This window comes from Prionailurus bengalensis, chromosome C2 (genome assembly GCF_016509475.1).
Source record: "Prionailurus bengalensis isolate Pbe53 chromosome C2, Fcat_Pben_1.1_paternal_pri, whole genome shotgun sequence".
Classification (NCBI taxonomy): Eukaryota; Metazoa; Chordata; class Mammalia; order Carnivora; family Felidae; genus Prionailurus; species Prionailurus bengalensis.
This window is the reverse complement of record NC_057350.1, coordinates 153,170,894-153,274,325: the sequence shown is the minus strand read 5'-3', so window position 1 is coordinate 153,274,325 and position 103,432 is coordinate 153,170,894. Positions and strand designations below refer to the sequence as shown.

The 103,432-nt window shown below is 56.0% G+C and overlaps 1 protein-coding gene across 5 annotated transcripts; it reads right to left on the bottom strand.

Annotated features, from left to right (window-relative positions):
- Positions 1-2,760: 2,760 nt before the first annotated feature.
- On the bottom strand, positions 2,761-94,837 carry SCN5A (sodium voltage-gated channel alpha subunit 5). 5 transcript variants are annotated; one of them, XM_043595726.1, is made up of 28 exons: positions 94,671-94,837; positions 79,386-79,700; positions 76,541-76,659; positions 69,388-69,477; positions 67,929-68,057; positions 60,963-61,054; positions 57,378-57,608; positions 55,748-55,811; positions 54,226-54,367; positions 53,497-53,694; positions 51,812-51,988; positions 50,788-51,159; positions 45,777-45,909; positions 44,668-44,906; positions 36,748-36,921; positions 35,132-35,488; positions 31,192-31,638; positions 29,753-29,914; positions 27,123-27,243; positions 26,065-26,219; positions 17,978-18,151; positions 14,927-15,049; positions 12,390-12,671; positions 10,378-10,431; positions 9,623-9,760; positions 8,882-8,986; positions 7,185-7,359; positions 2,761-4,321 (listed from the first exon to the last, which is right to left on the bottom strand). In XM_043595726.1, the coding sequence occupies exons 2-28, from the start codon at positions 79,656-79,658 to the stop codon at positions 3,090-3,092; spliced, it is 5,958 nt and encodes a 1,985-aa protein (XP_043451661.1). In that variant the 5' UTR covers positions 79,659-79,700; positions 94,671-94,837; the 3' UTR covers positions 2,761-3,089. The 5 variants fall into 5 exon arrangements, with proteins under 5 accessions (XP_043451661.1, XP_043451662.1, XP_043451659.1 ...); XM_043595727.1 differs by having other exon boundaries at positions 29,753-29,911; XM_043595724.1 differs by having other exon boundaries at positions 7,089-7,359; positions 94,671-94,836.
- Positions 94,838-103,432: the final 8,595 nt, after the last annotated feature.

Below are 103,432 nucleotides of genomic sequence, written 5' to 3'. Positions count from 1 at the left end.
GCCCCTGAGGAGCTGCCCTGGTTTCAACCCCGGCAGCGGCCAGTGCAGGACACGGAGAAGGCAGTGCCGACGGGGCGTGGAAGAGACTGCAGTCGAAGATGGCACCTGTGGGGCTCCGGATGAGACAGAAGAGCCCAGGTTGGACGGTTGGGCTTGAAGGCTTTGCGGATGTCCCAGGAGGCAGCCGGATATGCCAGCCTGGGGCTCAGTGGAGAAAACTGGGCTCCAGATAAAGACAGGACTCAAAGCTTGGCCGGGGTTGGGGCAGAGGGGGTTTCCTGCCCTCTTCCTGCAAGTGGGCCCAGGGCCTAATGCCCTCGGTCATTCAGGCGGATGCTGGAGGCCGTGCCCCCAAGGGAGGCGAACCCAGAGACCGGAGGGGAGCCGGGAGGGGCTGGCACCACAGAAGGCCCGGGAAGAGCAGGGGCTGCTGTCTGCTGAGTTAGGTGCTGTGGAGGGGACCCGCAAGATGGGACAGAGACCCAGCCACAAGGAGGCCTCTGCTGGCCGCAGATCGCACTTGGTAGGGTGCAGGGGCGGTGGTGAGGAGCCAGGGGGAGGTGAAGGCGAGGAAGCCAGGGTCCGGTGTCCTGGGTCCCAGCCTGGCTTGACACGAAGACCATCTGGCTGTTCTCCATGACCTCCCTCTTCCCGACCCTTCCCATCGTGGGAGCCCCAGATCCCGGCCCTGCTTCTCTGCAGTGCCCCAGACTGGGGGTCCTGGAAGGCAGGACCGGGGTGACCCCACTTTTCCTGGACCGGCCACTCTGCCAGCTGTTTTCCCGGGAAAGCAACGGGAAGTCCCGCGTGATTCTCGGGATCTCATCCCGTCCCCCCTGTACCGCCACCGCTGTCCCGGGTTGCCACCCTCATCAAAACACAAGAACAGAGCCCAGGCCAGGTCATGTAAGCCATTTATTGGTTTGTTTTAAAAATATGTATCTTATTTGTACACGGAGTTTGGTGAGAAGTGCTCGATTAGCTCAGACAACAGCTGGCACTTGACGCTCCCTCCTCTTCCTACCCTCCTCTCCCCTCCTGCTGGTCATCGTGCAGTTCTGGAAAAAAAAAAAGAAAAAAAAAAGAGAGAGAGAGAGCCACGCTAAAAGCTAAGGAGTCGGGCCTAGCTCCCCCTGCCTCGGCCACAGCCCGGGCACCTGTCTCAGGGCTCCCGGGCCGTCCGCAGACACATGAAACCACAGCCCCTTCCGGCCAGCTGGGCGGCCAGCCGGCCTGCCTCCAAACCCGCATTCCTGCCCTGCAGTGGGCACTGAGTGCCGGGGAGGGGCACACGCCGCTCGGAGCCCGGAGCAAAGCACAGGGAGCTACGAAAATAAGGTTTCCACTCGGAGAAGTATGCCTGGGACGGTCAAAGCACGTCCCACACTGGACTCAAGGGGGACACGGGAGAAGAGAAGTCCCTCGGGTGGGTGGGGTGGGGGCTGGGGCCGCCACCAAGGGAACTCGGGGCGACAAAAAGAAACGTAATACTTGACTCGCCGGCAATGCCCCCTCAGCACTGCCACGAGCTCACGATCGTCCAGCCCTCCGACGGCTCGGCGAGGTAGGTTAGGGGCAGCGGGCTTCCGGCTTCCCGGGCTGCCCCGCGAGGCGGGCGGCGGCTCTGCTGGAGAGCTGGGATCGCTCCGCCAGCCAACACTGTCACTCGCGGGGTGACAGGTCTCTGCGTTAAAAGATTTGCATATGCTAAATAGGATTGTCAGCAGCTGAAGAGGCCCCCGGGGGGAATTGGACTAGAAAAGGTATTTTTCCCTGAAAAGGCCTTCTCACGAGACCCGTGGACCGCCTGCACCCTGCCCCGGACTGTCCCGCGGGCAGGTGCCACCAGGACCCCAGGCTGAGCGAGAGGGGCTGGTCCGGGGCCACGCCTCTCTCTTCCCCAAGGAAGCCCACAGTCCAGGCTCCTCCCAGGGCAGGGAACAGTTTGACCACCTCAAGGCTCCTTCCTTCCCGGCACAGGGCCCGTGATGCCCTCCCTGCTCCATCTGGAGCCTCGCTGGGCACCGCGCAGGAGATCCCCCCTCCCCACACCCGCACACAAGGTGAGAGGCGGAAAGGTCTGGAAAGAGAGCCCTGGCCATGACAACAGATTCCCTCCTTCACACGGCTGAAGCGTGTTCAGCTTCTTAGCCCTAACGGTGCCGGGCTCAGACTTCTCTTCCCGGCCTGTGGGGCAGGGCCTGCCGGGTTTGGGAGCTGGGATAAGCTGGGGGCCAGGCTGTGCGTGGGGCTGGTTCCCTTGTGCCCTTCACCTTAACGTTAATACTCTTGCAGAAGACCGGGCCCTCCTGGGAAGAAAAGGCAACATCAGTGCCCAGGACCGGCCCTGAGACCCGGGCCATTCCCTCCTGGAAGCTTTTCCGTTTCGTAGACGTGACCCCAGTATGGCCTGCATAAAAACACGGGCGGCAAACAGGACCCTGGGGACCACGGAAGGCCAGAGTGAGCCCCCACTGACAAGAACCCCTCTGCCCGACACGTGCCTGAGGGGAGCCGGGGCCACGCGTGGCCCGTGTCTGGCCTCTGTGTGTGGACTGCGTGCACGCGCGCGTGTGAGGCAAGGGGGTCGGCCCTCCTGGCACCACAGCCCCAGCCGCAGGGGAAACCCCTTCTGGGTTTCACTTTTGCTTTGAGAACAGACCTCCAGCAGCTCCACAGACACTCCCGTTCGGAGTGAAGAAAAGGCAGAGTGAATTACTGCCGACGTCCATGGAAAAAAACGTTAGTTCTTTGCCCGAGTAAAAAAATATCAAATATAATAAATTTATGAAAGCCCATTCACGACACGTACAGTCTCAGCTTTGTACTTCGCCTCAGCAGCTGGGACAGCGCTGCCTCGCAGAGCGCCGGGGTGTTGCCTGGCCGGACCCGGCCACCGGCGTGTGCCCCGTCTGGTCGGCTCGGCCAACGGCCTCTGGCCGGCGGCGTGGCGGCCACAGAAAGAACTCCGCCTCGTCGATCCGTGGGGCCGAGGCCCGTCTCCCACGCCGGAGCCCAAAGCAAGGAGGGCCCAGGGGGTGCTGGCTCGTGGCTGCCTCCCGGCGCGTCCTGGCCGGCCGGGGTGCGGCTCACACGATAGACTCGCGGTCCCGGTCTGGGGAGGCGGGGAAGTCCGCGAGGTCCTCGCTGCGGCTGCAGTCGGACACCCTCACCTGGGGGTTATCGCTGGTGGCCCTGGTGACGCTGTCATAGGAGGGTGGAGAGGACGTGGAGGACGTGGAGGGCGGGCCGCGGCGCCGGGAGAAGTTCTCGTTCATCACGTGGGCGATGAGGCCCTCTTGCTCGGGGGCGTCCTCTTCGGAGAGGCCGCTGCTGCCTGCCTGCTGGCGGAAGAGGAAGGAGGCGTGCTTCATGGAGCGCTGCAGCAGGTGCCTCCGGAAGGCCCGCTGGATGATGGTGGCCGACACCTCCTCGTGCTTGCGCCGCAGCGTGGTGGTGATGGGCTCGTAGGAGATCTTGGACGGGTTGGCCGCCATGAACTTCTCCTCCATCTGGATCTTCAGGGCGTCCATCTCCCCGGACTCACCCAGAACCCTCTTGGTGAAGGCGAAGAGGATGTCCATGCAGTGGATACGGTCCCCGCTCACCATGGGCAGGTCCATGTTGATGAGGCTTATCTGGTTGGGCTTGGCGATGCGCAGCGGCTCAGACAGGGCATCGGCGAAGTCGGACAGGGCCGAGTACTCGATGAACTGGGTGGCCTCCGGGTCGAACTTCTCCCAGATCTCATAGAACATGTCGAAGTCGTCCTCGCTCAGGGGCTCAGTGCTCTCCTCCGTGGCCACACTGAAGTTCTCCAGGATGATGGCGATGTACATGTTGACCACGATGAGGAAGGAGATGATGATGTAGGTGGTGAAGAAGAGGATGCCCACGGCCGGGCTCCCACAGTTCCCCCGGGAGCCGTTGCTGTTGGGCAGATTGGGGTCGCAGTAGGGGGGCCCTGTGTTGAGGATGGGGCTGAGGAGGCCGTCCCAGCCGGCCGACGTGGTGATCTGGAAGAGGCACAGCATGCTGTTGGCGAAGGTCTGGAAGTTGAACATGTCGTCGATGCCAGCCTCCCACTTGACGTAGGCGAAGTTGGCCATGCCGAAGATGGAGTAGATGAACATGACGAGGAAGAGCAGCAGCCCTATGTTGAAGAGGGCAGGCAGGGACATCATGAGGGCAAAGAGCAGCGTGCGGATCCCCTTGGCCCCTCGGATCAGCCTGAGGATGCGGCCGATTCGGGCCAGGCGGATGACTCGGAAGAGCGTTGGGGAGAAGAAGTACTTCTGGATGATGTCTGAGAGCACAGTGCCTATGGGAAACAACAGAGACCATGGCCACCCATGCACTTCTGTCCTGCCTTTAGCCCCACATCACTGGAGGGGGTCTCTGTACAGCCAGGAGCTAAGGAGAGGAGGCCATTTCAGGAGGACTGGGTTGACCGGGGCAAGCAAGGACCCTGCGTCCCCCCACCTCTCTTGGTCTTTCATTCTCATCTCTGATGCAGGAAAGGTGGACCCAAAGCACCACATCCTTTGCAAAGTGCCTTCCCAGACCTCTCGTCCCTTAGTCTTCTGGGACTACCTGCACAGCAGAGCTGGACGGGGCCCACGTTCTAGATCTTGGGTTCTGAGGTCTGAAGGGACTTGCTCAGCATCTGGGTGGCCTAGCATGGACCAGAGCTCAGGCTTTTCAGCCTCTCATTACTCAAAGTGTGGTCCGAGGGCCAGCAGCCCTGGGATCTCCCGAGAGCTTATCACAAATGTGGGATCTCAGCTCCACCTCCAGACCCACTGCGTTTTCATAAGCCCAGACGATTCACGGGCACATTGGAGGGCAAGAAGCACCGGCCCAGAAGTCAGGGTTCTCCCCCACGCCACACCTGTCACAACTCAGCCTCTCTGAGATAGCTTCTGTCACCCTCCCAACCCTGCTCGCATCCAGGGCTTCCCACCCCTGGGTCTCTATTGACTAACCCTGGGTTTGGAGTTGGAAGAGGCAGGGATATAAGTTATAGGAGAAAGAGTGAAATACCCTTGCTTTGTATTGGCCCACATGACCTTTCCAGATTCCTCACGTAACGTCACTGGCTGACACGTGTCCTGTTTACTGTCAAGAAGGCACTGGGCTGAGCATTTTATATCCATCCATTTAGGCCTTCCGGGCACCCTAGGGGGGAGTAAGCTGATACCATAATCCTCATTTTCCAGAAGAGGAAACTGAGAAGTGAGGTAACTTACCCATGTTGTCACCTAGTCAGTGAGACGCTGGGACTCGACTCAGACACTCTGGCTCCAAGTCGACCTGTTAACCAAGCCTCTGCAGTATGGCCAAGGACCAGGACCGGTAGTGTTCCCTGAAGCCTCTGAGAGTGTCCCTCATCGGCCCCCTTGCTGCGGCTGACATCCTGCATTCTCTAAAGCTTTTCGCTAGTCCCACCAGGCGTGCTCACCCTCACTCTTGCCTGGGACCTCCCGGAGTATTTCCTCACTCTACTTCCAGCTTCTAGCCATCCTCTGTCACTGCGGCTATGACAGCCCCTGCCTTAGCCCCTGTGTTTCCCTCTGAGTTCACCAAAGGCAAAAGCTGTACGTGGCAGAAAGAGGAAAGTCAGCCACCTCACGGCAGAATTGCACGGTGGAGGGGTCAAGAGTTTGGGCTCTGAGCCCGAGCGATGAGAGACAAAAAAAAAATCGGGACTTAATCAAAATGAAAAACTTTGTGCTTCAAGAGACGATGACCAAGAAAGTGACAAGACAACCCACGGAATGGGAGGCAGTATTTGCAAATCGTGTATCGGGCGAGGGACCGGTATCCAGAATACGTAAAGAACTCTCGCAACTCCACGACAAAAACATAAATAAGCCAATTAAAAAATGAGCGAAGGATGTGCATAGATGCTTCTCCAAGACATCTCTCGTGTTACATACCAAGACAGACACACCACAGAAAATGACCAATGAGCACATGAAAAGATGTTCAGCGTCATTAGTCATTAGGGAAGTGTGAACCCAAACCTCAACGTGGTTATCACTTCGTGCCCACCAAGGTGACTAATAGTAAGAAACTGAAGACGACGACAAGTGTTGGCGAGGGTGTGGATGGAGTAACTGGAACCATTATACATCGATGATGGGAATGTGTCTACTTTGGAAAACAGCTTGGCAGTCTCTCAAAATTTTAGATTAGTGGTTTCCAGGGGCTGGGGGACGGAAAATGGGGAGTGACGGCTAAAAGGGTACGGAGTTCCTTTTGGTGGTGAGGGCAGTCGCCTGAAAGGTATGGCGGTGATGGTTGCACAACTCTGCGAATATACTAAAAACGACTACATCTACTTTAAAGAGTAAATCTTATGGTATGTGAATTGTAGCTCAATACAATTGTGCTGGTTATGAACCAGGAAAAGGACCCTCACCAGAAAACATGACCGTGCTGGTGCCTTAATCGGGGACTTTCAGCCTCCAGGACTGTGAGAAATAAATTTCTGTCGTTTCTGAGTTAGCCAGTCTGGTGTTTGGTTAGAGCAGCCCAGACAGACTAAGTGTGAATCCTCTCTCTTCCGTCCCCAGTTGCCTGATATCCTCGTCTCACTGCTGACTTTATAAGGCGGAATGCACGAGGTGGGTGATGTCTGAAGGAGCCTGGCCCACAATGTGGTGGCTAGACTCTAGAATTTTCCATCTCCAGGGATAACTTCTAGCCTAGAGGGCCACCTGCTCCCATCCCTGGAGACTCACCTCACCCTGAGTAAGCCCCTTCTTCCTTCAACCTAGGCTGCAGGCTTTCCCTCGGGAGGGCCTTTCTCTCCTCCTAGACTCATTCTTGAAGCTCTCACAGAGAGCAGAAAGCTGTGTTCCAGGGTCCCATGGAGTGGGGGGGCATGAGGGGCTGCCGGCTTCTCTGCCAGAATGGCTCCCCTGGACTGAGTAGGCCTTCCCAGACAAGTTCTCTGTGGCTGTGTGTGTATGTGTGTGTGGTAGGGAGAGGTGAGGAATGCAGAGAAAAGAACGAAGAAGACTAGTATGCTTGGCATTAAGTACAGACCCGGGACTCGAGGAAAGGCCAACTTGCATACCCACCCACGATGGAGAGGATGACAACCACGAAGTCGAAGATGTTCCAGCTGTTGGTGAAATAATAGTGACGCAGGGCAGCCATCTTGATGATACACTCGCCTGTGAAGATGGCTACGAAGAGCAGGTTGATCTTGGCCAAGATGTTGACCTTCTCGGGGCTCTGGTCATCTGTCTCCACCATCATGGTCACCATGTTCAAGCAGATAAGGAACATGATGGTGACATCGAAGGCTTGCTTGGTCACAATGTCAAACAGGAAGCCCTGGTACTTGTTCTGAAGGGAGGGGGAAAGGATGGGCTCAGCAGGGGCCTCAGATGGGCTAGTAGGCCCCCTGTTGCTGCCCCTCTGCCCAGACCTTCCACCCTCCTACTGTACCCTCCGCTGAGGCCGACACCCCAGCCAGACTGTCAGGGTGAGGGGAGGAGTCAGGAAACGGAAACAGCCGGTCTCTCCTGCTTCCAGGCCCAGCCCTCAGGCCCCCTCTTCTCTGAGGTCTTCCCCATCCACCTTCAGGAAGGGATTTCTCCTACCCTGAGCTTCCTTAGAACACGCACTGTGCTTCTCTTTTTGTTTGTACCGATGGCTCAAGGTCAGGTTTAAAGTTCAATCTGGAAATTGGATCGGCCCTCAGGTTCACAAATTTTCTCCACTCTTTATGGAATTGAATTTTTTTTAGCTGTTTATTTATTTTGAGAGGGAGAGGGAGAAAGAGAGAGAGAGAGAGAAAGAGAGAGGGAGAGAATGCCCAGCCGGCTCTACACTGTCAGCACAGAGCCCAACACAGGGCTCAACCTCACAAACTGAGATCATGACCTGAGCCCAAATCAAGAGTTGATGTTTAACTGACTGAGCCTCCTAGGTGCCCCTGGAATTGATTTTATTTATTCGATTAACTATATTTGTATGTCTTTAATTGTTAGCCACCTCCGATTATTTGGGGGAAAAACAGAAGATTACAAATAAGTGAACACAGGGATGTCAAGTGGCTCAGTGGGTTAAGCATCTGAGTTCAGCTCAGGTCATGATCTAACGGTTCATGAGTTCAAGCCCCACGTCGGGCTCTGTGCTGACAGCTCAGAGCCTGGAGCCTGCTTCGGATTCTGTGTCTCCCTCTCTCTCTCTGCCTCTCCCCCACTCACGCTCTGTCTTCCTCTCAAAAATAAACAAACATTTAAAAAAAAAATAAGTGAACACACACACACACACACACACACACACACACACACACAGCTAACCTAGAATAAAGCATGGTGAAAGGGTAGGAATTAGGCAAAATCGATGAGATGGATTTCAAAACTGGGCCTGTCACTTCCTAGCTAGTGATTTGGGTTGTGTCACCTAATTACTTTGAACACTGTCCTCCACCCCCTTCTCTAGAGAGTGGCTTCGTCAGGCAGCCCACGTGCCAGGGGACTCTGGGCCACGTCTGTCCCACTCAGGGGTTGCCGGGAAGAGGCTGTGAATGCGGGTGGGTGTGCAGAGGCTGTCCTGCTCTCCCTGGGAAAGGCTGCACTCCGGCAGGGGGGAGGGGGCGCTGGGAGGCAGAGGGATTCCCGTGGGAGGGAGTGCTCCTGGTTGTAACAGTCCTCCCAGGCCTTCCTCACTTTCTCCAGCAGTCTGAGGCCTCCGTGTGGTCAGAGGCCTGACAGAGCCCCTCCGTCCCTGGGCTGACCGAGGGCCCTGGGCTAGGCTGAGAGACTGTGAAGAGGCCTTGATAGCTGGTCCTGGGGAGGGGGGCTTCCCAGGCCCCCTCAGCACATCCTCCCCACTCCTGCTGAATCGGGAACTGGCTCACCAGGGGCCGAGGGATGGGCTTCTGGGGCTTCTTGGAGCCCAGCTTCTTCATGGCATTATAGTACTTCTTCTGCTCCTCTGTCATGAAGATGTCCTGGCCCCCTAAGTGCAGAGAGACAGGCACCAGACTCATTTTGGGGTTCCTAGGGGCTCCGGCATGGGGGGCATAGGGATCCTGCCTCCTTGGTGAGGGTGCCTCGGCCGGCCTCCTCCTCACTTCCTCTCCTGCTGGAGAAAAGTATGTTGCTGGAGATTCGCCAGAGATTCCTCCCCAAATCTGCTTTTCCAGGGTCCCTGTCTCCCCTCACCGTGAGGGCTCTCTGGCTTTGTGAGATGCAAATCCACTCCCCATCTCCCCCCCCCTCCCCCCACCGGCTCAGCTCAGCCACCCGGAGGTTCTGTCTGTCTACTTGGTCTGCCCACAACCCAATCATGGCCTGACCCGGGGCCACTGTCCCCCTTTCCCACCTTCCTGATCCTGGAGAATAGTCCCATCAGCCCAGCTCCTCTCAGGAGCCTCACCTGTCGGGTAGACTAGGGCAGGCCTGGGGCCCCTCCTGCCACTCCCACAGACTGGGCCTGTTACCTCATGGACGCCCCTCTCCCACCCACTCCAGCAGCAGCGGGAAAAGGACCATCTGCAGCAGGCAGGCCACACGGGGCCGGGGCCCAGAATGGCTCCTCAGTGCCCCGGCCCCCAGCCCGGCCCTGCCAGCCCACAGGGAGCAGGTGCTCTACGTATCTTTTTCTTTTGTTGGTTGAAGTTGTCAATGATGACACCGATGAAAAGGTTCAGGGTGAAGAAAGACCCGAAGATGATAAAAATGACGAAGTAGATGTACATGTAGAGGTTGTATTCCCATTGGGGCTGCTCTTCAAACTAAGGGGGAGAAATCAGACAGGGGGATCAGACAGGCGGGAATGGGGGAGGGCCGGCTGGAGGTGTCCCCTCCATGGGTGAGAGGGCGTGTCCACAGGAAGGTCACCAGCACGGGGCTGTGTGTCTGTGTGTGCATGCGCGTGCAGAGCAGGGCCGGGGTGGGTGGGGAAGGGCTTCAGGAGGGTGACGGCTCAGGGCTGACACGGTGGTGCCGTCTGGCTTCCATCCTGGGCCGTCGGGAGGTTCGAGTCTGTCCAGCACCCCCAGTCTTCACTGAACCATCAGTGTGATTAGGTGGGGTGCAAAGACACAGAAGAAACTTGCTCTGCATTTCTATTCCTTCTACCCTGTCTCTCCTGGGGCAAGACTAAGAATCAAGCAAATGACAGTGAATTTCATTTGAAAGACATTTGCGGATTTGGGGCTCCTTGGGAGACCATGCAACTCTGCCCCAGGGCCAGGCCTGGGCGTTCCAGACAGGCTCGACTGCAGGTTGACACGAGACATCTGGCCTGTATGGGGTGGGCTTATGGGTGTGGACACGGATTCCCTAGTGGCCAAGCATCCGGGAGACTCAGGTGCCTGACTTGGTGGGAGAGGCCAGCGTGGTTACCTACCCCCCTGGAGTCCACAGCCGCATACATAATGTCCATCCAGCCTTTAAATGTTGCCTGGAAGGAAAAGACAAGACAATCACTTAACTTCCATCTATTGAGGTACTTAGGGCTCCTATCTGGACAGATGAGGCCAGGGACTATCCTCCTAGGAGAAGCTAGCATCCCGCCCCAGCGCTGACCTGGCCCCCTTTGCCGTGTCCCTCAGAGAACCACGTGGCTACTGCTCCACGGCCTTTCAGGAAGGTCCTGAAACATCTCAACCTCCCCTCGTACCTACGGGGGTCCTCTTGCCATGGGTGTGTTGGTGAATGGCTAACAAATGGCTTTCCAGAAGCAAACAAAGCCCTGATTGTTGTGTTCGCCAATCTCTCGGTGTAAACACTCCCCTCACGGCCAATTTCAAGTTATCAACGTCTCCTTACTGAACACAGACTTGGGAAGAGACGCACAGGAACCTAGCATTACAGTATTTCCACTGTACAGCTATAGCTCATGTAAATAACCTCAAGAGCATAGAGAGTAATAGGCAGTAATGGTGAATTTTGAGTTTTTAAATTTATTTTAAGTGATCTCTACACCCAACATGGGCCTCAAACTCACAACCCTGAGACGGAGAGTTGCGTGCTCCCCCGACTGAGCCAGCCAGGCGCCCCATGATTTTGTGTTAATGTCATTTAGTGAATTAGCAGTTTATAAAATCTAATTTTTAATCAGGGCTTGCAAAGTATCTGAAAATGCAACGGTCAGCTCTTGTAGGCTACACAAACCTGCTCCAGCCCACCCTCCAGAGCGGTAAAGGAAGAGGTTGCACGAAATGGGGCTCCGGTGTTGGCTACACTGTCTGCCCCAGTCGGGGCTGCTATGAAGGTTCAGGAAGGGCCTGAGAGACGTGTGGTGGCGAGGCCGACTGCCCAGGGGGATCTCACTTGTGTCCCTGGCCGAATTCCAAGCCTCCTTTCAGGGTACAGTTGCCCACACACACTTTCAGGCCTGAGGGTTCTTATGACACAGGTAGGGCAGATGGGGAAACTGAGGCTGCCCCAGAGGAGGCAGGCTACTTCAGCTCGCCGTGCCACGAGGCCCTGCCCTGTGGAGAGAGGCCTGGAAATGCTCTGGAAACTGCTGGAGAGCATCCAAGGTGATGAGATGCTTGTGACTCTCTTTTTCCAGCCACTGCGTTGCTTTGTCTGGAACGGCTGGCAGTTCTCAGTCTCAAATTCTGTCATCCAGAGGGAAGTCCCAGGAACAGAAGGCTCTCTGGGTTTGGCTTGAATCTTGTCCTCTAGGAGGTATTTCAGGGGAGTCTTTGGAGAGAGCTACCCCTGGGATTTAAGGGAGGCCCGGAAGAGTGAGGAGATGTACATTAAGTCCACTGAGTGTCCCTCTGCTTTGGGGACGAGTGACAGGTATCTGGACTCAAGACTGGGGTGGCAAGAAGCTGTGGCTGTATGTGTTACGGCTATTTGTAGGTTAAGTTTATGGCATGTATCATGCTCACTGAAGCCACCGTCCTCCCAAATCAATGGAAACTTTGGAAAGACTGGGTAGGGTCATGTATGTTTCAACATCACACATCTTGCACAGCAGAGGTAGAAGTAAATATGTTCTCTGAAACAACACAGGAGGTATCGTTACCTTTTATAACACAAGGCTGGAGTCGCAGCTTGGCTAATAGTTCCGACTCTGCATGTCTATGGTCTTTGATTTTTAACCTGTGCCATCACATTGCCAAGCTGATGGCGTGAGGTTGTCCACCTGACTACTGGCTGGGGGGTTGGTTCTGCGTCAGTGCTGAACCCCCATGCCGTGCCTCTGGGAGAATGTGGTATCTGTTCTAGAATGGAAAATCCAGAGACTTCCCAAGGAGCCACGAAGTCTCTGGAGAATCCTTAGCCTTCTTTGGGCACTGTGACCCTATCGTGAGGAACCAGAGTGGCCCCACTGTCCCCCTCCTGCCCACACTGTGGGTGAAGGTGCCTGTTGCTAGAAAACCAGTGGGAAGAAGGACTTACCACCTGCAGAAGGGCCAGGTACCCGGCCCCTACGTTGTCAAAGTTGACTTTCACCTTGGTCCAGTATAATTCGCCAGTCACATTGAAAGACTCACAGTCACTCTTGTTGTTCACGATGGTGTAGTTCAAAGGCAGGTCTCCTTCAGTCTGGTTGATGCACCGCCCAAACTTCCCCGCAAAGAGGTTCACGCCCATGATGCTGAAGATGAGCCAGAAGATGAGGCAGACGAGGAGGACGTTCATGATGGAGGGGATGGCGCCCACCAGGGCATTGACCACAACCTCAAGGAGACAGAGAAGAGGCTCAGTTCCTGGGGGTGCCCAGAACATATGCCCTTTTCGAGATCCACCCCTGCTCCCTCCCTGAACTTGTTGCCTGCAGGTCCCTGTGGGGGTGGGGGGGTGTAGAACACTTCCTGTCCCCAAGGAAGGGCCACCCTTGGCTGGAAGCCCTGATGGGGAGTAAAAGGAGAGATGATGGAGAGTGGGGGAGGGGGGGAGAGAACACACACACAGACACCTTTCTTATGTTTTTGGTCCTGCCCTGAATCCATGACCTTCAAACTGAATTTTCAACAGGGTCTGTCTGGTTGAGTGTGCCGGCGATCTGATGGGAAAGGGCCTCCGGAGACACATTCTCTGAGCTAAGTTTCTGGTTTATTTTGGGGTTGCTGCTACTAGGAAGGATGGGCGTTCTCCCTAAAGCACGCCCAGGGGACCTCTGTGCGGCGTGTCTGGCGGGTGCTCTGGCAGCTCTCCGGGGCTGCGGTGAGAGCCGAGCGGGGAGGGCAGGGCGTGTGGGCACTCCCGGTGCCCCTCTCCCTCCCGGCCGCCAGCGGCTCTCTGACCCCATGGAGCCCTGGCGTCGTTCTCTTCATCGAAACTCACAGTGCCCGGCAGAAGCTCCCTTGGCAAAAGCATATGGGGCACTCCACTCCACTGAGGGCCCAAGCGCCCAGCTGTCTGGGAGTCGGGAAGTTGTTTGCTGTGCAGACGGGAAGGGAGGCTGGTGCGGGGCTGTGTGGTGGGCCTGGGGCTGGACGGGCAGTGCGACACATGCAGATGAGAGAGGGCCCCTGGTCCCGGCAGGCGTGACGAACAGGGTGGGACACCCAACCCCCGGGTCTGCCCTCGGCCGGCTCTGTGGCCAACAGCCACAACAGAGGCGTTCCTGGCAGCTCGCATCGCCCCGTGTCCCTCTGGAAACAGATGCCCTCGCTCCCAAGAGACCTTTGGCTTAGGCAGGATGATTCACTTGCGAATGGTTTCCCACCAGGAATAAGTGACTTGTTTCTCTCTTGGGGGTGTGGGCAAAGGTCAGAACCGACAATAAGGAAGGCACCTGTTGGGACGAGCACTGGGTGTTACAATTCAGTGATGATGAATCACTGAATTCTGCTCCTGAAACCAATACTACACTCTATGTTAACTAACTAGAATCAAAAGAAAAGAACAAAAAACTTAAAAAATAAAACCCCAACAAAATGAGGGCGGTGTGATGGTGTCTGCATGGTCAGCGAGACTCAGGCACACAGATGTGGCTGTTGAAGCCACAACAGAACTGTGTATGTTTTGTAAAAAAACAAGTAATGCAAAACACACGCGCACACAAGTACACGTACGTGCGTGTTTTCTTGCTACGTATTACAGGTAAAGTTTTTTTCTTGGTGGGGCTTTTAAATTTGCCTTGCGTGGCCATATTTGGTAAAATCTGGTGACCTGAAAAATGCTTAGGGCTCTGTACTTAAAAATCCGTGTAGGGGTGCCTGGGTGGCCCAGTCGGTCAAGCGTCTGACTTCGGCTCAGGTCAGGATCTCACAGTTTGAGGGTTCGAGTCCCGAGTCGGGCTCTGTGCTGGCGGCTCCAAGCCTGGAGCCTGTTTCGGATTCTGTGTCTCCCTCTCTCTCTGCCCCTCCCCCCAGTTGTACTCTGTCTCTCTCTGTCTCTCAGAAATACATAAATGTAGAAAAGAATTAAAAACGAAAAAGAAATCCGTGTAAGAGTTTACTAAGCAAATGACAACTAAGAGCTGGTGCTGAGAATATAGCTGCTTCCTCTGCTTCCTCGACCTTCATGACCACGGCCCTACTGCCCATCGCAGACCAAGGAGGACAGCCTGTGTCTGCTGGAGGGCAGGGCGCACAGATGGGCACGTGGAATCAGAACACACGGATGGCCCCCGCCCCAGAGCAGAAGCAGAGGGGCTCCCTGGCCAGTGGGGCTGGGTGGCACCGAGAAACCCACACCCAGACCTCACTTCTTTTTCTTTGTCGGGTTCTCCTGGCCCTCGCGGGGCCCACGGGGCTGGAGGTGACAGGCCTCGAGGGAGGGAATCTCACAGCTCTCCACCCTCTGGGTGCCTGTGAGCCCAGCTGACCCTGTCCTGGAGGTTTTGCACCATGCTCCAACTGGGGCCGGGGTGGGGGGGCCCACAGTCCCAGCTCCGGGCTGGGCCGCTTGGTCAGTGGGTGAACATGGGGGCCCCTCAGTGGAGTCACCTCCCACTGCCCTGGCAGGAAAGCAGCCACTCCCCTTACCCTCATGCCCTCAAATCGGGACAGGGCTCGCAGGGGTCGGAGAGCACGCAACGTCCGCAGTGACTTGATGGGGCCCATCTCTGCGAAGCCCAGGGTGTTGGCCACCAGGCTGATCAGCGAGACCTGTGGGAGGTAAGGAGGGCGGGAGAGCCATGGGGACAGCGCTAGAGGCAGGTGGGAGGGCTCCTGGCCCACCTAAAGCACGGCTGGTGTCAGAGGGCCAGCAGGCTTTCCCCGCGTCTAATCTTTGCTATTTCTGGCTGCGTCGTCTTCATGGGCTGCCGCGCCCTGGGCTGGCCTTGCTGGGGCCCACGAGGCTGGGTGTGAGACCAGTGTGTCCCCGCTTTCAGATCTTTACTAAGGGCCTGCTCTGTGCACTCACTAACCCAAGGACTTGGGGTGCCTTATCCCTATTCTCCTGTAGAAAACCGAGTTCCAAAGCCAGCCGCTGGCGTGGAGGGACAGGCACACAAAGCCTGGGCTTTTGGTCCCCGCGGGCTTGCCTTCAGGTCACATTCCTTTTGGGAAGGGAGGACTATCCTGGGTTGACCGTGAGCAGACAGGCCATCCTGGGGCTTTCCCCCAAAGCCGGACGTCTCGCCATCGGCCATCTTCAAAGAGGGTAGGCACAAGCGGAACGTCTATGGCCCAGGGACCGGGTGGGGCCAGTCTGCCCAGCAGCGCACCCTGGTCATCTGTGCTTTCAAAGCTTGGGCCCCTGCCCCACTCAGAGCCCTTCCATCTCAGCTGACCGCAGCTCCCTCCTTCCAGCTGCTCAGGCCGAGAGCCTTGGCGTCATCCCCGCCTCCTCTCCCTCTCTCATACCCTGCGTCCAACCCGGCAGGATTTCCTGTTGGCTCTGCCTTCAAAATACATCAGAAGTCCAAATATTTCTCACCACTTCCACTGCCACCACGCTGGCCAGGCCACGGTCATCTCTCCCCTGGACCGCCGCCAGAGCCTCCTGACCCTCCTCCCTGCCTCCACGTGGGCCTCACCACCCCCCCTCCCCAGCCCCTGTGCTCCTTCAGGAACATGTCACTCTTCTGCTCAGAGCCGCCGCAATGCCTTCCCACTTCGTTCTAAATAGAAGCCCGTGGTTTCCCCTCGGCCCCTTGCAGCCTGGCCTCATCTCCTGTACCTCCCTTCCCCACTCAGTCTGCTCCAGCCACTCGGGCCCCCTTGCCGTTCCTCGAGTATGCCAGGCACGCTCCCACCCCAGGACCTTTGCACGGCCCCTCCAACCTCTGCTTGGAAGGTTCTGCAGATGTCTGCCCGGCTGACCCTAACTTCCTTCACGTTTGCTCCAACGTCGTCTCAGTGGACCCACCCTGGCCGGCCGATTTAAAGTTGTAATCTACACCTTCCCCTCGCCAGAGTCCCGGCCCTCCTCATCCCCTTTCCTTCTCCGCTTCCTTTTTCTCCTTCTCCACTTCCTTCTCCTTGACCTCGGACAAGGCCCCTCTCTGCTGTGGGCCTCAGTTTCCTTCTCCGCAGGCTAATTCTCCAGTTCTGGGACTGGGCAAAAGCACTGACAGTCCCCTTTGCCCGGCCTCAGCTCTGAGCTCCCCACGGTGGCAGGTGGGAGGGGCTCGGTGGGCTTCCCCAGGAGTCTTTGCAAACCGCCTCCTGCCTTCCTCGAGGGGAGTCGCTCGGCAGACCCGGCTGCAGAAATAGCTGGGTGGGGGCCTCGGGGCAGAGGCGCCAGGATCCCAGGCTCGGCCTCCTAGGCCCTCTCCTCCCTCTCAGGGAGGCTCTGAGGACTCCATGCACACGCTAACCCAAAGAGCCTCTCCTGTCACGGCCACCCACGGATTGGCCCCCCAGCAAGGCTGAGTCCCTCCCTGTGGCCTCTGAGTGGGGTGTGGGGTGGGGGGACTGAACAGAGACCTGAGCCTCTTCTGCAGCCACGTGAAGGACCGCCCCTGCTGGTGGGCGGAGCCTAAGGCCAAGCCCAGAAGCCACAGGTGCCCTCCCTCCGGAAAGCTCTTACCCTGCTTCGGATGTGGACCCACCTTCTGTTCTGTGGGACCCGCTGCAACCAGATGGTGAGCCCTCACCTGAGCCCCTGGCTGTCCCCTCTGCCCTCAGTGAGTGCAGGCCCGAGGCTGTTCCACACCCTGCTCTCGGGCTCCCCTCTGGCTCTTCTCACACGCCACTGTGCTCAGGAGCCCAGGGGGACCCTGCACGCATCGTGCTTGGCACCCGGCAGCGTCCTGGGGCCTGGGTAGCCGTGGGGCAGGCCCCCCACCCCTGCTCCATCTGCCAACCGGGCGCTCAGAAGACGTGGCGCCTCCCGCCCCCCACCCGCCCGGGACAGGCAGGGAAGCTGTGCCCGCCTCCCCAATCGTCCAGGGCACCCACCCAGAACCCCTCAGCCAGCGTTCGTGGCTTTCTGCCTTCCTGTACCCCTTTCTCGTCCTCCCCAAGTGGTACCTTCTACCTGAGCCCGGAGGATCGCCCGCTGCCTGACCACAATCCCTTCACCGGCCCTGTCCCCTCTGGCCTTTGGCTCACTCTGTGCACACGGCCTCCTACCATGTGTGGGCGCAGAGGATCCGAACCGGCGACCTAACTAGTGGGCCTGACAGCCGCTTCACAAGACGCGCAGCGGGTGCTCTGATACAGGCTGGTCTGCCCCCTGACTTCCGGCCCTCCTGGGAGGGGGCCCCACCCCTGCCCTGGCTCGCGCTCCTGCCTGGACTGCTCCTCACTCTCCCCCTTAGGGAGTCCAGTCTCCCCCAGAAGCCTCGGTGCCCCCCCCACCCCCCGCTCCTCTGTCTCCCAAAACTGGGGTGCTGACGGCCAGACCCAAGCTCCGATCCCCCCCAGACGGGGAACGTTATGGGCGGGGCCTGGGCCTCTCCTGCGACGGGGGCGTGGCCTCCTTCCCCTCGGCCTGCTCTGCGGCCCAGCCCAGCCGCGTGCCTCCGCGTCGGCCTGCGGACTCCCCCCTGCCCTGCCATTCTGCCCTTCCGTCCCTCCGCTTCGGCTCCTTCCCACCCTGGCAACCGAGCTCCCCTCCTCCCGTCCCTTCCGGTCCACGCTCACGTCCACGATGAGGAAGTCCAGCCAGCACCAGGCGTTGGTGAAGTACTTCTTGAAGCCGTAGGCCACCCACTTGAGCAGCATCTCCAGCACGAAGACGTAGGTGAACATCTTGTCAGCATACTCCAGCAGAACCTTGATGGTCTTCCGCTCCTCTAGGTAGATGTCCTCGAAGGCCTGCAGACCGGGCCAAGGGCGGCACCCGTGACGTCCAGACCACGGCCGATCCCGCCCCGCGCGAGACTCCCTCCCCTCATCACGGCCCGAGGGGGCGGGAGCAGAGGGGAGGCACGTAGCGGAGGGGCCCTTCCGGGGTGACCACGCTGGACTGGACCGGCGCGCTCTCCCGGGAGCGCGCGCTCCGCCGGTGGCTCGTGGGTCTCGTGGGGCACGTGGAGAGCAAGGTGCAAGGTGCGGTGAGAAGGCTTCTCCCTTCCCCCCGAGGAGCGAGGCTCAGTTCTGAGCCGGCGCACCTTTGAGACCTTCCTCGGACGTGCTGATCCCCCGTGTTAACAAGGAGCGTGAGTGGGCGCGGGCTCGGCCCACGGCCCTTCGGCCGAGAGCACCGTAAACCCTCTCTTTGTTGTTTTCATTCCACTGCGCCGTTCCTCTCTTTACGAGGTTACCCACTTTTCACGGGAAATGAAATTGGTTTCCAGTGGTAACGATCATTAGGTCTCTCTCTCCAATGCGTTTATGTAGAGACACAAAAGCCAGTGAGAGCTGATCCAAAGGAAAATTTCCGGTAAGCGCCGGTGAAGGCGGTTTGTCAAGAAGATGGTTGGAGGATGCGCGACTCATTATCCTGGGGATCGGGAAGCTCCCGCTTCCTAACACTCTAGAACGTGCCTTTGTCCACCGCCTCGTTCCCGCCTCAGCCCCGCTTCCTGAGCCAACAGAGGAACCCTTGCCCCGTCCAGTTGCCCCCTTGCACCTCCTGTCCCCATCTGTCCCCGCTTGGTGTGCTCGGGGGATCCCAGTCTAGGCAACCGAACACGTCACTGGGGGCCCCGGGGAGCCACCTCCGCCTGTTGCTCTGGGCCTCCCTGCCTGCCCGCGGGGCCCAAGGGAGTCACTGGGGCCCCCGGTGGCCAGCGCTGTCAGCCCTGGTGTGCCCTGCCCAGGAATCTATATGGCTAGCCCAGTCAGCGTAGACAGGACACAGGATAACTCAGGTCCCAAAATGGACTCTGGGAGTTGTTCAAGATGAAAAGTAGGTGTGTGTGTGTGTGTGTGTGTGTGTGTGTGTGTGTGTGTGTGTTTTCCTGATTACAAAAATGTGTGCTTCTTACAAAAAATTAAATAATCTAGAAATCCTAAAGAAGAACAGGAGGCCCTTCTGATTTCATGACATTACAGTAACCACTGCTAACATTTAGGTGAACATCCTTTTCAACACTCGCTATTTGTGTGTGTATGACAGCACCCAATTTTCTAAGATATGCTCTGCTTTTAAGCTTCTTTTTCCACTAAACAATCTCTTGTGAGTGTTTACCTACTCTGTAATGTGACCTGCAGTATCTACCTAGCATTCTTTTAGAAGGCCGCATCCTGTTTCATTATTTGGACATAACTCTTGTTTACTGAGCTCACATGCCTATGAACGAACATTTCAGCTGTTTCCAATCTATCACTAGTAGAAACAACATGGCAGTGAACAACATGAATGATTATCTGTTGAGGATCCATGTCCAGAATTGGGGTGCTGGGTCCAAGGTGTACTTTTGGTACAGATGGGGAACAGGATCTCCAGCAGGGGAAGCCAATAGACATTCCTCGCACAGTTCAGGAAGCTGGCTCGCTCTTCTCCACGCCACTGACAGTGCTGGGGTTTCTCGTCACTTTTCCTAGCCTGAGGCATGGAAACTGCGATTTGTTACATTTTCATGTATTTTATTACTGGCCATGCTGACATCATTTCCTTGGATATGGGCAGTGTTCCTTGTGCGACCTGCCTGTTCATCTCTAATTTTTTCTTTTTTTTACTTGAGTGTCTGGTTTATTCAGAGACATTATTCTTTGTTATATACAACTTGTCCTAGTTGTGTGCCTTTAAATCTTGTTTAGTTTATCCATTGGTGAATAGATAAAGAAGGTGTGGTAGATCTATACAATGGAATAGCACTCAGCCATAAAAAAGAATGAAATCCTGCCGTTTGCAATGACATGAATGGAACTAGAGAGTATTTTGCTAAGTGAAGTAAGTCAGTAAGAGAAAGACATATGATTTCACTCCTATGTGGAATTTAAGAAACAAAACAGATGAACGAACATAGGGGAAGGGGGAAAAAAGGCAAACCAGGAAACAGATTTTTCACGACAGGGAACGAACTGAGGGTTGCTGGAGGGGAGGTGGGGGGGGAGATGGGAGAAATAGGTGATGGGGATTAAGGAGGGCACTTGTGATGAGCACGTATATACGTGATGAATCACTACTATTACGCTGAAACTAATATTACACTGTATGTTAACTCACTGAAATTTAAACAAAAACTTGAAAAAGCAAAAAAAATTCAACCTATAAAAAAAATCTTGTTTATTTTTGTTTACCGTACTGAAGTTCCATACTTCATTTTCATTTATTATTATATCTAATGTAATCCTATCATTCATTATGATTTTCACCTACTAAAACCTTCAGTATCACGTTAAGAAAGCCCTTACCTGGTCTAAAGCTAGGACAAAAGATGACCCTTCTTTTCTTCTGTTTTCTTTTTAACTTTCTAGTTTCATTATTTTATATTACAACTTTAAAAATCCAATATATTTTGGTGAAGAGCAAATATCCATTTTAATATTTTTTTCAGAGTGGCTTGTCAGTGCTATGACGCTTTATTAAAGAATACACTTCCAATCTACAGATTCGAAGTCAACTTTATCACATAAACTACATTTCTGTCTTTGCTTAAATTTATGGAACCTCTCTGTGTGCTGTCCTCAGTTACTATCATATGAATTTTCCTGGACATTTTTAGTAATCTTCAAGATAAAATTTAGCAATCTGTCGTCCAATTCCCTGAAAAATGTTGCAAACTTATCGTTACTGCACTTAATGCATTAACTGCATTAGGATGTAACATGGAATCTTCCTACCCAAGAGCAGAGTATATTTATAGTATATTTTTTGGTCTGTCTTTTTCTGCACTGCTTAGCTAAGTTTTAGAGTTTTCTTCATGTACCTCTTATACATCTCATGCAATATTTATTCCCACTTATTTTGTGTTTACAATGTCTGGCAAATAAGGACTATTCCAGAAATATTACTTATGACTAAATGGTTTCTGTTAGAATACAACAGCAGCAACAATTCTTTGTGTATTTATTTTATAACTGGCCGTGTAATAGGTTTTAAAATCTTTCTAGCAATCATTATCTACAAGTAATGCTTCAGTTATATTTATTTCTATTATTTTAACTTATTTTATACTTGACTACCTTAACTCCAATTCTTCTATTTTCTTTCTCTTTCCCTTCCACCCTTTCTTTCTTTCTTTTCTTTCTTTCTTTCTTTCTTTCTTTCTTTCTTTCTTTCTTTCTTTCTTTCTTTCTTTCTTTTCTTTCTTTCTTTCCCTTTCTTTTCTTTCTTTCTTTCTTTCTTTCTTTCCCTCTTCTCCTTCCTTCCTCCCTCCCTCCCTTCTTTCTTTCTTTCTTTCTTTCTTTCTTTCTTTCTTTCTTTCTTTCTTTCTTTCTTTCTTTCTTTCTTTCTTTCTTTCTTATTTTGAGAGACAGTGCAAGCAGGTGAGGGGCAGAGAAAAACAGGAGAAGGAGAGAATCCCAAGCAGGCTCCATGCTGTCAGCACAGAGCCTGATGTGGGGCTTAAACTCATGAACAGTGAAATCATGACCTGAGCTGAAGCTGATTGCTTAATGGACTGAGCCACCCAGGTGCCCCCAATTCTCCTATTTTCTAATTTTTATCTTTTATGTTTACTTTTATTGATTAATCGGGCAGCTAGTGCTTCAAGATTATTACTAAATAATGGAACAACTGCTAAAAACTAGTTAAATCATCTTCTTAGTCCTGACTTTAATAAAAACGTTTCAAGTGCTTTACTACTAATGATGATAATAGAAGCTAACTTGAGAATGAGTTTTTCTCTAAACTAAGGAAATATAATTTATTTCTATTCTTACTAGAGTCTTAAAAGTCAGGCATTCATTGAGGTAACTATGGTTTTCATCTCTGTCCTATTCATATAAATAGATTTCCTAGTATGGCATTATTCTGCCATTTTAGAATATACTTGGCTATGATGTACTTACTTAAAAAAATATATTGTTGGATCTTATTTGCAAGTATTTCAGGATTTTCGCATCACTATTTATAAATATGGTGTATGAAAACTGGTTTTTAAAAATCAACATTATTTAACTTGCATAAAAAGCATGTATAGACTTTCTTCATAGACTAGAACATTTTTATATTTTATTTTATATTTTATTTTATTTTATTATTTTATTTTATACTTTAGAGAGAAAGAGAGCACACAAGCAGGAGACAGGGGCAGAAGGAGAGAGAATCTTAAGCAGGCTCTATGCTCAGTGTGGAGCCCAACACAGGGCTCAATCCCATGACCTTGGGATCATGAGCTGAGCTGAAACCAAGATTGTACACTTAACAGACTGAGCCACCCAGGTGCCCCACACTAGAATATTTTAAATAGGATTGGAATTATTTTCTTCCTTGAGAATGCAGAAGAATTAATGCTTGGAGACGTGAGGGATCAGATTAGCTAGTGGTTTATCGGTTTTATTATTTTAATTTTTCAAGGAATCAGCTTTGGAATTTCATATCAGTTTTATTATTTATTTTCTGATTAATTTGTTTTTAAAATTTTATTAATTATTTCCTCATTTTCCTTAAGATAATTTTGCTGTTATATTTGTAAGTTCTTGAGTTAAATAATTAATCAATTTACATTCTTTCTATTTAATAATAAAAGTGTTTAAGTCTATGAATTTTCCTCTTATTACAGCTTTGGCTGCATCCCATAAGCAGTACTCTCAGTATTATTATTTTCTAGTTTTTTATTCCCCCAGCCAGCTTTTTTTCTCTCCTTCTAATTTTTTTTCTTATTTTTCTAGATCTCAAGCGGACAGAATTGGTTGAATCATAATCTCTGATTTACAACACACTGTCATCTTTGGTCCATGAGTAGCCTCTATATTTTACTTATTTACTTACTTATAAATATAATGAACACTGATGAACCTACCACCAAACTATTTTCTGTTTGACCCAAAGTTTAAGAATGACTTTTACACTTTTAAGGATTGTTGTTGCTATTGTTTTTTTAATTTCTATTTTTGCCATATCTAGCACTTTCATTATCTGTAAAATAGACTTAATACTAGTACTTATCTCTTAGGGTTATTGTGAGAATCAAATGAATGAATCTTTGTAAAATGCTTACAACAGGGTCTGGTACATAGTGGGTGCTATTTAAATGTTATTATTTCTATTATTAGGTTAAAATAAAATTAATTATATATGCATAGATTTTAGATCTCTCATTGTTTTGTTCTTTCTATGTGATTTGTCAAGAACTAATAGAAGTGTGGTAAAATCTCCCTGTACTGTTACACTGTTGCCACTTTTTTCTTGTCTTTTTATTCTAATGGTTTTTGTTTGATACAAGTGCTGTGCAATCCCAAGCAAAAATATATTTATAATAGTTTTTTTTTTAATTATAGCTTGGATCTGCTTGGTTTTATCTCAAGCTTCTTATGTTGAGTTAAACCTTGTTTAATGTTAACAAACAAAACCACTCTAGTTTTGTAGTCATTGTATTTACATTTGCCTGATACATCTAATTATTTTACATTTAATATTTCTGAGTGACACCATTTTGGTTTGTCATTTAAAAACACATAGTGGAAGGGTTTTTTTTTTAATGTTTTTATTTATTTTTGAGACAGAGAGAGACAGAGCATGAGCAGGGAAGGGGCAGAGAGAGAGAGGGAGACACAGAATCGGAAGCAGGCTCCAGGCTGTGAGCTGTCAGCACAGAGCCCGACGCGGGGCTCGAACTCATGGACCGTGAGATCATGACCTGAGCTGGAGTCGGATGCTTAACCTACCAAGCCACCCACGTGCCCCTGTTTTTGTCTTAAATCCATTCAGGGGCACCTGGAAGGCTCAGTCAGTTAAGCATCCGACTCTTGATTTTGGCTCAGGTCGTGAATTCATTATTCGTGAGATCAAGCCCCGGGTAGGGCTCTGCGATGACAGCATGGAGCCTGCTTGGGATTCTCTCTCTGCCCCTCCCCTGCTTGTGCTCTCTCTCTCTCTCAAAATAGATAAATAAGTATTAAAAGAAATCCAGAGTCCTTTCCTTTTAAAAGATGAATTTTATCCAGTTACTGTTATTATTAAAGCACATATTTGATTTTGCCTCTGCCATATTATTTTCTGTTTCCTGGTTTCATGTTTCCTTGTTCCTTCTATTTTCTCCCATCTTTTGCTGTAAGAGCTCTGTGTTCTTTAAAAGAAAATTCCCTCCAACAGTTTGGAAGGGATATATAGTTTGCTTTCTGTTAAACAAGTTTATAACTTTAAATAACACACTCAGACTTCTTTTTCTCAATATATCATCGACGTGGTTTTTTTTTAAACTGTGCTTGGCTGTCTACCCTGATTAGATTCACCATTTGCTTGCCAAAACTCCTCCTCACTTATGCCAGGCTGAGTTTTTCCTCCACAGCCCAGACTACATGGCTCTGGCTGCCCTTGTTTGTGGCTGTTTAAAAACAAAACTCGTTAACATATTGTCAAATCATCCTTCTCTGAAGCCTACAGAGATTTGGCTCTAGCTGCCGATGGTAAAACAGCATGCGGCCTGCAAGCCATGGCTCCAGGCCCACTCTGGGACAGGGGAGGGCAGTACAGAATGGGGTGGGCCCAGAGATTTAGGAGTGACAGCCGCAGTGCCTCCCCATGGCCTGCCCCCGCAGGAGGCAGCACAGAGTGGAGGCACATAGCCTTGGGTCACAGTGCCCCTCTTTCTCGCCCTATAGTTCAAAGCATTCCCTGTTTGCTACTCATCCATGGGGTTCTCACCTCCCCAGCAATAGCAAGCGCTTCCTCCCTTGGGCCAGGAAAGTTACTATCTCTTCTGCCTGCTTGACCACCTGTCTCCCTGCTCACCAGAATCTTCTAGAACTCTCTCCAGGGCTGTCCCATCTCCTCCTAGAAGGACTGAGAGGTCAGAATTGGGTGCTTGGTCAAACCTCCTTGTCCTCCACGGTCCAGCTGCACTTGCTGTCTCCAGGGAGTCTTCCTGATCGCTCCAGTCCCCCTGACCTCCCAGCCATTTACTCCATTCTTGTTCCGTTGTCTCTCTGGAGCTGATCTCTACCCCAAACCTACTGAATCTGGTTTCTCCAACTAGACTCTGAGCCGCTGAGGCTGGGGTTGGGGTCTCCTCCTCTTGCTGCCCCCCATGGCTCATAGGCCGGATACAAGGAGAGCTTAGAAAAGGCCTCTTGAACGAACAGAAGGTCAAGACAAAGGACTCTGGGATCCGACCGCCTGGGTTCAAATACCACGTCTGCTGCTGAGTGAGGTGGGACCTCAGGCAAGTTATTGAACGTTTTTACAAAGGGTTATTGTCAGGATCCAAGGTGACACCGTGCAGACTGCAGAGCACGGCCTCTCGCCCTCGAACACGTGAAATAAGTGAAACTACCAGTGTCACATCAGCCAGCATTGTTAACTGCACTGAAAGGGCCTGACGGGGCTGTTTGCAGCTGGGTGTGTCACCGGAGCTTGGGGGGTAGGAGGCTGGTGACCTGCGACCTATGCCAGCTGGGTGCTGTGAGCTGGGGGCAAATCACCCCCCTTTTGTGGAACACAGGGGTCTGGAAAGATGACCTCTGTGAGCCCTTCCTGCTCTGACCTCCGTACGTGCCCTGGTGTTGGGAGTTTGTGGGCTGACTCCCGCTCTGGGGCGGGGGAAGCACATCTTCAGCAGAGGCTCTGCCCCAGTTTCCGGGCTCCTCCCCAGCCTCTCCAGCGGGAGACTTCCCTTCCCCGCCCTCCTCCCCTCCTCCATCCCTCTCTGCCCAACCCTGCATCCCCAGGAGGGTACCAGTGCTCCGCTGCTGAGCAGGATCATGAAGATGATGAATGTCTCGAACCAGCTGTGCTCCACGATGCGATAGCAGGTCTTGCGCAGCCGCCACCAGACCTTCCCCGGGGCCTGCGTGGTGTCCACGGCGCAGCAAGGACAGCGCCGGACGCAGCCTGCGGGGGTGGGGAGGGGGAGGGGTCAGGCCCAGGCCGGGGCCTGCCAGTGCCCACGCCTGGTGGCGGAAGGTCGGATGGTGGAAGGAGGGACTGAGAGAAAGAGGGTATGACGTGGAGTAATGAACGGGGCGGGCGGGCGGGCGGGCGGGGGTGGCGGACGGCAGGGAGCACCGCGGTGCTGTCCTCGGGGCCCACGCTCCGCAGGAACTCCAGGGAAAGGCCCCGTGGACTGGGCACCCGGTGAGTGGCTAAAGGGCCTGGCAGGTCTGGGGCGGGGGGAAGGCTGGGCTGGGATGGGCTCCTGCTTCTCCTCTGCTCATCTGGGAAACTCTCCCCCCGGGGAAATATTCCCGAACCCCTGGGGTGCTCTGGGGCGCTCTGTCCCTGGGCCTTGTCCATGTTTGCAGTTTTTGAACCTTGGGAAGGGCAGACGGCTCACTGAAAGCCCCAGATGACAGGCCACGTGGGGGGCGAGCTCTCATTTTAGCCCCAGCCGCCCGGCGAATACACCGCCCATCCGTAGAGTTACAGACGCCGGCGACCAGCACGGCCACAGGTCACACCCCCAGGTATTTACAGAAGGCCCACTGCGTGCCGGGCACCGTGCCCACCTGGGGGCACAGGTGGAGACGATGGCGTCCCTGCCGTGCTACCAACACAGTGTCACTACGACTACCGACGCGACGTCGCTGGTCCTCGGTGCCGCTGACCCACACTGCCCAGCCCAGCACTCCGCGGGCAGACTTGCCGTGATTCAAGTCCTGGGCACGAAGAGGGGCCCTGGGGTCACTGGGCAAGCATCAGGGACAGGGTGCGGCGCCACAGGGCCCCTGGCCCCAAATTGCTACTGCCTCTCTGGGCGGGGCAGAGGCCGGGGCGAAGGGCCACGCCGGGCAGTACCTTCGGTGAAGCAGTCCTCTGGGTCCTTGACGTCCTCACCCAGGTCAGGGATCTGCTCCAGGAGGTCAGCAGTGTTGGTCATGTCTGCTGTGCTCCCTTCCGAGTAACTGTCCTCCTGAGTCTGTGGGCAGGGGTGTGGGGTGGGGTGGGTGAGGGCCATGAGGAAGCCTCCAGCCTGGAGCCCAGAGTCTGGGGCAGCCGGGGGCTCCCTAAGGGAAGGTGCCCAGACTACTTTCCATTACACACCCTGGAAATCTGAGCCCAGGGTGGGCGGGTGGGTGGGGACCTGCCCCGGGCTGAACTGAGGCCCCTCGGGGGTCCTGAGTCTGTGCTGGAGTCTAGTGTGGGGTGCAGGGGGTGTGTGGGGAGGGAAGGCACTGGGGACGGGAAATGCATCCAGCTGGGAACAAACGGACACGGGCAGCAACACCGACACATCCGGCCCAGGATACACGGTAGTGGCTTGGCACACAGAGCCAACAGACATGCCACAAGGGGAACAGAGTCAGGACCAGGAGCACAGGCACATACAGGTGTGGGGTCAGACACGCAGAGAACAGGCCAGCGACCCAGCCCGCACTTCTCACCCAGTTCACAGGGAGAGTCTGGAGTAAAAGCAAGAAAACATTGGAAACGTCCCTGCCCCGCTAGGCGGGGTTCTGCTGCCCTGACCTTGCATAACCTGATTATAGCCGGGCATGTGCACGCAGCCTGCCCTTGTGAGTGTCTGTGTTAGTCTCGTGTGGGTTCCAGCGTGCAGGGGCGCAGTAGTGGAGCCTGCTGGTGCCCTGCCCAGTTCCCTCTTAGCCACGGCACCGTGAACGCCGGCTGCTTAGCTGGCTCCTTCTCCAGAGCACGGTCTTCAGCCGGGGGCGGCCGTCCCTGGTAATGGCGTGGGGGCTACAGCCCAAGCCAAGGGCGGCTGACAGTGTTGCACCGATATGGGAACACAGAAGGCCAGCCCCTTGCCTTGGGGTGGGACAAGGCCATGTGCAGCTCATGCTCCAGGGCTCCCAGCGGACCAGGCTGAGGCCTGAATCCAGCACTGGCCTTTCGCAGCTTCTTTCTCCCTTGGCCTCACCCTGCTTCTCCCATTTCTTTCCCTATCGGCTTCTCTGAGGGCGCTCCCTCGGTAAATCATTTGCACAGCAAACCTGTCTCAGACTCTGCTTCTAGGAGCCCGCTCTACAGACAACCATGGCACGGCCGAGGCAGGGGCTTCTGAGAAGGAAGGGAAGCCTTCAATGGCTTCGGTTCCCATCTACGCCGCCAGCTACGTGGGCAAGCCCGCATCTCCAGCTCCGCTTGGAGATGAGCTGGTTTGAGTTCCCGGGCCTGCCTCTGCTCCTGAAGCTGCCTTCTCTTCCCTTCCTCCCATGACTCACTCCTCTGGTTTCTCACAGTCCTCTTAAGTTTTGGTGTTGGTGATGGGGAAGGGCTGGACGCTGGTGGGAAAGTTGAGAGGGCCCGGGTGTAGGGTGGAGCCGTGGCCCTTTTGGGGTCCCTGTGCCTTGGAGGGCTTCCTCCTTCTGCCCCCAGCTTCGCTATGCAGCGGAGCTGGGAAAGGCACGAGCCCGAGGAGGTCTCTGTGCTACTTTTTCAGACACCGGAGCTGCGTAAAGTCCGCGGGGCATCCGGTGGGAGCCAAGCCTTCAGGACCCCGCCGCAGGTGAGATGAGGGGTCCTTCTCCCAGGAAAACCCAGCCCACTTCTCTCTCCCTTTGATGGGTCCCACCACGAACTGATTTGAGGAAAGGAAGACGTTTCAACATTCCAGTACGAGAGCCCCCCCCCCCCCCTTCTCTGCGACTTTTGTGCCCCTCCTGTTTCCAGGTGCCTTTCTGTGTCAGACCCTCCAGGGGAGAAGTGCGACCCGCACCGTCAGGGTGAAGACTGTAGCGGGCGCTCGTGCTCCAGAGATGACCATGGTCGCGAGGCCTCCCACGAGCCCATCCCGTGACAGGGACCCGGCAAAATGGGCAGTGCTCTGCTGGGGCAAGTCACGACTGCCGGCCAGGGCCAGGCTGCAGGGCCAGAGCCACGGAGCGCTGTCTCTGAACGCTTGACCTCCCCCTTCCGTGGTGAGTGGGGGTGGGTGTGCAGGGTCGGGGGCGTAGTGGGCAGAGCCACGGTCCCTTAGCTCAGGGGTTGCCGACTCCAATGCTTACAGGGGCCAGGCAGGTGCTGGAATGAAGTCAGGCAAGTGGGGTCTGTGGCAAACCAGAGGGCTCCTGCCAGTGTCAAGGAGGGTGGGCAATGTGCCAAGAACTTGTTCTCAGGGCCCCCTGAAGTTCCCCGGGATGGGGTGTAATTCATAGGACAAACGTTTGGCAGAGAGGAGCAAAGCACAGGAACCGAGTGAGGAGGGGTGAACACAGGGAGGTGTAGGGTTAGTCCTGCATCAGGGGTCTCGGCTGGCTGCTTCCAGAATTTCCTGGAAGCCCTGGGCCCCAAGCCATCCCTCCCCCGTCCTGCCCACGTTCCCCTCCGCCGACGGGTTTCCCACACTGCCTGTGACAGTGGCTACGGTTCCCACCAGCAAATGCAAGCGTGTGCCAGGGCCTCTCACGGCCTGGCTCCAGTCCAAGCGGCAGCACCCGGCCGGCTTCAGGGACAAAGGTGTGCGTTACCTCACTGCACCCTGGGGCCGGGGGCTCCACTCTCCGCTGCTGCCGCCAGTCTGCCTGAGCCACACTGGCCTCGGCCTCGGAGGAGGGGGTCTCTGACACCTGGCTCCAGGCCCTGGGCTTTGGGAGGGCCTCTGGGCTGCCGGAAACAGGCTGGGATTCCTGCTGAAGAGACCCCCCAGCCCGTGAGCCACCCAGCCAGAGTGTTTTCCAGGGCCCTGCCTACGCGACTGGAACACTGCCTCCTGCCCTCTTCATGGGGGCCTCCTCTCACTGAAGATCAAGGGCCTCCAGGGCCGGAAGCGGGCCGCTGGGAGGCTCCTGGCCAGCCTGGCATAAATCTCCCCCTCCTCCCATTCCCTGGAAGGGTGCAGCTGGGCTGTGATGCCCAGCTCCAAAATGCTGGCAACTCCACTTAGGAAGGATACGCTGACTTCTCCCATGAGTTCCCACGGCACTCCTTACACACACACACACACACACACACACACATACACACACACACCAGCGAGCCAGAGTCAACAGGCTCAAGAGAAGGAAAGGAAAAGGAGCATCCTGGAGATAAGTGGAGGCCGTGGTCCTGGCAACACCCACATGGCCCTCTCCCAACTCATGCTGTCACTGTCCCGCAGCCTGGTCTGACTCAAGGGGCGGAAGCTGGCCTCCGGGACCGCTGGGAGGCAGAAAGCTGTGGAAGCTAGCCCGAAGCCTCAGATTCACTTCTACACACGGGGAACCCTTGTTCCTCACAGCAAAGCCGCTCAGGGCAGGCCTAAATGAAGCAGCCAGGACGGGCCCAACCGGACAGAGAACCACTCACTGTCTGACCTGAAGACCTAAGGAGAAGCCATCTGAGCCTGGCTCAGGCCACGGGAAAACTGAGGGGGCGGGGGGCACCGTCTCTTTTGTCCAGACTCTGGTCCTAAGTGTTAAAAATAACAGGTTGGGAGATAAGATAGTGCTGTCTCTGACACCTGCCATCTCAGGGAGGCTTATTTTTAAATCTCAGAGTTAGCCCTGGGCCTGGGAGGAGGGGAAAGGGCAGTGGCGAGGTCAGGAGGCCGCACTCCTTCCCCACTAGGACATTCTGGTCGGGGGTCCAGGATGTCTGGCTCTGTCGCAGGCGCGTGAGGAACTCCTGGCAAGCCTCTCTCTGGCCGTACCTTGGTTCCCCTTTCCGTGTGATCAGCTCTCACGGCTAGCATCAGATGAGTGATGGGCAGCAGCCCGTCCCCAGGTCCCCTCCGGGCTGGCTTGGGAAGAGAGGGTTGACAGCTGGCCTCAGCACCCCTGTGTGAGGCTGCCCTTTGGGAGTGGCCTGTCGTCTGCCTCCATCCCATTCCTGCTGGGGCAGCTGCTCTGAGCGAGGCTGGGATCCCCGGACAGCAGAGCCCTGGGCCCTGTATGCGCGGGTGCTGCACAGGTGGGCGGGGGGCACTCACCTGCTTACTGGACTCTTCCTCTGTGCCCAGGCTGTTTTCCTCCTCCTCCTCTTGCTCATCTGTGTCTGACTCAGCCACGGCAATGGGCACACACACAGGCTCTGTATCCCCCGGGGTGCCCTGGCCTGGCCGCTTGTCTTCCTCAAACCGGGTCTCCTTGCGGGCCGGAGGCGCCTTCTCTGGCTCCGGGGGCGGTGGGGGTGGGGGGCTGGAGGTGGCCACACAGCGGGGCAGCTGGCCGTGGGCGGCAAGGGCCGCGGGCTTCTGAGGCCGCCGCTGTAGGAGCCCACAGCAGAAGTCCCAGGTGGTCCGCTTGAGGAAGCGCAGGCCGCGCTGGATGCGTGCCAGGGCCAGCTGGAGGTTGTTCATCTCCCCGTCGTCGTCGGGGGCCGTGAGGTTGTCTGCACTGAAGGAGCTGAGCAGCAAAGCCAGGAAGAGGTTCAGGACCTGTGGAGGCAACAGATCCGGCTCATCGAGGCGGGCACCACACCAGAGGCATTCGGCCTCGGGTCCGTTATGGGGAAACTGAGGCCGAAAGACCTTAAGGACTGTCGCGGCAAACAGCTCTGGGCGCGAGCCCTGGGCCCTCATCCTAACGCTCCAGTTGTCTTGAACATAGTGAGTTTGGCTATAAATGAAAGACCAATTCCCATCCCTTTTCCCAAGGGCTCGGATACAGTCTGAGTTGAAGGCATTCAGGCCCAGGGTCAATGGCAGAACCATGGCTTCATCCAGACGGGGCCTGCAGACGGGGCCTTGCTACCTTGGGAGTAATGGAGGACTGTGGGGTTAGGAGGGGCACAGCGTTGCTCCCTGGGAAGTGGGATCCAGTCTGGGATCACCAGGGACAAGACAGAATCCCACCCAGAAGCAGTCTAGAATTCCCGGAGACTTTCCTGGGAAGGGACCTCTACATCTGTTGGCGAAGGAGGGGCTGGTTCGACACCTGAAAATCTGGGGCTTCTGCTTAAGGACCTGTGTCCTTAAGAGACTCCTTAAGTGAGGTGTGCAAAACCCGTCTCTCTTTGCATGGTCTGGACTATTGCTTGCTGTTAAACCATCCTATAAGTGCAAAGCTTTAGCTTTTGTTAAAAAAAAAAAAGAGCAGTTTTGCTGAGTGACAAGAGGGTGGCCGTGGGTCCATTTCCCAGCCTCGTGGAGGTTAAGTGAAAATGGTGGTGGGCTTGTTCCCACACGCGTCGTCAGGCTGACAGGCCAGAGACACAACCTCCCCACCTGGGGGGGCGGGGCTTGGTGCTTTTTCCTCCCAGCTGCCCCCAGAAGGGAGTTCCCTCAACGGGGGCCCCCACGGCAGGGAGCTGTGTGACGATGTGTGTGCAGTTCTCACTAGTAACCCACTCTGGGCCCCTCTCTGGCTTCTCACAAGCCCCTAAGACATGCCTCGCCTCGTGCCAGCCAGAGAGCTAGGGATGAGAATTCTGAAGAAAGCAGCAGTCCAGTTGGAGCGCCGGGAGTCAGAAACACGCCTTTAAGGAGTGCACATTCACAAGGACGGTATGGGAAGGTTGAGAAGCAGGATCTGGTGTTCTACATGGGGAGATGATCACTTGTGACACCAGGCAGCCTTTTTCATGTCACCCCTGGGGGGGTGGGGCACGTGATGTGATTCAGGGCTGCTGTCTACACTGACCTCTGGCCTGGCCCCTGGCCTCGGCCACACTGGCCTAGGCCTGGCCTGCTTCTGCTCCCAGTTGCCCAGCCCGGACCCTCTGCCCTCGCCCGTGCCTCGCCTCCAGGTATCTGGGGTCTAGGCTGGGGGGCAGCGGGGGGGGGGGGGTGCCTGGGCAGCCCTGTCCACCCTTACCAGGCGCCAGGTCCTCCCTTGTGGCCTGCTTCTGAGGCTTGGTTTCTTCCAGTGCTTTCCCCGTCAATCACGCTGCCGCTCCCCAGCCCCTGCCTGATCATGACTTCCCATTTCAATGGCAATCTTGCTTCCACCCACGCCCGGCAGCGGCCCAATTCCTGAGGCGACCAGGGTGGGGGCTGTGTGGGCTGCGTTAGCTTCCCTCCTCCAGCGGCCTCTAATCTTCTCATCCCCAGGCAGATCCGCTAGGAAATCGCAGGGCTGTGTGTGTGAGGGCAGCGGGCCTGGCCCCGGGCTGAGAGCCTGGCATACCCGCGTCCTCCTTGGAATACACAGTCTGGTGGCCCCCGGGGCTGGGCCAGGGCTCAGTGAGGCTCCATCCTGAGGGGCGGCCAGCAGAAGGAAAGGAGGGGGGTGCACTGTGTACCGATGCCCTGCCCCCTCTCTGGGCTCCACCTGTGGGGCTGGGGGAAGCCTGATCCCAACCTGAACCGGGCCCACCCTTGCATGGTTAGGGCACACTGGAGGAGAAAGCGGGCAGGCTTGGGGAAGGGCTCTGGAGCCTACAGCCCACGGTACTTGAGCCAACCACGAGCCCTATACTGTGAGTCTACACGGCCCACACCACAGGAGTCAGACCGTGCGGGTGTGATGTCCGAGCATGTACGGACCACCTGTGTGCTCAGGCAGGTAGCTTCATGTCCGCAGTGGACAGTGACTTCTTCCTGAACCGCTCACTTGCCTCTTCCAAGAGCTCATTCTCTGGCATTTGGAATTTTGATCTCCCTCAACTCCAGAATCCCCCACATTTAAAGATACAAGGCAAGAAGCACATGTCCTAGGACAGACAGGTGGACATGGGAACAAAGGCCTGGGTCGCTCGTGACAGGGTAGCAGGGACTGCCAGCATAGCTACCCAGGATGACATACGAGCTCCCGTGGGCCCTGCCTTACCTGGGCCACCACCTGCTACACCTGTGCTTTACTCCCTCTGCTCTTTCCCACTCTAGCATCACCTGTCAGGTCTGCTCCAAATCCTCCTCTAGGAAGCCTTCCTTGATTTCCCCTGCTGGAGGGGATCAGTGCCCATGGGCTCTTCCTTAATGCCTCTGATCCTTCCAACCAGATCGACAGTTATTTCCGGCCTGTTTGAACTCTCCATTTCCCCACTCTCCCGTTGGCGAGCAATGCCAGGGCCACATTCACCTCTGCATGCCCAACGGCATCTGCCACAATATTTTGTATGCAGCAGGGGCTCAGTAAATGGCTGTCAAGCTGAACTGAAAAATGATGTGATACATCATTGGTCGTAAATAACTACTATAATAGCGGGCAGATGAATAAATAAATAAGTTAACGGATATAAAACGAGTCTATAATAAATAAACAGGTAAATCGGTGGGTGATTGAAGGAAAAAGCAAATGAAAAGTGATGTGAGTGGATGGATGGACCAGTGAGTGAGTAAGGAGAGAGCTGGACGGATAATGGGTGGATGGATAGGACTGGTGAATGAGTGAATGGATGAGTGTGTTGCCAGATGGGTGAGTGGAGGGACAGATAAGAGAGTAAGAATGTGGGTGATGGATGGATGGCCAGGTGGATGGATGAATAGGTAGGGGTGTGCGTGTGTGTTTATGAACGAAGAGGGGTTGATGGATGGGTTTGGAGAAGGAGGAAGTGGGGATGGCCAGAGGAGTGAATGAATAGATAGGACTGGTAACTGGGTAGACAGATTGACAGAGAGGTGGACAAATGGACGGGCGAGTTGGCGGGTGGGTGACTGGTAAGTAGACCGGTGGCCGGGTCGGGAGGCGTATGGACGGGCAGAGGGTTGGGAGAATGAGCGGATAAGTGAATCGATGGACTGGTGATCAGCGCGTAGGTGGATGAGTAAATGGGTACAGAGGTGGCGGATGAGGAGACAGACGAAAGGACAGGTAACGGACAGGGGGATGGACGGACGGGTAAAGGGATGATGCGAGACTGATGGGTAGACGGACGGTTCGATGGAAGGCTGAGTGAACGAGTGGCTGGATGGAAGGAAGGCCAAGTGAATGGACAGATGGGTGGCCGGGCGGGTGAGTGTGTGTGTGGTGTATGTGTGGCCAACTTACCACGAGGTTGCCAATGACCATGACAAGCAAGAAGACCAGCAGGCACAGCGACTGGCCGGACACCTCCATGCAGTCCCACATGGTCTCGATCCACTCCCCACAGAGGATGCGGAAGATGATGAGAAAGGCGTGGAAGAAGTCCATCATGTGCCAGCGAGGCAGCAGGCCCGAGTCGCTGATGCGGTGCCTCAGCTCCGAGTAGTTCTTGCCAAAGAGCTGCATGCCCACCACGGCGAAGATGAACACGATGATGGCCAGCACCAGCGTCAGGTTCCCCAGCGCCCCCACTGAGTTCCCGATGATCTTGATGAGGGTGTTCAGCGTGGGCCACGACTTGGCCAGCTTGAAGACACGCAGCTGGGGAGGGAGGCGTCATTGTCCCGCTGCCCACGGACACCCTTGCCCCACTAGCTCCCGCCTGAAAACCCAGGGAGCTTGTGGGCACGTTTCCCCAAGAGCGGACACTGCTGTTCCTCTCTACAGCCTGAGGGCAACTTCACTGGGCGCTGCTCTGGGAGTCAGGTCACCGTGTCCAGATCACCCCCCCCCCCCCCATCAGCCCTGCTCTTCGTCCCTACACCGGCTTCCGACTCAGGCTCACTTCCAGGAACTTCCCAGTAGATTCCTGCAGCATGGAATGTCCTTCCTCTTCCAGACTCATCCTCCTCAGGTCAAACCATCTCTGATTTGCCCAACTGCCTCCAACCTTCTCTCCTCTCAGTTATCACGGAGAAAGGGGGCAGGCGCTTAGCGCTTACTGGATACCTGCTGTGCCAGGCCCGGGCTTAGGATGGCTCACCTCACTCAGAGCTCCCAATAACCACAGGAGGCCGGCACTTACCTCCTTTGACAGATGAAGAAGCCAACCCTGAAAGGTGCGGCAACTTGTCTGCGTCCATTGGATCATGGCAGCGGAGTTGGGGTTAGAACTCATAGCTTCCACTTTCTCGACTGCCCCTACCATCCTGCCTTCCCAAGCCCCCAGTGAACCCAACATTGCCCAGACCTCTTCTAGGAAGCCTTCCCTGATCTCCTCCAGCCCCCTGCGTGGACGTCTCAGGCATTCTGCGCTCAGAGTGGTCCACAGACCAGCAGTTTGGCATCATCCTAGACCTGCTAAATGAGTGTCTGTGGTTTCACAAGATCCCCAGATGATTTGTATGTGCATTAGAGGTTCCCACATGCCGACTCTGAAACCAGGAGGGCAGAGCCCCGGGGCAGCTGTCGGCAGACCCGGCTCCCACCCGTTCCTTGCCACGTGGCTTTGGGAAATTCGTTTCACTTAAGCCTTGCTCTCCTCATCTGTGAAATGGGTATGCAGTAATACTAGCTCCTGTCCTGGGATCCTATGAGGACTAAAGGAGGCACGGTGAGCCACAAAGAGCTTTGCAAGTCGTCAGGACGGCCACCCCAATAGTCCCCCCAGAGGAACCTCTCCGATCTCGCCCCTCTCTGTACCCCCCACGTCACCAGCGCTGGGGTACCCAGCAAATAGCTGTTGGGTGAAGGCACGATGGGTCCGAGCAGGGGAAAGTGAGTGGTGGCCTCGGGGGGTGGGGTGGCCTCAGTGCCCCGGGCCCTCACCCCACCCCCCTGCAGCGGGCCCAGCCGGGTACCAGGCGGAAGGAGCGAAGCACTGACAGGTTGCCCATGCGGGACAGGCCCAGCTCCATGAGGCTCAGGATGACAATGATGCTGTCGAAGATGTTCCAACCCTGCTGGAAGTAGTAGTAGGGGTCCAGAGCGATGATCTTGAAGGTCATCTCTGCCGTGAAGATCCCCGTGAAGACCTGGGGAGGCACACAGATCGGGGTGCCCAGTGTTTGGGCTGGAAAGACCCTCCGGCCAGGAGGGGCGCCCTGCTTCTTTCGGACTCTTGCAACCCCGGGGGCACCACCCCCCCCCCCCCCGGGCTGCCAGCTCTGGCTGCACCCCGGCTCCCAGTGGGTGCTTGCTCGGCCACGGCCCAGCCCCTCGGGGATACCTGCAGAGCTAGGTTTCACTCTTCAGCTCACCACCCGCGACCCGCTGGCCCGGCCCTCAGAAACAGCCGGGCCCGCCTCAGGCTCTAGGCAGACTCACAGCTCTAGGAGGCACCTGGGGGCAGGGGAGGCCGAGGTGGGGGTGACACCACCCAGCCTGACACCTTCCGGCCCGTGTCACCGCCCGAAGTGCTCTCCCTCCGCGAGGGCCAAGTACACGCATTCCCGCCAACACTCAGGGCTCTCATGTCTCGGGGCCTTTGCCCCTGCTGTTCCTGCTCTGCCTTGTCCACGCACTGAACTCTCGTCACCGCAGTAACAGCCAGCCCCCCCCTTCTTGAGGCCTTGACAATGTGCCAGCCCCGGGCTGGAACGCTCCTTTTAACCCAACCAACAACTCGACGAGGAAACGGAAACACAGAGAGGTTAAGCAATGTGCTCGGGGACACGCAGCTAGTACCTTCGAGAAGCAGGAAATGAACGCAGTGTTGGGCTTCAAGATTTAGAGGAACCGCCTCTGCCTCCTGAAGAAAGTCTCCAGGAGGCAGAGGCTGGGTTTCCCTTGGTTCGTTGACACAGTGCGGAGCCACCCAGCCTGGGCCAGCAGAGCCCCGCGGTCCAGGAGCCCATCGCGTGGTGGGCCGGGCAGCCGTGATCATAACCAACTGCTCTGCAGTGTGCCAGCTGCCTCGACGACGGGAACGTGGCTGCTGGAGGTGGGGATGGCCTGTGCAGGCCCGGCTGGCAGGGAGTTGGGGCCTTCTTGGAGCTGAGGGGGTTATTGTGAGGGCAGTGAGGAGGCACTGGGGCGTTCTGTGGGTGAGGGGCCAGACCACCCCTGGGGACAGTACCGGGGCTTCAGCAGCTGTGACGGAGGTAGAGGCCAGGGATGGGAGCCTGAGGTAGCCTGCCGGGGTCAGTAAACAGGAGGGGATCACCTAGCCCTCGGCACCCTGAGGGGGCTCTGAGCCGAAAGGAGAGACGGAGGGGTACCTGCATCGGCCCCTCCCCCTGCTGTCTGGATAAGGGGTGGGCTGGGGGCAGGGACTGCTACTGGCCAGGGTGGGGGGTGGGGCAGCGGTGGGGTGGGTGGAGCGGGGACCAGACGGCAGCTGGGCGGGCCCCAGGACTTCAGCGGTCCCAGAGGGAACTGTTCCCCCACCAGCTGTGGTCTTGGGGAAGGGAGGGCCCCCCACATCTCTCAGCCTCAGCTCCAATGCCTGGGCTGCCCTCACATGTGGGGAGACATCCTCGGGTTCTCCTGCCCCTTTCCTCCGCACCCAAGCCGGCCTCCGGGTTCTGTCCGCAGAACCTTTCCATCGCCCTGACTCCATCCTCCTCCTGCTCTTCCAGCCACGCTGGTCTCCTCCCTGCTCTTCCCTCCTCAGGGCCTTTGTATGTGCCGCTCCCTTTCCCTGGGCCATCCCCTCCTCCCCCAGTCACCGGGCTCGTTCCCTTCAGGTTTGGGCTTAAGAGCCACCTGATGGATGAGGCTTCCTGATGCTTAAAATCATGACCCCCTCCCACCAAACTCCTCATCCCTCTTCCCTGCTCCATTTTTCTTTCCCTCACTTACCACCATCCGACATACTGTGTATGTGGCTGCGGATTTGGCTAGACTGGAATCTCCACAGGAGGGACCGTTTCTGTCTTACTGCAACAAGAACAGTGCCCAGCCAGCGGGCAGTCCACCAATATTTCTCGAATAAACACACACATGGTTGGGCTTCCGACCTTCAGCTCCTAGAGTGCCCGGTGTCCTGCCAGCCACACTCCCTGCACTGGGTCTCCCTGGGAACCCCTAAGGGTGGGGCCTGGGAAGCCCCTTCCTCTGACCCCGGCTGGCCCTCTGGTCTCCCCCATCACCTGCCTGAGCACGCCAGGGTAGGTGGGTTCTTAAGGCCCGTTCGACAGACCCACGGATGCTAACACTCATTTCTGGGAAAGGAGTTCAGGAAAGATCCCTGCCTCACTTTGCCCGGGTGCAAGGCTATTCTGGCCGCAAGAGAGCAGATATTAGCTGGCATTGGAAGTCAGAAGAAAAAGACAGCAGAGGCTCTTGGGGAATGCCTCTTGGGGGAGTGATCACTGGAAGCTCTTTAGACACGCAGCATCTTGAAGAGCCCCGATCTGCTCGAGCAGAACCTGCATTTTGGCTAGATTGCCAGGTGATTCGAGCACTGGTTCTCAAACTTGAGGCACTTGGGGAGCTTTAAAAATACTGATGCTTGGGTCCCACTCCCAGAAATTTGAGTTAAATTGGACTGGAGTGCAGCCCAGGTACTGAGTTGTCTTTTGTTTGTTTGTTTTTGTTTTTAACTTCCTAGGTGACGCTAACATCCGGCCAAGCTTGTGAACCATTGGTTTACAAGTGCATACATTTTGGTGCCTGAGTCTTCCTTCCAAAGGACCAGCTCGGGGTTTCTAAGGCCTTGTGATCAAAGCTTGATGGTTTAAGGCGCGCAGAGCACGGCAGCCGGACCCGGGTTTCAAAGCTGGATCTGCCACTTTACGATCTTGGGCCAGTTTCCTCATTTCCCTGAGCCTCGAGTGTCCTCCTATGCAAAATGGGGATGATAACAACCCCATAGGAGCTCTCTAAGGGTTAGAGCCAATGGATGCAAGGCAGAGGCTCCTATGAGAGGGCCATTATTGTCATCGGCAGCAGCTTTTATTACGATGGATGCGAGTGGCCAAGAGCGCCAGGCCCAGGTAGGGTCTGCCTTCAATTCTGCCCGTTTTATAGCCTCACTGGGATCTGGTCGGCAGAGGCTGTGTGGGTGGGGACGTGCTTTCCTTGACTCCTGGCAGGGGGGCCACTGCGCAGTGCTGATGGAACCATAAACTTGCTTTTAAAATCTAATTATTTGTAAACATCCTTCAATACCAATTAAACATGATCTAGGGCATCTTCCTTCCTTCCTTCCTTCCTTCCTTCCTTCCTTCCTTCCTTCCTTTCCTTCCTTCCTCCCTTCCCTTTTCCTTCCTCCTTCCCTCCCTCCCTTTCTTCCTCCCTTCCTGAACAGTTGTGGAATATTCCACTGTACAGATATGCCATGAGTAGTTTAACCATCTCCCTGCAATGGGCATTCTTTTGTTCCTATTAAATACATTGCCATGATAAATATCCATCCACATACATGTTTGAAAACATCTTGCCCAGTTCTGTTCTTAGGATAAATTTCTGGAGATGGAACTGCATAGTCAATGAGATTCTGACACATATATTTCTAGTGGTTGGAGTTTGAAGAATGCATGATACCCTGTCTTTGCTGCAACTTGCTTTGAGACATAAAATGTGGTCATTTTGTAAATGTTTCATGTGTATTTTCTTTAATTGTCGGGTGCTGTGCTCTGCACATTCAATAAATGAAACTTTTTATTCCCGTTATTCAAGTCCTCTAGATCCTTGGTGATCTTTTGCAAGCTTGACCCATCAGTTATGGAGGGCGGCCTCTCACTAAGATTGTGGTCTTGTTAAATTGATCTCACTGTCTGCTTTACATATTTAGAAGCTATGTAATTTGGTGCATGAAGGTTTAGAGTTCTATATTCCTGGTGAATCGTTCTTCCATCTTTATGTTTTGGATGTCTTTATCCCTCAAAAACACTTTCTGCTTTAAAGTATTTTTTTGTTTGGTATTAATATAACTCTATTAATTTTCTTGATAGTATTTGACTGTTCTATCTTTTTTCCATTTCTTTTTCTTCAATCCCTTTTAGGGATTTGTCTCCCAAAATATGTTTGGGCATCTTTTGTAAAAAAACATATAGCTGTGTGTAATTTCTTTGCCAAACTGACGATCTGTCTTTTAACTGGTGAGTGCAGTCCCCCCTTCTATTTATTGCGATTTCTGGTATATTTGGACCTACGTCTTCATTTTATTTTGTGCTTCTATTTTTTTTTTCTTTTGCTTCCTTCTATCAGGTTGAATTGTAAAACTGTAAAATTCCTCTATTTTCCTCTCTACCGGCTTGGCAGTTAAGACTTTCCATTCCTATCCTCTTAGTGGTTGCCCTAAAAAGTTTCAACAATCAGTCTTGAGTTCATAACATCTAAATTAATATTTCATAGTGTACATGAACTTAGGCCATCCTACCTCCAATCCCTGTTCCCTGCCTATCTTAGATGCTGCTGTTGTTCAATATTTTAGTTCCTACTTTTTATACCCTCCAATCAGCAATCCTTATCATTATTGTATTTACAGTCAATGCTTGCTTGGTTTTTCCCACATTCTTACTATTCCTTTCAGGATCTTCTCAAATCCTATTTCTGCAGTCATTTCTGCATATTTCTATTTCTGCATATACCTCTTTCTGAAGTATAAATTTTTGTTATTGTTTCAGAGAGACAGTCTGTGTGTAGTAGGCTCTTGGTCTTTGTTTAGCATACCTTTGTCAATGGTAGGATGATGGGTATAGAATTCTAGGGTGTCTAGTGTTTTCTCCCTGAATTGTGAAATGATTAGGTCCCTGCCTTCTGGATTTCGTTGAAGCAACTGCGGACTTTGCCGTCTTTCTAACTGTTGTTCCTTTAGTAGGCAATCTTTCTTGTTTTGGTTGCTGTATGATGTCTTTGCTTTTGATGTGCAGCATGTCTAGATATCTTCTTTATCCTGTGTAGGATGTAATTCCTGAATCTAAGGGTTCATTTCTTTTTATATTGAGATTTTAATCCCAATGACTGTTTTCCATTTCTAGAGATTTGATTTGGCTCTTTTCCAAAGCTGTCTTATTCTTTTATGTTTTTAATTCCTTCTTTTTTTTAATGGTTTATTTATTTATTTTTGAGAGAGAGAGAGAGAGAGAGCGCGTGCACAAGTGGGGGAGAGGCAGAGAGGGAGAGGAAGACACAGAATCCAAAGCAGGCTCCAGGTTCTGAGCTGTCAGCCTATAGCCCGACATAGGATTTGAACCCATGAACCGTGAGATCATGACCTGAGCCAAAGTCAGTCACTTAACTGACTGAGCTACCCAGGAGCCCCTTTAATTCTTTCTTTTATGTCTTTAGTTTTTACAAACATTCTTACTTTATAATCTCTATTCGACAGTTATATCATGGGACATTCTTAAGGGGATAAGCCTCCGTGTGTGTGTGTGTGTGTGTGTGTGTGTGTGTCTGCTGACTCTTCTTCATAGTGGGGTATTTCCTTGTGTATTTTGTAATTTCGAGAATACACTTGGCCTGGGTTAAAAGTGTGTCTTTTCAGAAAAGTTTTGTGCTTGCTTCTTGCAGCAACATATCAACATATCATAGGATCACTTTATCTGCTAAACTTTAGGCATAGGTTCCAGAAACACTCAGCTATAAACCCGAACTCCACATCTACAGAAGGCCAAATTCATTGTCACAAGCTTCCAGGGGTTACTTTTTCCTCCTCTTCAGTCCTGGCTGAGACTGACAAGCTTCCTTCTATATCATTTCCCAGATTCAGTGCCAGGAGTTTTTTCTGGTTCACTGTTCTGCCAAATGTAGGGCTATATTCTCATGGGGCTACTCAGTTCCAACCCCTACTCACAATGTCTAAAGACTTGTCTTGTCTCTACATGTTCACTGAAATCCAAATCCCCACATTACCCAAATCAGCAATATCACCTGCTCCCGACCCCCACCCGGGGAACTACAGAAACACCTCACCTGTAAACTACTATGGCTTTTAAGTTCCTTTCTGTTTTTGTTACTTGGGGATTTTTGTTATTTTCTCATGAGCTTTGATATGCATTTCAAAGAATACGTCCTATATTTTTAGTTGTTTCCTAGTAGGAGACTCATCAGGATTTTTGGTTCACTGTGTTAGGAACAAAAGTTGCATTTGCTCTCCAAGTGATTGGCTAAAAGTCAAATCTCTCGATCTTCTCTTTTATGGAATTGGTCTTTAACGACATGCTTGGAAAGGTTTTTCCCACACCGAGGTTATTTTCCCATGCTTATCTTTATGGTTTGTTTCTTTACATATAACATTTAAACCACTGAGGATATATTAGCTTCAAGACAATCAAAACTTTACGTAGCAGCAATAAAGCTATCCAAATGAAACACAATGCAGCTATAATCCAATTACATGACTTATTACTAATAACAGAGCCCCAAGTTTAACACACCTTCACTTCAGTCACAACTCAGTGATCCAGGGAAGCCACCAACCAGTGTTCTTTATCACCTTGATTTGCTGCTCGGCCCAACCCAGCTGGTCACATTCCAATAAAACTGCCTTCAACTGCAACCCACCTGAAGACCACCCAACACAAGCCAGGCACAATTGTTCCGTGAGACACCTACAGACTATAATATAGCTTTCTATTTGCATATGGAACAAGGAACGAAAGTACAATTATAGCAAAATGGACTCACATTTGCGAAAAAAATTTGAGTAGACCCCAAGATAACTATCTAGAGTTCTAGATATGGGAAGTTATAAACGAAGAGAATCCTCACAGTCCATGGTGTAGGAGACCTGCCTGCCTGGGGTGGGGGGAGGGGACCACCTGTGAAACCAAGATAGGGCCGTCTCTGTAGTAATAGAACGCTTGGGCTGAATGACCCTCTCCTTCACCCAACCTCGGTGATGATCCCAGGAGCTCCTTTCAGAGGCCACTGGACACTTTGCCAGAGTTCACCTGGAACCCCCTGGGAATGGCTGACTGTGCTTAGCTGGGCAGAGCCCATAGGGCCCTGCCTGTCAGAGTCAGGAGACAGTAGTCACATGCCCAGCTCTGCCACTACTATGTCACCTCTTGAGCCTCAGTTTCCCATCTTTAGAATCAAGAGGTAGGAACTGATTGGATCTCCAGGGGAAAAAACCATCAGAATTAGAACCCAGACATTCTGACTTCCAGGGGCAGTCTCTTTAACAACATCAACAGTGACAATAACTACAGACCACAGCTATCATTTATTTCGAGTGCTTACTGTTTATCAAACTCTGAGCCAAGCACATTACACACATTATCTTATTCAATTCTCATTAGCTTCCTATGAGCTTGGTATTGTCATACTAATTTTACATTTATTAAATTAAACAAATCCTTATTTTGCCAATGACTGAGACTAAGTAATTTGCTTGAGGTCACATAGTAAGAGCTGAGTCAGAATGCAAATCTGGCTCTGCCTGATTGATTCACTACACCCAACTATCCATCAGTCCATCCATCCATCCATCCATCCATCCATCTTTCTATCCTTCCTCCCACCTCTCCATCCATTCATCCTTTCCCTAAGAGAACTGCCTTTTATTGCATAGGCTCCTCCTCCAATACTAATGGCCATATCTCATGTCCCTGCATATTTCAAGTTCTCCCCCAACTCACTTTTGTCTTCTAGCCTCTGGGCATCTTTACCCCCAACTTCTCACTCTTCATCTACATCTCTCAGCTCCTTAAAACCTGATCCTGACACTTCCTGCTCCAAGATGTTTTCCATGATGACTCCCACCTTCAGAAGATCCTGTTGTGTGCTCTGAGTCCCCCCTCGCTATCCACGAAGGCTGAGCCAGCTGGCCAAGAGCCCTTCACACTAGGATGCCCGTTTGAGAGTCGGCTGCCAGTGGCCCTTACCAGGTTTCCAACCTGCAGCATCTCCTCGAATTCAGTTGTCATGTTGTAGTGCTCCAGTGCCATGAAGAGCGTGTTAAGCACGATGCACATAGTGATGGTGAGGTCAGCGAATGGATCCATGACCATGAACTTCACTCTCTGCTTGATGGACATCCACAGCGGGCAGCATTCCCAGATCAGGTAGCGTTGGGCGAAGCGGGTCCAGCATGGTGGACATTTGCGGTGAGACTCTTCCAACTCTGGGGGTAGCCAGTGAGCAGGTTTGTTTTTGTGGACTGGCTCACATATAATTTGGCATCCCAGAAAAGACATATGACTTAGCTGGGGAGATGGCAGGGCTGCTACATGACAGGGGGACTGCGAGAGGGGCACGGAAGGCCAAGGAAAGGTGTGGCTTGTGTCCTGGCCCCTTACTCTGGAAATACGACAGTGGAGGGCCACAGGGACAGGAGGTCAGGATGGATGTGGGGACAACTGGGACAAGACAGATTAGGACAGATTTGGGCTCCCTCGAGACAACAGTCTCACATAGACATGGGGATGCTCAGAGGAGGACAAGCTGAAGAGGATGAGACAACATCTGAGATAGGCAAGTTCAGATCTAAGGACACGCAAAACAGAAGAACAGACGTGGGCATCTGGGACATGTTAGGACAGATGGCGGGTGCCTGGAACAGGCCAGAAGAGATATGAACACATATGGGACAGGAGGGAACAAGACTGGGGAGTGATGCCAAGTTCAGACTGGAATGGCTGGGGGTTGCCTAGGGTGGGAGTGGCCGGGACAGATGTGGGATGCCTGGAATAGCCTGTGGTAGGCATGGAATGGCTGGGAAGAGTCTAGAACAGGCGTGCTGGGCCAGGGTGGTCCCAGGAAGGCATGGGGATGCTTGGGAGAGGACGGGATGAGACTGGTAAGCATCTGGGACAGGCCAGGACAGCTAGGGGGAGGTTTGGACGAGACACAGACGTGGTGAGGACGGACAGGCAACAGAGACCAGAAAGCCTGGGCCAGCTGTGGGGACGTCCAAGGCAAGCCAAGCAGCTGGGGGATGTTTGGCTCAGGTCAGGCTAAGGAGGAGCGTTTGGATGACACCGGGGGTGCTGACCTTCCAGGGCGCTGGTGAGAACACTGACTGCGCTGAGCGCCCGCTGTCGCTCTCCTGGTCCCTCGAAGCCATCGGCACGTGGAGCCTGGGGGTTCAGCATCTGGGGCCTGCCCGGCTCCTCCGACGGGGTGGTCTGGGTGCAACCAGCAGACAGGCATCAGTCTGGGCGCCAGGGTCCTGCTGAACCTGGGGAAGCTGCTGGGCCTGGGGCAGCTGTCCCGGACTCGGGTCTCGGGGGCCACAGGGAGACAGGATGGGGGTCCTTATGGGACACGGATGCTGGGTTTCTCTGCTCCCAGAGAACTCCCTCCCTGTTAATAACTCCCCCATCCCTCTCGCCACTCATTATCTACTTCATTCTCCTTTTCGTCATCTGCTCTCGTCAGTGGCGATTCTTGAGCGTGGACAGGAAACTACACGTAACCAGATGCTGTCATTATACATTAGGACATGCAAAACCAATCTGGGAGTCTTAATTGACCACAAGGTCCCTAGAGTCAAGAGCATAAAGAAACAGAAAAAAAATCTCCTGTGCTCTAAGGTGACATTGATAGAAGCATCAAGCACAATGCTTAGACACAGCTGGTGGGAGCTTCTGTGGAGGCAGCTTGGCTCTCTCGGCCAAGAAGACGCTAAATTGGCTCTGCAGTTCCTCATCGAGCAAATCTACCTTCATAAATAATTATACACGTGCACCAAAAATATATACGCAACGATGTTCACTGCAGCATGCTTCCTAATACCATAAAAACAAAACTAATCAATGGAAAGAATCCTAAGATCAATTATGGATACAACCCAACTCTGGACTCGGATACGGACAATAAAGACAACGACGTAGTCCCATGGGCGTTCCCACGGGAGCCCCTCCGAGACGAACAGTTTGTGGAAAAGCCAAGAGAAAGGTCTGGAGGACACACACGGAGTTGTTCAAGGGAATGTTTCCGGGGGCTGGGGTTGGGAGGAGAGGGGGAGGCCAAGGAGAGGGCGGAGTTGCCCTTCACTTCTGCACCTCTGCGCTGGGGGACTTGGTCGCAGTGCACCTGCACCGTTTTTGTAAGTAAAAGAAGGTCTAGAGATGGAGACGTGGTGTCTGAGGAGGGGAGGCGGCAGCAGGCACTCTGGGCTGGCTCAGAGCCCGGCCTCTCAGCGCCACGGGGGGAGCCCACAACACCGCCACGGCGGCATGGCCCTGCGTGACCAGGGTCCACGAGCCCGAGCCGGGGCTGCGCAAGGCACCGGGCTGTTCAGCATGCCAGGGTGAGGCTCTACGATCTCTGTGGGTCGGAAGCAAGATGGCCTGGGCTCCCCGGGGCGGCAGAGCCAGGGCCTGGGGTGGCTACCAAATCCAACTGCGCTCAGGCCAAAGTCAACCTTTGCGATCGGTGGGACTGGCCTGAAATGTTGCCTCGGGAGGGAGTGAGCTCCCCGGTCGGGGAAGTACTCAAGCAGAGGCTCCTGAGAGGGCCGCGGGGGCTGCTGTAACAGTAGTGGCTCTGGCCCAGTGGAGCCACACACAGGGCCCCCTTAACTCACAAGCATGTCTTAAATTCTGCCAGCTTCTCTTCTCCTCCTTGACACTCTGCAATAGTCTGAGTTATCAGCTAGTGAGTATTTACTTGCTGCTCTCCCACTGTGGGGTGAAGTACCCGTCCCTGTCCCACTGATGACACACGTGCTTTGGCCAATGGGATGTTAGTGGACGTGACGTGAGCAAGAGCACCTTAAACGCCGTCTGCCTTGCTCTTGCGCTCCAGTAACCGTCTATGAACACAGCCTCCCCAGGTAGCTGCCACCCTTTCGGCCTGAGCCTCGGCACAGAGACATATGGAGCAGCGCTGAGCCTGCCCCACAGTGTGCAGACCGAAGCAGTGCTGCTCGGCCAAGCCCCACCTAGATCTGTCAAACCATGGTCAACCTGCAGATAAGTGAGCGTGAGAATAAAGGCTTATTGTTAGCCACTGACTTTCGGGGTACTTTGTTACACAGCATTATTGTAGCAATAGCTGACCGATACACCACCCTGGTGCAATCTATCATCTCTTCCCTCTATTCTCTACACAGCAGAAAGGGATTCCCTTAAAAAGTGAATCAAGTCATGACAGTTCTCTCCTCCTCTCACCCCACGCTTCCCATCCTAGAGTAAACCCACCCTCAATTGCCTACAGGTGCCGCACAGTCCAAATCCCTTCTTGCTGTTTCCACCACACCTGACCCCGCTTGGCCCTCTCATGCCTCGAACACGGCAAGCCTACTCTTCTGGGGTACTTGCTGCTTCCTCTGTCTACAACACTTCTCTTCCGTATCTTTGTGGCTTGCTCCCCAAAGCATTTGCCTGCCAATTTGAATGTCACCTCTTCAGGAAGGACTTCCTGAGTATTCTAAGAGCCATCGACAACCCTCCCCCTAGCAACGTTCTGGCCCATGACCCTTACCGCTATCTGGAAATATTGACCAGTTTGCCACCTGTCTTCCTGACCACAGTGTAAACTCCGTGAGCTCAGAGCTCTTGTCTGTTCACTGCTATATTCCTGGAGCCTCCAACTCAACGCAACAAGGCTGGCACTGGATAAATGTTGGTTGGGTGAACAATTACTTGGGAATCAGGGGCTTGGGTTTAGTCCTAGCTCTGCCCATAACTTGCTAGATGACCAGGGGATAGGAGGACGCAGTCTAACCTGTGGAGGAAGAAGAATGGCCGTTCTCCACCCCCATCTGGCCTTCTGGGACAGGCACTCTCATATAGACAGCTGACAGAATACATTTTCACCCTCCACCCCCTCAATCGGGATAAATTAAACATGAGCTGTCTGTTGGGCTGGCCCTTCTTCCCCTCTCCTGTTGGCTGAGCACCCACTATGTGCCCCACACTGTACCCTGTTTTCAGACTAGAAGTGAGCAGACGTGTCTCAATCCGATGCGGTGGAAGCTGCGAAGGCATTCCCAGGGGCCTATGCCTGCTAATCTCTTTAACTTTACAATGTCTCCATCCTGGTCTGCTAATTCCTTTAACTTTGCAAATAAGCCCCTTGGCCTGCTAATCCCTTTGAGGTTACAAATGGGCCCCACAGAAGTGAGAAAGGGTGAAGTCAGAGTTCCCAGTAATGAAGTGTTTGAACTTGGATTCCTCCTGACGTGTGCAGCACAATGAGATGATTTTCTCCCTAATGAGATTAGGAAATTCTATTAGTGTTCTGGGCTGCTGAATCTGATTCCATGAGGCTGAGACTCCAGGGCTGGACCTGCCGGGGGGCCTAGACCACCAGGATCGGGTGTTCCTGGGAGGCCTGACATCCCGCCTTCCAGGTGATGGCTAGGGCCTTCCCAGGCCCTCCCAGACGCTGTGATCTGCCCCCAGGGCACTCCCAGGACCCTGTCCTTGACCCTCTGCTCCAGAGGAGTGTGAGGGCCTCCGGCATACTGCAACGCACCCCAGGAATCTTTACTCCTTCCTCCTCGATAGTAATGGCAACAGATAATAATTACTCGAACCTGAGGCAAGTACAGGTCTCAGCACCAGACAGGTTTTAACCCTTTTCGTCCTCACCACAACCTGCTGACGTGGATATTATTTTATTTCCACTTAAGCGATGAGGAAACTGAGGCACAGAGAGATTCGTTAACCTACATCAAGTCCCGCAGCCAGAGCCAATGTCTGAGCTGGAGCAAAACTGGCCATTTGGCCGTGAGGCCTCTCTCTTCAGCCCCACCTCCACCTTCCTGATCAAGGCTCCGGTCTTGTCCTAGCTTCCTTAGAAAGTCTCCCCTCCCCCGTCTCCTGCAGGCCCTGGCGTATAAGCCACACATTTGCCCTTTTCCTGGGTGGGCTGCCCTGGGCACTGTTGGGGGGCAAGGGTCAGCAAGGACACTCCAGGGCTGACTGGGCAGTCATCGGTCGGTCACGGGCTCAGATGACCGAGTGATAAGAGCTCTGGCTGGCCTTTCACACTTCGGCAGGTCCCTCCACTACCTTTTTGACGGTAACTTCAACTCCTTTCCTCTTTGCTCCCTGGGTTCCAGCTATTCTGACCTCATGGCATTTCCTTCAAAAGGGTGGGCATGCTTCTGCCTCAGGGCCTTTGCACTGGCTGTTCTCTAGGCCCGGAGCATGCTTCCCTCAGATGCTATATATACATTATTATGACATTATCACAGCATCAGCAGGCTCATGATGTCCTGATATCCATAGACACGTGAGCCCATTCATCCCCACGACAAGACGCGATGGGTGTTTTAAATTCGTTTTACAGATGACAGACACAGAGAGAAAGAAAGTAACTTGCCCACTGCCATTCAGCTCGTAAGCTATGAGCTGGGATTCAAACCCAGTTTGTGTCCCGAATCTGGGTGCTATATCACCCCCCCCTCCCAGAGTTTCAGAAAGCAGCCCCCGGCTCCCACTCTTGCCTCCTTTAGGTCTTTGTTTAAATGCCTCCTCATGAGTGAGGGCTCCCGCTCTTCCACACTTATTTGCCCTCCTACAACAGCACTGCTTAGTTGGGCTAATGTTGACCAGTTTGTAAGTTACTGAAATATTTCAGGCTTGGTCAATAACTGTTGCCCAGAACCCTGTAAGTAACCCCTTGCCACTCTGGCCCCTTTCCCAGAACCCCCTGCATTAAGCAGGATCCAGCAACAATACGGGCTGATGGCTGGCACACACGGGGCCTCCAGGACACGAGTCCTGTGTCACCATGGCATCTCGGTGCCCGAGCTTTACCAGTTACTACATATTTAACTATTACCCCCGTTTATCAACGTTATATGCCACGTATACATATATACCTATTTTCTTCTTTCGTTGATTTTTGCCTGTCTGCCCCCATTATCATGGAAAATCTGTGAGGGCAGAGATTTTTTTTTTTTTTTTTTTTTGCTAGGTTTATTCACCCCCAGAGCCCAGTATACAACAGGTGCTCGATATATACTAGGTGAGTGTTTTGGACCTGGCACTGGTGGCCAGTTTGGGAGACCAGATCTGCCCTGGGGCTGCATCACGGGGCTGGCTCACCGTGTCTGGGGGGCGATCCAGTATCACAGGGCGGAGCAGGCGGCTCCCCGGGGAGGTGGCCTCAGGGTCGCCTGTCCCCAGCAAGGAGACCACTCCGTTGCAGTCCACGGTGCTGTTCCTTTTACCATTGAGGGCGTGGCTGAGAGCCGAAGTCCCGGGACTGGGCTGTCCCTGGGCACTAGGCCGGCGCAGAGGCCACGGCACGAGCAGTGACGTGCGGTGGCTCTCGCTGTCCCCCGCTGTGCTGTTTTCATCATCTGCAAAATCTGTCTCCGAGCCCAGGTCTCGCCTGCGAAAGGTGAAAATGCTCCCACGGCTGGAGCGTGGCTTCACGGAGGTCCTGCTGAGGCCATGGGCGCTGCTCAGACGGTTCTGGGGGCACAGGGAGAAGCCCGCTCTTCATGTGCTCGCAGCCTATCCCGTGCGGTGTTCTCTGAGACCGAGAGAGCTTCTCAGAGCATCCGGGGCTTTCGCTGGCCACACGGGAACCGGGTGGGCTGCGGCAGGGTGCGTTCAGAGCGCAATCCTGCGCTACCCGGGATCTCTGCTCACCTAAAGCTGGTGCCAGGGGCCTTTGACATTCAAGCTTACCTGGGCCTGAAGATGGGGCTCTGGCTGGGCCCGGGGAGAAGGAGGCAGCAAAGCTCCTCGTGGTGCAAAGAGGCCCGGCCCGAGCAGGACCTGGGGCGGTCGGCCAGGCACCTGACTCACATGGGCATGTCCTCGGGCGCCTCCGGTCCACACCACAGGGTGTGGTCTCAGCCCTAGTCTCAGCCCTAGCCCCAACGCTGGGGACTTAGCTGAGGTTGAGGACACCATGACACCCAAATCTAGCTCGGCTCTCTGCCCAGACGCCCTCCACTCCAAGAATGGGCATGGGAAACAGGAAGTGCTGGGAGGGGGCTCGAGGATACTCTCCTCGGGGAGCAGCCGTGAGGGGCTGTGACTGCACCAGGGGCCCAACATGATGGGCTTTGGATGCCAGACCCACCCGGAAAGGGCTGGAGCCCCCGCCGGGGATTACCATTGCTCTGGGACCGTCCTCCGAGTCGGATTTGGGGAACCTGTCATCTCCACACTCCTCTGTCCCTGAAGACATTCGTTTGCTCCTCTTGCGTCTTCTTTCATGGGTTACTGGGGCCAAAGGGGACATCTCCAAGGAGCTGCGGGACACGGTATCCACACCCCTGATGGCGAGGGCCTGGAAAAGGTGGAAGGGGGATGTTTGGGTTATTGAGATTTTGTGCAACCTCAGGCTAAGGCAGGCCAGGCAACTCTCAGTATCTGTTTCCCCATCAGGAAGCGGGCTTGAACGCTCACCCCAGACAAGGGCGTCACGGAGAGATGAGCCCAAACAGACCCAGGCTGTTTTCAGAGCAATCAAAGTCCCGGGAAGAGGAAAGAAGTGGCTGGTGTGGGCAGCTCTCGGAAGAGGGGAGTGTGAGGGACAGCTGGGGGGAGGATGTTGATGAGCAGAGGAAGTGACAGAACTAGAGGGCAGGAGATCTTCTAGAAGGTTCAGCTGGCTAAAACAGGGGCTGGGGGGAGGTGGCATGAGGCAGGGAGAAGAAAGTGGATGTCCACATGGCTTCTAACAGGCATGCTCTGTCATCAGCCTCCAGGACCTGTGTGTGGAACTATGAGTAACCACGGCAGCACCGCCAGGGCTTATTTTCTGAGCTGGCTCAGGCCTCCAACCTTGGACCTTCCTCACTAAGCTACCAGAGGCATCCCTTAACTAGGATAAACTCAGTCCTTGGACACGTGGTTCTCTTTTATCCGGCATGCATAGGCTCCTTTACCCAGCAGGCATCATTTTTACCCAACAGGCACCATTTTTTACCCAGCAGGCACCACGTTTACCCAACAGGCACCATTTTTTACCCAGCAGGCACCATTTTTACCCAGCAGGCACCATTTTTACCCAGCAGGCACCACGTTTACCCAACAGGCACCATTTTTATCCAACAGGCACCATTTTTTACCCAGCAGGCACCAGTTTTTACCCAGCAGGCACCATTTTTACCCAACAGGCACCATTTTTTACCCAGCAGGCACCACTTTTACCCAACAGGCACCATTTTTACCCAGCAGGCACCACTTTCACTCAGAAGACACCACGGTCATAGGGAGCGCTTCTGTCAGCACGAACCACACTCACAGGGCCCACCTTTACCCGGGGGGGCCCTCCTTTTGCCTCTCAGGCGCCTCATGAGCAGGCACCGTCTTTACCTAGATACCAAAGCTCTACCTACCAGACAGCACATTGACATAAAATACCTTTATCAGCAGACACCAGCTTTACCCAGCAGGAACTGCTTTTTATCCAGCAGATGCCACACTTAAACACACCAGATTCACCCAGCAGCCACCACGCTTACAGGCACCAGCTCTATTCAGCAGGAGCCATGCCCACAGGCACGTTTTACCCAGCATGCATCACACTCACAGACAGCAGCTTCACCCAGCGTGCACTGCGCTTATCGGCCCCAGCTCTCTTCAGCAGGCGCCATGCCCGTGGTCCTCGGCTTTGCCCAGCAGGCACCAGGTTTACAGGCACCAGCTTCACCCAGCAGGACCTGCCTTTTATCCCGCAGGTGCCACACGTAACAGGTTTCAGCTTTACCCAGCAGATGTCATGCCCACAGGCACCCACGGTCAGGCGAGGGGTTGTTCTGGAGGCTTCCTGGCTGCACTGCTCTCACCCACCTCATGCTCTTTCTTGAGCATCTCCATGGCCTCCTGGAAGCGCTTTTCCTTCTCCTCGGTCTCAGCGATGGTGGCTTGGTTTTGCTCCTCGTAGGCCATGGCAACCACAGCCAGGATCAGGTTCACCAGGTAGAAGGAGCCCAGGAAGATGACCAGCATGAAGAAGATCATGTAGATCTTCCCTGCAGACCTCAGGGTCTGAGGGAGTAAGGGGAGACAGGTTATCTTCACTGGGGCCCCTTCTGGGTCATGGTGGCGGAATTTCAAGGTGTCCGGTCTGGCTGTGCCAGGGGTTCTAATGGCCACAGCCTGGGGAGGGAATGGAGCATATTCTACTGGAGAGGCAAGTGTTCTAACCCACAGAGAAGAACGACCCACGCACAGGGGGATAGCGTCCCACCCGTAGAGGGAGGCAGAATGTTCCAGTCAACGGAGGAAATGTTGCATCCACGGAGGGGACTATTCCATCACACAGGGTGGAGAAGGGTCCCACTCACAGAGCACAGAGTATCCCATACGAAGGAATGGGTGCCTGGTCACCAGCAAAAAGAAAGTTCCTTGGCTTACTGTGTCCCCCTCCCTCGGATGCAAGCGTCCCTGTCCCCCGTTCCTTGAGCCTCCCCAACTCTTGCCAGTGGAGAAGCTGCCGGGGTCACTTCTAGCTAATGACTTGTAAGTGGGCCCCTGGCCTGTTCCCGGTGTCCCCCCGCTGTCCGCGCACCCACGTACCTGCTGGTAGAGGCGCTCCCAGCAGTCCTGCGTCATCAGGCGGAAGAGCGCGAGGAAGGCCCAGGCGAAGGAGTCGAAGCTCGTGTAGCCGTGGTCAGGGTTCTCTCCCGCCTTCAGGCAGCGGTAACCCTCTGGGCATGTCCTGCAGTCAGACACACAGACTCTGTCCCATGCTGTAAGGGGCCCCCTCCCCCTGAGGTGCTCCCTGGGCCGGACTCCTCTCCCTGGGCAGCCCAGCAGAGGCCCCACTGCTTCACGAGGCTGAGTTTCACGAACTTGGTACCGCACTGCCGGGCCTGACACCGGGACTTTTCGTGCTGTGCCTCCAGCCTGGGACACCGTCTTCCCCTTCTCCCTACCCATCTGTATTCAGCTGGGCCTAACTCCAGCTCCCTTCTGCCCACACAATACACCATCCCCGCTGCTATCTGAGTTTCCTCTCCTCTCACAGAGGAAGTGCCAAGGGCTGGCTCACAAGTCTCTTCCTCTGGCTGCTTACCCCACGGGGAGATGGGCACAGAGCAGGCATGCGGTGGGGGGAGGGCAGGGAGGCTTGGCTGAGCAGCATGGAGCCCAGGGCGAATGCCAGGCCACGGGGCTGAGGGATGGTTCTGGGGCGGACGGGCTGGGGCCTGGCCACGTCCGGAGAAGATGCCCATTTGCATGACTGCGCACGCAGACAGAGTGAGGCACGTTGATGATTCGCAGGGCTCGATGGGACAGCCTCTCTGCTCAGAGGGACTGCTGGGCTGGATTCATGAGCGTGAGACGTTAGAGGTGGGGGGAAGGGGGACTCGGCGAGTGGGAGGCTGCAGCCAAGGGGCCTCCGTGCCTTTTGCTAACGTCCTAAGACCTTCCAGACAATCTCTTTAGGGACAGAAAGGGCTGGAACTTCGTACTGAGGGATGGAGGACTGCAGCCCCACAGAGCCCCTCCCTCGCCAGGTAAGCCTGTGTGTCCCCTTCTCCTCACAACTGTGGCACAGTCACGCTGACCCAGAGCCCGTATGCCCAGGGCCCTGGGAGCTGCACATGGTCACCGGGCATCTCTGGGCACCACACTCAGCCTGCAGGCGTAGGCTCTGCTTGTCCTGGTGGAGAGTCTAGGCCGTGGAGGGGTAGCCATACTCACTGCTGACCCAGAGGACAGATGGGCAGGGAGGGAGTAAAAGACTGGAGGGGAAGAGAGCGGCCCTGGGGCGGGGGGGGGGGGGGCTTCTGGAAAGGAATGGAACCGGGGTCGGGCTGGTGGGAGGCACTGTAGGCTCTGTTCGCCCTCCCTGCAGATCTGAGCCCCCTGCCTTTTTTTCTTTTAATCCCCTGATAGCTGTCTTCCCTGTGGCGGGGGTGGGGTGGACAAGATGGCAGGGAACAGAGGTAGGGGAAGGCCTGGGGTCAAGGGCGTACACTCAAAGCACAGTCAGTTGAGAAAGTACCGGGGGACACCTCCCCCTGCCCCCGCCTCCCTCACCTCACCTCACCCCTTCTGGGTGAGGTGGCTCCGGGGGATGGGTGCCACATACCCAGCATCAGAGCTGTTCCCACACAGTAACACGTCGGAGGTGCCATTCTTGAGCAAGTAATTTTCTGAAAGAGAAACATCCGACGGTGAAGGGCACGTGTGGCCCAGACTCGCAGGGTTCTCGCAGGGTTCTCGCTTGGCAGCCAGGGCTCTGGGGAGGCAGAGACACCGCTGGTGGCCTCTCCTCTGCCCCTGCCCTTGACCCCCCCCCCCCCCCCCCCCCCCCGCCTGGCTAGGCCTGAGGCAATTCCAGCTGCTTCCCTGGCCTGCTTCTTGCTCCTCCTCAGACATTCAGCTGCCTGTGGTCCCCACAGTCCCAGAAGACCCAGGAAGTCCCCGCAGGGAGCTTCTTCCGTACCCTGCCCTGAGCCACTCAGGAGGACAACCGGGGCCAAAAGAGGCCCTGAACCAGGAGGCAGGAGCTGAGTCACTGCATGCTCTTGGAAGGCTACTGCCCGGCTCTGTCTGGGCCCACTTTTTTTTTTTTTTTTCAAATAGGATCCACACCCAGTGCAGAGCCTGACTCGGGGCCTGAACTCATGAACCCGAGATCAAGACCTGAGCTGAGATCAAGAGTCAGACACTCAACTGACCAAGCCACCCAGGCACCCCTGCCTGGGCCCACTTCTCTGTGCATAGCTGGTGCAAGTGATACCTGTTACGTTCCCCGTGGCATGCCTCGGTCTGCTCAGACAGGGCTGGGCTGGACCGGGTGACATACGTGCCACCAGTCCTGTCCCCTCCTCTCTGTGGCCGTCTGTCAGTCCCCATCACCCGCCACCACCCGCCTTAGTTTTCTGCAGCAGTTCTCCAAGTGTGGTCCCCGGACCCGCGGCACGGAGCACCAATCGGGGCCTGGCTAGCAACGTGACTTCCCGGAGTGCCGCCCCCGTCTACTGACTCAGGAACTCCGGGGCTGGGGCCCAGCAGCGAGTGTTTTCCGGAGCCCTCCAGGTGACTGGGACACACGGAAGTTTGAGAACCACTGCTATGCGGCCACAGCTGAATCGCAAGCAAACGGAGTCACCGCGTTTTTGTCTGTTCCTTTTTTCCGGAGTGGATGTCTGGGGTACAGAAGAGGCCCTAACTTCAGAATGCCCCTTGGGGTCCTTGCGGCCTGGGACCTGGCCTCGCACCAGTGTCTACCCTTGATCCAGGCTGACGGCACCGGGTAAGAAAGGTGCTAGTCATCAGCCTGGAGAACAGAAAACCACGTATCAGTGGAACGACAGGAGGGGCCTCCCCTCGGAAGCCTCACACGCTACCCCAGCTCAGTACCCCTCCTCTCGGCAGGCAGGCCGGTCTTCTCCCCATTCTCGATTCTCTAGGGTCAGTCCCACCTCCAGCCATGGCAGCTGCCATCCCTTGTCTGCCTCTCCAGCTCACTCCCTCCGTCCTGTTCCTCAAGCGTCTTGCCATCGAGCCTGAGAACTCACAAGGGCAGGCCCAAAGTCTGCTCCCCTTCCGTCCTCTCCCGGAGGTCCGAAGGGCAGGGGCTGGGATCCTGAGCACACCTCTGGGTCTCCGGGGGAATCAAGCAGGGCCTGAACGGCCCCGGGGGAGGTCTGCCCCCTGGCGAGGCCTGCGAGGCCTCACAAAGCCCTTCCCCGGGCCACAGACCAAGCCTGCACCTGGGTCGTTGAGGTAGAGGTCCAGCGACTTCCAGACCAGGCCGTCGGCCTCCACGGAACCGTTGGTGTCGTTGAGTGCCGTGAAGTTGCGGACACACTTGTGCCTCAGGTTGCCCATGAAGAGCTGCAGGCCGATGAGGGCGAAGACACTGAGGCAGAAGACCGTGAGGACCATCACATCGGCCAGCTTCTTCACGGACTGGATGAGGGCCCCCACGATGGTCTTCAGACCTGGGGAGGCAAGAACGAGCAGGGGGCGGGGTCACCCACGGGCACCGTGCTCCCCGCTCCATCGGGTGGGGGCCAGGCCTGAGGGGTGCTGGGCCAGATGGGCAATCCTGAGGTGGGGGCAGGTGAGGCAAGCCTCTTTCGGGCTTTCCAGACCCAAACCCCCATTTCCTCCACGACTGAGATTCTGCCCTGATTCCCCCAGGGCAGAAGTCCAGTCTGGCCTTGTATTTTCAGAGGGCCCCGTTCTTTTCGCTTTTCACTAGCCACATATATGAAACGGGTGTGGGAAATGCTGGTTTCTTGAGGAAGAAAACCCCCAAAGCCTGTCCCCATCTGGCCGGTCCCAAGGTATGCGAGGCCTTGTCCTTTAAAAGTGACCCTTGGGAAGGACACTTAAAGGTAACCCGTGGGAGGTCCAGGCCCATTCCAGGGCGATGGAAAGGCATCAGCCTTGATCCCGGAGATAGAGAGACACAAGCCATTCCTGGCAGAGGAATGTGGTGGTGTGTGCATGGTGGATGGGGGGCTGTCAAGAGGTGTGGCAAGGTCATGGTGGGTAATGTCCTAAGGGGTCTGTCCTGGCCATGGGAAAGGTTCACGGACAAGAAAGGGGCTGACCTAATTTGCATTTCCCTCCTCTGCCCTGTCCCTCTGGGACCCAACCCCATGCATCCCATTCCCTCAAAGCCAAGAGGCCGTGACACGTTAGTTGCATGGCCCAGCTCCCTGCAGAAGCCAGCACCACACAGCGAGGTGACAGAACAGCACGTGTAGACGCCTTTGGTCTGACACTGAGCTACTGTCCTATGACAAGTTCGAGCCGAGCATCGGGAGTGAGGGGGCTTCTCTGCCAGCAGCAGGGCCCTGCCTCCCACCCCCACTCCCCACCCCGCATCAAAGCGGCCAGATCTCAGATTAAGCTCCATCCGTCCGTCGTCCAGCCGGTTAATATGTTAGGAGCACCCGTGGTGGCCGTGCCCACAGCTGCTGTGCCCATGACCTCGAGACAGGGAGGCAGCGAGGGGCAAACGGGAGAGGGGAAGAGGAAGCCCTCCCACCGTGCCACTGGAGCTGCCGCCTGCCCACAGCTCAGAGGCTCTCAGCGTGCTCTGTGGAAATCGTCCTGGCAGATGTTGGCAACCGCCCCGGGCAGGTGTGGACTTTGCGGGGGTCCGGGCCTGGAGTGGTGGAGGTGGGTCCCCGTGCTGTCGCCCAGCACCCCTCACCTCTAGCGGAGGTTCTGGGACACCTCAGTGAGCACGCTCTGGTCCTGCTCACTGGGCCCGGGGACCCTGCCCGTTCTGTATGTGGCGGGGGGCACAGAGCAAGGGGTGGTGGGCAGCAACCTGCACACCCAGACTGGACCCTACCTCAGCTGTTAGGCTAAAATATCTTTGGTCCAGAGCATCCAGTTCAAGGCCCAGCAAAGCACCTCCTGGTCTGTGGACATGGTGTCCGTGTGGACAATCAGTTGGTGAGGCACAGGATCCAGTCTTTTAAATAGTTGTCATTGATGACAGAGTTCACTTGCAGCAAGAATGAGTCCAATGAAGCAATGGACTTCTTTCTGAAAAGACCCAGGAAGGGAAGAGTCCCGGGGATCAACTGGGAAACTCTCCTGCCACCGAGGTTCTAACAGGCTGGGCAAAGAACCCCAACCGTTCTGATTTCATTCCCATTTTGTGGGAGAGGAGACCGAGGTCTGGAGAGGGCCAAGGCTCTTTAAGCCTCGGCTCAGGGGACCTCCTCCAGGGAGCCTTCCATAATGCTGACCACAGCATTTTTCTAATGGTCACATTCAGAGTCTGTTGCCTGCTGTCTCACTGGATTGCTGGATGCCTCGAAGAGGTCCTGGTGGGGCTGGGTTGAGGTTGGCAGGCTTCCTCCTTTTCCCCAGGACTGAGAACTATTTTCCTCTGCTAGCCTTTCTTATAAAACAGACTGGAACTTGCCTTTTCTCAACTGCCGTGGTCAGTGTGCTTCTCGAATCTTGTGGGTATGTGATGCGAGGTTGTCCCTGGGACCCCGGAGGACAGGCCCTGAGGCTTCTGAGCATGAATGTGGGCGCCGAGGCCAATGACAATGCCTGTCCCAATGGAGGTGGCTCCGTGCACTGAGCGCAGACCGCCCCACCTGCTACTGGCTCTTAGCAGGAGTCTGGGCCACTTGCGGGGAGCATGGCAACAAGAGGCCCTGTGCACATCCCATGGGGTTCAGAGGCCAGGAGGAGCACTCGGAGGCTCAGTGTGAACCCAGCATAAGTGGGGGGTCCTCCTAAAAGGTAATTAGCCCCACCAAAGGAGAGTCTGAACTCCTCCAGGTTGCTCAGAGCAGGGCCCCTGCCTCCCTGGGGGCCGCTACGGCTCCACGGGCCCAGATCAAGGGCCCAGGACGTACGGCTTTCCAAATCAGCAATGGATGCGGCCGTCTGGTTCACTTACTACTACCCTCGGCTCTGATACCTCCCCAGATCAGCGGCATCCAACCTGTCTCTAGCTGCCTTCTTAAACCGAGTGCCTTCTCCAGTTCCGATTGTGGCTGCATCCAGAAAAGGCCCTGGAAGGAACCTCCGGGCACTGCCCTCTGGGCTGTGAAATCATCATAAGCCTCTTGAGAGCCTTCCTGGATGGATGGGGTGGCCTGGCTTTCTAGAGAGGCCATCCGGGCTTAGATTTCCCGGGTACAATTGCCAACATCTGTCGAGGAGAATTTCTTCCTGAGGCTACCATGCACGGTTTGCTAAACCTCTACCGCACCATGCAGTGAGGGCTGTTAGACGCCAAGGCCCGATGACACCTGTCCACAGAGTACACTCTGTCTCACAAAAGGCGGCTGCAGCAGCGGTGGCTGCTATGTCACCAGAGGGGGCACAATGTCGGACCGGGCACTCAGCCCTGAGTTTTCCTTTTTGGCTGTGTGTGTGTGTGTGTGTGTGTGTGTGCGGTTTCTCTCAAATCCAGTTTTTTTTGTTTCCTTATTGGAGGACGATGCTTCAGGTGGAAGCAATTCATATACAAGCTTTTAGCTATTCAAAGCACTGAGTTCACTTTGGGAAGGACATCACTATCTCGGGAAGAATTTGGGTTCAATGCAGGACCTGCCAGGGGTGCCGTGTGCCCCCCTGGCATCCGTGAAGGTGGGCTTTGCCGGGGTGGGTAGCCCCGAAGACGCTTTGTGAGGCTTTGAGGGGACAGCCGTATCCGCCGCTGACAGCCCCCCCACCCAAGCTCTGGGAAAGGTATTCTGGTGACAGGCACATTCGGAGGGGCCTTCCCATCGGTTGCCTTGGCCCCCGGGGTGGCTGGGAAGGCCTGAGTGTGTCCCTCCAGCCTTGGCGTTTAACCTGATTTTCACCTGAAATGACTGATATAGTTTTCAGGGCCCGGAGGACTCGGAAGGTACGTAAAGCCGAGACATTGCCCAGGTCCACAAATTCAGTTGTGTATCTGTAACAAGGGAAAGTCACACACAAGACAGTGACAACAGGCCAATAGGAGACACACGGTTGGGAGGGAGGGAGGGGAGACAGAGAGAGAGTCACTTGTAGCTGAGATCTGAGAGGCAAACCTGGGCATCTTACCTGGGATAACTGAAATAGTTTTTAGAGCTCTCAGGACTCTGAAAGTTCGAAGAGCCGACAAATTGCCTAGTTTTATATTTTCTGATACATACCTGCAGAATCAAATCACAGTTATTGGGAATTACAAAGCAGCACCTCAGCCGGCCCTCCCCCACCAGCCCGCTCCCTTCTCCCCCTCCCACAGGGAGGGCTCCGGATGGCCCAGGGCTCCCTCAAGCTTTCCTCCTCATTTCAACCCTCCGGACGCCAGGACCTCGGTGAGGTGACTTAAGGATGTCCACACGGGAAGCCCCACACAGGAGGCGGCTCTCTCGGTGACGGTCCCGTAACCGGCCCCAGGAGGCGACTACCCTGCCTCACTGTCCATGCCACTGGGGATGCCGACACGAAGCCACACGGCGGGGTCTGAGGCTGAGGACACAGCAGGGTGGATAGGGAAACCATTTTCCAGGGTATCAGGCCAGGTGACAGGGGAGCCCAGTTTCTGGTCCTGGTTTTGTTCCGCATCTTCTGGGATCTGTGATCAGCTGGTGCCTGGCTGCCTTGAGCCGTGGGATCCTTGGGTCCTGGCTGAGATCATCATGGAGGCACAGCAGCATCTCTGAGGGCCGAGGCCCCCTCAAGTCTCACCCCAAGACCTCCGGAGACTCCCAAGGATAACCCTGGGTCTTCACAGGAGGAGCGACCTCAGGAGCGAGCAGCCTTCTAGGTCTGCTTGGGCCCGAGGGACACTAGGCAGGGCCGGGTGACGGAGGCGATCCTACCTACAGCTTGGACAGACATCCGTGCGTGGTCCTCACAGGCACAGGGGGAAGGAGTCGGTCTCTGGGGGGCAGGGGACTGCCCAAGCAGAGTGTGAGGGCATGCGTGGATGGGCCACGTGACCAGGGTGTCTAAGAGCTGCGTGGACGGTGTGCGACCAGGGCCGTCGGGACCTTGGCAAGCGACTTGTGATATTTAACCAAAGAGTTCACATCCAGGGTATCTGACATTTAAGTGACGGTGTCTGAAGTTTAACAAAGGACGGGGGACTCAGGATATCTGATTTTTAACCAAGTGTGTCTGACCTGGTGGCTGAGTGCCATCAGATCCAGGATGTCAGGCCAGCGAGGCCAGGTGAGTGTCAAGGGTGGGCTGATAGTGCAGCTGGAATCAGCCCGCCAGTCTGGACCTCCAGGCCCCTCCACTCGCTCAGAGCTTCTGTATCTGCTTCTGGGCTATGGGTGTCAGCAGGGAAGGACTCGGTCGGCTGTGTCAGGGCACAGTCCTGGAGCCAGCTGGGTCCCGCCTGGTCCAGCTCGGACGCTAGGTTCATGCCAGCTTCCTCCATGTTCACTCATATGGCCCTCCCATCTTCCCATGCCTGCTCCCTCCTTAACTCACCACATCCCTTCGGAGATGGGAAGTCAGCAGACACATTCTCAGAGCTTTCCCTCTGGCTACACCAGATCCCTTCTGTGGTGTGGCTTCGGTGCCTCCCCCTGGAGCTACTTCAGCTTGTAAACCTTTCTCTGGTGTGGCAATCAGAGGCAGCCCCAACATCCGATGCGGAGTAGACGTCACTTCCCTTGTTCTGGCCCATCTACACCTATTCATTTGGTCCAAGCTCCCTCTTTACTTGTAACGGCTATTCCATTCTCCGTGATGACGCAGATCCCCAAACCTCTGCCCCCCATTCTCCTCTCAGGCTTGGACTCTCCATCCAGATGTGGTGCTGCCACAAGCCTGTCAGGTTTAGAATGCGGCTGAGGTTGCCATCACACGGAATCCATGGGTTCAGCCTGCCGGTGGCTCTGGGCCCCATTTCCTGCTGCCGGACAAGTGAGCATGGCCGGGACCAAAAGCTCTTCTTGCTCAGGACACTGGTTTCGAGGTTGTCTCTTCTGGTCACGGGGAGTGAGCAAAGTGCCGTGCAGATCGGAGAGAGCCAACCGTCCCTGCGTCTCCGCTCTCGTCCCTTACAGGTCCCGCGTGTCCCCCCACGTCTCCAGGGAAGCCCTGTCTGTGCGAAGCTTGGATTTTGCCTGTCTGTGCCTGTCCCGCTGTCCCCACACCCTCAGGCTCGCCCTCCATTCATCGTCTGCCTCCTCAGCAGCTGGTACTGAGCACAGAGGAGCCAAGATCCCGAGGTGTGTGCTCCCTCCCGGCAGGCTTAAGGCCGGCCGAGAGGCTGAGAGTGGGAGCGGGGCTGGTGGCCGTGTGTCTGTGAAGGCAGCACACGTGTGGGAGAGCAATCCTGAGAAGGAAGTCTCGAAGGTGAGACGTGGGGCTGGGTGAGGGCTCTGCGTGTCTCTGGCCGTGTCTATGACATGGGGGGCTGCTGTCCCTTTTATGTGCCCCGGCTCCTTCTGCCTGGCTGCATCCCACGGGGGGGGGCCTAGACCTCCAACGAGGCCTCTCTTGGGGCCCCGAGGTGGGTAGTGAGAGACCCTGTGTCTGGCAAAGGGCCAGGCTCATCAGTGGCCGGGTTGGGGGTACAGCTCTGCCCCTGTGAGCCTGGCAAAGCGTTCCTCCAAGCCACTCTATTCTTTGTGCTCTGGCCACGTTGCCGGGCAGGGGCGCCCAGCTGGGGTGGTGATCGTGGGCCCTGAAAGAGCAGAGGATGCTGGGTGAGGGTTCCCGCTGGCACACCAGCCCGAGAGCAGGGGGATGCCCTTTTGGAAGCTGAGGAACCGAGAGCAAGGGCCCCCCTGGCCCCCCTCCCGCTCCACCCCCACCTTCCGGTGTAGCCCTCCTATCGATGCAGACACCCCCCCCCCCCCCCCCCCCCCCCCCGCTCGGGCTGCTGCTGGGCAGAGGTAGATCCCACCCTCTCCTCTCTGCCCTGCCTCCCTTCCCCTCCAGGTTCGGTTTCCATAACAACCCCAGGAGGCTGTGCTAACTGGCAGGTAATGCCCAGCCGGGAGGGGCACCGGGAAGAACTCTGGCCCGGGGCGGGGTGGGGGGGAGGGGGTCGCCTGGCCGGCTTCCCGGCAACCCGGACCCTCCCACAGCCTCTACACTGAGTGAGGGAGGGATCAGGTGGAAACCTGGCCGGAAACATCAGACCTCCGTGCCTCTCCAGTAAGGAGACCTGGTTTTAGTTCCCGCACTGCTGCTGATTCATTTCATAATTTGGGGCAAGTGGTAGGCTCCCTCGGAGCCCCAGTTCCCCATCTGCACCACGGAGGATGGGGAGTCTCATTGACTCCAACATTTCCGCCACCCAAGGCTCCTCTGGTCATCCTGGGAGCCCCACGTTCCCGAACCCCTTTGGCTGCGGCAGGATGCATGCCGCTGCATCACCACGGCCGTCCCTGTTTTCATAAGGCAGAACCGCCGTCATTCAAAGCTGCCAGGCCAATCCAGCCCGGAGCAGAAACCTGACATTCCGGTGGGTCCATGCGGCCCCAGGGGAAGTGAGTGCCATTTCTGTGACATGCTCAGGAACTTGGAAATAGCCTGCTGGCCTCTGAGGCTCCGTTCTGCTTTGTCACCGCTGGCCCCGGTACAGAGGGGAGGCAGGCAGGCCTCGGTGAGGCACACCTAGCTGCTTTATGATGCCAAGTGGAAGAGGCAGTGTCCTGGGCGGGGGGGCCCGGGGGTCGAGACCGAGATTCTCTCATGAGACGAGGCAGCAGGACTTGCTAAAGGCCCGAGGTCATGCAGAGCATCTCCCAGAGACATGGGCTGAAGACAGGCCAAAGCCTGGCTCCCACTGTCAAACAAGAGACCCAGGGTCTGGGAGCACGGCTGCTGTGACACAGTCCTGTTCGGGCTCCAGGATGGGAAGGTCGGAAAGACTCACGCAGATGCCGTGTCCTGTCCTGCCAAAGCCCCCTTCCTGTGACACCAGGCCCTCAGGGGGCCCATGGATCGCCGCCCGCCTCCCACAGGGCACCCCGGGGCCTGGGCCTGGCATGGGAGTCCCACCCCCTTCCCAAGTCAGTGCAACGTCTCAGCTCTGCGTGGAGAGGGCTCCCTCTCCCCTCAAACCACAGACATTCTTCCCCACTCTGGGTTCTCAGCTGATGATCCCGCTTCTCACCGTGGAGAGAATAGAAGCGACCGGAAGAGAAATTCCTCTTCTCTCATCACCGACTCTACCAATCCGTCTGAAACTCTGCCTCCCGGCTCTTAAGGCCAGTGCCCTACCCCACCTGGGCCCTGGACTCCCAGCCCTCGGGCCAGCCCAAGGGCTTTGCTCCTGCGACGCATCCCCCTCCATCGCCAAGCGTCCCTTCCGCCCCCCGCCCCGGATCATGTGCACCCCCTTACAAGGACACCTCCCTTCTTTACTCGTGCTCCTCTGCCTGTCTCCCCAAGCCCAGCCAGCATCCTATGTTCAGTCCTGTTTAGAGCCAACCCCACAAGGTGGATGTCTACACGTGCCCTACTCTCTCTTGAGCCCTGTTTAACCAGGCGTATGTCCCCTCACTCCTCTGGCCAAGGCCGTCAATGCTGTCACGGTCATCGGCGGTGTCACGTCGTGGACTGCAACGGTCCTGCCGTGGACCTCACCTTCCTCAGCCTTCTCGGGGCTTCTTTCAAGTGGAGTCACGCTCCTCAGCTGGCTTTTCGGGACAGTCCTCTGTCCAGGCTTTCCTCCACCCCCTCTGGCAGTGCCCTCCAGGTTCCTTTTCTTACCCCTTCTTTCTTGACCTCGAGATGCTGGAGCGTGCCATGGTGTGGTCCCCAGGCGCTGTCCCTTCCCCAGCCATGCTCACTCTAGATGATTCATCTGGTCTCCCGGCTGCAAGTATCATCTGCACCCTGATGGCTTCTAAATATATACCTCCACCTTGGACCTCTTTCCTGATCTCCAGACCGGAATGTCCAGTTGCCTGCTCCGGATCTCACCCTGGCTGCTTTCAAACTTAATGCATTCTGATCTGGACTCTTGATTTCCTCCCTCCCTCAGCCAGCTCCTCCCTTCACCCTCCATTTTAACAAACGGTAACCCTGTTCACCCAGCTGCCCAAACCGAAACCACCTTGGGGTCTCCTTTCAGCCCTTGAAGTACATCCAGAATCTGACTATGTTCCTCAGCTCTTCTACTTAAACCTTCGTCCCAGCCACTGTCTCTCTCCCAGCCACTGAAACAGCCCCCCAGCTTCCGGGTGAACTTATAAAATGTAGTTCAGGGAGCCCTTGGGTGGCTCAGTCGGTTAAGCATCTGACTTTGGCTCAGGTCATGAGCGTGCGGTTTGTGGGTTCGAGCCCCACATCGGGGCTCTGGGCTGACAGCTCAGAGCCCGGAGCCTGCTTCGCTCGCCCTGCTCGCTCTCTCTCTCTCTCTCTCTCTCTCTCTCAAAAATAAAATAAACATTAAAAAAATGTTTTTAAACGTAGCTTAGCTCACGTCACTCCCTGCTCTCAACTGCCCGTGGCTCCCACCCCCCGGGGCTCGCACGATGGCCTGCAAAGCCACACGGCTGTCCCCCGCCGTGCTGCCTCCTCCCCCACTACGCTCTCCCTTGCTCACTCAGCTCTGCCCAGGCCGAGGTCTACACTGGCTTTGGGCAAGGGGCAACATCTCTCTGAGCCTCAGTTCCCCTACCTGTAAACTGGTGAGCTGGAGTCGGTCTGCAAGCAATGCACCTAGAAACACTGGTCCTGATGCATTTTCTAACCACCAGACTCTCCAGCTAGGTGGAAAGTGCCCCATCAGCAGGGTCCGGCTGCCCACTCTCCCCTCCCTTCCCCATGGCATGGCTGAGCTGACAGCAGGACTGCTCATATCCGGGGCGAAGCGGACCTTGTCGTGAACGGGCGAATGCGGTAAATCTGAGAATCCTAGAAGGTGGGCGCTGAACTGAACCTTTGATTCCAGCCGGGCCAACACTGTGCTTCCAAAAGTTGGGGAGCGGAGGCTCCGCTTCCTGCCAAGGTGTGGTGCCCAGGCCTGGGCACACGGGGTCCTGCGCGCACATCAGGCTTTCAGAAAGGGCTTGAGGACTGAGCCCGGGCCATAACTCCTGCCCAGGAGGCCCGCCCTGATCAGCCACCCCCACCAGAACGCAGCATCCGTTGCCGGCACACCCCGAGTGGAACGCGTCAGCCCAGCCTCAGCGAGGGTCTCTTTCTAGACAGAGAAGCGAGGCCCCAGCCTGCACGGCAGCACGGCCAAGGATATTCACACTCACTCTCTGGAAGGCTCCTTGTGTGTCCTTGGCACCTGTTTTCTCATCTGTTAAGTGGGGACAAGGAATCCCCATCTGCGATACCTCTCTGGCTGGTGTGAGGATCCCTTGGATCATGTCAGTGACCGGTGCCTTAGAACGTGCCACATGGGGAGTCTCCGAGTGGAGGCAGCACTGGTGTGCCTGGCACGGGCTCCTGGGGATGCCCGGTCACTTCTCCAGGCTCCTTCTCTTTCCTGCTGATTCATTCTTAATCCCCGGGGAATCCAGGTCATTGTTCACAGTGGCTCAGAGATTTGGGGCTGTAACACTGGTTTCCCTTGGTGGAAAGGGCAGAGGATGCTCAGCCTGAATCTTAATGATGTCCCTGGCTGCCACGGGGCCACAGGGGCGCCCGTAAGCCTGCCCGCCACGGCCCACCAGGATGAGCTCAGGGCGTCCGTCCTGTCTTCCTCTTGCCATAGCAGTGAGATGGGCTGCTCTACAGAACTTGCAAAGCTCTACACGGACTGGAGTAGGGGGCCGAGAGGGCCCGGCGGTCGGGGGCCAGGGAGGGTGCACACGACCCTCTCTGTGGCCTGGCGTGGCACGGCGCGGCCCAGAGAGCAAGGTACTTACGCCATGACAATCACACTGAAGTCTAGCCAGTTCCATGGGTCCCGAAGGAAGGTGAACGCGTGTAGGCAGAACCCTCGAGCCAGAATCTTGACCAGAGACTCAAAGGTGTAGATGGCAGTGAAGGTGTACCTGGGAGGAGAGACCGGCGAGGCTTCTCAGGGCGGCTGAAGCCCGCAGGCCAGGGTGGCCAGGTTCCTCAGAGGCATGCCACGGGCCCTGGATGGCCCCTCTCTTAAGGAGCCCTCGGACCGGGGCCTCTGCCATGCCCCGTGAGCCGGAGCTTTGCTCCAAACATCGGACCAATTCTACAGCCACGTGCTCCTTCAGCGCTGCTGAGTGCCCGCCATGCGCCCACCTGAACTTTCCATTTTGCCCCTTGGCTGTCTTGGCCAAAGAAGACCCTCGACTCCTCTCCTCACCCCAGACCTGGGGGTCATGTGCCTCACCGGGAAAATGGTGGCCGCTGGGTCGGCCCTGGGAGGACACTCAGATCACGTCACTCCCTCCCCCTTGCTGCGGCTCCTCCGCGGCTAGAGACAGCCCATCCTCAACTTCCTGCAGGAGGGTGTATACAACGGTCCAGGGTGGGCTTGGAAAGGGGGCTGAGGCTGTAGCACCTGAGGCTGGGTGGGCTGGGCTGAAGAATCCCAATGCCCGGATGCCAGGGCTGTGGCCCACGGGCTGGAATGGGAGCTGCCCCACCCCGGTGCGACCTCCCTCATCCCAGAGGCACCGAGGACACTGGGGGTCCTGTGTGAACACAGAGAGCCGCAAGGCGAGCCACTCTGGTAAGAGAGGCTTCCCTAACATTCTGTCAGTTCCCCGAAAACCGGCACCGAATGCCCCAAGGGCCTATTAGGTCTCTTTAGAACTTGTGGGCAAGGTACTGTCATTTGAGAAGAAAGGACTAGAAGCAGTTTCCTGAAACTGCAAACGGTCACAGGAGGCAGTACAGACAGGGCGGAAATGGGGACCGTGCTGGGCCTTGCCCGGCTGCCACACCCCCTAGCCACGCCACGTCGGACGAGGTGCGCCTCCCATTCCCAGCCTCCTCTCCTGTCAAAGGGGCACAGTGGCCGTACCCATCCTATCGGGTTGCCCCGAGGGTCAAAGCACATGAGGCTTACCGTTCTGTGGCAAGGCCCGGCATACACTAAGTGCTCGATAAATTATTAGGATTTTATTTCTGAGCCTTCCCCCGTGTGCTCAGTCCTTGTTAGGGCGGGTCAGGGAGGAATCTCCCACTTTGCTAACCCGGAGGGCTTCCTCCCCTGACGACACAGCTCAAGGGGAGAAGTCGGCAGGACCAGGAGGGGCCAGGGAAGGAAGGGGCTGGGCCAAGGACCCTCCAGGTGGGCAAGACCCTCGGGCGACTTCTGGGGTGACTTCAGGGGCCCCCCGTAGGGGCTGGGAAGGAAGGGAGGGAGGGGCCGGCTGGAGAGGCCTTGAAGATACTCACTCAACATACTTGGTCCAGGGCGGGGGGTCGTGCTGGGCCATGAACACACAGTTGGTCAGGATGGTGCACATGATGAGCATACTGAAGAATGTGGCGCGGAGGTCAAGGAAAGCCACGTGCAGGGGGCCGGCCGGGCCACTCCCACCCGAGGGTCCTGCCCCTGGGGTTGTCACCGCCAGGCCGGTGCCACCAGATCGATGAGGCGGGGGCCCCGAGGGGGACACACTGGGGCTGTGCCAGTCCCTGCCGGCCTCTTCCCACCGAGGCGGGTCCTGTCCCCTCCCCTCCCCGCAGCCCCCGCCAGGGACCCGGCAGCTGACACCGCACCCTTAGTAGAGTTCCATGGAGGGTCCATCCTGGAGGGCAGGGAGGAAGACACCCAGACCACAGGCTTTCACCCACGGCCGCGTCGGAGTGACAGGGAGGGGGGATTTATAAACCGTTCCTCGGGGGCCACGGCTGGGGGGAGAGGAAGACCCTGGCAGTGGGGCTCCCAGGTCTCTCGCCCACTGCCCCAAAGGCTTTTCGCCTTTGGCCTAGGATTTCGCTGAAGGAACGGTTGGCTGCGAAAACTCACATACCTCATCAGGAGACACTGCCCGAGGGTGCAGGTGACGGCTTCTCGAACTGTTTCCTGCCTTTGCACACACTCCACCTAGTGCCCTCCTCCTTTGTCAAGAAACCCCTCAGCAGGAGCACCCCCTCTGAGCAGGAGCACCCCCTCTGAGCAGCCTGCTCTACTTGGTGGCTGCAGCCTCTGCACCCCCAGGGCATTGGGCATCTCTTTTCGTGTGTGGTTGCTCCCAAAATAGCAATGCCCATCTGTTCCCCAGGAGAAGGGGAGCTCCTCAAATGTTGGGACTGCGTCTTGGGCATCCTTCTGGGCCCTTGGCCTTGAACTGAACTGCCGCAGGCCTTGGGTGATCCCCGACCCTCTGGCTACTTCTCTGCTGTGTCAAGCTGGATGGAGCTGTAACTAAGCTCCACGGTCTCTCTCACCTCTGCAAGGCCTATGGAGGAGCAAGGGGCAGGCCCTGGGCCGCTTACGGGCTAGGGCACCCCCAAGGGGCCTGATCCAGAACAGGGACACTCTGGTACTCTCACAAATTCCCTCCCCAGCCAAAGAAGAGAGGCTGAGACCGCGGCTCCCTTCGGCTGCCCCCAGACTCACGACCCGGCCCCAGCCCCGCGTGCAGCAGCTGGCCGCCTGCGATCCCCAGGATCCCCACGGGCTGCCAGGGAGCTGAAGTAATTGAGCCCTCGGGGCCTGCCTCTTTCCTCTCCAGTAGAGCTCCACCCTTTTGCAAGGTCTGAACCAGAGCCTGGTGCAGTCAGACTGGAGACTGGGCTGAGCTGGGGTGCTGACTTGTGAGGGGAGTGCGGCGCTGCCCCAGCTGGGGAGGGAGGGGAGGCGAGGGAGGCCTCTCGGAGAATCTAGGTGCCAGCCCTCGGCGCTTCTAGTCGTCTGTCTAGGGAATCTAGGCGACTAGGAAATAGCACCCCAAGGCCCACCCCCAGTTTATAATGAATTCTCCAATTTCTCACCTGAGGTAAAGGAAGATCGGGCTTTGGGAATCTCCCTTAGTTAAAGCAGAGCCTTTCAGCTCCAGGAAGTCCTGATTCCTCCCTGGTGGGAGGACATCCCTCCGAGGATGAGGGTGGGGGTGTGGGGGTGGGGTGGGGGAGGGATGTCCCTCAGCCCGACAGCTGCCCATCCCTCTGCCTGTGTTCAGGTCTCCAGGGCCGAACCTAACTCCTCCTCCCTGACACATGCAATTCGTTCCCCACACCCTGGCTCTGTGCCAAGGCTTTCCTTACTGGGCAGGTAACTCGCCCCTCAGCCAGCTTTACTCACCCCCACGGATCCACTACTGGGGATCCCAGGTGACTGCCGGAATATGAAAGGAACGACCCTGAAGAGCAAGTATTTATTGAGCCCTTCCTAGGGGCCAGGCTCTGCTCTCTGTAACCAACCATTAGCGAATTCAATTCTCCCCACAACTCTATGGGGGGGGGGGGGATTTGGTCTCCCTTTTGTACGGGGGGAGACTGAGGCACAAGGCTAGGCTGCTAGTGACTACAGCAGGTCGAACCGCAGCCCTCCACCCCCCACCACCCAGACAACCACATCTTAATCCCTGACAAGCACGAATGTTAATTTCTATGGCAAAAGGGACCTTGTGGGTATGATTAAATTAGGGGTCTTGAGATGGGAGATTACCCTGGATTGTCTGGGTGGGCCCAAAGTCAGCACAGGGTCCTTCTAAGTGGAAGAGGGACACAGGAGCCAGGTGGGAAAGACGCCACCAGCGGTTGCTGGCTTTGCACACGGAGGGGCCACAAGCCAAGGAATCCGTGCAGCCTCTACAAACCGGGAATGACTAGGAAACAGATTCTCCCTGGTGCCTCCAGAGAGGAACCAGCCCCACTGATACCCTGATTGGAGTTCAGTGAGAACTTCTCGGACTTCTGACCTCCAGAACCGGAAGATAATGAGTTTGTGTTGTTTTAAGCCGTTACGGTCGTGGGAATTCCTTGCGGCACCCACAGACGACCGGTGCAAAGCTGGTCAATGCACGGCCTGGCTTGGAGCCCGGGCTGGCCCAGCACAGAGCCCCCCACGCTGAGCCCGGCTGCCCTGTCTCTGCATGACGACACCGAGGGTCCAGCCTGAAGGGCTGGGGGGAGTCCCGCTGCCTCAGGTCCCCACCCGCCAAGGGGGAATGCTACCCCACACTTGGCTTCTGCCATTCTCAGGGCAGTAAGCCAATGAGTGACGGGCTCTATAAAGTGGGAGCAGACTGCCACCCGGGGGAGGATCGCAATTAGCTGCCATTTTAAAGAACAGACCTAAGGAGCACGTGTGCCTGGCCCCGGGTGGGAGACAGGGAGGCGTCTGAAGAGCTCCGAGATAGGACGGTATGAGAAACGACACCCGCCTCTGGCCGGGCCGGGCAGGAAGGCTTCCTGGAGGAGTCATTTAGACAGGCACCCACGGCTGGGCAGGGTTCTTTCAGCAATCCAGCGGCGCGGCCGGTGGAGGTGAAGCAAGGTGGGCTGACTGGGGGGACCCCTCTCACCCATCTCGCTAGAGTGAAGGAAAGGCCCCTTGGCAGAGAACAGCAGGGTGGACAGGCTGCCTTGGACCAGAAGACTTGGCTGGACAGACATAGGCGAGCTGAACTCCAGCATCAAGGCTTGGGGAAGAGCCAGACAGCCGGGGCCTGGGTCCCAGGGTGGCGAATCACAAGAGCTGCCTGTCCTGGCTCTTCCAGACACAAGGACAGGTTAGGACGAGGTGCAGCAAACTCTAGTCTCTCTGCCACTTGACTGCGTGGCACCCTGCCTGGCTCTCCCGACCCTGAACATGGCCCTTCCACTCCTGTACGTGTGTGGTCTCTTCCTGCCTAGAGGTGCTTGGAGTCCACGTGACTCTGCCCAGAGCATCCCCAGGTCCCCCATGGAGCTCAGCGTGCAGCCGACACCAGGGGGATGAGTCAGGGGCACAGCCGGCCAGGGCGCACCTGCTTGTATCGTCTGGCAGTTTCAGGCCGATGACTGAGCCGGCCCCGTGTGTGGGCAGAGGCAAAGGCCAGCTCTCGAGGTCTGAGCTCAGCTGAACATCTTCAATCCTGTCGTGTCATTGTCCCCAAACACCCACTCCCAGCCTCATGATTAAAATGCCAGCAAGGACTGCCTGCATGGGTGGTGGGGAATGCCTGAAACTTGGCCCGTCTATCTTCAGATCCCGGGGAGTCAAAAAAAAAAAAAAAAAAAAAACCTCCCAAACAGAAGGGATGCCGTGGGGGGCATGTTCATATATTTGTGCTATTCAATGAACATGCACACACACACACACACACACACAAACATGTGGTTTGATTGCCCATTTGAATCTGCTAGAGAAACGTGGGAGGATTTTGTGAGCAGATCCTGTGCACCCAGGAAGGCAGAAAGCTTCTCGGCGTGAACGTGAGGCCTCTCTGAATGTGGCTGCGGTGCAATCAGGGCTTCAGTCGGTTTCTTTTATTTGATTCTGGCAGGAACACATCCTGCAGGATTATAACAAAAATACATCGGAAAAAAATAATCCTACATACCCATATTTACTTTGTAGGCCACTTCCCAGGGACGCGTTGCAAGGGCGGAGCACAGAGCGAAGCTGGACTGAATTACGGGGCGCTCGCTAGCACGTCCCTGTGAGTCCCCGGGCTGTTACTAGTGAGTGGGTTTTGAGAGCAGGGGCTGCCCTCCTGCCCTGTCTTAAGTTTGTCTTTGCTCCCTTGCCCTTCCCGAAGGGCCTGGCGCAGAAATGCGCACCTGTGTGGCTCGGTGGGTGTCAGCGGATGTGAAAATGGGAGCCGGCCACGGGTGCAGACTTTCGGTTTTGCAAGACGCAGAAGGGTTAGGTAGAGCTTTGCTGCGTGACAATATGCATATAGTAACACTGCTGAACTGTATACTTACATATGGCTCGAGATGCTAAATTTTGGGGTGTGTGTGTGTGTGTGTGTGTTTTACCACAATACAAAGGAATGTCAGCAGAGTGAAAACTCACTATTCAACACACGAAATCTGTGTGCATTCGAAACGCATAGCGACTGCTAATGGGCACAGGGTTCCTTTTTGGGGTGATGAAATGTGCCGGAATTGGAGAGCGGTGATGCTACATTTTAAAATGATAAATTGTGTGGCATGTGGATTATATTTCAATTACGAAGAAAAGGACTACACGGAAAGCTAGTGGACTCCCAGGCCTCCCACCGGGGATTCTGGTCTGGAAAGGGCCAGGAATCGGCATTTTAAATGATGGGGCCCTCACAGACCGACACTTGTAAACGACTGCCCAGGGCGGCGTGTGCCCGAATCACGGGGCCCTGGCGAAAATGCAAGGGGTGGGGTGGGGCCCGAGATTCGGCAGGTCTTACAAGACCCTCGTGATGCGGGCGTTACTGGTCTGTGCCCCACTCTTGAATGGCAAGGCTCAAGGGCACGGAGGCTGCTCCCAAATCCTGCGGATCTGGACCCTTCTTCTCCCCCGCTGCCCTGAGCCCACCAGGGGGCGCACCAGCAGAGCGCTCCCATCCCCACGCAGTGGCTTGTCAAGGCAGCCCCTGGGAGACCTTCGCGGGGCCTCAACGATAGCAAGCCACTTCCCTGGGGCAGCGACCCTGGGGGACACAGGCCGGCGCTGAGGCCTCAGGGTGGGTCCCGCCGGGTGGAAGGAGCACCCCACAGGCTGGGCCTCTGCTCCATGGACACTGGCCAGGCTGGGGACTCCAGTGTCCCGACTGCCTCCCTGGCTTCATCTGCCTGCCCCCGCCCCCGCCCGGCCCAGAGCCTTGCAGGAGGAATCCTGGGGCTGCTGTCGCATCCCTGGGGGCCCGCTGCGGCTGCCAAACAGTGCTGGGTTGGTTAGATACCTGCAGGAGAAGCCCCAGGTGGGAGCCGGAGAATGCTTTCAGGGAGGCCCCGCCCCTGGAGTGAGGCGGGGACCAGCTCAGGGCGAGCAAGAAGGCCGGCCTTCCCTCCCGCTGCGCTGTCCCCACCAGGCTGTGCCCACACGCTGGCAGGAACGACAACCACAACCGTTCCTGCAGCTGTCTTACCACTCTTAGGGGGACTGCAAAACTCCCAAGGGGCCAAGGACAGAGTCTTATTCAGCTCCCTACACCCCGGTGCCCAGCAGAGTGCCCGGGCATCTACGGGGCGTTTAGAAGCAGTGGGCAGAAGGGCTCAAAACTCAATCTCGAGCTCCTGGCGCCTCGCTTTGAAGGGCGGGCGGTCCCCGGAATACGGCCCCTCCCCCACGGCGTCTGTCCGCCCTGGAGACCACCCTGCAGTTGCCACAGCCGCGGCTGGGGCTGCGGGTGAGACTCTCCCTGGACACACACGGGTCTCTGGAGCCCTGTGAGAAAGGCAGGAGCCGGCGGGAGGAGGGGAGAGCGCGGCTGCGTGCAGAGAGCAAATCTGGCAAAGCGCCCCTCGGCTGAACCCCTGGGGTGAGGCTCAGGCACACCTGGGCGGCAAGTGGAGCCAGGAAGCAGCACCCTTCATCCCCGCCTGGGCAGGCGGAGCCCCTGAGCTGTCCGCCTCTTAGCGGACACGGGGCAGGGTGTTTTCCCGAAGCCTCCTGCCCTGCCCAGAGGTGAACGGGTCTTTGCCTTGGCCTCAGAAAAGGTCCATCCAGAGTGGGGAACGGAGGGGGGCCCTCGGGGAGCGCTCTTGGGCCCGCCTGCCACACCCACGACTCATCGCCCCACCGCAGAGCCCAGCGGCCCTGATTCGATTAACAGCCCAGCCAGCTGCCAGCCCGAGGAAGGCTGCCCAGGCGGGCGCACTGAGCCGCAGATGCCTCCGGCTGCATCCGGACCCCCGCCTGCCCGCCTCCCCGCCTCCCCATCTGTGGGGCCCCTTTTCCGAAGTCCGCAGAACCGCCGCGATTGGGTGCCGGCGCCCCGTCCCACGTCCCACGTCCCACGCGGCGGATCGAGGCCCCCCTGGGGGCCCAAAGGCCAGTCCCGTCCCTTATTACACTGCAGCCGTCCCAGAGCGCTCCTCCACAGCCGGCAGCTTTTTTAGGCTGCGGTTTATATAATTTAACGCTAACCGGAGTTCTTTGAGATAACTCTGAAACTGCAAACATTTTGTCAACACCTAATCAAAAAGCAAGTGTCGCCTCCCTCGAAGGATGCCCACGTGTGACTGCACCAGAGGCCTCTTTACCAGGAAGCGGTTTCTCCTTGGCTGAGCCCCGGTGACCTGCTGCAAGGGGGTGGGGAGGCGGCGGGAGGGGACTTTGGAGCCAATATCGGAGTCAGGGGACCCTGACAGGCCTGTGTCTTCTTAGTAGGATCCCTACTAAGGATCCCTTAGTCGCTCGGCTTCCAGGACGTTTCTCTCCTGAAGAGGCAGGGCTTCCCAAACTTTCCCGTGCCCGAGAATCCCCTGGGAGGTTGTTGAAACGCAGAGGCTTACTTGGCAGGTGTGGGGTGGGGCCCAAGAGCCTGCCCATCCAACCGGCCACCAGGTGATGACTGTGCTGCCTGGGCCCTCGGGACGGGGACGGCCCTGCTCTCAGCCTTAAACACCCTGCCCACCTCCTCGTGGGGCCCAGAGAAGATGCACAGCACGGACCGACTGCAAAGGATATGAATGAACCAGAATCTTCACAGCCGCTCTCCGGATAGGGTGGAAGGGACTGAGGACATACAAGGCATTCGTGGCACTGAACCGGAAGATGGTCTTGCCTTTATTCAGCACGATGAAGGTCTGTGAACAGAGAGGGGTTTTAGGTTGGGGCGGTGGCCCCTCGGCCCTTGTGGAGAGAGGATTCTGGGGGGCAGGTGTCGGCTCAGAGCCCTAGAACCCTGGCTAAGGGGTGGGGTGGGAGAAAAAGAGGCAGCTGGTGTGTTTGGCAGGTCAATGGGCCCTCACGGTGTCGCCTACGGCTGCAGTGGGATCAGGTCAAGTTTAGGGGAACGCCAGGTTGGCAAAGTTACGTTTCAAAATTACGGCCCTAACAGGAAGAGGCCTCGCATGCGCCCAGCCGAGCTGTTATCACAGCAGAGGCCAGGATCTGGCCAGGATCAGCTCCTTCCCCTTCCCCCTGCCGACCCCTCCCTGCCCGCTGGGGCCACAGGGACTGATGAGGGAGCTGGTCCTCGAGAAGACTGTAACAGGTGAGAAGCAGGGATGGCAAAACGCAGACCCCAGCCCTGAGGCCCTGTCTCCTTGAGTCCAGGACAGGTGTCAGCCCTGCAGCCCCCACCAGAGGAGATGACCGATGACCTAGCGTCTCCCCCCACTGGGGGGGGGGTGTCTTTTTTTTTTTAAGTTTGTTTGTTTATTCATTTATTTATTTATTGTGTGTGTGCATGCACACACGAGTTGGGGAGGGGCAGAGAGTGAGGGAGACAGAGGATCCCAAGCAGGCTCCTTGCCATCAGCACAGAGTTGGACTCAGGGCTCGATCCCACACACCATGAGATCAAGATTTGAGCTGAAATCAAGAGTCAGACACTCAACCCACTGAGCCACCCAGGCGCCCCTCTTTTTTTTTTTTTTTTTAGTAGGCCTCACACCCAGCACAGAGTCCACTGTGGGGCTTGAACTCACAACCCTGACATCAAGACCTGACCTGAGATCAAGAGTTGGACATTTAACTGACTGAGCCACCTGGGTGTTCCCCTCTCCGGGGTGGGGGTGGGGTCTTGAGCAGCCCAAGGCGGACCCTTTCTGCAGGCTTCCAGAAGACACTGTCCACACAGCACCGTGGGATGTGGGAGTGGACAGGAGGTGCTGGAGGCTAAGCCACGTGCAGATACAGCCCTCGAGGACAGCAGCGCACCCCCCCTTCCCTGCCCCCCCCCCCCCCCCCCCCCCGCCGCCACCACCACCCAGGCTAAGCCCGGCACAGCTGAGGTGGCTCAGGGGTTGTGCTTCTGCGAAGCTTGAGCTGGTGAGACAAAGTTCTATTTAATCTGAGCTGGAAAGATAAGCTGACTGGATGTGTCAGGACAAAAAGTTCTGCTGTGGTACCTGTGTCACCCCTCGGGACTTCAGGCAGTGTGGCCAGGGGGCAGCAAGGAGAGACAGAAGGTTAGAGGCCACAGTCAGACCCAGGCCATGGTTCAAGTATTCCTGATCACAGGGATGGAAGCCAGTGTCCCCGGCCGCCTCCAGCCTCAACTCTTACCCGCCCCCCAAAGCCCAGCCCAGTCTCCCCTCCATCCTCAGTTGGGTCCTCCTGCCACGGTTCCGGCCTGTCCCAGCTGACTCCCACCTAACTGCCGCTCTCATTTGCCACTGAAACCCGGACTGGCCACCAGCTCTGGCCTTAACCCTCACCCTAATTCTTACCTCCCGCTCTGGCCAACTGGGACCTAGGCCCACCTACCCTGACGGATCCCAGCTTCCAGCCTTACTCTGAGCCCAACTGTCGCCCCAGCCTTCGACCTCAACCTCACCTGTGTCACTTGAACCAGGGGCAAGTGCCAGCAGGTGCAAGGTGTCTTCTCTTGCTGCGCATGTCGACTGGGTGGGCTCTCCCTTTACCCATTGACCCGCACACCCACTCACATCACACATGGAGACAACTGTGCAGCACACCGACCCTCAGGCTCCTGGTCTCTTAAATGCAGTCTCATGGCATGGTCACACACACACACACACACACACACAGGCACCTGGTGACACAGACACACAGGACTTACACTGCCGCATGCTCATACTTGCCCTGTGAATACCGACTCTGTCTGCCTTCCAGCCACCTTCTTCCTTAGGACCTGGCCTTCTGGGGAAAGGCCTCCACCAAATATCTGCTGGTGGTCTGAGAGGTGAGGCCGGGGCAGGGTACCCAGATGGGGGAATTCACCTCTTGGGTGCAAATCCTTACTGGGAGGAAGCCTGAGTCACCCTTCCCAGTGGACAAAAGCCACCTCCCCGCCCCACACCCAGGGGGACAATGGCAGAGTAAGCTCCCTCCCCACCCCTCTCGGATGTCCCACCGGCCCTCACAGTCCCTGTTGCCAGCCTGCGAGGCCCAGGAGCCACTGCCTCGGCCCCCAGCCTGAGCTGCCCAGGCACGGCCAACGCCCGGCGAACCCTCTCGCCAGAGCGTGCGGGCCACAGGGTGTCCTTAGTAGGAGAGGGGACCACGTGCTGTGCGCTGGGACCCAAGACGGGGAGAAGTCTGCCAGAGGGGAAAGTCTAAGCACAATGACTTCCAGAATAGGGCACTCCACAAGGTGGCAAGACAACCGCGGCTCTGCCCACTCCTTCCCTTCTAACACCAAACCGTATCAGGCTGCGTAATTCTGGCTTTTATTCCGGAATAAAATTCAGATGATCGGAATATAGATCACCAATGACTCACTCCCTCGAAGCCCAGGGAGCCTACCCTGAACGCAGCCCCACGTGGAGGCGAGGCCCTCTCCCTATCTGCTGTCGACAGGGAGCCGCAGGAAGGCGTGGGCACGGAGGTGGGCGGCCGTCACCTTTTGGGTGCTGTAGAAGGGGTCCAGGTCCTCCAGGGGCTCCCCGATCAGCTCTCGGGGCGGGTTGCCGTAGAGATCCGGCAGCTTTCTGGAGGCCTGCAGGTCCAGCTGGGGCCGGGGAGCCTCCTCCTCGGGCAGCCCTTCCCGGCTCTCCTGCGAGGCGGCCGAGCCCCGGGCTTGCTTCTCCGCCATGCGCTTCTCGATGGCCGCCAGGGACTCCCGGGTGAACCTGCGGAAGCTGCTGGTGCCCCGAGGTAACAGGAAGTCTGCCATTTTCTCATCCTGCTTCTGGGGCCCAGGCGGTCCTCGCGTGGCCTGTGGGGAAGCCAGGAGACACAGACGCGGCGCCTGATGCTGTGCCCGGACCCAGGGGGCGGGGAGGGGGGGGAGGACGAGGTTGGCGGGCAGGGTCCCGGGCGCAGTTCCCAACCTCTCCAGAGACACACCTGGCCGACCCTGGCCTGGGTAAACCCCGTGTCCTCCGGGCTGTGGGCTCCGCGTGGGGACCCGCGGGACAGTCCCTTTCCCATCCCAGGGGGCACGCTTGATGGCAAGGAGGCAAGAGTGGCTGCCTCACCGAAGCCCTTTGCTCTGCCCCACTCGACACAAAAGGGAGCCCTTGCACCTGTTGTTTCCTTACCCGAGCCTACTGAGATACTTCCCACCAAGGTGCTGACACTCTCTGGACTAGGAGGGATGCTCCCTAGGGCAGGGATGGGGCCTGTCACCTTTTTATCAGGTCTGTGGCAGGGCTGGTCCTGAACAAGCGAGTGATGGAGGGAATCATGAAGAACACCCTGTGCCATCCCTCTTCTCAAGCTTGTCCCTTCTATAGGGACCCCTGGGGCCCTGTGGAGGGTGATCACAGGCCTCCTGGGCCAATGCCCAAACTCTGGGTCTCTTTTCCAGGCAGACGCAGCCTGGGCGCGGGGGCCAAAGGGTGGGGGCCGCTCTGTCTCCCCACAGCACCATGCGCCTGCAGGGGAAGGCTGCCCAGACTTCTCCTGGGGCACGGGGGTGCCAACCTCTGGTAACTGAAGGGGCATCTGTGTCTGCCGAATGAGACGCAGGCAAATCCCACGGGTTTCTGGAAACAGCAGGGTAACAGTCATGCAGGTGCTGGCCCCCTGGTGTATACGGCTGCAGCAGAGGACCCCCCACCTCGAGATCCCCAGGGGGAGCATTTTTCCAAAGATGGGAAACTCAGATGGAGCATCTCAGGCTCCTCACACCTCCCCACCTGCTCCCTTCCTCCCATATCTGAACAAGTGACAGCAGAAGCGGACAACAGTGACCACCATCCACGAGGGTGTCCAACCGGCACACATGTATGACGCCAGACCGGGGGAATGTGGGCCCCAGTGGCCTCAAACGATCCAGGACCTGGTGCGAACAGGCTCTGCCTATGACATGGAGGCCAAAGAATGCGCTCCTGACTGTCCCAGCAAAACAGGATGTGGTAGGCACAGCTCCTGACTGGGACACCACCGGGAAGGGGGAGGCAGTGTCACTAATTACCACATCAAACCCAGGAATGGCCGGGCACCAGCTCAAGAGGGCAGGGTGGACACCTGTTGGAGATCCCTGCCAGGACAGAATCCCTTTCCGCCAACCAAAGGCAGGCTTTGCCTTGATCTCACTCCCGAGAAACATGTCACCAGTGACCCCAGTGATCTGCCGCATCGGCCCTTGCACACAGCCCGCAAGGAGCCCAGGACCAGGCACCGTGATTGCTGGGAGGCAGGCACCTGGCCAGGTGACAGGTAAACAGTGAGCAAGCGCTACACAGCCTTCCCCAGGGAAGCGCAGCAAGGAATGTGTGGAGGGAAAGTCAGAGCAGAGGTCCTAGGACCCCGCACTGTAAGAACCACCCCATCCTTCGGTGTCTTGTTCTTCTGTTCCATCCAAGTGAAGTTAGAGGAGCATCTCTGTTAAAAATAGCAAGTGAGGGAGTGGGCTCCATTTTCTAAAAGCGATCTTTGTGTAGCTTCCATCTTCGAGTGAACAAAGAAAGGTGTCTGTAATACTCATCACCAAAGGTGAATGATTTTTTCCCCCTTAGCTGGTAAGAATTTGGGTAATTGTACACTTTCCTTTTTGTACTTTCCTTTAGTGCTTGAATTAGTTAGGATGATCTTGTATCATGTTCACAAAAGCCATAAAGTCATTAGTCTTTCTTTTAAAAAAGGTGGGGGGGGGGGGAGGAGAAAGAAAGAAAGAAAAAAAAAAAAGCCAGCCTGGATGACAACAGCCCTTTGCAGGGCAATTCTCTCCACCATCAGCAATCACCAGTCAAGTAAATCAGGAAGCCTCCTCTTTGACTTGGAAGTATTTCCTAAAAATAGTGTTCTCTGTCTCAACTGTATCCATCTGTGTCCACATGCCTGCAAGGGTTCTGGAGACACGTGTATGCCCACGGACCTACAGAGGCTCACCGGTATATACTGGTGTGTGTGTGTGTGTGTGTGTGTGTGTGTGAGAGAGAGAGAGAGAGAGAGAGAGAGAGAGAGAGAGTGCATGCACGCACAAGCTGACACCTGCATATACGTCTGTTCCCGTAAAGGTGTTTTTAAAACGCATATTGAAATCGATGATTCGCGCAGATCGGGGCACGTCTCCTAAGTGTACAGGTGGATGAATGTCTGCAAACCAAACAAACCTGGTAACAGCACCCAGGTCAAGAAAAATAATTGTCTCCGGTCCCCCAGACTCAGATTCCCCTCCGGTCACTACCTCCCTGGTCGGGGCGACCACTCTTCCGACTGCTGGCACCAGAGACACCTTTGTTCATCTATGGAGTTCGGGAAAGAGTTCGGGGCAGGGTAAACGACACCTCATTCTCACTAACTTCTCACTGCAATTAAGCACCTCCCTCAATTATGAATGTAGGCAGCAAAACGATAGCGTGAGCGGTACCTGTGACCAGTAGAAGCTTGCAGATCTTTCCCGGACCCATGACAGGTGCCGCAAGCTTCTCAAATATCATGAACGCTTATCGATACTTCAAAATGACAATGCTTATTAGACCCACTGCTAGATCTTATTGTTTAACACGTTCACAAAGAAGCGCTGACGATGGGGGCCTGGGTCTTAGGAAGGGTCTTGTCCCAGGAAGTCTGTGGTTTCTGAAACCAGATTCCAGATGAAGTTCCCTGCCAGCGCGCCCCCCCTCAACCCCCCCCCCCCCCCCCCAGCCAGGCAGCCTCAGGTTCCAAAGTAAACCAGTCAAGAGTGTCCTTTGTCTCTGGCCCCCGCAGGCGGTGTGTGGTGGGTGGGCAGGATGGATCTGTTTTCTCTCTTGTTCTTCCCCTGCCTGCACCTGGCTTTGGCCTTGCCCTTCCTTCAGCAGCTCAGGGCCCACACCCTGCCGGTGGCCGAGACCTGCTGGGCCCTGGCTGCAAGGTTTCCGGTGAAGCCAAGGTAAGGAGGGGTTGGGGGTGGGCCAAGGACGCTCCAGGCTCAGGCCCGGCTATAGCCTTCGGGCCTGGGAGGTCAGGCCCCTGGCTTTCCAGGGAGGCCCCACCTCTGGCTGGGAGGAGCAGGGGGCCTCTGTCTTGCACAGCTTCAGCGTGTGGGGGAGCCCAGACCTGGTTTCATTCCAAGAGCATGCTCTCTGGAAGCAGCACGCCGGTGACTCTCCCCTCGTCTGGGACAGCTTGTCTGTCCGCTCCCTGGAAAGGCTGGAAAGGCTTCTCCCAGCCGATCACCCTTCCCGGCCCACTTGCCCCTGTTCTGTCAGCTTCACTCAAGCTCAAGGGGCCCCCGACTCCATCCTCTCTCAAGTTTATCAGTTTCTGGTTACTGGGGGCATGTCTCCCAAAGTTCTGCTGGCTCCCGAGACTTCACGGAAGCAGACCGTGAACCCTCCTTCTCAAATCGGTTCCTCCTGATCCTTTCCTCTGACCCGGGCTACACCCCTGCACCCTCACCAAACATCCCCGCCTCCTTTCCCACCGCCGCTGCCCAGGGACAGGCCTCCTCTCCCGGCTGGCACTGTGCTGACACCACGGCCACTGGCCTCCTCCTTCTTTCCTTCCATCCTTTACATTCAGCTCCATCACTCCCTGGCTCAGACATTCCCAAACACTGTCCCCTGCCCCGTGTGATGGCAGGGCCACCCTGAAGGCTCTCCTCACCGACCCACCTCCTCCAGGACACCCTCTGTGACTGCCCACGCACACTGACCTCCCTCCTCTGGGTACCCTGCCCTTCCCCGCTTCCTGGCCTCGGCTGTTCTCTGATGGTCCCTGGGGTGAGTCTGATTTCACCCAACAGCCTGAAAACCCCTTCTTAGGGAAGGGCTGGGCCCCCCTCCTCTGAGTCGCTGGCCTATACATACCAGTATTCACAACAGGGTGAAGATGCTGTGGGGGGAGAACAGCCAGCGTCCACACCAGAAACTGGACCCTTCTGGACTTGTCTCTTATTTTTTGTCTCTTCAGGCGGCCTTCCTGAAGGAAGATTTTCCTGAACGTATGGGGCACAGAGCTGGTGCTCAATTCCCGGTGGTCACAATGCCATGACGTGGAACTCGACAGGGTGCAGCCGTGGGTACAGTCCAGGGTTGGGGACTGATGCTCTGGACCTCCCTGGTTTCAGCACTAAGGTTGCTGCATCCTGAGATGCGATACCCTTTGGTCCCGGACAAACCAGAATGGTCGGTCACCTGAGAGGTAAAGAGGGACAGGACTCCAACCCAACCTCTCCTTGTGGTGCCTTCCTGCCTGTTCCGCTCCCGGATCCCAAGGCAGGCATGCTCCAGCATCCTGAGTCACCTCTGGCATTTTGGTCGCCTTGGAATCGGAGCCTCTGGAACACAACATGCAAAGAATATTCTTTGCCATGTAAATTTATGCAAGGCGCTCCGTGGAAGTGGTTCCCAGGCTTCCTAGAAAATCTCTACCGGCTTCCTCTGCTCTGTGCTCCTCCCTCCCACCCTGCAGGCTCGGGCAACCTGTGCCCTTGCCCCATGGCCCTGCTTTCCACTGCTCTTCAGTCCTAAAGCAAGAAGCTCAGGGAGAGCGGGTGGGTGCTCAGGAAGCCAGGGCTCACTCCCCACAGGTGGAGGGGAGGGCACCAGGAGCGAATTTATATCTTCCTTGAGGAAAACAAGTTAAAACTAATCAACACCTCAACGCATAGAATCCTTTTATCAACTGAGTGATTCAGTGAACATTTAAGCAGCACCCACTGTGTGCATGGTCCTACAGATGACTTCCTAGAGTACTTTTCTGCCCAAGGTGATGGATCCTAAATCAACAGGTCATGATGGGAAAATGAGTCCGAGCCATCCGCAATGCCACTCGGTGGCTTCTAAGGAAATTTCCACTTAGCCTTGCTGAGATTAGCAAGGAAGCGATGCCCTGGGCCAGAGAGCCGGGCCCTGTGCCCAACTCCGCTTCCACCTTTGGTTCCCCCACTTCCCTCTCTGGAAGATTCCCTGTTTCTGTTCTGCCTCTGCCTTCGGCTGTGTCCTGAGCTCCCAAAGCACAGTCCGGCCCAGCAGACATGCCTCGAAGGGCCTGGTGAATGAATGAATGAGTGAATGAACGCCAGATTAACCCTCCTATTGCCCAGCCACTAGCCCACACGGTGAGCTTGGACAGCATCAGAACGCCCCCTTTTTCTGGACCTTAGTTTCCTCAACCATGAGCTGGGTGGGCCATGCCAGCAGTATGGCTGAGTATCACGTGCTCATGATACGTCTGAGACGGCTCTAAGTGCTGCTGTGGGTCACCTTTCATCCCTGCAACAATCCCAGGAAGAGGGGAGGTTATTATCTCTGTTACACAAAGGGAAATCTGATGCTTGCAGGTCAAGTGAGCGAACCCCAGTCTGTGCGAAGCCAGGCCTAACCAAGGTCCTACCTCGTCTCCCACCTCTGATGGCACAGAGGGTGGGGAGGAAGGGACAAGGTCTACCGTGGGTGGGGCATGTCTGTGATCCCCACTACAGAGCGAGGAGTCCCTGGCTTAGTCCCTGTTGGCCTCCTCTGGCTGGCCAACCTGTCTGTGCCCACGTGTGGGCAGATGCTCCCAGGGAGCCCTGGCCGGTTTCTGCCCATGCCCAGAGAGTCAGCAGTTCCCTCGCTGGAAACGATTCCCTAGGAGTTTCTCTCTCCAGCTCCGGCCCTGTCCAATTGCCCTGTCCAACAGGGTGGCCACCCAGCCCCCATGGCACGGAGCACGTGGAATGTGGCTCGTGCCCATCGAGATGTGCTGTTGTTCGCTCCACACCGACTCTGAAGTCTTAGTACGGTCAAGAATGTCAACGGTCCCATCATTAACTTTTAAACGTGGATTACGATTTACACAGACGATATTTTGGATATACTGGGTTAAGTAAAATATGTTCAAATTAACTTCACTTGCTACTTTTGACTTTTTAAAAAATGTGGCTACTAGACCATTTCACGTTGCATATGTGACTTGCGGTTGTAATTCACGTTACATCTCCACTGATGGCATGACCACGGTGTCCCGGCCACCAGGCTCTAAACCCTTACAGAACTCCACCCGCTTTGGGCTGGGCCTCAGGCTAGCTGGGGGTGGGGGAGGGGAGGGGCAGGGAGGGGGTAGGGATGGGCTGAAGGACAGTTGTCCTCCTCCGCAGACCGGAAAGCGGCCACCCCGGTTTGGGGCAGTGGCTGTGGGTGGTTGGGAGGGAGGTGGGGGACAGGGGGGATGTGGGAGGGGTCTACAGCATCCCTCCTGCCCAGGCAATTATCTGCACAGTCCTGGAGCTCCCAGGGTACCAGCTTGGACAAAGGCTCAGCGGGGGTGCCAGCTGGTGCTCGTGGCCTGTGCATTCAGGTCCTTGCTCCCGGATCAAAGGCACATTGGCATGTCCTTGTGCAGGGCCTCAGCTAACCGGCTCCCTGCAGGCTCCACTCCTTTGAGGCTGCACACGCATTAACTCTGTCTAGTCCGAGCCCTATCTCTGGGGAGGGGGTGAGGATCCTGAGGGGGCTTTCCTTCTCTAGTCCCTATCCCAGCCCCCAGCAATCTGGGGAAGTCCTGCAGAATCCCCCCCCCATCCCTCCCGTTGGCGAACACGCCCACCCCAGAAGCTGGGGATGCCCTCATTTACATTCATTTGCATCTCATTTATTCCAACACTCAGGCTGAAGCCGAGGCTAATTCAGCTGACAGGAATACCCCACCCGTTTGTTCTGCGAGTGTTTCCCCAGGCAGGATGAAATGGGGTCCCTGAGACCGGGGCGGGGGGGGGGGCTCTCCGGAGTGGGCGCTGAAGGGAGAGCTGGAATGGGGGCGGGGGCACCTTTGGCTGGAGCCCTGGATTCAGCCAAAGCCCCTGTTTTTTCAAACTCCTCCTTCCCCACAGTAAGGACAGGGCCCACCGGGCTTGGAAGCGGTTCATTCATCTCGGGGTCAGTGGTGTTCCCAGTGCCAGGTCAGGAGAACTGCAAACTTCCCAGGTCATTCAGGGGCCCCTCCACAGGGCACACGACATCCTCTTCCCCCCCAAGCCCGAGTCTGCCTTGTAATCCTGTTCACTGCTCCATGCACAGGGATCTATAATGTTGTGCCAGGAGGCACTGAGCTGTTAGTCAAGGCCCAGGGCTGCCTAGAGGCCCTGGGTCTCCAGGGTGGGGACCTGAATGATCCACGATGCGACCACAGAACTCAGAAGTCAGAGAGCTGGCTCAGTCAACCAGGGCACTTCTGCCCCAGGCCCTGGACCATCTATACCCATGCATCTACACACATTTGGGCCAGAAAGGTGCCCACCTATGGCCTGGGAAGCACCTTGAGGGCACACAGGTGCCCAAGAGACAGCAATCAGCATCCTAAGCCTCTTTCTAGCACCATTTCTTCCAACTCATTTTGCTCAATACCTGGGCTTAAAAAAAAAAAAAAAGCCTTCGTGTACCGATGTCATGGCAACCGAAGCATTTATGGAGCACCTACTGTGTGCACTGAGGGAGACAGAAGTTCCCCCAGTGAAACCTGGGGAGCGTAGGGTCCCTTACTCCTCAGAGATAAGGCAATCCACCCACAGATACACAAAATCTATGCCACAAAAGTGTCTGTTGACACAGTATGGATGTGCAATCCTTTTGCCTTAATACTCTGAAATTGAGGTGTAATACACAAACAAGAAAATGCACAGATTTTAGATGCTATAGGTGAACGACTTTTAACAAATCTATATACTTGTGTAACTACCCCCTCCGCTCCCCAGGTAAGATCCTAAACATTCCCATCACCGCAGAGAGTTCCCTAAGGTCCCTTTCCGGTCAACTTTTCTGATTTCTATCAGCACAGATTAGTTTTGCCTGTTCTAGAACTTCACATATATAGAAGCCCACTGTATGGGCTGTTGGCATTGAATGTTCTTGCTCGACATAATGCTTCTGAGATTTTTACCGTGTATTTGTTGGTGACTGCCGTCTAAGTCATCTAAGTTGCCTTTGCAATGCACAGCGACCATAAGTGACCCATCTGGGGACAAGCCCTTCAGAAACAACTCAATCATAAAAGGCAAGGGCTGGAAAGGCCCCAAAGTCCAGCTATCTCTGGGGACGGCCGCCCCCGGGGGATCCTTAGGGAGTATTTTTCTCTCCTTCCCTCAGACATTTCCTGAAACAGAAACTCAGCAATTATACATCTAACAGGCACCCAGCTCAGCAAGCGAGTGGGGGCTTTCCCTGGGTTTCCAGTTTTGTTAGCGACTAGCTGTCGCTTTATTTAACTGGCAGTCTGTGCCTCATCCAAGCCCACCACGGTGGGGGTGGTGGCTGGGCTGGCACTGCAAATGGCCAGCTGAGCTCCCGGGCCTTCTTTCGCTCAAGTCTGGCTGTGGCGGGCAGGCCTCTGTCCCTCTGCCTCCCTGCACCCCCACACCAGCTGGGTGTCCCTTAGTCGGAGGATGGGAGAATGGGCTGAAGGGCCTGGATTCTTCCCGGGGATGGGCCCCGAAGCAGGCAGCAGGGCTGGGCAGCAGAGGGCAGGCACTCTGGCTCTGAGGAGCTCTTTGGACCACTTTCTTGCTATGGGCCCAGGTCGATGAGGCTGGGGCTCTGATGGCCACACAGCAAGTATTGATGGGGCTGGGCTGGTCCCTCCCGTGGCCTGATTTCCAGCCCCCCCCCCCCACCCCCCGCCCCGTCTTAGATCTCCCAGCCTGGCCAGATGGAGGGACAGCTAATGTAGCCCGAGAAATCAGTGCTTCTAGCCAAACCTCTCCCTGCCCTGCCATCCCTTTGAACACTGCCTCTGGAGTCAGGCCCTTCCTTCACACAGGACTTCGAGGAATCAATACCCGCCAGAAAGGCATTTACCATCCTTTAATGCCAGGAAGAGCCTTTCTACCCTTCAAAATCCATTCCCAGAAAGCACGGGGACTGCCCGGGCCAGGCCTGGGTGGGGCGAGGGAGACAGGGGCCCAGGCTTAGCGCCGTCCCAATGCCTGTGTGACCTTGAGCCTACGGGCTGACCCGCACTGGCCCTCGGCCTCCAGGGCTGCAAGGAGGGGACAGGCCCCTGGAGATGACACCAGCGGGATCTCCAAGCGGGTGAGGGACCTTCGGCGCCCACACAACTACCACGAGAGCACCTCTATCCTGTTCTTTCGCTCCCTTAACACCCCCGTGTTGGGGGGCGGGGGGAGGTGCGGCTTCCCACGGCCTCCCTGGAGACTTGGTCAGAAGGCAAAACGGAGGAGGAAGAACCGAACTCCAGCCCCAGAGCACACACGTTTGCTTCTCAGAACAGGCCCGCAAGCACAGCCTGCTTTCACCTCTCCAAATTCTGTGCCTCCGCCTCAGCTGGACTCTAATCCCACCTCTTCCAGGCGCCCTCCCCTGGCTGCTCTGGGCCACACTGACCTCCACCGGGGAGGCTGAGCCCCCAGCCCCAACCACGTGTTTCCTCTGCCCTGAGCAGCCTTCTCTCTGGCCCTGGGGGTGAACCTGCCAGGCCCCGAGGGTCTTCGGTATCCTTTTCTGCCCATCCAGAGTAGTAAAAGTGAGGAACGGACAAGAGACATTCGCAGAACTGTCCCACCAGACTCTAGCTTCAATAACCAGTAAATTTTCTGTTGGGCTTAGCGCATGCCAGATACTCCTCCAGGAAATGAAGCTGGTGGTGGGGAAGCTGTGGGCACCCAGCTCCCCAGCCCAGGGCTGTGATTCTGCAGGGTGGGGTGAGGGTGGCCTGGCAGGGGAGGTGACACAAGTTTCAAAGAGTCTATGAGTCACATGGCCCCAGTGCTGTGCCAGCCATGGGGCTTGCTCCTGAGGACACTGCTCCTGGGCTCCCTCCCCCGTTTGAGGGTCCCAGGCCCCAAGAATTGACGTGGAGGCTCTATAAATAGCACCCATTCCATATTGATCATCTTAAAAAGACACGGTATGTTCTAGGCCCACAAAGAGAAGAGTTGTGTCTAAAAATAGTCTCGTCCCCAGGAACCACTGCCAGTCCCAGGCAGTGGTATAACCCGTGCATATCAGAAGGGGGCAGATGATGGAAAGGGTGGGGGTCAGAAACTGAGGCATCAAGCTCCACCTCATTATCTCTATTCTGGCCACCTAAGCCACCCATGCCTCAGGAGCCTGTCAGCCTCAGGGCCTTTGCACATGCAGTTCCCTCTTTATAAGATATTCTTTCTCCAGATGTCCTCTGGATTGGTTCTTTCTTGTTATTCAGGTCTCAGTTCAATCACCTCCTTCAAGAGGCCTTCCCTGACCAGCCAGTCTAGGGTCACTTTTGTCTCTCCATCACATCATCCTGTTTTATTTCCTTCATAGTCCTGATCATGATCTAAAATTATCTTCTGTATCTATTTGTTAAGTGGTATCCAGACTGTCTTTCCCCAGGAGCAGGTAAACTCCATGAGAGCAGTTATTGTGTCTGAATTGTACACCTTCTAGAATCTTCCATGGCACAGAGTAGGTCCTGAATGTCCTATCCAGGCTCTCCCCAACCACCTCAGGCTGAACTCTGCCCCAGACCTCCACCTCAGGCCAGTCTGGGCTGGCAGAAGAGAGTGGGCATCCAGTCCCGGCTTCCTCTGCAGCCACCCCCCCCCCCCATGCCTGCTCTGCTCCCTGCAACGTCCAGCCTCTCTCCATAGGCTGCCCCTGGCTTCACCCCTTCTCCTCTCTGCTTCCTTTGTAGAGTTTGCCACGGGAGTTTTACGCTAGCCCCCCTACTCCTGGGTACCTGCTCCATACAACCTCATCGTGTCCCCAGATACTGCTTTCTGGAACACCTTTCTCTCCTCACAGCAAGATTTCCTTCTCCTTCGTGCCCCCCACGCCCAGGAGGAATCACAGCTCCTGCCCGCAAAATCCCCCTCTGAGAGCAACTGAGGCCCCATGGGCACAACGTCAATGCAGAGACCTCCGGCCCCTCCCTGTGAGGAAAAGGTATTTTTCCCTACAAGCACTGCCCGTGGGTGCACTGCATGAACACACATGCCTAGAGTCCACTTCAGGCTCTCCCTACACCCCCCCCTTGACCCCACCCCCGGCCAGCTCCCCTCTATCTCTTCCCTCCCTCTTAAACCATCAAACTCTTGCAAAGAGCTGTCTACACATGCTGTCTCCACTTCCTCACCTCATGCTCATTCCTGGATCCACTCCAAACTAGCTCCTACCCTCACTGATTCATTCATTCATTCATTCATTCATTCACTCATTCAACAACTGTCCGGCTGCGCCGGGCACCACATTCTGGAGGTGTTAAGGAAGTTTCTGTTGCCAAGGTCATGGGCACCCTTACTGTTGCTCAATCTAACAGACACTCGTTTTGAAATTATGCATTCTTTTTGATCTATCCATGAACTTCTCAGAATGCGAAGGATTCTGCACTCTTCGGCAGAAGGAAACGGAAGACACCCCTTCCTCCAGGACGGGCTCCCTCCTTGCTTTCTGTGACACCTCCCACTCCTGGCCTGCCTCCCACCCTCGGACTGCTCCTTCTCAGGCTCCTCTGCAGACTTCTCCGGCCTTGACTGTTGGACTGCCCCCACCCTGTTGTGTTGCCCCCTCTATCCCACATTAGGATCACCTGGGTGCTTTCAACATTTCTGGTGCCAGATGAATTAGAACCTCTGGGGGTGGAGCCTGGGCATATATTTTTTTTTTTTTTCAATTTAAAAACGCTTTCCGAGAGATGCTAACATCGCCAGGGTTGAGAACCTCTGGTCTGCACTCTTGCTGGACAGTCTAATTCACTGCCATGGCTCCCATGGCCGGCCTCTGCAGATGATTCCAAGTTTCCGCCGCCAGCCCAGCTCTCCTGCCTGAACGCTGGACTGTCCCCTCCAAATGACTGCTGGACGTTGGCATCTCTCTCTGGAAGCACCGACGGTTCCAGTCAGAGCCCCGCAACATCCGTCGCTTCTCCTTTGTCCTTTATCAAGCTTGCCAACCTACACTTCGCTCGCGGTGTGGGAGGGCGGTGGGGAATCTCACTTAATGAGCAATCGAAGTTAGGGACGGGAGAAGAGGCGAGTCCCTGAACAGAGAAGAAAGTTGGAACACGACAAGTTCCACCACCTGTGGTAACCTGACTGTTCCTCTCCTTCAATTGAAAGGCTTTTGGTGGCACCCACGGTCCGCACTAGAGGGGTAGGACAGTCTAGAGCAGATATATGGACACCTGGGTTCAAACCCAAGGCCTGCTTCTTAGTAGATGTGCGACTTAGTAGATGTGTGAGCAAGTTAGTTAACTTTTCTGGGTCTCCCGTTTCACCACCTGCAATACTGTCCTTAGTATGGTCCCCCGCCTCCAGGGTTGACGCAAGGATTCAGGGGATGAGCCTTATAAAGTGATTAGTGCCATGCCTGGCTGGCAGAAAGCACTCAGTGAATGTTAGCTATTTTTAGTACCATTACTGAGGATAAATTCCCAATTCCTGAGTAGAGCTCACAAGGGCCCCCGTGACTGTGACCTTGGCTTTAGCTTCTGCTCTTCCCTCCCTCCCTCACACCATGAGACCCAAACGGGTCGCTGAACTAACAATTGTGTTGTCTCGCAAATCGGCACTGGGTGGCTGGTCCTGATGGCTATACTGTAGCTCCTTCATCTAGAAAACTCCTATGCATCCTTCAAAACCCATGTGGAAGGTTATTTTTGTTAGATAGATAATCTTGACTCTTCCGGCTGGAAGATAATCAGCCCTCTTTCAGGTGAGCAAGGGGACGCACTCCTGTCGTTACACACCTTTCCGATAACCTTCCCATGGGTGAGCGGGAACTAGCCTCCTGTGAGCAGAACGGAGACTGCCCCTGACCTCTGTCCCGGGACGTTCCCAGGACTCCCTTCTTGGGTTGCTGGGGCACCAGCCTCCTCTGCTCCACAACTGTCAGCTGTCTCTGATGCTTCCCACCACTCCGAGCTCAGTCTTCATGCTGAGTGAGTCAATCCTGGAACTTTTCCAGAGCAGCTCTGAGCACCACACAGAGACAGGCCAAGCACCTCAGAGGCACAGCAGCTGCCCCCGCCACCCTGGGCTGAATGCTGGTTCTCGGCACTCCAGAGCCCCTTCCCTGTCTGCTCAGATCCTCTTTGGTCAGTCCTAGGTCCTTCTGGCCCCCAGGAAGTGGCTCTCAAGGAATCTTCACCCCAGGTGGTACGCCAAATCCACTGACTCTCTAGACGACCTTGGGTAAGTCCTTGGCCCACCGCCAGCCTCAGTTTCCCCCTGTACAATGTGGCAGTGATGACAGGAGTAGATTAAAACTTCAACGAGGCTCATTTCAGCACAGAGCTGGACGTTCTAGCACAAAATCTGTGTTCCACGGTCTGGCTGTGCCCTGACCCTCCCCTTCCGATACTCCTGTGACTGCGGCACGGTCTCAGCTATCAGCCTGTGTCACCCTCATTCCGATTTCCCCCTCCATTACCACCCGCTCACGTGCACCTGCCCAATTCCAACTGGGAGGAGTTGAGGGCAAGGAGATGGAGTCGAGGACAGCAGTGCCCAGGGCTGGGCTCCCAGTGGCCTGGGCCTCTGCTACTCAGGGTCCCCGTAGACCCTGAGGGGTTTGATGGGAATCAGGGAGAAGGCTGAGGTGCTGCAGCGCGGTGGGGTCATAGGGTGTGTCTGTCTCCACTGCGCTGTCCAGGCTCACGGAGGAAGGTGCCGAGGGTCTCAGCAGGAGCTGGGGGGAGACAGCTGGGGGGATGGAATGCCAGCCCAGGAGCCTAAGAGGAGACGGATCCTGCCCTCCTGGGACTGGACTCGGGGCTCTCAGGAGAGAAGACTGACTCCTGCCCCAACCTCAGTCATGGCTTCCTGATTCATCTGTGCACCGGCCTCCAACAGGTGTTTGCAAGGCGGGCCTATGGCCGGGGCCTCGTCCCCAGCATCCCGCCTCCACTACCACTCTCCACATCTCTGGCCTCCACCAGGCTAGGCACCACGACTTCCTCCCGGTGCCACCAAAGACGATCAAATAACGCAGAGAATGAGAGCCGCCTCCCTCCCGTCAGGGCGAGTGGATCTGCCCAGGTCAGAGCGAGGAGGGCAGAGAACTCTCGCCAGTCCCAGCGCACAGAGATCTCCTCTGTCGAGGCCACAAGGAGTTCTTCCCTCCTTCAAGGCACACAGAGACCAGATGCGGCCCCGTTGGGGCGTCAGAGGGCACAGAGATCTCTTCGTGGTCGGAGCGCGCAGAGAGATAGGACACACATATAAATCTCTGCCCCCTCAGGGCGCAGAGATCTTTCCCAGGTCAGGACGGGCAGAGATCTCGTCCCAGAGAGGATACCCTCAGAGGACGGCTCGGCGGGGCCCAGAGAGAGGGGGTGATTGGCCCCCTCCCCCATCCCCAGCCCTGCTCGGTCGGCTCCCCGGCTCTCTGGAACCACACTCACTGCGCGCCTAGTCGCCGCTCTGACCTTGGGGTCTCCGGCCTCGGGAATCCGGGTCCCAATCCCAGACCCTCCCAGAGCCTGCGCCAGGGTCGGCCGGGAAGCCGGGGCCGCGGCTCCTCCTCCCCCTCCGGCCCTCGACAGCGCACCGGGAAACCCGGAAGGAAAGGGATGAGGAGGGGGCGCAAGGCGATTACAGACGCCCCCCTCCCCCCCCCCCCGGGGTCCCCTCCAGCCCGGCAGATCTGCACCCTTTCTTCTCCCGCCTCCCAGCCTCGGGGGGCAGCGATGGGGGAGGGAACTGCCGGGCGCACCCGGGGCAGGGGAGGGGGTGCGCAGGGGCTGGAGGGTCCGACCCTCGGGGAGGAAAGTTGGGCGGCGGCAGGCGGAGGGGGCTCCGGCCGGGCCGGGGCTCCCGGGCGCGGGGGCGCTCGCTCACCTGCTGGTCCCCCGGCCCGGGCCCCGGGATGGGCGGCTGAGGCTCGGCGCGGACTCGGCTCGGCGCGGGGCTCGGGGCACTGGGCGCAGGCTCAGCGGCCCCGGGGGCGCGATCCCCGCATCCCACGGGCGCCGCCGCCGTCTCGGCTCCGCCGCTCCGCTCGGGCTCCGGGGCTCGGCGGGCGGCGCGGGCTCGGGCTGGGGGCGGGGTCGGGGGCGGGCCCCGCCTGGGCTCGGCCTGGGGCTTGGGGCCCCGGGCTGGCTCCGCCCCAGAGCGACGCGCCCCGGACTCCGCACGTGGCGCTCCGCCCGCTCAGAGGGTGAACCCCTGGGCGCCCGCCGGGGCGCACACCCCCACGCTGACCCGGGGGGCGCCCGGCCGCAGACCGCCGCCCACGCGGACACGGACAGGCACACGCAGACGCGGGCACACGCTGGGGTGCACGCTCACCGACCCGGGGACGCTTCGCCACATGCAGCCACCCACGCGGACGGGGACGGGCACACGGCGGCACGCACCGGCGGGTACACACAGGCATCGCCACCGACCTGGGGACCCTACGAGGGATACTCAGCCCCCTGGACACGGACGTACCCTGATGCGGCCTCACGACACACGCGGACGCACTGGACACACGCACACCTGCGCAGTGAGAGAGACACGCACCGACACACAGACACCCACATGGACATCGGCAGACACACTCTGACGAACTCAGCGACAGGCGACTCGGAGACGCACATCCCCTGACACGCTGCCGCGGAGGCGCACACGCTCACACGGGGATCACACTGGCCCGCAGAAGCACGGGCAGCACCCAGTTCCGCACGGTACCAGACGCCTGCACCGACACACAGACACACGCAGACCAGAGACAGGGACACAAGCAACAAATAGACAGACACCCACACATGCTCACGTACGCCCACCTCGTTGGGGCACACGCAGCCTGCACCTCGACAAACACACACACACACACACACACACACACACACACACACTCAAACGTGGGGACACTGAGTTAGACACTGCCTCTCACACACGGACAGAGACTACCCTGCAAACTAGGGCTTGGGCACCCGGGCTGACCCATAGGGACACATGCCCGGGAACGCACGCCTTTTTAAAACAAGACAGGCTACCAGATCTTTCCCAAAGGCCAGTAAGATAATTGGAAGGGATGATGCTTTGTCCCGTGCAGTGGCCACTGCCCAGAGCTGTCACAGGAGTGCAGGAGCGCGGACACACGCGCGCACACACACACACACACACACACACGCACACACACGCACACAGCCTTTGTCTTCTTTATCAGTAGCATTTTACCTTCCTGACTTTAAAGCTGCTCTTGGAGGGCAAAACGGGTCCTGGTGTCTCAGAAAGCACCAAGGTGCTGGGTCTGAGAGTTCAGAGGCTGTGACCTGCCCCTCCACGGGGATATGGGACAGGTCACCCTGAGGCCGTTGTCCCTTTGGGACCTGCGTGTGGGGTTCCAGGTGTCCCCTGGTGCCTTCTATATATACTGAGGAGCTATCTCTGCTTTCAGGACGGCTAGACCAGGGTGGGGGGATCGGTGAGGAAGTCTGTCTGCAGGAAAGGTTAGGACACAGGACACTTTCTGGGCCTGGATTGGGTAGGATGGCTCCTAGCCAGACAGATGAATCACAAACAGCCTGCCGGCTTCTAGCCCCCTGACGGGCCTCAGGTTGGCCAGCATCTCCCACTAGCGGTCAGAGCGGGAAGTGCAGGCAGTGTGAATAGCAGCCGGGGGCGCCGGACCCACCGCCTTCCCTGAGCTCTCGCCTCCTACGAGGGAGGAGAGGGCTGTGCAATGCGGCTCCTCCCGAGGTTTTCCACCACCGGCTTCTAGACCCCAGAAGGAAGATCGGAACTTACAAATGGGCATTGGGCCAAGCAGGAGACTGAGCTGGAGCGGAGGCTGCTGGGGCGGGGGAGAGGGGGTGGGGGGATCGTTAGAGAGGTCCCTTGCTTCAGCTGCATGGAGCAGAGTGGAGTATTCTGAGTCTTCCTTAGCGCTGGGCATTTGGATGGTGCGCGGGAGAGGTAGGTTAAGGCATGAATCTAGACGCGCCACAGTTGTAAAGCCCAGGGGAAGGAGGAATCAGAATTCTGACCTTCTGACCTTCTGACCTCTGACCGTGGAGATTCAGCTAACACATCTAGTGGTCTGAGAGAGCCCGCAGGGGGTCAGGAAAGGGCACAGGCCTGGGACCTTCTACAAGGAGTCCGAGAACAATCAAAGTTTTGAAGACTAGTGTTTCCTTATTCCGTCCCCACTTCCCCACTTCTGGTTCAAAAGTGAAGGGCACTGGAGTCGCGCGCCGGGTCAACACTCTTCTCCTGTATTACTTCCTGTTAGTTCTTCCCTTTGCTCCCATCATCACGTCGTGCCCTGGCCCACACAGTTTCCCTCCCCAGTAGAAAAAGGAGATCTGTAAAATGTGTAATATGGTTCGCACCTATGTGTTTTCCGTTTTATTGCCCCAGGCTTTTCTTTCTCTGTGTTACTTCTATTGAATTATAACTGACACTTGGAAAAGAGTGCAGACCCTCAATGTTCAGCTCAAGGGGGGTCGCTAGTTGAAAACCTGTGTATAACCAGCACACGGATCAAGAAACCAAACATCACGAGCCTCCCCGAAGCCCTGTCCACACCCTCTTCCTGTCACTGCGGCTTCTCCCTGTGGGTAACTACTACGTGCACTCAAATGGAGTTGCCCATGTTAGTTTTGTCTACTTTTGATATTAAAAAAAAAAAATGGGATCATAGAGGGGCACCTGGCTGGCTCGGTCAAGCATCCGAGTTTGGCTCAGGTCACGATCTCGCGGTTCGTGGGTTCAAGCCCCGCACCGGGCTCTGTGCTGACAGCCGGGAGCCTGGAGCCTGCTTCCGATTCTGTGTCTCCCTCTCTCTCTGCCCCTCCCCCGCTCATGCTCTGTCTCGCTCTGTCTCTCAAAAATATATAAACGTTAAAAAATTAAAAAAAAATCTTAAAAAAAATAAATGGAATCAGCGAGTATCAACTCTAGTATCTGGTTTCTTCTGAAGAACCGTCCTCGAGATCCATCCCTACCACTGTTTGTAGTTCCGGTGTGTTTGTTCTCATCGCTTTTTAGAATTCCATTGGATGACACTACCACAATCTATCCATTCTACTGCTGATGGGGGTTTGGTAGTTTCTCGTGCAGGGTTCCCACGAACAGCACTGCTACGAGTGTTCTAGTATATGGATTTTGGTGAACGTTAAGCATGCCTTTCTGGGAAGGAACTGCTGGGTCACGGGAGAGAGTGTTTTCCCTTTTAGTAGACACTGCCGAAGAGTTTTTCAGAGTGGTTCTACCAACGTAAACTCCACCAGCAGCGACTATATGAGAATCTAGTTTATCCTCCAGCAACCCCCAGTACTTGGTATTTTTATCTTTTTCCTTTTAGCCACTCGAGTGGGTGTGCAGAGGTTTCACATTGTGGTTTTAATTGGCATTTCCCTGATGACTAATGAAATTGGGCACTTTTTCATGGTTTATTGGCCATTTGTGTATATGTGCTTTTCATTTATATAAATGGGTATTGTTCTAACTTTCATTCTTCTTCTTCTGTTTCTCCCCTGACACTCTGCTTGGGAGCTCTTGTCCACATTGTAGTGTGGGCAGTTAATTCCTCGCTCTGACAGCTGCAGAGCATTCTATGTCATGCACACACCACAGTTTTTCTATCCATTCCCCCATCCATTCTGTCCTATCTAGAGATGGACAACAGGTAGGATAGGAGATGGTAATTAGAGGGAAGAGTGGTAACGAGCTTGTGCTTCTGTTTTCTTCCCTCTGCTAATGCCTGGGGTAAGGGCAGGTGAAGAGGCAGGCTGGTCTGGGGCTCAGAACCCATAAACACTCAGGACTAGGCATCTTGGAAGGCGGAGGTGCAGGTCGGGGCTGGAAGCGGGAGGCTTGGTGGAAAGCTCACACAAAAGCCAGGAGGACCCACAGATGCCTCTCCCTGCCCCTCCCAGCCAGGGGCTGGTCCTCCCCCATTTGTGACCAACCATATGACTCTGGGAGGGGGCATCGGGCGGAAGTGAGGGGCTTTACTGAGAGTAAGATCTCCTGGGACCCTTGGTTTCCTGCCTCTGCTAGGTGCCGGAACTCTGGCAAAGGATTGGAGAATTTCACACTGAGAAAATGCCCAGCCCGAGAGACAAGACCTCTAATGCTGGGCCCCCAACCATCCCCACCATAAAGCTCACCTGTCGGGAGCTCTGCCTGCTCCACATTTATCCTCACCCTTTCTCCCTGTCTCTCCCAGGAAGGCTGTCCAAGAGAAGTACTTGCCTCCTCATTTCTCCTGTACCCAGGGCTGGCCATGTGGCTGCATGATGGCCACCAATCATGAGCAAAGTTTGGCTGGGGAGGGGTGGTTTCTGGGAAGGCATTTGCTTTCCTGACACAAGAGGACAGGGGCAGCTGGATGAGCTCTCTCCCTCTCCCCTTCTTCCTGCCTTGAACGAGGCCACCGTGCTTGGAGCGGCAAAACCATTGCACGAGCGTGGGGGTAAGGCCAGGAGATTTGCAGAGGTTGGCCCCAGGGACAGTCAACTGCAAGCCTAGACCTTCATGCTTCTTTTTCACTCTGCGTGTGAACGAATGACACTGATTCTCTGAAGATGGAGCCAGATTGTGTCTGGTGGCGAGGGATCTGGAAGCCCAGGCGCTCTGAATACAAACTGTCGCCCAGCCCTCTCCTTTTTTCAGCCGCGCCCCCTCCCCCACTCCCAAAGGTACTCGGTGCCAGTGCCGGAATCCCAGGAACGTTCTAGGGTTTCGAGGAGGAGGGTGTCCTTGGTTTTCCTTTGGCACCCCTCCCTCTGCGAGCACTTCGAACCCAGCTTTCCGGCTCTGCTAGGTCGCTTGCTGCTCCAACTTCCGAAAAGTTGTCACGACTACCGTTGCCACCTCTTCCACACTTTTGTGGTGTTTATGCCCCTTTAAATCATTGCACTGCCGTTTTAAGTGACAATTTAAGGGGTATCTTCACTCCGCTGTATTTTGCAAAATTAAAAAAAAAATGTTTACTCATTTACTTTGAGACAGAGAGAGAGAGAGTAGGGGAGGGATAGAGGGAGGAAGAGAGAGAGAATCCCAAGCAGGCTCTGCAATGTCAGTGCAGAGACGGAGGCGGGGCTCGAACTCACAAACCGTGAGATCATGACCTGAGCCAAAGTTGGACACTTAACTGACTGAACCACCCAGGCGCCCCTGCTATATTTTGAAGACTTTTCACTCCAGGTAATTTTAAGAAGTGATTACAGGTGACCCTCGTGGGTTGTCAGAGCTCTCCTCAGAAGAGAGTTTGCTTTATTTCGAAGCTTGAGCGGTTTGAAGTTGAGACCTTCTATCTTAGGAGGGGCAGAGAAAAAGAGAAATGTATTCGTGGTCAAGGGCACGGAGGGACCTCCATGGAGATGGTGACCTGATCCCTCCTATACCTAAATGAACAGGTTAGCTCATATCTGAGGGATTGTTGTCTGGTGGGATTGGCTGTCTCCTACATGTACCCTCTGCCCTAGTCTCTCTCTGTCTCTCTGTCTCGCTGTCTCTCTCTCTCTCTCTCTCTCACACACACACACACACACACACACACACACACACACACACACGTCTCTTGCCTCTGCTGGCTCCCCACTAACCCAAGTGATGCTGGTCTGCAAATGAAGAGCTGCCCCTTCCTCAAGTCACTTGACTGCCATCTGCTGGAGAGATGAGAGAAAATAGACGTGAAACTCCGTTGTCTAGGAATGTGCATCGTGCCCCACGATTGTGTGAAGCCCAAGTGTACGTGGCAGTCCGCTCATACCCCCACCTGTTCCATCTCGTCCCTATAAAGGGCTGTCTTTCTCCCAACAGCTCCGGCCATTGTAGTGAACTAGAGAGCAGGGCTTGGAGGGTCAGAAGCTTAGATCCGATTATTATGGTCCATGTGACTGCCCTTGGATGCGACACCCAACCTTTCTGGACCCTACTTTACTCATGTATAAATGGAGTAACTATATACCCACCCAGCTCTTTGAGTTGTTTGCAGGATCAAACGAAATAACATCTGGAAAATTGAGAGATGGAGTAAATACTTTACAGGTGACTCTGATATTTGTACTCACGAAAGCCTGTTCACCCTTTCCCTTTGGTTGCGTTCCTTAGAAACAGACTCTGAGGTGGAGGCTTGTGTGCAAGCGGTTTCTAGGCATGCGCTTGGGAAGCCGATGTGCAGGGCCTGAGCGAAGCAGGGTCGGGCGGGCGGAGAAATTCCCTCCAATGCAGTTGGAGCACAGACCTCATCCAAGCCCATAGAAGGGTCTGGAGCTGGATGGCCCCTTGGAGTGGTTCCAAATTGAGACCAGAGGAGAGTGAGCAGGCTTTTCTACGTCGACTTCAACCGGTTGTGGTCGTAGGCTGCACCTGCCAGGCGGCCATAACTTTGGGTGAAGGGCAACACCAGGAAAGGGCACAGCGGTGAGCTATCAGCAGTGGAGGGGCAACAGTACCTCTATCCAAGAGCTCTGGGCAGCTCGCCACCTCCCCCTCCCCTTGGTTGTATATGTGGGGGGGTGGGGGTTGTGCTGTTCTTGGCGGATGTGACACGGCAGGAGTAAGGAAAGAGCCAAAGATGGCCGATCTGTACCCTGAAGAATGTCACCGTAGAGTAAGAAGCACCAGACTGCTGTGACTGGGGTTGGGGGGGTGGGGTCTCCTTGCCATCATCCCTTCCACTCAGCTGGCCTCTCGCACAGCTTTACCCGCGTGGAGCAGATCCCATAGAAGTACCCCAAGTCCGCAGAGGGTCACCTGCTTCCCCATGTTCCATCGCATTCCGTGGGGGACACGTGGTCACCGTGCGTTCTGCCTCCTGCAGAACGGCGACATGGTCGCCCTGTGTGCTGTCATAGTTCGTAGCGGTGCGGTGGTGCAGTGGCGGAACAGGCTCCGTTCGAGAGATTCAGAGGCGGCAGGCAGAGTCCCCGCACCTGAATGCGGCCCACAGATGTAGCTTTTTGGGGGGCGGGGCAGGAACAGTGTATCAGATAGTTTCTACTACCGTGAATGTCTTTCGCTGGGATGTTCGCTCTCCGGTTGCGTTGGGTTGGCCCCGTTCCTGATCGCATCAGGCCTATTAACACTACCTGCATGGCTCTGCGGGTGTCTGGGTTTCTCCCTCCCGGATTAGGGCCCGGCAGCCCCGACAGGACTGGGGAGCAGCCGATGAACTAGAGGTCACGTGAACTAGGGCGGGCTGCGGGTCGTGGTGATCAGGCAGGTCAGGGGCCGGAACGGGACGTGTTGGTGGGGAGGATGATGCTGGTTAGAGAGGAGCTGGGGAGCCGTGCTCATTGCTGGAGACCCCCGCCCCCCACCAGATGGACACTGACTCTTCTGCACAGTTCATTTTCATATACTGATGTATTGGACGAATATTAATATGGATATGAGCGTGTTATGCTCGGTGAAGGAAGCCAGCCTCAAAAGGTTACCTATACTATGTCATTGCATTTATATGACATTCTGGAGGGGGGAAGCTTAAAGGAACAGTGATTGCCAGGTGGTTGGGTGTGGAGGGAGGGGCAGGCTTCAATACGAAGGGACCACAGGAGGGACAGAATGCTTTAGGACGACGGAACTATCTGTGCCTTGACCATCCTGGTGGCCCTGCCTTTGTCAGGACTCATAAAATTGTACACCAAAAAGGGGGCGCCTGGGTGGCGCAGTCGGTTAAGCGTCCGACTTCAGCCAGGTCACGATCTCGCGGTCCGTGAGTTCGAGCCCCGCGTCAGGCTCTGGGCTGATGGCTCGGAGCCTGGAGTCTGTTTCCGATTCGGTGTCTCCCTCTCTCTCTGCCCCTCCCCCGTCCATGCTCTGTCTCTCTCTGTCCCAAAAATAAATAAACGTTGAAAAAAAAATTTAAAAAAAAATTGTACACCAAAAAGGTTGGATTTGCCTGCACGTGAATTACAACGTAAATGAGCAACAAATTCCAAAAGAAAAAAAGAAGACGTCTTTACCTTTTCCAACAGACGTGGCACTTCCCTCAGGAGTGTGTGAGTCGGTGGGTGTGTGAGCGGAAGAGAAGACAGGTGTGTGTGGTTTTTGAAGGATGGAGGTCAGAGCTGCTCTTCGGAGCCTCAAAGAGCTGGAGTAGTCCCTGGACTTCAGGTATTCAATCTCCACTGCTCTGTGTATGAGCTTGAACTAGAGGCTTCCGTTGCCCAGAAACAGGGGTCATGGACTTAGAAGCAAAAGACTGTGGGTTGTTTTTTTTTTTTAATTTTTGTTTTTGGTTTGTGTTTTGCTTCTGCTTGTTGTTTTTCCAGTCAGACATTTCCTCCCCGAGTACTGCGGGGGTAGAGAAGAGGGAGGCAGCCAGGGGATGGGTCCCTATCTCACTTAGGGAACCTCTGAGCCTCCCCAGCACCTGCCCCGCCCCGGCATTCCAGTTTCCTAAAAATACAAAACTGCGATGGTTTGTGGGAAGGGGGCTGGTTGTGGGGTCGGCGGCTCCAACTGATTAGTGCTGAGCAGACCCACGGCCAGACTCCTCTGGGCCTCAGTTTCCCCATCTCTAGGAGACGGGACTGTGAAGTCCCCTTCTAACGTTCAGCAAGCGTGTCCCAGGAATGAAGGAAGGCAGCCCCTAAGTCCACAGGGACCAAGGAGGAACTCTGCCTGGGGCTACCCACCTTATCTCCGCCCTTGGTGAC

Excerpts from the sequence above, each read along its gene's own strand:
- SCN5A (XM_043595724.1), bottom strand. The coding sequence starts at position 79,658 with ATGGCAGACTTCCTGTTACCTCGGGGCACCAGCAGCTTCCGCAGGTTC. Across the intron at positions 29,915-31,191 it reads AGGAAGAGTCCAGTAAGCAG|CAGGAATCCCAGCCTGTTTC; the intron begins GTGAGTGCCCCC and ends GGGTCTCTTCAG. Across the intron at positions 9,761-10,377 it reads CGGCTGTGGACTCCAGGGGG|TTTGAAGAGCAGCCCCAATG; the intron begins GTAGGTAACCAC and ends TCTCCCCCTTAG.